Source organism: Zingiber officinale, chromosome 9B (genome assembly GCF_018446385.1).
Source record: "Zingiber officinale cultivar Zhangliang chromosome 9B, Zo_v1.1, whole genome shotgun sequence".
NCBI classification, from domain to species: domain Eukaryota; kingdom Viridiplantae; phylum Streptophyta; class Magnoliopsida; order Zingiberales; family Zingiberaceae; genus Zingiber; species Zingiber officinale.
In genome coordinates, this window is record NC_056003.1 from 23,451,862 (window position 1) to 23,596,040 (window position 144,179).

The 144,179-nt window shown below is 39.4% G+C and overlaps 6 protein-coding genes across 11 annotated transcripts; 2 read left to right on the forward strand and 4 right to left on the reverse strand.

Moving 5' to 3' along the window:
• Positions 1–23,884: 23,884 nt before the first annotated feature.
• On the reverse strand, positions 23,885–38,816 carry LOC122023837 (adenylyltransferase and sulfurtransferase MOCS3-2-like). Its single transcript, XM_042582215.1, has 11 exons — positions 38,419–38,816; positions 36,947–37,039; positions 36,626–36,681; positions 30,730–30,794; positions 30,511–30,585; positions 30,335–30,413; positions 27,334–27,372; positions 27,114–27,222; positions 25,666–25,784; positions 24,944–25,063; positions 23,885–24,417 (listed from the first exon to the last, which is right to left on the reverse strand). The coding sequence occupies exons 1-11, from the start codon at positions 38,693–38,695 to the stop codon at positions 24,037–24,039; spliced, it is 1,413 nt and encodes a 470-aa protein (XP_042438149.1). The 5' UTR covers positions 38,696–38,816; the 3' UTR covers positions 23,885–24,036.
• A 981-nt stretch (positions 38,817–39,797) lies between these two features.
• Positions 39,798–45,051, reverse strand: LOC122024310 (probable sodium/metabolite cotransporter BASS3, chloroplastic). Of its 3 annotated transcripts, none has more exons than XM_042582909.1 (5): positions 44,577–45,051; positions 43,448–43,507; positions 43,025–43,331; positions 41,712–41,959; positions 39,798–40,398 (listed from the first exon to the last, which is right to left on the reverse strand). In XM_042582909.1, exons 1-5 carry the CDS (start codon positions 44,969–44,971, stop codon positions 40,179–40,181), a joined length of 1,230 nt encoding a protein of 409 aa, XP_042438843.1. In that variant the 5' UTR covers positions 44,972–45,051; the 3' UTR covers positions 39,798–40,178. The 3 variants fall into 3 exon arrangements, with proteins under 3 accessions (XP_042438843.1, XP_042438842.1, XP_042438844.1); XM_042582908.1 differs by having other exon boundaries at positions 43,412–43,507; positions 44,577–45,050; XM_042582910.1 differs by lacking the exon at positions 43,448–43,507.
• Positions 45,052–45,570: 519 nt separating this feature from the next.
• LOC122023859 (short integuments 2, mitochondrial-like) lies at positions 45,571–55,987 on the forward strand. Of its 2 annotated transcripts, XM_042582253.1 has the most exons (8): positions 45,572–45,882; positions 49,882–49,986; positions 50,076–50,153; positions 51,436–51,577; positions 51,659–51,729; positions 52,031–52,127; positions 54,163–54,377; positions 55,478–55,987. In XM_042582253.1, exons 1-8 carry the CDS (start codon positions 45,721–45,723, stop codon positions 55,748–55,750), a joined length of 1,143 nt encoding a protein of 380 aa, XP_042438187.1. In that variant the 5' UTR covers positions 45,572–45,720; the 3' UTR covers positions 55,751–55,987. The 2 variants fall into 2 exon arrangements, with proteins under 2 accessions (XP_042438188.1, XP_042438187.1); XM_042582254.1 differs by lacking the exons at positions 49,882–49,986; positions 50,076–50,153 and having other exon boundaries at positions 45,571–45,882.
• A 10,536-nt stretch (positions 55,988–66,523) lies between these two features.
• Positions 66,524–68,291, forward strand: LOC122022885 (cytokinin riboside 5'-monophosphate phosphoribohydrolase LOG8-like). The gene is made up of 7 exons (XM_042580997.1): positions 66,524–66,766; positions 66,862–66,959; positions 67,042–67,072; positions 67,442–67,541; positions 67,626–67,696; positions 67,772–67,915; positions 68,229–68,291. The coding sequence occupies exons 1-7, from the start codon at positions 66,647–66,649 to the stop codon at positions 68,289–68,291; spliced, it is 627 nt and encodes a 208-aa protein (XP_042436931.1). The 5' UTR covers positions 66,524–66,646.
• Positions 68,292–70,896: 2,605 nt separating this feature from the next.
• On the reverse strand, positions 70,897–91,045 carry LOC122022681 (F-box/WD-40 repeat-containing protein At3g52030-like). 3 transcript variants are annotated; one of them, XM_042580736.1, is made up of 9 exons: positions 90,734–91,045; positions 89,118–89,315; positions 85,774–85,828; positions 84,779–84,877; positions 81,933–82,036; positions 72,878–72,967; positions 72,538–72,680; positions 71,544–71,628; positions 70,897–71,409 (listed from the first exon to the last, which is right to left on the reverse strand). In XM_042580736.1, exons 1-9 carry the CDS (start codon positions 91,000–91,002, stop codon positions 71,040–71,042), a joined length of 1,413 nt encoding a protein of 470 aa, XP_042436670.1. In that variant the 5' UTR covers positions 91,003–91,045; the 3' UTR covers positions 70,897–71,039. The 3 variants fall into 3 exon arrangements, with proteins under 3 accessions (XP_042436670.1, XP_042436669.1, XP_042436671.1); XM_042580735.1 differs by having other exon boundaries at positions 85,717–85,828; XM_042580737.1 differs by lacking the exon at positions 84,779–84,877.
• Positions 91,046–134,638: 43,593 nt separating this feature from the next.
• LOC122025157 (high-affinity nitrate transporter-activating protein 2.1-like) lies at positions 134,639–135,521 on the reverse strand. The gene is made up of 2 exons (XM_042583925.1): positions 135,319–135,521; positions 134,639–135,235 (listed from the first exon to the last, which is right to left on the reverse strand). The coding sequence occupies exons 1-2, from the start codon at positions 135,461–135,463 to the stop codon at positions 134,751–134,753; spliced, it is 630 nt and encodes a 209-aa protein (XP_042439859.1). The 5' UTR covers positions 135,464–135,521; the 3' UTR covers positions 134,639–134,750.
• Between the last annotated feature and the right edge of the window lie 8,658 nt (positions 135,522–144,179).

The window sequence follows — 144,179 nt, forward strand, 5'->3', positions numbered from 1 at the left end:
TCAGAAGGACGAGGACCATGAACTTCATCGTGGTAAACGCCCCCTCTGCCTACAATGTCATTCTGGGGCGACTGACCCTCAATGACTTCCGAGTGGTCGTCTCGACCTTCTGCCAGAAAATTAAGTTCCCGATGGAGGATCGGGTTGGAGAAGTAAGAGGAGATCAATTGACCACTCAGTGCTGTAGGACCGTTGGGCCGGCTAGAAGGGTTGGTAAATAACCTGTCAATTAAAAACAGACAACCCTTCCTCGAATGATTAAACTAACACTTGTAAAATGAATTAAGCAGATAAATAAAAGCATAAAAGAAAAGACGAGGCGTCAGATGTTTACTTGGTTACAACCGATGTGGTTGTTAATCCAAGGAAGATTAAGCTCAAAAACTCCTTCAGGCGGAGAAGCCTCTTACAGCGTTTAGGTACAGAAAACAGAAGCTTAACTACAACTAAAGCATACAAGTGTTTGGAAATAGAATGATCGTGATTTGTTGAAAGGCTTCTGGACCAAGGCTATATTTATAGCCTTGGTCGGGGCACCTGGAAGGGTTCCAGGCGCCCTGGGGGGGATAAAATTTATCCCCCAACGGTTGGATCGAGTCAAAGCTCGATCCTGTGAAAAAGTCACTTCCGGGCGCCCCGGACAGCTCCGGGCGCCCCGGACAGTTCCGGGCGCCCCGGAGCCAAAAGTCAACCCAATTGACTTTTGGTCCGTGCTCTCTTCTCCGGTTCAGCTCGCCTCTGGTCCGGGTCTTTCTGCTCCGGCTCCGCTTGCTTGGGTGATCTCTGACATCCGGAATAGGGCTCACCCGAACCCATCTTCCGGTCTTCTCGAGCGTGCTTCCCTCCGGCTTCTCGTCCCTCGGAATTGCCGCGTGTCCCTTCTCGTCCACCAGCGTACTCATCCGCAGACTTCGTCCCTCGGTCGCACCCCGTGCCGACCTTCGCGCTAGCTGCGTCTCTTGCTCCCCGAGCAATCTTCCGCTCCGGCTTTCGTACCTCGGAACCACCGCGCGCACTTCCTTCTCGTCCGCCGGTGTACTCTTCCGCAGCACCTCGTCCCTCGGATGCACAGCGTGCCGTCCTTCTCGCTAGCTGCGTCTTCCGCTCGAGTACCTGTGTTCCTAAGCTCCTGCACACTTAGACACAAGGTTAAATACACACAGGACCTAACTTAACTTGTTGATCACACCAAAACTGTTGGTTGCTACTCGGAAAACCTAGAGGTTCCACTGTACAAAAATTTTGTACAAAGGTCTGAACCTTTTCCTAGCTACCATGTGTTCTTTTAAATTAAATTTTGGATCGCCTGCGGAACTTAACACGTTTGATCCAAAACTTAATCTATTTGTTCTTTAAGGTTTAGACTTGGATCTCCTGCGGAACTTAACACGTTTGATCCAAATCACCTAAGTTATTAATTTCATTAAATATTAATTTCCATAATTGGTTCCCAGTACTGACGTGGCGAGGCACATGACCTTCTTGGATATGGGAACAACTACCACCGACTAGACAAAACCTTTTATGGAAAGCTAATATTTAATTTCCTAAAATAACTTTAGGTCAACCAAAAAGAACAATCAAATCACAAGGAAAATAAAAATAAAAGAACACAACTTCGAAAAACATATTCGAAATACTAGAATCGTAAGCCTCTTGTATTTGGTATTATTTCCATAAATAACTAGCATGATGCGGAAAGGAAAAATTACTAGTTATACCTTCTAAAAAGACCTCTTGATCTTCTACTGTATTCCTCTTCTAACCTCGGACGTTGTGTGGGAAACGATCTTCCGAGATGAGAACCACCAAGCACCTTCTTCTTCCTTGCAAGTTTCGGCCACCACAATTCTCCAAGAGAAGTAGAGGTCCGGCCACCACCACCAAGCTCCAAGGGATGCAAGAAACAAAACCACCTTTCTCTCCTTCTTCTCCTAGCTAGAACCGGCCACCATCAAGAGCTCCAAGAGAGGTTGCCGCCGGCCATAAGAAGAAGAGAAGAGGAAGAAGCTAGGCCGCCACCAAGGAGGAAAAGAGGAGAAGAATAATAGAGTTGATCACCGTGAAGGCACCTCTACCCCTCTTTTATAATCCTTGGTCTTGATAAATAAGGAAATTTTAATAAAAATTCCTTAATTCTTTTGTCATAAAAAGAAAAATTATTTTAATTAAAAACAATTTTCTTCTTATAATAATAATGGTCGGCCACTTCTAATTCCCAAAACAAGGAAAATTTAATTCACACAAGAATTAAAACTTCCTAATTTGTTTCTAGAAATTTATAAAAATTTCTCCAATAATTTTATCCCTTCATGATTGGTTAATAAAAGGAAATTTTATAAATTAAAATCTTCTTCTAAACATGTGGATAATTTCCAAAGGAAAGTTATCTCTAAAAATTAAAATCTCTTTTCAATCTACAAATAAGGAAAATATCAAATCTTTTCTTAATCTTTTGTAGAAACTAATAAAAGAGAATATTTAATTTTAAACTTCTCTTTAAATTATTATCATGGTCAAAAGGAAAGTTTTTCTTAAAAATAAAATCTCCTTTCAATCTACAAATAAGGAAAGATTTCAAATTTTTCTTAATCTTTTGTAGAAAGCTTTAAAAGGAAAGATTTAATTTTTAAACTCTCTTTTAAAACTATGATATCCACATAAGAAATAATTTTAATAAAAATCCTTTTAATATGATGTGACCGGCCACCTAAACTTGGGCTCCAAGCTTATGGCCACCTTAAGGCCAACCTTTAGGCTTGGCCGGCCCTAAGCTTGAGCTTCAAGCTTAGCTTGGCCGGCTCCTATTGGTTGGGTAAGAAGGTGGGTATGTGGTGGGTATAAATCTCTATATACAAGAGGCTACGATAGGGACCGAGAGGAGGAATTGGTTTTGGTCTCCCGATGAAATTAAGCTTCCCGTGTTCGCCCCGAACACACAACTTAATTCCATCAATAATAATTCATTCCACTAAAGAACTATTATTGAACTACCGCACCAATCCCAAATTACATTTTGGGCTCCTTCTTATTATGAGTGTGTTAGTCTCCCTGTGTTTAAGATGTCAAATGTCCACTAATTAAGCGAGTTACTGACAACTCATTTAATTAATATCTTAGTCCAAGAGTAGTACCACTCAACCTTATCGTCATGTCGGACTAAGTCCACCTGCAGGGTTTAACATGACAATCCTTATGAGCTCCTCTTGAGGACATTCTCAACCTAGATCACTAGGACATAGTTTCCTTCTATAATCAACAACACACACTATAAGTGATATCATTTCCCAACTTATCGGGCTTATTGATTCATCGAACTAAATCTCACCCATTGATAAATTAAAGAAATAAATATCAAATATATGTGCTTGTTATTATATTAGGATTAAGAGCACACACTTCCATAATAACTGAGGTCTTTGTTTCTTTATAAAGTCAGTATAAAAGAAACAACCTCTAATGGTCCTACTCAATACACTCTAAGTGTACTAGTGTAATTATATAGTTAAGATAAACTAATACCTAATTACACTACGACCTTCCAATGGTTTGTTCCTTTCCATTATGGTCGTGAGTTACTGTTTATAATTTATAAGGTACTGATAACATGATCCTCTGTGTGTGACACCACACACCATGTTATCTACAATATAAATTAATTGAACAACTACATTTATCATAAATGTAGACATTTGACCAATGTGATTCTTATTTCTAGATAAATGTTTATACCAAAAACTAGGCTTTTAGTATACACTCTAACAATTAAAAAAAATAAATGTTTATTCCAAGAATCTCCCCCTTTTTGGTGTGATCAACCCAAGTTAAGCTAGGGAAAAAAAAATAGACATAAAACATAAACTAACTTATATTGCAATTAAGTGCAATAAGATAGAAAAAATTAAATTCCAATTGAAAATTTTAATTTTCAATTTTCTCTACCTCCCCCTAGACTTATACTTCTTTTTCTCCCCCTTTGATCACAATAAAAATGGGGTTTAAAATTCTAAGGGTTTAAAAACATAAAAAATTTTGAAAAGTTATCTGTTAAAATATTTCTAAGTCAACAATAGCTTTTTGAAAAGTCTCTAAGTTAAAAAAAACTTTCTAAGCCCAAAAGACTTTTATGCAAGAAAATTTAAACATTTTTAATAAAAAAATTCTATGCATTTATTTATTTATTTAGTTCTTAATTCTATTTATCAGAAAGTTTTAAATTTCCATTTTAGCTTATCATAATTTTTTAAATCAATCTTTTTTAGATTTAATGCCACAAAGATTATACATGCAGAAATTTGTATCATGTTAATTTCTATTTGAATTTCAATTTCACAGAAATATTCAGATGACATAGATTTTAACTTGATAGAATTTTTCGACAATATAAACAATTCTTTCGGCAATGTGCAAAATTCGTTTGAAGGAATATTTTATAATTTGCAAGAATTTTTTAACAATAAGAGTTTGCAGGAATCTATTAATAATAGATTTCTTAATCTGAAAATTTTGTTTGATGAATCAATTTCTAATTCACAAAACTTTTTCAGTAAAGTAATTTGTAATTCGAAATTTTTAGATCCGGGAAAAGTTTTCGATAATATTTCTAAGTTGCATAATTCTTTCGTAAAATTATTTTGTAATTTGCAACAATTATTCGACCGAAGATTTTCTAATCCGAAAAGTTCTTTCGATAATTCAAATTTTGGTTCGCAAAAATCTTCAGGTAATTTGATTAATTGAATCAGTTGTTCAGAGGGTAGAGGCCATACCTTACTTACCTCGTCGGCCGTTGGTTCTCCCCCTGTTGAATTAATTTCTTCCAAAGATTCTCCCCCTTTATCGATCTTGGGATGTACTTCGGCTGTTGGGGCTGTTTTGGTAATTTCTTCCGTCTCGGATTCTTCTGATGACGACTCGATGTCTATTGAGGAGACGACTTCAACCGGTTCTTCATAGAGCATTAAGAACTTTTCCCAAAGTTCTTTCGCTCTTTTGTACTCTCCGACTCTGTCGAAATCTTTAGTTGGTATTGCGCTTAGAATGTGAAACTCTGCCCGAGCATTTGCCATGGACTCTTCACGTTGCTTCTCGTTCCAGAGGCGTATGCCGATTTTCTCTCCGTTCGTGTCTTTCGGTGCTTCATAACCTGTTTTTATTATTAGAGAAATACCAATATCAGAGTTAAGGAATACCTTCATTTGTTGCTTCCATGAAGAAAGCTCCCCCTCGAATGCTGGTGGGTAGTCGCTAGCTCCGACCATTGTTGCTTCAGACGGTGATTAGTCCTTCTGAGGCGTCTCGGCTCTGATACCACTTGTAGGACCGTTGGACCGGCTAGAAGGGTTGGTAAATAACCTGTCAATTAAAAACAGACAACCCTTCCTCGAACGATTAAGCTAACAGTTGTAAAATGAATTAAGCAGATAAATAAAAGCATAAAAGAAAAGACGAGGCGCCAGATGTTTACTTGGTTACAACCGATGTGGTTGTTAATCCAAGGAAGATTAAGCTCAAAAACTCCTTCAGGCGGAGAAGCCTCTTACAGCGTTTAGGCACAGAAAACAGAAGCTTAACTACAACTAAAGCATACAAGTGTTTGGAAATAGAATGATTGTGATTTGTTGAAAGGCTTCTGGACCAAGGCTATATTTATAGCCTTGGTCGGGGCACCTGGAAGGGTTCCAGGCGCCCTGGGGGGGGATAAAATTTATCCCCCAACGGTTGGATCGAGTCAAAGCTCGATCCTGTGAAAAAGTCACTTCCGGGCGCCCGGAAGGGTTCCGGGTGCCCCGGACAGCTCCGGGCGCCCCGGAGCCAAAAGTCAACCCAATTGACTTTTGGTCCGTGCTCTCTTCTCCGGTTCAGCTCGCCTCTGGTCCGGGTCTTTCTGCTCCGGCTCCGCTTGCTTGGGTGATCTCTGACATCCGGAATAAGGCTCACTCGAACCCATCTTCCGGTCTTCTCGAGCGTGCTTCTCTCCGGCTTCTCGTCCCTCGGAATTGTCGCGTGTCCCTTCTCGTCCACCAACGTACTCATCCGCAGACTTCGTCCCTCGGTCGCACCCCGTGCCGACCTTCGCGCTAGCTGCGTCTCTTGCTCCCCGAGCAACCTTCCGCTCCGGCTTTCGTACCTCGGAACCACCGCACGCACTTCCTTCTCGTCCGCTGGTGTACTCTTCCGCAGCACCTCGTCCCTCGGACGCACAGCGTGCCGTCCTTCTCGCTAGCTGCGTCTTCCGCTCGAGTACCTGTGTTCCTAAGCTCTTGCACACTTAGACACAAGGTTAAATACACATAGGGCCTAACTTAACTTGTTGATCACACCAAAACAACCTTGGGGTTCCAAGAATCTCCCCCTTTTTGGTGTGATCAACCCAAGTTAAGCTAGGGAAAAAAAAATAGACATAAAACATAAACTAACTTATATTGCAATTAAGTGCAATAAGATAGAAAAAATTAAATTCCAATTGAAAATTTTAATTTTCAATTTTCTCTACCTCCCCCTAGACTTATACTTCTTTTTCTCCCCCTTTGATCACAATAAAAATGGGGTTTAAAATTCTAAGGGTTTAAAAACATAGAAAATTTTGAAAAGTTATCTGTTAAAATATTTCTAAGTCAACAATAGCTTTTTGAAAAGTTTCTAAGTTAAAAAAAACTTTCTAAGCCCAAAAGACTTTTATGCAAGAAAATTTAAACATTTTTTTAAAAAAAATTCTATGCATTTATTTATTTATTTATTTATTTAGTTCTTAATTCTATTTATCAGAAAGTTTTAAATTTCCATTTTAGCTTATCATAATTTCTTAAATCAATCTTTTTTAGATTTAATGCCACAAAGATTATACATGCAGAAATTTGTATCATGTTAATTTCTATTTGAATTTCAATTTCACAGCAGATGACATAGATTTTAACTTGATAGAATTTTTCGACAATATAAACAATTCTTTCGGCAATGTGCAAAATTCGTTTGAAGGACTATTTTGTAATTTGTAAGAATTTTTTAACAATAAGAGTTTGCAGGAATCTATTAATAATAGATTTCTTAATCTGAAAATTTTGTTTGATGAATCAATTTCTAATTCACAAAACTTTTTCAGTAAAGTAATTTGTAATTCGAAATTTTTAGATCCGGGAAAAGTTTTCGATAATATTTCTAAGTTGCATAATTCTTTCGTAAAATTATTTTGTAATTTGCAACAATTATTCGATCGAAGATTTTCTAATCCGAAAAGTTCTTTCGATAATTCAAATTTTGGTTCGCAAAAATCTTCAGGTAATTTGATTAATTGAATCAGTTGTTTAGAGGGTAGAGGTCATACCTTACTTACCTCGTCGGTCGTTGGTTCTCCCCTTGTTGAATTAATTTCTTCCAAAGATTCTCTCCCTTTATCGATCTCGGGATGTACTTCGGCTGTTGGGGCTGTCTTGGTAATTTCTTCCGTCTCGGATTCTTCTGATGACGACTCGATGTCTATTGAGGAGACGACTTCAACCGGTTCTTCATAGAGCATTAAGAACTTTTCCCAAAGTTCTTTCGCGCTTTTGTACTTTCCGACTCTGTCGAAATCTTTAGTTGGTATTGCGCTTAGAATGTGAAACTCTGCCCGAGCATTTGCCATGGACTCTTCACGTTGCTTCTCATTCCAGAGGCGTATGCCGATTTTCTCTCCGTTCGTGTCTTTCGGTGCTTCATAACCTGTTTTCATTATTAGAGAAATACCAATATCAGAGTTAAGGAATACCTTCATTTGTTGCTTCCATGAAGAAAGCTCCCCCTCGAATGCTGGTGGGTAGTCGCTAGCTCCGACCATTGTTGCTTCAGACGGCGGTTAGTCCTTCTGAGGCGTCTCGGCTCTGATACCACTTGTAGGACCGTTGGGCCGGCTAGAAGGGTTGGTAAATTGTTGGTGCAATATTCCTCAGGTCAAGGTTGACCTGGTTGACCAAGCTTGAGTCTTGGTTTGGATTTCGATGTTTGACAATGCAAGGTTGATTGAAGAAGAGTCAAGTAGGTCAAGGATGACCGGATACTTGACTGGGAAGTCCTAACTGGGATGTTAGGCAGGAGGAAAATCCTGGTGAGTGAAGCCAGGTGAAAGACCTAGTGAGTGAAGCTAGGCAATTGGGAAGTCCTAGTGAGTGAAGCTAGGCAGGAGAAAAATCCTGGTGAGTGAAGCCAGGTAAAAGACCTAGTGAGTAAAGCTAGGCAATTGGGAAAGTCCTGGTGAGTGAAGTCAGGCAAGAGAAATCCAGATGGGTCAAAGTTGACCAGACATCTGGTGAGAGTCCAAGTAGGTCAAAGGGATTGACTGGATACTTGGCACGAGGAAGAAAAGTCCAAGTAGGTCTTAGGGAGTGACCGGATACTTGGCAAGAAGAGAAAAGTCCAAGTGGGTCAAAGGGATTGACCAGACACTTGGTGAGAGAGTCCTAGCTGGTCAAGGGTGACCGGATGCTAGGTCTTATGTACCAACAAGTCATGGTTGACTAGATGTTGGTTTAGGGGGCTTTGGGCTTGGTTTTGGGAAAAAACCAAGATCTGGATTGATCAGCCGATTGATCCAGCAGGATTGGATTGATCCGTGGATTGATCCAGCAGGTTTAGATTGATCCGTGGATTGATCCAGCAGGTTTGGATTGATCCGTGGATCGATCCAGCAGATCTGGATCGATCAGTGGATCGATCCAGAAGATTTGGATCGATCCACCGATCGATCCGGTGAGTCCCCGCGAACAGAACCCCTCTGGATCGATCGGTGGATCGATCCAGAGGTCCCAATCGATCAGTGGATCGATTGGGACGCTGCTGCTTCGCGCGATAAGCGCTGGATCGATCCGTGGATCGATCCAGAAGTTTTTCCAGAGCACAGAGGCGCTCTGGATCGATCCGTGGATCGATCCAAAGCCTCCCCGATCGATTGGGAGCATTCCAATCGATCGGGATTTGACCGTTAGCGTCGATTTAAGCCGCATGCGTTCATTTCCTTCGGTAGAACTTCACCGATTCATTCTAGATTCATCACAGCTCCTCCCCAGCACTCTCTAAGCTCCTCACCGCCAGTTCTTGAAGGTTCTTGGAGGTTCATCCAAGTCAAGAGGCGAGTTGCAACAAGAAGAAGAAGAAGCTAGGGTTTTTACTGCATCTCTTGTAAGCTTTTGCTTATTCTTTACTACTCTTTCTTCTACTTGTATTGAGAGTCTTGTTGGGCTTCTCCGCCTTCGGTAGTTACCGAAAAGGAGTATTTATTAGTGGAGGTGTGTGTGTGTGCGTGGATCCTTGGACTAGTCACCTCTTGTGAGGTGGATACCAAGTAAAATCCTATTGTTAGCATTGTTGTAGTTTGTTTCTTTGTATTCCGCTGCGCATCACTTTGAAGAAACAAGCAACTAAGCACGACGAGCACACGTGAAGCTATTCACCCCCCCCCCCCTCTAGCTACTTTTCGGTCCTAACAGGTAAATAACCTGTCAATTAAAAACAGACAACCCTTCCTCGAACGATTAAGCTAACACTTGTAAAATGAATTAAGCAGATAAATAAAAGCATAAAAGAAAAGACGAGGCGCCAGATGTTTACTTGGTTATAACCGATGTGGTTGTTAATCCAAGGAAGATTAAGCTCAAAAACTCCTTCAGGCGGAGAAGTCTCTTACAGTGTTTAGGCACTGAAAACAGAAGCTTAACTACAACTAAAGCATACAAGTGTTTGGAAATAGAATGATCGTGATTTGTTGAAAGGCTTCTGGACCAAGGCTATATTTATAGCCTTGGTCGGGGCACCTGGAAGGGTTCCAGGCGCCCTGGGGGGGATAAAATTTATCCCCCAACGGTTGGATCGAGTCAAAGCTCGATCCTATGAAAAAGTCACTTCCGGGCGCCCGGAAGGGTTCCGGGTGCCCCGGACAGCTCCGGGCGCCCCGGACAGTTCCGGGCGCCCCAGAGCCAAAAGTCAACCCAATTGACTTTTGGTCCGTGCTCTCTTCTCCGGTTCAGCTCGCCTCTGGTCCGGGTCTTTCTGCTCCGGCTCCGCTTGCTTGGGTGATCTCTGACATCCGGAATAGGGCTCACCCGAACCCATCTTCCGGTCTTCTCGAGCGTGCTTCCCTCCGGCTTCTCGTCCCTCGGAATTGCCGCGTGTCCCTTCTCGTCCACCAGCGTACTCATCCGCAGACTTCGTCCCTCGGTCGCACCCCGTGCCGACCTTCGCGCTAGCTGCGTCTCTTGCTCCCCGAGCAATCTTCCGCTCCGGCTTTCGTACCTCGGAACCACCGCGCGCACTTCGTTCTCGTCCGCCGGTGTACTCTTCCGCAGCACCTCGTCCCTCGGACGCACAGCGTGCCGTCCTTCTCGCTAGCTGCGTCTTCCGCTCGAGTACCTGTGTTCCTAAGCTCATGCACACTTAGACACAAGGTTAAATACACACAGGACCTAACTTAACTTGTTGATCACACCAAAATAACCTTGGGGTTCCAACAAGTGCTGCTACGTCAAAATAGTCAAGACGGAAACAAAGTCAGCTCGGAAGATGCCCCGGCTAGAGTTAAGAGCCATAACCGAGAAGCCTCCTTTAGTTTACGAAGAAAAGGAGGAAGCACAGATACATCCGGGCCGAGCAGAAGCGACGACCTTTATAGCGTCTGACCTGGAAGCCGAGCAGAAGGCCGAGCTGATTAGATGCCTTTGGCAGAATCATGATGTTTTTGCATGGTCAACGCATGAGCTGCCCGACATTTCCCCGAGCGTCGCGCAGCATCAGCTCCACGTCAGACCGGACGCTCGGCCAGTGAAGCAGAGGAAGAGAGACTTTAGTGCTAAGTAGAATCTGATTATCCGGGCGGAGATTGAGAAGCTACTGGAGGTCAGCCACATACGCGAGGTTTAGTTCCCGAGCTGGCTCGCTAATGTTGTGCTGGTCTCCAAGCCGGGCAATAAATGGAGGGTTTGCATCGACTTCCGAGATCTTAACAAGGCGTGCCCAAAGGACTTCTATCCTTTGCCCAGGATAGATCAGATGGTAGACTCCACGGTCGGATGCGAGCTGATATGCATGCTGGACGTATATCAAAGGTACTATCAAGTGTCGCTCGCTCGTGAAGACCAAGAGAAAGTCAGCTTCATCACTACCGACGGTACATACTGCTACAATGTAATGTCGTTCGGCCTAAAGAATGCAGGAGCCACCTACTAGAGGCTGATGAACAAAGTATTCTGGTGGTAGATCGGCCGCAACATGGAGGTATATGTCGACGACATACTAATTAAATCCCCCGAGCTGCCGATCTCTGTGCAAATATCAAGGAGACCTGCCAGACCCTCCGGGCGTACGGAATCAAGTTAAATTCTCAAAAGTATCTGTTCGACACGAAAAGTGGGCGCTTCCTGGGATATATCGTCACCGAGCGGGGCATTGAGGCAAACCCCACCAAGGTAAAGGCAATTCAAGATATGCCACCACCAAGAAACATGAAGGCAGCTCAACGCCTCACCGACCTGATAACAACATTATCACGGTTCATCTCCAAGTCGTCCGACCGGAGCCTTCCTTTCTTCAAGATTCTGCGCCGAGCCACCAAGTTTCAGTGGGACGAGGAGTGTGACCAGACCTTCGAGGAACTCAAGGCGTATATGAACTCGCTGCCCGTACTAGCTAAGCCTACTGCCGGTGAACCACTCCGGATCTATCTGTCTTCGACCGAGCACGTTGTTAGCTCGGCGCTGGTTCGGCCGAACGACGAAGAACAACCAATGTACTTCTTGAGTCATATATTAAAGGATGCTGAATCTCGCTACACCGTTCTTGAGAAGCTTGCATTTGCATTGATACTCACTGCTCGGAGGCTCCGTCCTTATTTCCTCGCTCACATTATCATTGTGATGACCAACAATCCTCTGGGAAGAATCCTGTTTAGCCCAGAGGCGTTCGGTCAGTTGATCAAATGGACAACGGAGCTCAACGAGTTCGATATCCAATATCAACCCCGAACGGCCATCAAGGCGCAGTCCTTGGCGGATTTTGTCACGGAGGTACAAAACTCTAAACCTGACTCGATCTGGAAAGTATATGTGGATGGGTCGTCCACCCGGCAGGGCAGTGGGATCAACATACTGCTTATCTCCCTGCAAGAAGAGCGGGTGCAGTTGTCCGTTCGGCTAGAATACCGGGCAACTAACAACGAAGTTGAGTACGAGACGCTTATAGCCGGACTACAACCCACTCTGCATGTCGGCGCCGGCAAGGTGCTTTTCCACTCTGACTCTCAATTAGTCGCTCAACAGTTGTTTGGAGCATTCGAGATCAGTAACATGCGGCTCAAGTTGTACGCCGAAGCCTTCGAAAAGCTGAAGGCAAACTTTCAGGAGGTGATCATCCAGAAGATCCCCCGAGCAGAAAACCAAGCGACGGATGATCTGGCCAAATTAGCAAGCTCACTCTCGCCAGTCATCATTGCGCAGCCGATTGAGCAAGTATCTTTGGTGGCGCACGTCGATAGGATGAAGGGCCTCACTTTCCCTAGTGACTGGAGAACAACCATAGTCGAGTTTCTACGATCGGGAGCTACGTCGTTCGATCGGGAGGAAGCTCGCTTATTTAGAAGAAGAGCTAGTTGTTTCACCCTAGTCGTGGGACCAGCTCTACAAGAAAGCCTTCTCCAGACCATTGCTTAAATGTGTCGGATCGGGGGATGCCGACTATATACTGTAAGAAGTACATCAAGGCTCCTGTGGAGGGCATTCGGGCGGTCGGTCGCTAGCAAGGAAGATTCTATTGGCCGGGTACTTCTGGCCGACTCTATAGGAGGATGCTGCTCGGACAGTAGCTAACTGTCTGTCCTGCCAACAGTACCACCACCTCTCCCACCGGCTGACCGAAGAGATGAAGGCTTCCACTGTGTCATGCCCGTTCGACCAATGGGGCATGGATATCGTGGGACCCTTCCCCATGGCGACCAGGCAGCGAAAGTTTTTGCTCGTCGCAGTGGACTACTTCTCCAAGTGGGTTGAAGTCGAGCCGTTGGCGAGAATAACCGGGCAGATGATCCAAAAATTCATTTGCAACATATCATCTGTCAGTTCGGCATTCCGCACCGACTCGTCTCAAACAATGGTAGACAGTTCACCAGACGGAAACTCAAAGAGTGGTGCGAGGAGTATGACATCCAGCACACCTTCACCTCCGTAGCATACCCCTCAGAGCAACGGACAGGCTGAAGTCACCAATCGGGAGATCCTGCGGATTTTGCGAGTTCGGCTCGACCACAGCGAAGGGAGCTAGGTGGACAAGCTCTCCGACATGTTATGGGCAATCCGCACGACCCCTAAGGAAGCCATGGGGGTAACCCCGTTTCACCTGGTGTACGGCGGTGAAGCGGTCGTCCAGGTCGAGGTTGGAGTCGAGTCCAATCGAATACAACACTACATCGAAGACAACGCCGAGTGAAGGCTTCTGGACCTGGACTTTGTGGATGAGACGCGCGACAAAGCAGCCGTTCGGCTGATGGCTTATAGGCAGAGGATGAGATAGAACTACAATCGACGGGTGATCCCGAGGTCGTTCCAGGTTGGCGACCTTGTGTGGAAGAAGGTGAAGTCGGTCGACAACGTCACTAAACTAGAAGCTCCGTGGGCCGGACCATTCAAAGTCGTGGAGAAGCTCCATTCAGGCGTCTACTATCTAGAGGATGAAGATGGGCGGCAATTAGAACGTCCTTGGAGCGTGAACCATCTCCAGCCGTATCGAGCTGGATGAAAGGTGCGCCAATATAATTGAGGTGTACTCTCCATTTTTCCTGTTTCCTTTGAGTGCAGGATTGGAATGAAAAATGAAAGGTTATCAAAATTTTCGTCGAGCGGCGACGTTAAACCCAAGTCTCCACCGACGGTCGAGTGACAACCTTAAACCCCGGTCTTCACCAAATCGTCGAGCGGCGACGTTAAACTCAGGTCTCCATCGACGGTTGAGTGGCGACCTTAAACCCCGGTCTTCACCAAATCGTCGAGCGGAGACGTTAAACCCAGATCTCCACCGATAGTCGAGTGACGACCTTAAACCTCAGTCTTCACCAAATCGTCGAGTGGCGACGTTAAACCCAGGTCTCCACCGATGATCGAGCGGCGACCTTAAACCCCAGTCTTAACCAAATCGTCGAGCGGCGACTTTAAACCCCGGTCTTCACCAAATCGTCGAGCAGTGACGTTAAACCCCAGAGTCGAGCGACGACTATAAACCCAGGGTCGAGCGGCGACCTTAAACTCTCGCCTTAGAAGACCGTCGAGCGGCGACGTTAAATCCCAGAGTCGAGCGGTGACTATAAACCCCCGGGTCGAGCGGTGACCTTAAACCTAGGAGGTATGATTCTAGCGAATTTATCAATAATGAAAGTATGGTCGTAGTAGTCGTTCGAAATTATACAGCTAGATACTAGCAAAAAGACAACATATGAAGAAAAATCACAAAAAGACTTCATTGATAATAAGTCAAACACTGCCGAGCGACAGGAATACATTCAAGGCTTCCAAAAAAATACTATCTACAAACCCCTCGCTCACTCGATATAGTCAAAGGCTTCATCAGGAATAGAGTCGAGGAGCTGGACGTGGTTAACATCACTGTCGGACAGGGCTTCAGAGATGTGGTCGTTCGCCTTCAGTTGGCTGAGCGTCGCGTTGATGGCCAGCTCAAACGATCGGACAATCCGATTGGTCGCCTTTTTAAGGAATTGGTCTGAACGGAGATATTGTTGCTTTAGGACCGCAAAGCGGCCCGGTTTAGCCTCCTGGTAGGCTACCAGTGCAGCACGGGAGGCCTCCAGATCCTCTTCGAGGCGCTTCACCTGATCCTGAAGCTCAGCCTCCTTAGCCGAGCATCTCTCCCGCTCGGCAACCAGGGAGTTATCCGTATTCTTGAGCTTCTCGGCCAACTGACGAGTCTCCTGGTTCTTCAGCTCCAGGTCGGCGATGGCCCGCTGTTTCCTTTTGGAAGCCAGCTTGAGCTTCCGGTCATAAGTCTTCAGTTGCGCCTTGATCTGGCCCAACTTGCTGGCCTGGTCAGTCGACTTCTGCTGTTCCGCCGTGAGAAGTTGTCGGGCCTTTTCCAGGTCGGCCTGCACCTTCAGTGGCCCCTGGGAGGAAGAGGAAGCACCTCCAGAGATCTTGAGCCTCTTCAGCTCGTCCTCCACTTGAGCTAACCGCTGCCGCATGACAATATTCTCCACCCAGAACTGCAAGCAAGCATTAGTGCCGATCGGAGGTAACTCATGAATCGATAGTTGAGAATACTAACCCCGGTGGACATTTCCAGATGACTATCGATGAGCGCACTAGGGGGTTTCACCGCCGCTCGTGCCCTTGCTTCCTCCCAGATATGAGCGAGCTGACCACGAATATAGACCTGATGCTGGGGAGAGCTGGGTTGGTAGCCCGTCGCAAGAAGGTCCTCTGTCGGCAGGCGAAGCGTGGCATTGATGGATCGTCGCTCGCTTGGCACCGATTGAGAAGAGGCTGTTGGGCCGGAAGTTTGGGCAGGAGGGACTGGAAGAATAGCGGACCGTGTTATCCTCCGCTTAGCCGGAGGCAAGGAAGTGATCGGCTGAACGACGAGCGGCTCTGGTAGCTCAGCCAAAGACGAAGTTCGATTGGAGGAAGTAGCCTCTACTGTTTCGGGGGTGGCTGGAGTTGGGGTGCCTCCTCCCGCGGAAGCTTGTACGGCCGAAGTGGCGGAACGAGAGGGTGCGTCCGTTCGACGTCTCTTTCGAGTCAGCGGTACCTCATTGCTTGAAGACCCCGAGCCCTCAGTATGGACGGCGGGCGACACTTCTCGGACTGGGCACGGGTCAGCCGCCCCTCCTACGCTGGGCGTCCGTTCGGTGGTCCGCTCGCCCACAGTTGGAGTCTCCCCACCTTTGCCCTCCTGTGAGCCGACGGGGGTTAAACCGAGTCGTTCCATCTCCTTGCCTGCAGATGCTTCAATCTCAGCTTGCCTGACATTTATTATGTCAGCTGCCTGAGCGCGCATCATGATGTCAGCTGCAAAAGAAGAAAAGAATCAGTTAGACTCAAGGGAAGAAGGTTGAGAAATTGCATACCTAGGCTGCTCGGGAGCTTCGTTCGGATCAGACTCAGCTTGAACACGTACATCACACCCTCCGACAACAACTTATGGATGTCGAACTTCAGGCTGACCAGCGTGTTAGCAGCATGGAGGTAGTCCGACCGGGTCTTGTACTTCTTCAAATCGGGTTGAGAAGGAAGCCCGACCTGCCATTTGGTACGGTAGCTTGGCCGCTCGGGGAGTCTCAAAAAGAAGAAGTACTCCTTCCAGTGTTTGTTGGAAGTGGACATTTTGTCAAAAAAGACCAGACCGATCCGGGATTAGAAAAGGTAAGTGCCCAGCTCGGACTGTTTGGGATAATAGAAGTAGTGGAAGACCTGGAGGGTCAGTGGAATGTTGTGTACTCGGAACAACACTACCACGTTACACAGCAGGCAGAAGGAGTTAGGAATGAGCTGGGCGAGCGGGACACGGAAGTAATTGCAAACCTTGGTTATAAAAGGGTGGACGGAAAACTGAAGATGGGCCACGAATTGGTTTCGGAAGAAACAAATTGTGTCGATCGGCGAATCATTGGGTCGGTCGGATGGGGAGGCTAGAATTATTTCATGGTCAGAAGGGATGTCAAAGGTGTTTATCAGGCTCGCGGCGTCGCCCACATCGAACCAAGTCTCCATGGTATTATACCAGAGACCGGGAGCTGGGTCGGAAGGCTGAGAAGAACTTGCCATCGCCGCAAAACTGAAAAACAAAGAACTCGACCGACGAAGGGGATAAAAACGCAAAACAAACGCTAGACAGACGCCGGAACAGTGGTGGAGAAAGAGCAGCGGAAGAGCAGCGACAGAAAGGGAGAAGGAAAGCTTACGAGAGGGAGAGGACCGCCGCAGAGAACAGTGGATCGCCGTAGCAAAGAGCCGAGGTTCGTCGGAGCAACCAAACACACAATCGCCGGAGCACACAACAGATGCAAGACGATGGAACAGAAGTCGACACCGCGGCTTTATAAAGAATGGCTCGGTCGCTCGGAGCAGTCCAATCTAGGGCACGGGAATCGGAGCACACATTCAGCCGCTGAATTCAAACCGTCAAACGTCACATCAGCAGCTGTCACCTCGGACGTACGGCGACTGCGGCGACGACATGTGGCACCCTCCCATAGTGCAGCATTTAATGGGGCGTGGGCGCGTGTTCGGCTTTAATGGGAGTGATTTGCGTGTATCCCGAGGAGATTCGGGTGACGTCGGCATTGACCGCCCGGCTCGCGCCCCTCCAGGAACAATGAGGAAAAAATATCCAAGTACGAAGTATCAAAGTGTTGACCGGCAAAGAAAGATCAGTCCTACACGGGCCGATCGGGATCCAACCAACCCATTGACCGATTGGCCAATCGGTCGCTAGACTACTTGTCCAGTCAATCGGACTTGTAGCCTCCTTCGACTAGACTTGAGAGCAAGGCACATGATCCGGTGGTAAGGTGGGGTCTGTCCGACAGGAGGTTAAAGTGGTCAACATCCTAGGCATGAGGCCGATCGGACGAGCTACCTTCCCGGTCAGCATGAAGAATAGTCGATCCAACACTTCGACAGCTCGATCAGATACCTAGCTTCCGACGCTCATAAAGCTCAAGCAGAGAGGGACAAAGGTCAAGCGGTCGTCTCACTCGGCTAAATAGCGGACGCAGTCTCGACTCGGTAGGCAGGGCTCCCTCGCTCGGTAGGGCGGAGCCGGGTAGCAGATCATTGGCTGAGCGGACGCTCGACTCGACCATTGTATCACCCAGACGACGAACTGGCCGAGCGGCTCTCCCGCTCGACCCAATAACAGACAAAAGGGGCAGTTGACGATATCTTCCTAGGGACTAGTGTCACCGAGAGGCTGCATGATTGGCGGCATGGTCGGGCAGAGAATCGTACAATGGAAACTTCCACTGTCACGCCAGGGATATGCTCGGGCTGTTCGGGTATGGCATCAGGCACGCTTTTCTGACACATCCTTTCCAAGTATGCTTTGAGAAGAGCGCACACCTTAAGAAGCATGTATGTGCCTCCTGGTAGCCCTATATAAGGAGCCCCAGGCTTTGACGGAAGTATGGGCACTATGATAGCTACAGTTATGCTGCTGCTCCTTTCTTCTTCATTTGCTTGTCACCGGTAACTGACTTGAGCGTTGAAGGACAATCGCCGGGGAATCCCTCCCTGGCTCGATACTAACGACTTGTGGTTGCAGACTCAGCTCGTTGGAGGTCTGCGTCATCTTCAGTCAATATCTAGTCAATGTGAGCGTCATCTCCCCAACATCCGTCGACTCACTCTGGGACAGGATCAACACCCTTAATTATTTATATTGTGAAAAAATATTTTATTTATACTTTTCAACCCAACTTATTATTATTTTTTTTAACTGCAGGAATATAAAATGTTGCCTTGCTATTTTCGAACTGTTCTAAATTTGTGAAAGTAGCTTTAAGATAAAGCAGTTTGATTAAGGCTCTGCTCTAATAAAATGCATATAAAGATTTTTTAGATAATAGATTATAAATGAAAAATTACTCTTAATTTTTTTAATAAAGGACATTTTTTTGTAATATAGATAAAGCTAGCAAAAGAAGTTGTGCGCGCGCGGTGGCTGCTAGTGAAAGAAGCTGTGGTGTGTGGTGGCTGTAGGCCCCTGGTGGCGGCGGAAAGGAGACGAGCCCTCTCCGGTGGCGATGACCCAACCGCAGAAGGAAGAAGGGCCGGGGGCGGCGCATGAGGAGAGAAGTGGTGGTCGGAGGCATCTCCCAATGAGCGGAGAGGAAGAGAAGAGAAGAGAAGGAGAGACGGCACGACGACGACGGCGGCGGCGAGAGACGCAGAAGAAGCTTTCTTCCCTGTTTGTGCCGATGGAGGAGGTGGCATGAGGAGGCTGCGGTGCCGCTCGACGGCGTCCGCGTCGAGAAGGCTGGGGGCATCTGCCAATGAGAGGAGAGGGAGGACCGCTGGCTCGCCGACGATGAGAGAGGCGTCGGCGACGTGTGTGCGACCAGTGCCCCTCTTTTTTCCCCCTGGCGGCGGAGATGACGCGCCCCATGTCCTCTGCTGCAACACATGAACAGAGCATCTTCAAGCCTTAAGTAGCCATATGACAAAAATGCCCCTCTGTATCTCTATAATCTCTCTTATGCCCCTATGATACATCTGCATCACAAGCTTCCTCCTCAAGTCTAGTCGAAGGAGGCGTGAGTCCGACTGACTAGACAGTCTATCGCAAAAGCTGAATCACTCTTGATAACCGAATCAAATCGCTGAACTCATCGTATAATGCCACGCAAGCGGTCGCTATAGTAATGGTGTCGCATGAGATGGTAACGGTGTCGAGCGGACTATGAAAAATAGTACCAAGTTGATAACCGGACAGATGCTGAGCGAGCGGCAAGACGTCAAGTGAGCGATGAGTAAAATGATAGTCAACTGAGCAACAAGAGGGCTGTCGGGCGCATGACCGGGAGGATGTCGACCTGGCAATCAGAAGGATGCTGACTGAGCAATCGGAAGTACACTGATCAGGAGGAGAGACGCTGGGCAAGCGATGTCGAGCACGCAACTGTGGAGATGCTGACCAATGGATCGAGAGAATGCCAAGAGGGCCATCGAAAAACGTCAATCGAATAATCATAAAATGCGACTGGGCGACCCAAATGTCGACCGGGTGACCGTAAAATGCCGACTATGCGATCACAAGGATGTCAGAAACTACAAGCGAGTGGCTAAGCGGGCGGTTAGGAGACAGGGATCGAGCAGCGACGAAAGAGCTAATCGAGCGTTCCGAGAGAATGTCGGCCAGTCGCTCATAAACTGCTGACCCGACCATCTAGAGAATGTCGAGCGTTTGACCAAGTAGTTCAAGTGTGTGGCCGAACGGACGGCTGAGCGATACCGGTCGGACGACTTTGAGAGTGCTGAATGAGCGGCTCAGAGAATGCCGACCGGACAATCGTAAAATCTGGCCTGACAATTGAGTAGTACTGAGTGGGATGTTGCCGAGTGGGATAGGATCGCTAGAGCAAAAATCATGAAGTCGGTGTCCTGAGTGGGTGAGAGGCTCATGCGACCGAAGGGCATGGAATCCGCAGGATACCCTGATCTGAGACGAGTGAAAATACTTCAGTCTTAGACCAGTGACGATACGATGGTCCGAGATCAATGGGGATACTCTTGTCCGAGATCATTGGAGATAGCTCGACCCCGAATGGGGGAGATGAATGCTCTGACAAGCTGGTCTGTGACCGGTGGAGACTGTTCGACCTCGAACAGGGGAGATAGGAGATCCGATATTCTGGTTCGTGACCAGTGAAGATCGCTCAACCCCGAACGGGGGAGATAGGAGATCTGATATGCTGGTCCACGACCAATGAAGACTGCTCCACCCCGAATGGAGGAGATAGGAGATCTGATATGCTAGTCCGCGACCAGTGAAGACCGCTCGACCCCGAACGGGAGAGATAGGAGATCCGATATGCTGGTCCGCGACCAGTAAAGACCGCTCGACCCCGAACGGGGGAGATAAGAGAATCTACTAAGCTGGTCCCTGACCAGTGAAGACTGCTCGACCCCAAACGGGGGAGATAAGAGGATTTACTAAGCTGGTTCCCGACCAATGAAGACCGCTCGACCCCGAACGGGGGAGATAGGAGATCCGATATGCTGGTTCGCGACCAGTGAAGATCGCTCAACCCCGAACGGGGGAGATAGGAGATCAAATATGTTGGTCCGCGACCAGTGAAGACCGCTCGACCCCGAACGGGGGAGATAAGAGAATCTACTAAGTTGGTCCCCAACCAGTGAAGGCCGCTCGACCATGAACGAGGGAGATAGGAGATCCGATATGCTGGTTCGCGACCAGTGAAGACTGCTCGAACCCAAATAGGAGAGATAGGGATTTAAGGTTGCCGCTTGATCGTCGGTGGAGATCTGGGTTTAACGTCGCCGCTTGACGGTTGGTGGAGATCTGGGTTTAACGTCGCTGCTCGACGGTTGATGGAGACTTGGGTTTATAGTCGTCGCTCGACTTCTAGAGCTCGTGGCTCTAATATAACTCAAACTTGGCTGATTGGCACGGGAGTCTCTGACTCAAGGGTTTATAGTCGTCGCTCGACTTCTAGAGCCCTTGGCTCTAATATAGTGTAAACCCGGTCGAGCGGCACAGGAGTCTTTGATGATGAGCCCGTGGCTCAACTATAGTATAAATCCGGCCGATCGGCACATGAGTCTTTGACGTTGAGCCTGTGACTCTAATATAATATAACCCGGCCGATCGGAACAGGAGTCTTCGACATTGAGCCCGTGGCTCTAATATAATATAAATCCGGTAGATCGACATAGGAGTCTTCGACGTTGAACCCGTGACTTAACTATAATATAAACTCGGCTAATCTGCACGGGAATCTTCGACATTAAGCCCGTGACTCAAATATAATATAAACCCGACCGATCGGCACGGGAGTCTTCGACGTTGAACCCGTGGCTCAACTATAATATAAATCCTGCCGATCGGCACGGGAGTCTTCGAAATTGAGCCCGTGACTCTAATATAATATAAACCCGGCCGATCGGCACGGGAGTCTTCGACATTGAGCCCGTGACTTTGATATAATATAAACTCAGTCGATCAACATGGGAGTCTTCGACGTTGAACCCGTGGCTTAACTATAATATAAACCCGGTCGATCGGTACGGGAGTCTTCGACGTTGAGCCCGTGACTCAACTATTATATAAACTCGACTGATTGGCATGGGAGTCTTCGACGTTGAGACTGTGGCTCAACTATAATATAAACCCGGCCGATTGGCACGGGAGTCTTCGACGTTGAGCCCGTGACTCAACTATAATATAAACCCGGCCGATCAGCACGGGAGTCTTCGACGTTGAACCCGTGACTCAACTATAATATAAACTCGGCCGATTGACACGGGAGTCTTCGATTAGGGAATTGTGACGGATCTTATGACCAAACGAGAAAATATAACGGAAAAAATGACATGTCGACCAGCAGAGGATCTGACTCAGTTCCTCGACTCCCGAATATCCGTGGAGTGAGGGGAATATGATATGTTCGTCGAAACCCACCGAGGCCATGAGGATGGTAGAATTTTTCGGCATCATCCATCTTCACGTTCCAGATCAGGCGAAGTTCCCACAGACGACGCCAATATCATCCTGTCGGGAATATGAGAAGATGGAACTATCGATGTGACGTGGCTGGAATGTTGACCGCATCTCCATGACCTGGATGGTGAGCTATCTTCTGTGTTGACCAAGTCGTCAGAGGCCCTTTGGTCAACAGTACCCGCAGCAGCGACCGGGTTGCCCCGGTCCCCGATACCTCGATGCTCGAAGCGGGTCCCATGAATATGTAAGCAGCTGAATAATAATAGAACAACAAAATAAATACAGGATGAGTACAACGACGTATCCTGGCCCAGGGGACGCCCTCGGATGGATCGGTGAGCTGGTCACGATGCTGATCAAGTCGTCGTAATTCGGAAGGGTAGATGAATGTGTCAACTGAGGAGCCGAATCTGCCTACCTAGAGCTGAGCGCGACCTGGATCCGGAAAATGACATATCTGCCGAGAGATAATGGCGGCACGCAAGTCGGGAGATGACATCAGCACGCAGGTCGGGACATAATATGACACGCAGGCTGAAACACCACAAGGCGCGTAGGTCGAAACACAACAACAGGTTGCACTACGACTGTAGCTCGGGATACTACACACAAACTGGATTGGCACAGGGGTCGGAACACAATAGTGACACAGAATTGGAATTGAGGCAAAGTCGGCGAGTGGACTTCCGACACATGGATTGCCGGCACGTGGAGACTGCCGACAAGGGAGGTTGCGGCATGCAGTGGCTGTCGGTGGAAGAGGCTGTGGCGCGCGGTGACTACCGACGAAAGAGCCTATGGCGCGCGGTGGCTGCCGACGAAAGAGGATGCGGCTCACGGTGGCTGCCGGCGAAGGAAGCTGCGACGCGTGGTGGCTACTAGCGAAAAAACTGTGGCGCACGGTGGATGCTGGCGAAAGAAGCTACGACACGTGGGGGCTGCCGACGAAAGAGGCTATGGAGCACGGTAGCTACCAGCGAAGGAAGCTACGACGCGTGGTGGCTGTAGGCCCCTGGTGGTGGCAGAACGGAGACGAGCCCTCTCTGGTGGCGCTGACCCAACCGCAAAAGGAAGAAGGGGGTGACGCATGAGGAGAGAAGTGGTGGTCGGAGGCGTCTCCCAGCAAGCGGAGAGGGAGAGAGGAGAAGGAAAGACGGCGCGACGGCGAGAGACGTAGAAGAAGCTTTCTTCCCTGTTCGCGCCGACGGAGGTGGCGTGAGGAGGCTGCAGTGCCGCTCGACGATGTCCGCGTCGAGAAGGTTGGGGGCGTCTGCCAGTGAGAGGAGAGGGAGGACCGCTGGCTCGCCGACGAGAGAGGTGGTGACGGCGTGTGTGCGACCAGTGCCCCCCTTGTTTTCCCCGACGACAGAGAAGACGCGCCCCACCTCCTCGACTGCAACACATGAACCGTGCATCTTCAAGCCCTAAGCAACCAAATGACAAAAATATCTCTCTATATCTCTATAATCTCTCTTATGCACCTATGCTACATCCGCATCATATACCATTAGCCACCACCCATGCATCACTGAAGTCCTTAAAGCAACTATGACACAACAGTCACAAAATCCAATAAATATCATCAGATTGTAAGACATAATGGTGGGTACAACTTGAGACAACCATGATGAAATGATCCATTCCATGTCACTTGAGTCTAACAAATCACAACCAATAATAATTTATAGAAACACGAAATTTTCATACTATATATGCAGTCATATCTTAATAAACAATTGTTCCTTAATAAGTTGGAAATGTGCGATCAAGTATTTTATAGAAACACGAAATTTTCATACTATATATAGTCATATCTTAATAAACAATTGTTCCTTAATAAGTTGGAAATGTGCGATCAACATCTTGTGCCCAAGACTGAAGCCCCCCAACAATGTCCTTGGCAAGAGGAAAACCATTTTTGCTGAGAAAGTGAACAGCCCTCTGGGAATCGTTGCCTCTCCTACAAACTAAATACAAGCCAGCACATTTAGCGGAATCTTGCCCTGCTTCCTTCATAATTGAATCGATTGTAGAAAGCTTATCTTCTAGAGTGGACAGAGGTATGTTAATTGACTTGGGAATAGCTGTAATTTTGAAGTGATGTGCTGGCCTTACATCCACCAATACATGCGGCTCGCCATTGTTAACAATTTCATTATACTCTTTACTGCTGATCCGTGAAGTCTCAGGAATCAGGCTCAGTGTGTTGCTTGCCTGCAAGATAAATAATTATACCAGAAATATTGAGCTCTTCCCAACCATGTTGTCATATTGTCATGTGTCTTAGACTAATTAAAACTTTTCCTGAACTCATTCAACAAAATTCACCATTCTATTAATTCTCATTAAGAAATTTAGAACGTTTCCTCTTTTCCCTAGTAACCTTCTTCCATCTAAAAATTAAAAGAATAAAATTTGGCCTTCCCACATGAAATGGAGGGAAATACTTCCGTTTTAAATATATTTTAAACAATTTAACAGCGTTCATCATTTGCAAATGATAGTTGTTTATATATCATTATACTTCTACAGGAGCAGATATTAAGAATCATGCAAGACAACTATCTACAAGAATTGATAAAATAAAGCAACCAAACTACATCAGATGGAGAAGTAAACCGATACAAGTTGAAAACTTAAAAGTAACTCAATTAACTGAGATAATTAAATCCTACAACTTGCTGAATGTTATATTAACAATACAAAACATCATACATTACTATGTAAGTAGCAAGCTTACCTTGTCAGACATAGGGGATTGAGTGAAGTTCTCATAATCAAAACTTTCAAAAATTTCTGAAGTAAACACAGCATTTTCACCACAAACAGGACAAAGTGGAGATCTTCCTCTAATCTTGACCTAGAAAAAGTAGTGCAGCTTTGTGAGTATCAAATAATTCTATAAAGATTACCAATCTCATATACTAGAGAAGACCATGGAAAAAAATAATTTGTAAATGTCCTTAGTGACCTCCAACTTTTATTTAAATTAGAAGCTGTAAATATCTTAGAGGATAAAAGATAATTTGTAAATGTCCTAATCTTTTATTCTCTAGTAAATGTCCTTTGGTTTTTAGGTAGATGATGAAAACACGTTTGAAAAAATGTCCAGTAATGCAATATAGTGACAGCTACAAAGAAGATTCAGAGCTTCATCACCTGCACAGTGGGTATTTTCCATATGCAAAATACAAGATCAAACTGCCAAATTGCGAATATCTTTACATCTTAGGAGTGAAGCATCAAGCACCAAGGAAAAGATTCACGGTATACTAAATAATCCAAATCCAAAAAGAAAATTCAGTCAATAAGATTATTCATCATGCTCAAGTTGTTGATATGCATGCCCAGTTACATGTCTATCATAACATTACAAATAGTATACAAATAAAAATGAATTTGAAAAAACAAAAAAATGAGAGACAAGCTAAGTGGAATTTTTACTAGAGTCAAGTAACATACAGTGCGGAATCGAGAAGATAATGCATCAAAAAGAAGCATTCTTCCAGAGAGAGCTTCACCAACATTGCAGACAACTTTTATGGCCTCTAAAGCTTGGAGACAACCAATCACTCCCGGAACTAATTAGCCAATATAGACATGTTGCACCAGACCACCAAAAAAGTTCAGAGCAATAAATAGATTATTCATAATTATAGAGAAAAAGACAACAAAAAGTCTAAGCCACTTCAGAGGCATATCAATTACATTGGCAAATAGAAGAGAATTTCACCAACTAATAGTACTCTTTCGGTGATAATTACAAAGAAAAAAAATCTACATGGTTTCATAAGCATATCAATTGCATAAGAAAAAACACAATCAAAGAATTTTATCAACTAATGGTAGAAAGAAATAGTTGTACCACCGTACATCCAGTGTCATGTTGCAGTGATTCACACAACTGGTATTTGATCCGATAAAACTCATTTATGAACAAAGTTAATGAACCGCACATTCGAAGAAGCTTGGTTCGTTAACATTCATGAACAATTTATGAATAAGCTTTCTTATTAATTTGTGTAAAATTTATTTGTAAATTTTATTTCTTAATTTTTTATTCCAAAAAATAAAAATATAGTAATTTATAAATTTTTATAATATTAAATTATTCATAATATGTTAAAATAAAAAAATATATAATTTTCATGTATTAGATAACTGTTTAACCTAATTTATAAGGACAACAATTCTATTAATTAAGCTCGATAAATAGGGCTCGAGCTTGACTCGAGCTTTATAAGATTTTTATTAAATAAGCTTGAACAGAGCTAAAGCTCGGTTTGTTTACACCCATACCTTTTTCTCCAACCTCCCTCCCTCCAAGCACATAGAGAATAAAGAAAGGATGTTACAAAATCTCAAGTCATTTCGATATTGTGTTGATATTTCGATGCATGGTGTCGATAATGGATTAGAGTTGAAAAAGAAATGAGACATTATCTGTGCCAAGTATGGTTTTAAATATTGTACCATGACGGGAGAAACAATTGAAACATATCATTCCACTAAATTACCGAAACTCAATACCACTCAGCAAAGACAATGTATCCTCCTTTGCTTCATCTCTTTCCTCCTTCAACCTCTAATCTATCACCTACACTATACATCAGAGCGTCAACATGATACTGGAATAGTATCTTTCCGATTAAAGATTGAAACTACCTGACACAACTTGAGATTTTGAACTTTGGTATCGAGTGGTATCGAGTTTCAATGATTTATTAGAACGATATGTTTCGACCGTTTCGTCCAACACAGTATGAGATTTCAAACCATGATTTTGATTGCCAATGATACAACAGGACGTACTCGAACTAAGCAGATCTTTATGAAACTAAGCATGGATGGAAACTTGTGAGAGGTAAGAAAATCACTGGCAGAAACTGATTATATGATTTGCAACTCACCTATCCCAAGAACACCACTATCAGAACATCTTTGACATGCCGCAGCAGGTGGTGGGGTGGGAAAAAGACACCGGTAACAAGGACCTCCATTATGATGATAAACAGTGAGCTACATAAAAGTGAACTGTCTTAGAAATAACAGTTTGGAACTCAAATCTTTTAGGTTCTATACAATACAGCAATGCCATCCAAAGGAAGCAGATTTTTAGTATAAGACTACCTGACCTTCCAAGCCCAATGCTGCACCTGATATTAGAGGCTGCAAGGAAGAGCAAGCAACCAGTCATGAAGGATGCCATAACAAATTCAATGTCATATATATATATATATATATATATATATATATATATATATAGACGAAGCCGTGTTCAACACCTGTCTTCTCTAATATTTGCTGGTTAAGCCTTTTCTTTTATTTTGAATAACTGACCAGAAATTGCCATCTGTTTTCTAATTCTCGTATCATATTTTGACAGTTGCATTATTAATTTTATACATTCAAAATATCAAAAACAAATGCAAGCTTCAAATGGTATATTATCATCTGTTTGGGGGAATTATCCATTGAAAATTATGCAATTAACTGCCTTGAATAAAGGTTTCAATTGAATAGTCCTCATTCAAGATGGTTTGTAATAGATTTTGAATATTAACCATATGAAACTATGCAACTAATTACATAAAATGGAAATATTATTTCCCATTAATTAGTTCCTACTTCATCTCTAAAATTCACTTGATCACTGATCGAATTACTCTGCTCAAGCTTGCAGCTTCTCCTTCTGAACAATCCCATTCAACAATTGCCATGAAAACATTTCTAATATGTTCAATTGCCTATTTACTTTCTATGTTTCTTCTCCCTCAACCTTCAATCTTCCTGCGACCCCAAGATGTGTAGAACCCTTGCCTTTGCTTGCAAATCCACAAGCCACTTTAATGTGTCATTTGTATATTCCCATCACAACCTCTTCAATCTCTTATTTTCCATTTTGTGGATGTAGGCACCTCGTTGTAGTTGTCACCTACAATGTTTCATAGCTCTCTGAGATGCTCTAGCCCATGGGAAAATGGGTTTTGGCAGTGACCACACAAGTGACACTGACAAGAAAAAGAAGCTACATAAGGTGACCCTGCTCTTTTAGGGGCTTATAAATTATGTCATGGTTATAGTGAAGAAGATGACTTATTCAGGCTCACAACCTGCGTTAGCTACAAGGTGATTCTAATAGTATTAATTCTTAAATTCTTTATTCCCCTAATCAATATGTATAGATTCAATGCAAATATTTATTACATATCAGGGTTTAAAATATCACTTTGTGTCAGTTGGCACAAACAAAATTCATCTTCCACCCATCCATCAGCACACAATAACCTCTTGAGACACTAATGCCTTGTTTACTCCTAAGAATGGAAGAGGGAAAGGATGTATCGCATGAGTCGAGATTCCCTCGTTTACTTAATGAAACCCAAGGTCCTCTCATTTTTTGTCCACCCAAAAGGCGACTACCGCAACTTCTTCTCTGTGTGCCCCCAACAACATGCCAATATGACTGTATGAGGTGACAGACGAGGTCGTTAGTTCATGATGGCCAGGCCAAGTCACCAACCCCAACAACCCAACCCGAGTCAACCCGAAAAAAATCAGGTTCAGGTTGAGAATTTTTAGGTTCAGGTCCGGTTCGGGTTGGAGGGTTTCAAGTTTAAAATTTTCGGATCGGGCTGAGTCAACCTGAATTTAGGGTTTAGTGTGTTTTTTGGGGTTAAATCAAATTTTATTTTGAAAATTATACTTTTATGTATATTAATATCAATGTTAGTACAATAATGTTGATGTATTTAGATAAAAATAAATACTTATATGAAAAATAGCCAAAAAAAAAGTCGTTTTGAATCAGGTTTATCGGGTTATTCGGGTTGGGTTCAAGTTTAGGGTTTCAAGTTGAATTTGGGTTCTGATCGGATTTGGGTTGTGATTTAAAAAAAAAAAATTGACCTGACAAACCCGACCCGACCCACCTGAATTGACACCCCTAGGCCTCATAGAAGCCAGACCAGGTCAAGAAGTCTCCACAAGGCCACCTTAAGCTCAAGGCTGCAGAAGTTGGCCTAGCCGTAAGCTCGCAGCAGCCTCATGGCAGCTAGGCTTTGTCAAGAACTTACGACAGCCACACAATTGTAAGGCCTAATCATGAGCTCACAGTGGCCAAGCTCATGGCCTGGTGAGTTTCCCTTACTCACTGCTGATCCTTTCTCACTGATCTTTCCTTCCCACGGTTGCTGATCCACTGCTAATCCTTTCCTTTTCCACTGCATAAGTTTTGGGCCAAGACCTCAATTGTATTAAGATTATTCTATGAAATTGGAGGTTCATGGAAAGCTCTACTTCTTTCCAGGTAATACAAACATGAGATACAATTTGAGAAAGAGCAGAAATCAAGCTTAATTTTCAAAATATCAACCTCCACAAAAGAACTGATATTGCATCATAAAGCAAATATATTTTAATTTGCTTATAGAGGTAAGTAAGAATAAGATAATTGAGACTATTGATTTCAAGGCCTAAATTTGGATTACTCATGAGGACAATTTGCTTCAGTCATTTTGATCTCATAACCTAAGAAAATGGCTATTAGAGAATCAAACTCAAAGATGGACTGCTACATACCATAGGTATAGTATGGCATGAACCTTGATGACTGTTATATGTCAACAACACTATAAAGGTATAAACGATGTTGTTCATCACCTCACAGGACAACAGTACAGTACCCAAGCGGATGGATAAATATTAATAGGTAGGCTGCCCTATGGTATTCATAGCAAATTGTGAATTTAGACACTCAAATATTGACACTTCAGAAAATGTTTGATTTGAAACTTCAATTTTTCAACTGTCGTATTGATCCCCAATCAGAAGATAACAAAGGCTAACTCCCATATGCATGAACAGCAAGTGTCAAAGAGAATAATGTTGTAAATTGAATAAACACCAATAAGAATCCATCATATTTGGCTACACTGTAGCCGGAAACCAAGGTGTTGTAGTATCTTTATTTTGAACTTAGGCTTGAAGTTAAGAGTTTTATCCATCAATTTCTAGGTGGCATCAATTCTGTAATCACCATGAACTGCTGGCAAGTGATGAAATCTGAGTCTGATAGAACTAACAGCAAAACTTTGAAGGTTTCTTAGGAATTAGATTAACCAAACATTACCTTATCTAAAAAAACACAGCAATCACTGATCATGTAACGACTTGGAAGGTTATCTGTTGCATCAACAACAACATCATATCTTTGGAAATAACAGTAGCCTTGGAAAGCAAGATAATTTAGCCACTATTGAATGGAGAAGTGAAGTTTGAAAAATATATAGACTTTGTTAAGGATACTGTCTCACTATATCCAATGCATTCGCTGTCTTCAAAGCATCTTGGTGTTCAACCACCTTCACAGAGGAATTAATCCTGGAATCATATAACTCAATCTGATAAAGTCCTCAAATATAATTCGACACAGAGAAATTGGAAACTATTCATTGTGTTTATCGTGCGCACACGAAAAAAAGATATTCTCATATTAAACAGATCCAGCAAAGGGCATCTACATACGCGCGACAAGCAGAAGCTGCTGATTTCACTTTTGATTCACCCACATATGCTTCTTTGTGAATAATCTGAAATCAGAGTATCAGCAAGAATACAAACTCTAATAATGAAAATAAGAATCTAGTCATACGTGAAGTAAATAACAACAACAACCAAACCTTATCCCACTAGGTGGAATCGGCTATATAGATCCTTTTACACCATTGAACTCTATCTCTTAATATATCATCATCTATACTTAAATAAATTTTATCTTGTTTTATTGTTGCTAACCAAGTCTTTCTTGGTCTTCCTCGTTTGATATACATGCTTGTCATTTCACATCGCCGAACTGGAGTATTTATTGGTCGTCTAAGTCATGGTTTAAAGTGCCGTGCCGAAACGGTCGAAACGGGCGAAACGCCTCGTTCCGCTCGGCGACTGACATCGACACGACTCGGCACCAGACCCAGGACAAGTGCGACGTGTTGCGCGACCCCGTGGTCACAGCAGAGGGGTCACTCGACCATGCAACAGTAGCGGAGAGGTCGCATAACCCTTCCGCTATCACCGTGGAGTCATCGTTCGACCTTGCGCTCACTGCATAGGGGTCGCACGACCAACGTGGTCGCGCCGAAAGAGTCATGCAATCCCCGCGACCATGGCTGGTTGCGTAACCCTGCAACAGCACCGAAGTCGTGCGAGCTCGCGAGTGGTGTCAGATTTCAGATTTTTTTAAATTAAACTTAGGTTAATTTTTTTAATCAACTCCTAGTTATGGTAGAGATAATCTAAAGAGACTATTAATTAATATATTTTATATTTAAAAAATACCGAAACTATATCGGCACGACACGATACGGTACCGAAACTTTATCGTTTCAGTCTAGGACTGAAACCTCGGCACGGGTCAAAATTTTAAACCTTGGTCTAAGTACATGCCTATACCATCTTAAACGTGTCTCTCGAAGTTTTTCCTCGATAGATGCAACTTTCTCTCTAATGCTTTCATTTCTTATTCTGTTCATTTTCATATGTCCACACATCCACCTTAACATCCCCATCTCGGCAACTCTCATCTTTTGCTCATGTGCCCAACATTCAGCTCCATAAAGCATAGTAGGTCTAACTGCAGTTTTGTAGAATTTTCCTTTAAGTTTTAGAGATATTTTACAATCACATAAAACACCCGACGCTTTCCTCTATTTTAACCATCCTGTTTGTATTCTATATAAGACATCTCTCTCAATCCTTCCATCATTTTATAAAAATGATCCTAAATATCTAAAACTTTCGGTTCTGGGTAACTTGTCATCTCCTATATTAACAATTGTCTCATTATGTCTAATATTGTTAAACTTAAATTCCATATATTCCGTCTTTATTCTACTAAGCCTAAAACCTTTCCCTTCTAGTGTTTCCCACCAAGATTTTAGTTTAGCATTTACTTCTCCACGTGTTTCATTTATCAAAATAATATCATCTGCAAACAACATACACCACGATACTGTGTCTTGAATGTGTGTAGTGAGTTCGTCTATAATTAGTGTAAAAAGATAGGAACTTAGAGTTAATCATTGATGCAACCCCATCTTTATTGAAAATGCTTCGGTTACTCCGCTTGAAATTTTTACTCTAGTCATTACATCCTCGTGCGTACCCTTAATTAGTTCAATATATGTTACGATAACACCTCTCTTTTCTAAAATTCTCCCTATAATTTCTCTTGGAACTCTATGATAAACTTTTTTTAAGTCAATGAATACCATGTGTAGATATTATTTTTGTTCTCAATATTTTTCAATTAATTGTTTAAGAAGATGTATAACTTCTATTGTCAACCTTCTAGGCATGAACTCAAATTGATTTTCGGTCACCGTGGTCTCCTTAATATTTTTTCTATTATTTTTTTTCCAAAGTTTCATAGTATGGCTCATTAGTTTAATACCCTATAGTTTGCACAATTTTATATATCTCCTTTGTTCTTATATAAGGGAACTAGAAAACTTATCCTCTATTAATTAAGCATTTTTTTCGTTTTTAATATCATGTTAAATAATTTTGTAAGTCATTCAATACCTTGTTTCCCTAAGCACTTTTTCATTGTACATCCCATTTAAAGCTTATTCTACTTCTAAAGTTTGAATTCTACGATAAAATTTAAATTTTTATACTCATTTAACCTACTTAAATTACCTAAGTTAAGTTGGTTGTTTAAACCTTCATTAAAAATTGATAAAATACCTCTTCCATCATTTTTTTATTTCTCTAACGTTTACTAGTACCCTAATACATTCATCTTTAGTACATTTTATTTGGATAAAATCTCTTGTCTTTCTTTCTCTCACTTTAACTATTCTATAAATGTCTCTTTCTCCTTCTTTTGTATCCAATTTTTGATATAATCGTTCAAAAGTTTTATTTTTTGCTTTATTCACTACTCTTTTAGCTTCTTTCTTGGCTATTGTATATTTTTTTAAGTTTTCTTCGTTCTTACAATTATATAATTCTTTATAAGCTATTCATTTTTCTTTTACTTTCTCTTATACTTTCTCATTCCACCACCAAAATTCCTTACTTAGTGGTACATGTCCCCTCACCGAGTACACTCTTAGAATCACTGTACATTTCACCTAATGCTTGTACTCCTACCTTCTCCTTAAATATATTTTGCTTCTCATCCTTTAACTTCCACCACTTAATTCTAGAAGTTGTATATATATTTTTTTTATTAATACTATGTTTGAGGCAAATATTCAACATTACTAACCTAAGTTGGGTAGTTAAGCTTTCTTCAGGGATGACCTTACAATCTTTACAAATCTTTCTATCCTTCTTCCTAACCATAAGAAAGTCAATTTGTGATTTATTATTCCCACTTTTGAATGTGACTAAGTATTTTTTTTTAAAACATATTAGCTAATATAAGGGCATATGTTATTGCAGAATCTAATATAGTTTTTGTTGGTGCAATTTGCACTAACGGTCTAATCCGGATTTTGATGAATGACAAATAAGTTAAGTTAGATTCTGTTGTGATCTAACCACATTAAGTGTGCAGGAAATTCAACTAGGTTTACCGGATAGTTGGTACGAAATCCAACTAGGCCGACGGGCCGACCAGATAGCTGGCGCGAAGTCCAGATAGGTCGACCGACTGACCTGATATTTGGCAAGAAGTCGAGCTAGGTCAACGGGCCGACCAGATAGCTAGCATGAAGTCTAGACAGGTCGACGAGCTAACCGGATGTCTGGCAAACTGGTAAATTAAAGATAAATCACTGGAGGAGAGTGACCAACAGGATGTCTGGCAAACTGGCGTCGGTCCAGTTTAGGTCCATTTGAGATCCCTAAGTTGAGACCTTAACTAATTCTTGGTCCAGGAGGATAGTAACTAATTACTGCTCTTTAATTATAATTATGCTAACACTTGTCTTGCAGGTTTATTGGACTAACATTGTTTTGCAGGACAAAAAAGAAAAATTACCTTCGGGTGAACAGTGTCCCAAGGCGCCTTCCATGGCTATGGAAGGCGCCTTCGCACTGATCATAGAAGGTGCCTTCCATGGCCATGGAAGGCGCCTTCCGCAGGATAAACTTGGACGTCATCGCAGATAAGAGCCAAGTCGTTCGGGATAGAGTTTGACCAGTTGAAGGCGCCTTCCACGCCTATGGAAGGCGCCTTTCACAGCCTATATAAGACAGGCTCGACTAAGCAACCATCAACAACACATATTCGAGCTACTACGCGTTCTTTTGAGGTTCCGATTGCTCCGGGCTCCTGCTACGACTCTACTGCAAAGTTGTTACGCTCGACGATTGCTCCGAGAACTTTCGATGGCGGTCGGCAGATTGACATCGACACAAGCACTCCCACTTTAATCTCCAAGTGTCGATAATTTGCTTTTGTAATTAATTACTGCAAAAAGGACAAGTGCAGTATGTTGCACTTGTTCAACTTTCTTTATACTGAATTTCCTCTCCCGGAGGTACCGGAAGAGACCTTTAGTGGATTACCTGTCGATAGGTTCGCAGGATCTGAGTCTTGGAGTAGGAGTTGTCAAAGGCTCTGAACCAAGTAAACTGTCTGTGTCTTCTTGTATTCTCGTTCTTTTTAGTTTTTCCGCTGCATTCGTATACTTTGATTTCAAAACGAGAAAACGAGTTTTTGAAAACCACGTGATTCACACCCCCTTTCACCTTCTCACGTGCGATCGATCTAATAGTTTGCCTTCGTCAAGGCGCCTTCCACACCTATAACCCCTATGTACCTAAGATAGGCTCGACCAAGCAACCATCAACAACACATATTCGAGCTACTACGCGTTCTTTTGAGGTTCTGATTGCTCCGGGCTCCTGCTACGACTCTACTGCAAAGCTGTTACGCTCGACGACTGCTCCGAGAACTTCCGATCGCATTGACATCGACACAAGCACTCCCACTTTAATCTCTAAGTGTCGATAATTTACTTTTGTAATTAATTACTGCAAAAAGGACAAGTGCAGTGTGTTGCACTTGTTCAACTTTCTTTATACTCGATTTTCTCTTCTGGAGGTACCGGAAGAGACCTTTAGTGGATTACCCGTCGATAGGTCCGCAGGATCTGGGTCTTGGAGTAGGAGTCGTCAAAGGCTCTGAACCAAGTAAACTGTCTGTGTCTTCTTGTATTCTCGTTCTTTTTAGTTTTTCCGTTGCATTCGTATACTTTGATTTCAAAATGAGAAAACGAGTTTTTTGAAAACCACGTGATTCACCCCCCCCCCTTCTCACGTGCGATCGATCTAATAGTTTTCCTTCCTCATTTCTCGTTCCAAACCTATAACCCCTATGTACCCTCTCATATTCCTCATTTTTCACTCCGACATGTCCATTTAGATTGTCTCCTATTAAAATCATTTCATTTAGCGGAATGTTTTATAATATTTCATCTAAGTTGTCCCAAAACCTTAATTTGATAACTTAATCTAATCCTACTTGCGGTGCATTTACGGTAATTATGTTCATAATTTTTTTGCCACTATTATCTTAAGGGGTATAATTCTATCCTCTTTTTTAACTACTCTTACAACCTCATCCTTGAACGAACTATCTACAACAATACCCACTCCATTTCTTGCTTTACTCTTTCTTGTATATCATAACTTAAAACTCAAGTTCTCTACTAGTTTTGCCTTCTCGCCTACCCATTTTATCTCTTGTACACAAAATACTAATTTTTCTCCTAATCATCGTATCTACTACCTCCATTGATTTACCAATGAGGGTTCCTATGTTCCAAATCTTATATTATTAATTTTCCTATCATATTTATTCTTATCCAACCTATGGTGTGAGAACTCTTGCCTACTTAACACTACACCCAAGTTCTCGTGGAGATGTAGCGGTCCTTGCCGATACGTTACAGTCGGACCTTGCAACGCAAACTTTTACATATTTATACTACACCTGAGTTCTGGAGATGTAGCGGTCCTTGCCGAGACGTTACAATCGGATCTGCAACGTGTTCCTTCCAGGGAACAACATAGTACAATAGTTTAATGGATTCATTTATTGAATATTTGTCATAATTTTAACATTGACAAGCATTCTAACGCAACCCTCCTCCTTTATCCGGGATTGAGACCGACCATGACTGTCAGCCTAACGCAACCCTCCTCCTTTATTCGGACTTGGGATCGACCATGACTGGTTCGTCACGAGCTTCATACGTGAAGTAGCATAGCATAAAAAATATAAAATTTTATATCATTAAATTTCTTACAAATAAATAATTATTAACAAGATGAGGAATTTCCTAATATGTTCTTCATTTGTCCTATAATAGCACTATGATGAAGCCTAAGTAGAATAGTGTATGGTAAGAGATATACATGTTCGCAGAGGGAAAATAAAGAGGAAATGCAAAGAGGATATACATACTTGCCGATGTAGATTGTTTAACTCCACAATGTCGCCATCCACAATACCTAAGCAACCTACAGAAAACGAGATCAAGTCTAAACACAAGACACAAGCCATAGAAGTTAAGAAGATGCCTTTAAAGGAAAGCAAAATGGAAGTGGATGCAAATTTAGTGGAGGCATTTGAAAAAAAATAAAATGTTGTAGCCTGCAAATCAATCTTTTTCTGAAATATAAACATTGGCTTAACCTGTAAAAACCAATGAGGAGAAAATGCAGCATTAGATCAATGCAACAGCTGCATGCATGTTGTGCAGAAAATTTTCAAAAACCTACATACCAACACCACATGCGGCAAGGTACATAGCCGCAGGTGATCCCAACCCTCCAGCGCCAACCACCAAGATTGAAGACCTTGATAGTTTCAATTGCCCTGCATAGTATCACTGGAAAAGGTCAATGTTCCTCACCAAACTCCAAAATAAGCTACTAGATATTTTAAATATTCAAGAAAAAGGCACTAACTATTTCTTTTACAGCATGTTATCCACTATAGAATTATCAAGGTGAATATCATAAAAGAAAATTACCAATTGGTGGAAAGGTCAATGTTCCTCATTCGATGCCAAACAAGCCACTAGCTATGTCAAATATTTAACAAAAAGGTTACTGCCTAGTTCTTTTTTACTATAAAATTATCAAGATGAATACCAAAAAACAAAAACATCAATTTGTGATCTCCTCAATCCTAATACAGGCTAGGGATTTGGGAGTCGGACATGGTTTAAAATTTTGACCCGTATTGGAGTTTCAATTTATGACAAGAACAACAGGGTTTCGGTACTGTGTTGTGTCTGGTTTCAATATTTTTTAAATATAAAATATATTAATTAAAAATAAAAAAAATAACCTAAATGTTAAAAAAATTAAAAATACAAATAAAATAATTTTAAAAGAAAAAGAAAAAAATGAGGGATTGTAGCAAACCCCGTGGAGGTCACCGTGGCATCACGAAGCCTCCACAACCCCACAGTGGCCCGTTGTGCCAGTGCTGAGCGGTGGATGGAACGGCAAATTTTGCCCAACGCAGTATGAAATTTTAATCCATGAGTTGGGGCACATTAACTGATAGTCACCAATATTAAATGTGATTCTATATGAACCAACATCTGAACATAATGTAAAGCAGTTATACAGACTAAGGTAAAACACACAATAGGAAATAAAATATGTCACATACTTTGATTACTTTTCTATCAAGCATGGGATAAATAGACAACAAGAATTTAGATTTTGAGGTCACGATCACTGGACATGAATGAATTTCTGCAAACAACCAAAAATTATCAATGTGAACCGTATCATCGGGTTTACAGCTGAAGCGAAGACCAGTGCAGATCCAGCTTTGCAAAATTACAACACATGGGGAAAACAATGAAATTTTATGATCTCAGGTTCTCGACTGACTGAAAAACAAGAGGAAACGTCGAGAATCAGTTCCTCTGGTTCCACAGACGGATCATTTAACTGGAACTCTGATGGGAGGAAAGGTTCAGCAAAAAAAAGGTGGAGAATCCTTTTCTCCCAGCCCTTCTAAACCATTAAGAATCGTAACATGCTACACACCCACGATTAAATTCAAATTCAGAAGTTTTGGAAATAAAAAAAAGATTCCTTTGAGCAGAGAAAAATTATTACACTACTCACCAATGGTCCTAGTGATAACAAAATATATCTCCTAGGAATCTGCCTTTTCAGGAAAAAAATAGGATAGCATTCAATCCAGATAATTAAACCAAACGTCTAACCGACCTTCCACGCCAAAATCAGAAAGCAAGAGATGGCGGCTATATCTTTGGATCATCTCAGGGCTAAGGGCGCTGAGCGAATTGCCATTGATTTGAGGGCACAAAAAAGGGTTCAAACCGCAGTACGCGTTCTGGCGCTCCGGCGTGGCGTCCTGGGCTTCGAGCTCCGCCTCGAGAAGACGGATTCGGTTCTCAAGTTCCTCTCTCTCGGCGCGGAGCCTCTCGATCTCACGGGGGAGATCAGTGCCGGATGATCCGCTACCATTACTCATCGGCTCCATGTCCAGCCAGCCACGAGAGTAGCCGGAGAGTGGCTTGGCACACTTGCTTTCTCGGCAGCTTCTCCGGCTCTCCGCTCGTGTTTAGGGTTTCAGCAATTTGAATCTCCAAACCTCATGGGAAAAGTTAGTTTCACCCCCATAATTTACTTATTTTGTCGAAATGGCCCCGCTTCTCAACTTATCCCTTGTCTCAGCCGTGTTCTAAAAAGCGTCATTAAGCGTCGTTTAAGCGCACTTAAGCGCGAAGCAAGGAAGAAAAACTTCGCTTTAGGTGAAAGCGGGGAAAAAATGATCAAAGTATATTTGACCAAATTAAGCATGATTAAGTGCGCTTAATAGCGCTTAAGCACGATTTTTTATTTATAATTTTAATTGATTTGTAAATTTTTAAAAAACATAAGGAAAAAAATTTAGAGAAAACGAAGAGACACAACTTCTCTTAATTCTTGAGAGAAAAGTTATAATCTATCATAAACCCCCTATTTACCTGCTAATCGAGAAAACTAATGGATATTATAAACTTTGTGACTTTTACCTTTCTAAACATGTGAGAAATTTATACATGAACTTTAAATTTATCATGTTTAAGTATTATGTTTAAGTATTATTTGATCTATTTATTTGTTTAAAATAATTAAATTTTATTTAAAAATAAAAAATATTTTTTTACGCTTAAAATTATCCTAAGCTCGCTTAAACTTATAAAACTGGAAGCTTGGACTCGACACTTCGCCACGCTTAGCGCTTTTTAAAACATTGCTTGTCTGAAGACCCCCACTCAAGATCAACAGACTGGCAAATGCACCGCACGTGACGTAGAAACAGGTGACCAATTTCTATTGGATCAAGCTGATTTAAAAATCAATAGATAGATTTTTTGTCCGCTAGGATCCTCTAAACCATTTTTTACAGTCCAGGGGATGGTCCCTTGACGTGGATAAATGATCCCTACCTATTTTATGAATAGAGACCATTCATTTCACCAATCTATACTAAAAGACCATCCCCTAGACCGCAAAAAGTGATCCAGGATTTGCCCTCGTTTTTTTGGATCTACATATCAGAGAATACATTATTTATCGCCGCATCAGACGATACAATCGAAAAAGATATATACGTTTATTTTCTTTGTATATATCGGACGATACAATTCAAAGGACTACCGACAAAAGATGTAATAATTTTCATCTAGCGCTATTCATAATGAATGACGTTAAATTAATAGACAGTCGAGATGCCACTTTTAACTCCCTCAACTGTAGCTTCTCAACCTTGTCTTGTGTAAATATCAACCAACTTTCGATCAGTAGTGTGTACTACTATGCTACAGCTTCCGCTTTGTATATGCAACTGGATCTTGGAAATTTAGAAGCTCTCTGATGGTGGTACCGTCGATGTTTCTGCCATGCTTCCCTGCCGAGACGAGAAGCTAAAAGGATAGCCGGTTTTGGAGAGGGCCCATGATTACCATCCCATGAGTCTCTCAGGAGTCGGGCAGAACCAGTAAAGGGATGTCTCTGATTCTGTATCCAGTGCCCCAAAAGGATGCAAGGCTTAAACCCATTATTGCCATCACCACGACTGAGCAAGCTGCGGGAACTGCATGGCTGCCTCCTAGAAATTGTGTCGCAAGAAGCCCTGCGAGTGTGGAGCTCTGCATTCCGGTGCACAGTGAAATTGTTCTGCAAGCTGACTCCTCTTGCCTGGAAGAAGAGATTGAAAAAAGGTTTAAGGATTGAGGATAATTTCAACACCAAATGCAGTTCACAGACTAGAACTCAAGCGAAATGATGTCACAAGATGTCACAAGTAGATGCCAGCAATTGCTCGAGTAGAAAATTTAAAAAAAAAAATGCTGCTGTCGTGGTATATGTTTCAAACATCACACAGAATATGAGTAAATGGCAAATCCAGATACAAAGGAAGAATATGTATGAGCTTGGATGGAAGTTTCTGAAAGTCTATGATCAAAGAAAAGTGTGTATGAGTTTGTTTCATGAATATGTACGTCGAAGTTTGCTACACAGCTATAGAGTATTCAGTCCAACTCAATAGACTATTTGATATTTGTCCTCTCAATACAACAAAATGCTAAGTAGATATTGCAAAAATAGTAACCAGCCAACTATTAACACACAGGACAAATCCTAGTATGTCTTACACAACCAACAACAACAGCAACAATAACAATCAAGTCTTATCCCACTAGGTGGGGTCGGCTATATGAATCCTTCTATGTCATTGGGCTCTATCCCCTCCTATATCTTCATTTATATTTAAATAATTTTTTTCTTGTTTTATTGTTGTTAACCAAAACTTTTTATTTTTTCGTTTGATAGAGACATTTGTCATAGTTTCACATCCCCTAACTCAAGCATTTATTAGTCGTCTAAATACATGTCTGTATCATCTTAAACGTGTCTCCTGAGTTTTCTCTCAATTAGTACAACCCAACTTTCTCCTTAATATTTTCATTTTTTATTCTATTCATCCTTGTATGTCCGCACATTCACCTTAACATCCTCACTTTTGCAACTCTCATCTTCTATTCATGTGCTCACGATAGGGAGAAAGCACAACCCCGCCTCAACTAATTGACCAATGTAGCTCCATGAATATTGGAGTTTGGGAATCCCTCCCCTCACAAGGAGGTACGCATAAACAGCTTCCTTTGGAGCAAATAAATGCAAATGCACCCGGAAGGTCAAGTTTTCTTTTTTCAGAATTTTTTCCCTTGTAACAATTGGGAAAGTACTTTTCTTTAAGAGTGACTTCCTTGCCATAATGGCAAGGAAAGAGCATGTTTGGAATCATTTCCATCATGGGGAAAATACTTTTCTTATGAGGGATGGGCTTTTCCCCTCCCCCTTACCAATACTTAACTCTAAGCCTAAGGAAATTATATCACATGCTGCAAAAAGCAAATGCGAATAAACAAGTTAGCTCAGATAGAATAAATGATTAATAAAAAAAAAATGAAAGGGCTAAATGTATAAACACTAAGAATGGAGTTTACCTAAGCATGGGCAATTTAGCAAACCAGTAGCCCACCATGAAAGCAACAAGATGAAATGTTATAATTGGAAAAAGTAACATAAGTCCATTTGAAGACAGGATCTGACTCCGATTGATGGAAAGAGGGCTTCCAATGCACAATGATGTACAAAACATAGCAATGAAGGGCATTATAGGTCTGATGAGGTTCACAAAGGGCTTTGCGTAAGTGTTGAGAAGAAGTCCCAAGGCAACAGGAAATAGAACCACCTAGAAAACCAACAAAAATAGTCAGTAATACATTGGTTCTAACTGAACAATCAAAATGGTGGTATCAGAGATTCTAGAATTTGCATGTCTATATGGATATGCATAGACGAAAATATCTGTATAAGCACCTAGAATGCAATGGCTAGTAATCTAGACAGCGAGAAAAAAATTAACCCACATGGTAATGAACAAGGGACGCATTAAATATATCAAAAGTTGAAAATAACAAGCACATCCAATGACCCAAACATGGAAGAAGAAATATGTACCATAAAATGGTTTTTCCATGTGTCATGAAAACCATAATACTCTTGACCAGTGGAAGGTTGAAACAGATTATCTTCAAAACAGGCATGAATTCAGGAACAATTGCTTAAGGCCTAGAGTTTCTGGTCAAGCCCGTGTTTTTCAAAGTTGCTGAATGCATCAAGGTCCTTACATTATTAGAATGAACATTCAGGTGCTACATCAGATGTCATTTCCTGCAGATGCTGAAAGGAAGCTACAATGAAAATTTTCTGGTTAAGGGCCTGAGGCTTATAGCTGAACTGTCATTTCTAGACCAGACCCAGAAGTGTTAGATTTCTCAATAGCAGTGAAAATGAAGAAAGCTCATGTTTTAGGAAACAAATTTCAAATGATGAGATTATACATTTAGCAGCACAGAGCACAGAAAAAAAAAGGAGCTCTTGATGTGGTTTTAATCCACAGAAAAGAAGAGATTTAAATTGTATTTTGTTCTCTAAGTCCTCGCATGTTAGATAACAATAGCTCTGAAACAATCATGAGCTTTCATCAATTGACAAAATGTCTGAGATTTCTTTAATTTTGCACCACAAAGCAAAAAAGGTATCGTTTCTACTTTCTAAGGTTGGCTAATTTTGCACAACAAAAAAGCATCATTTCTACTTAAAGAAAAGGTAGGCTAAGTAGTGTATCTTCTTAACATCTATCGGGAATGTATGCCATCATACTCCAGAGATAAGCAACAAACTTATTTTAATAATAGCAATGGAAAAAATGATTCTGTAATCTCCATAGTTATGAAAAAATCTGTCTTTTTACCTGCAAAATGGACTTTGACATAGCAACTCCATCTACTGGAACCACAGAACCAATCAAAAGACCAGTGAGAAGAGGTGTAACAAGTACTGAGGAGATTGTTGTCGAGCTAGTAAGTAGAATGCTCAAAGCTACATCACTCTTACTCAAGAAGCTAGCATAACTAGAAAGCTGAGCGCCAGCAACACAGCAAGTAAGGATAAAGCCAGCATAGAACATAGTTGGAGTTCTGAATGCTTTTGCAATCAACAAACCTAAAAGTGGTTTAAGAGCATACTGTGCAATATATCCAACAGAGAGAGCTAAAGGCCTGCAACAGATGAGCCACAATGAAATACACAAGCAAGATTATTAATTGTACTATAACAGAAAGGGAAAAAGAAGAAGAACCTCTTAAAAGCAAGAGCAAAATCATCAATGGACAACCTGATACCAATGGATAGCATAATTCCACCAAGAGCAGGTGCATAATATTCTTTTGAAACCCTATTAAAAATTAGAAAGACATCACTTCTCAATGATCATAAGCTTTAAATGAATGCGACTGTACAATGCCCATCTATCCAGAGTTTATTGTTTTCTAAAGCACAATACCCTAAGCCAATGATGAGAAAACAAACATTTTCTTTTTTGTGTGTGCGCAAAAACATCAATAGAAGTTTGAGTAAATTCTCAAATCTAGTACATTGGTTTAACACCCATAATCCTTCTATCCATTGTGCCAAAGGTTCATGAAGCTTCACTTACGGACTCACTGAAAGACAATATATTATGCATCATAAATATACATTTTGTTAAACATGATTGGCTGATAATTTATCCCCAAAACCTTAACTTTTAGAAAATAGATAGATCATGTATTATTATTCTTAACACTCCCTCTTCAGAAGTGAGCGGGTTCATAAGCCTCACGAGATTCCTCTGACTCAAACCCAACACATTTAACTGATGGAGAACCAAGGAGGATTCAAAAACAAGACCTGCTCATGTATCGTGTTAAATTCATTGACCTCAGATTAATCACACATCTTCCCATTTTTTCAAGCTTTGAATTGAAAAACAGCAGTCATTGATCGAATTGGCATGCACATGAAAAAGGCTAGACTTCATCATATACATATTTGCTAAAGATTCATATCAGTTTAAATCCACTGCAAAGACGAAAGATTTACCCCTCTCCCCCTCTCATGAAATATTTTACCTCAAACACAGTCATTGGCTAATGCTACGTTTACAAAGAACAGAAAGAAAGAAAAATAAATTGATTTATTTCTTTCGTTTAGTTTGGAAAGAAATACAGAAAGGAAGAAATTTAATTGTATTCATTTTCTATTATTTTGTTTCCGCCAAATTAAACTAAATTTGCGTATTTTGTTCGTAAGTGAGACGATTTTTCTCCCTTCAATTCGATCTAAGCAAATAAGATAAATGTAAAAATATAGTTCTTCGCTTTACTTCCTCTTTTGTTTCGTCTCCACCGAGTAAATATAGCACGAGTCCTCGCAAACCAACACTTCACAGCAAACCCAAAAGAGTAGCGAAATTATCAACGCACCAGGAAAACGTGGCCGGGTTGACTAAGGCAGAGACTGCAGTAGCAGCGACGACAAAGGGGAGAAGCGCCGAGAGGGCCTGCGATAGGTCATCTGAGGCCTGGTTGCCTCCGCCACCGGCGAGGAGCTCCCCGGGCGCTGCCCCAAACGAGAGGAGCGAGGCGCTTCCCTCCCTGCGGTGCCACCCGACCCTCCCCAGCCTCGGGAACGACGTCGAGCACGCCGTCCAACCCCACCTAGTCCGCCGGCGGGCAGCCCTTAGTTTCAGGGATGGGGTCGTCGACAGCGCCGTCAGCGCCAAAGAAGGCAGAGGAAGCACCTTTACCTGTACATGATGCCGGGAACAGCGGCCGGCGCCGATGCCACCACGGCAGGCGGAGGGGGGCAGAGCGGCCATGTGTGGTGGTGGCGAGCAGTCCGTGAACGTCGGATAGATCAAAGGTGTTCGATCGAACAATCGAGGATTTTAAATTTAAAATTTAAGGAAAAATCAAACAATTGGTACGATATTTATTTCGTGAGGCCGATAAGTAAAGAAGTAGAGCATCATCGCGTGATTCGCGAACCGGCCACATGTAAATCATCACGCCGAACATACCCACAACTTCACCGGCATCTATGTTAGAGAAATGGGCGGGGCCCAACTCGCCATCTCCGTGAGAGCGGGGCAGGATTTGGGTGGCGTATGTTGTTGTTTCTTACAGAAAGGCTGGATTTCTATATCCGGTAGAGTCGGTTCTGCGTACGCTGACCCGCGGAGCATCAGACGTCAGATGAAGATTCTGGAGCTAGGCGTAATTGCGCCGGCATTTGTATTAGAAGGACACCTTGTTTTAATAATGCTATAATATTTTTTTTGTCCATTTTTGGTTTTTTACTTTCTAGACCTAAAAAAAATTTTAAACATGATTTTTTAAAAAACACTTGTTTATTATTTTATAATAAATAAAGCAAACCATAAATCAAATAAAGTGGGTAAGCGGTCCTTAATCTTAAACCCTAAACCTTAGTCAATCAGAATAGTGGGCTTTGCCATAAGTTGGGCCAGAGCGGGTGCTTACCGCGGTGTCGGAGCGCCACCTGCCGAGGAGGCTACGAAGGTGCTCGGAGAGCGGTGGGAAGGAAGGAGAGAGGGGTTACGAGACGATGGGTGGGTGGTCACAAATGACGAAGCGGATCGCGGAGATGGGGTTCAACGCCGGCGGCGGGGTCATCAACTGGTTCCCCGGGCATATGGCGGCCGCCACTCGAGCCATCCGCGAACGCCTCCGGCTCGCCGACCTCGTTATCGAAGTCCGCGATGCCCGAGTGAGTGTTTTTTTTTCCTTCAGTTGTTTAGGGTTTCTTTTGAGCCATTGCGATGTTGAGTTTTCGCAATCGAGTGAATTTTTTTAAAAGAAGAGCTGCCCACCGTCTGTTTGATAGAAAGACTAAGCAGTGAAGGTTAGAATTTTTGGTGTTTCAAGGATACTATTCTATTTGGCGAATATTTATTGTTGTCGTTGGATTTAATCAATAGGGCATAATCTCATTTTTGCATGATTTGCGAGATGACACTTCGATGCTACTGAGAAACTGTGCGGGCGGAGTTTAGGAACTAGTGTGACCTTGGCAATTTGTGATATTCTTTTCCTGTCAAAACTTAGTCTTTGTTTCTCCTTACTGTTTTTCGAGTTGATCATTGAGTTGCATCGAATTGAAACATCTCATCTGTATTGCCTTATGAAATCAGATATTGCTGCAGAATTGCAGCAACTCTTCATTCTATTTATGTTTCTTTAAGCTTATATACCTTATAAAACCTAGTGTTTCCTATCCAATTGTCCTGAATTGCCACACAATCTCCTAAATCATGTGATATATGATATATTGCCACACAATCTCCTAAATCATGTGATATATGATATACAACTATCTCATTGTCTCGTTCCGCTTTGTTTGCTTGAGAGAATTGCTGCATTTGTCAGGCGAAGGCTATGATGATGAAAGGACCATGACGCATGCCGTTGCCTTACTTTATTATACTTCTATGTGAAGAAGTATATTTTGCTTACTATTTTTTTTCCTTTTCCAGTGTTTGTTTTCAAACTTTTATTCTTTTTCTTTCTTTTCCAGACCGGTCATGGCCGGTCCTAAGCCCGGATAAAGGAGGGTTGCGTTAGGTTACTAACCAGCGTCAAACTATGACAAATATTCAATAAATGAATCCATTAAACTATTGTGCTAATGCTAGGTTGTTCCCCGGAAGGAACGCGTTACAGGGTCCGACTGTAACGTCTCAGCAAGGACCGCTACATCTCCATGAGAACTTGGGTGTAGTGTTAAATAGGTAAAAGTTCTCACACCATAGGTTAGATAAGAATAAATATGATAGGAAAACTAATAATCTAAGATTTGGAACATGGAATATAGGAACTCTCACTGGTAAATCAATGGAGGTAGTAGATATGATGATTAGGAGAAAATTAGTATTTTGTGTGTATAAGAGACAAAATGGATAGGCAAGAAGGCAAAGATGATGGAGAACTCGGGTTTTAAGTTATAGTATACTGGAAAAAGTAAAGCAAGAAATGGAGTGAGTATCATTGTAGATAGTTTGTTAATGGATGAAGTTGTAGGAGTAGTTAGAAAAGGGGATAGAATTATAGCCCTTAAGATAATAGTGGCGAAAGAAACTATGAACATAATTAACGTATATGCACCACAAGTAGGATTAAATGAAAATACTAAATCAAGGTTTTGGGAGGACTTAGATGAAATATTACAAAATATTCCACCAAATGAAATGATTTTAATAGGAGGTGATCTAAATGGGTATGTCGGAGTGAAAAATGAGGAATATGAGAGAGCACATGAGAATTATGGATTTAGAACGAGGAATGAGGAAGGGAAAATTATATTAGATTTTGTGATAGCATATGACCTTATATTATCTAATATGTTTTTAAGAAAAGAGAAGAACACTTAGTCACATTCAAAAGTGGGAATAATAAATCGTAAATTGATTTTTTTATGGTTAGGAACAATGATAGAAAGATTTGTAAAGATTGCAAAGTCATCACTGGAGAAAGGTTAACTACCCAACATACGTTAATAGTATTGGATATACGCCTCAAACATAGTATTAATAGAAAAAAAATATATACGATTCCTATAATTAAGTGGTGGAAGTTAAAGGATGAAAAGCAAAAACTATATTTAAAGAGAAAGTAGAAGTACAAATATTAGACGAAATATACGATGACTCTAATACAACATGAGATAAGATGATATCAAAGTTGAAAATAGTAATTATGAGTGTACTTGGTGAGTCAAAGGGGCATACACCACTAAGTAAAGAATCTTGGTGATGGAATGAGAAAGTACAAGAGAAAGTAAAGGAAAAACGAATAACTTATAAGGAACTATATATTTGTAAGAACAAGGAAAACTTAAAAAAAATATATAATAACTAAGAAAGAAGCTAAGAAAGTTGTGAGTGAAGTAAAAAATGAAAATTTTGAACGATTATATCAAAAATTGAATAAAAAAAAAAGAGGAAAGAGACATTTATAGAATAGCTAAAGTGAGAGAAAGGAAAACAAGAGATCTTAACCAAATAAAATGTATTAAAGATGAATGTAATAGAGTATTAGTAAATGATGGAGAAATAAAAGAGCTGGAAGAGGTATTTTCATCAACTTTTAATGAAGGTTTAGGTGACCAACTTAACTTAGGTAATTTAATTAGGTATGAGCATAGAAATTTTAATTTTTATCGTAGAATTCAAACTTCAAAAGTAAAACAAACTTTAAATAGATGAATGATGGAAAAGTCGTTGGACTAGATGATATTCTGATAGAGGTATGGAAGTGACTAGGGAAACAAGGTATCGAATGACTTACAAAATTATTTAATATGATGTTGAAAACGAAAAGAATGCCTGATCGATGGAGGATAAGTACTCTAGTTCCCTTATATAAGAACAAGGAGACATACAAAATTGTGCAAACTATAGGGTATTAAACTAATGAGACATACTATGAAACTTTGGGAAAAGTAATAAAAAAATTAAGGAAGGAGACAGTGACCAAAAATCAATTTGGGTTCATACATGGAAGGTCGATGATAGAAGCTATACATCTTAGACAATTAATTGAAAAATATCGGGAACAAAAACAAGATCTACACATGGTATTCATTGACTTAGAAAAAGCTTATAGAGTCCCAAGAGAAATTATATGGAGAATTTTAGAAAAGAGAGGTGTTAACGTAATATATATTGAACTAATTAAGGATATGTATGAGGATGTAAAGATTGAAGCATTTCCAATAAAGATAGGGTTACATCAAGGATCAGTCCTAAGTCCCTATCTTTTTACACTAATTATGGACGAACTCACTGCGCACATTCAAGACACAATACCGTGGTGCATGTTGTTTGCAGATGATATTATTTTGGTAGATGAGACACGTGAAGGAGTAAATGCTAAGCTAGAATCTTGGAGGGAAACACTAGAAGGGAAAGGTTTTAAGCTTAGTAGATTAAAGACAGAATATATGGAATTTAAGTTTAGCAATATTAGAAGTAATGAAACAATTGTTAAGATAGGAGAGGATGAGTTGCCTGGAACCGAGAGATTTAAATATTTAGGATCATTTTTACAAAATGATGGAGGGATTGAGAGAGATGTCTTACATAAAATACAAGCAGGATGAGTGAAATGGAGGGGAGCATCGGGTGTTTTATGTGACCGTAAAGTACCTCTTAAACTTAAAGGTAAGTTCTATAAAACCGCAGTTAGACCTGCTATGTTATATGGAGTTGAATGTTAGGTTATGACTCGAGCACATGAGCATAAGATGAGAGTTGCAGAGATGAGGATGTTAAGGTGGATGTGTGGACATACGAAGATGGACAAAATAAGGAATGAGAGCATTAGAGAGAAAGTCGGAGTTGCATCTATTGAGGACAAACTCCGAGAGACACGTTTAAGATGGTACGGGCATGTACTTAGACGACCAATAAATGCTCCAGTTAGGCGATGTGAAACTATGATAAACATGCATATCAAACGAGGAAGAGGAAGACCAAAAAAGACTTGGTTAGCAACAATAAAATAAGATAAAATTTATTTAAATATAGATGATGATATAATAGAAGATAGAGTTCAATGGCATAAAAGGATTCATACCGCCAACCCCACCTAGTGGGAAAAGACTTGGTTGTTGTTGTTGTTCTTACATTTTGCTGCTTACCCTACTGCAATGTACCACGGACTGCTACTATGACAAATCAACTGAAGCCCATTCATTGGAAATTTTTAGGTTCCACTATCATCAGCTAATGAGGATCTTCAACAAGCCCTTTCATCTAAAAGACGCATTATTGCCTTAAATAAAAAGGATCTAGCTAATCCTAATATAATTCATGTAAGTATTATTTTTTAGATAGCTATAAATTTGGTTGATACCCATTATTCTCTCTTGTCAACATTATTTGTTTCAATATTTATGTACAGAGATGGGTACAACATTTTGAGTTGGGCAAACAAGATTGCCTTTCAATAAATGCTCACAGCAAAAGTTCTGTTAGTCAGGTGTGTCCACTTTATCAAAGTTGTTATACATATTTTTTGGTAATTTTCCAACTATAATTCTTAATTATCACAGGAGGATCCATTTGGATGATTTTATCTTCTTTGATCTTCATTCATCTTTTCCCCTCGTGTAATTTGCTAACTGAAAATTAAGAGTAATATGAAATATTGGTGCTGCTTTGGTTTTTGTTGTTGGACTCCTGCAAAGACAGCATCATGACATTTGATATAATGTTGGAGGTGGATGCACTTAAAGTTGATGTAAATTATGTGCTATATCCTTCTTGAGAAGTTTTTCTGTGTCTAAAGGAAAAACTGTATTCCTGAAGAATTGCTCCCACTTTGTCCCTCCTGTCAATTAAGCAACTAGTTCATATGAGAATCATTTGCTTAAACTGATGAATTGAAGCTGGGTTGATTTTGGTAAAAATCAGCTAAGTCATATGCCCTTTAAAAATATTTTAACTAAGCAGAACTTCAAAAAGATTATGTAATTTACAATGTGTGTTTGTCTATAACAAGTGGCAGACAATCTATTTTTTCTTGCTCCTTTATTGTTAATCCATCCTTGAATAATAATAGAAAATTATTGGATATTCTAGATGCCTCATGCAATCTGTCGTGTACAGCTACATAGTGTGATAAACAAGTGGTTTTTTGAACCATGGCATATGATGATAGCAAGGAAGAGAATTAAAAGAAAAAAAAAGTCTGGTATCAGTAGGTTTCCAATGTACCAAAGTGCATTGCTGGAGTTAGACAAAAAATAAAAACATTCATGGCTAGTTATAAGTGGAACAATCTAGCACCAATTTTTTCTGGACCAAGAAATAGAGGATTTACCTGGAAATGACACAAGATTTAAAATAATATGCCTGCTTGGAAATCAGATGAAGCTAATCACAGTTCTTAATAAGCAACTATAATCTTCAGCCACCAATCAAGATGGATATTACGTTATTAGGCCAATACTAAAAACTGAAATACTGGCGTTTTACAAATCCTGCCAAATTCTCATATAAGATTTGTTTTATCATTTTTGTCACATTGGATGTCCATGGGCATGCCAACAAACTCTCTCTTTTTATGAAGGTACCAGCCTTTTCCCTGCTTTTCCTTATTTATTAGTAGGTAAACTCAGTACTCATTGCTTCCTTTGTGAACCTAAAGCTGAGCAGCTACAACCATAAACTTGTTCTGGCTTGAGATAATTGGTAATCTTTCTTAAGAACTGTCACTATGATTGTTTATAAGCTGAACATAGATTTTTTTTGTGTAAAAGCTTCTGACGCTTGTGGAGCTGAAACTCAAGGAAGTTATTTGTAAAGAACCTACACTTCTGGTCTTGGTTGTTGGTGTTCCAAATGTTGGCAAATCGGCTCTTATCAATTCTATTCATCGGATTGCAACTTCTCGCTTTCCAGGTGATACATGTCTAAGATTAGTTTTAGTTTCTCTATTTGGTTCTTTGGTTGCATTAATGTTTATAGTGGTGATCTCTCTAGTGCAGGAGAAGGTGAAGCATGCAACGGTCGGACCATTACCAGGAGTGACTAAGGACATTGCAGGATACAAGGTATCAATGTTACCAATTATTTACTCACTGGTTTAGTATTTATGTATTTTGAACTACAAATGCGAAATATTAAGAACAAAACACTTTGATTTTAGTGATAGTACATCATTCAATTTCATGATGATATGAATGACATGATGTTTATTTTGTTAATGTGAAAAAAGGGTTGTACCAATCAAATTTCAAATTTTGTTATTTTGTTAATGCGTTCATGATCTTTTGTCTTTCTATGTCATATGGAAATTAATTTGATTAATTTTGCGACTGAATTTTTAATTGAACTAAAAATAATGGTGAACAGATTGCAAACAGGCCTAGCATATATGTGCTGGATACACCAGGTGTTCTGGTGCCTAGCATTCCAGATATAGAGACAGGTTTGAGACTTGCTTTAACAGGTACTACCTATCTCATATCTGTAATTCGTTATCCACAGTTTTTTCTTTTGTTTGGAAATCAAGCCTTTGCACCATATAAAAAGAAAATCATTTGAGATTGAAAATCACATGTAGAGGTAAGAGGATTATGCTCATGAGCCAAAGGGTTTCGCAAATATAATGTGTCATTTTTTGCATCTTCCCTGCATTCTAATTACCAACCCAGCATGAGTGGCAGAAACAAGTGATCTGAGTAGTGTCCTCAGAGGCAGGAACAGGTCAAAGAGAACCTGGTCTATAAGCACGGTAATTGTACCAATCAGATTTCAAAATCTAATTAACTTAATTTTTTTGTCTGTCTAAGAATGTAAACCTAACTACAACTCATGTTATTAATCTGACAAAAGACAAGCTCTCTAGCCATCTCAAAACTCATTAATTACAATGATTGTAGTCTACTCAAAATACTTGATAATTGATTTTCTAAGTGGCTGAATGATTTATCTATCATGTGACCAATTGTCAGAGTTTGCTTTTTCGTTGACATGAACATCTGCTTGTCCTATGCTTGTTTTTTAATGTTTTTTTAGGAAAACATAGAATGACAAAGAGAAGCTCTTGCTATTAGATAATATATTAATATTATTCAAATACATACTTGAATAGTGCCCGAGCTAAATTACACTAGCCAACAGGCAACAACTAATAAAAAAGACTGCCAATTAACAAAAAAAAGGGCATTCCATCAAAACATAACAAAAGACTAAATAGATAACGAACACATATATCATATGAAGTCAAAGAGAAAACTAAGCCTGTGAGTCGGTTTATTTTCCTGACCCTCTATGTCACCAAGGAGACTCTTTATGTGGTTTCCAGAAAATTGCAGACTTTAAACTTAAATTTCCCTCCTCAAATTGCAAATTTATAAATAGAGAGATCTGTAAAAGGCTACCACTTTCTCTCTCCCAATCAAATAAATCTTCAAGGCTGCCATTTTTTCTCCGTATCAAATCAGCCTACCTCAATAACGTAACCAATCATAAATTAGTTTACGATTTAACTACTTGAACACTTGCTTCTTATGACCATTGGTTGAGCTCAAAAGGACCTACAAACAGCTACAAAAGTAGTCCATGTTAAAAAATGGAATTTTCTTCGCTGTTGGAACATGGAATTCACTGTAGCAATTAAGAAAATTTTGATGATAGAACTACTTAACGTATACCTTTGTTCACCAACCTTTCTACCAACCCTTCAACTCCCATAACAACGTGAGAGTCATCAGTAAGGATTCCACTGTGCTGCTTGTTTTCCCCTTAGAAATGCTTGTCGCGATTGCACAAGCTTGACCACACTTTTATCCATCTCCCAAAAGTTCACGTCCATTCCTTGTGTGTTCATTGAGATGCCCTAGCTGCGGTGTCACCCATGCCACCCTAACAGCTTCATGACCATCAAATATTTCAGTGACATCCTCAATGACTTTGTAGGCATGTCCTTCCCCATCTTCCAAACTACCTGCCATTTCCACGGCTATGCTTAGCTCCTCAACGCCAACAACCAATCATGTTGGCTCCACAAGTTCCATCACATCTTCACCAAGCTCGTGGACTTCCCCTCATCAACTACGATAACTACGACAGAAAGCACTACTTCATCCACACCCTCGTTGACACATGCACCAACAAAATGATTGATGCATCCAAGTCAACAGAGGGGGTGGCCTTGCTCAAGTTTGTCCACTTATCGTGTAATGTGTATTTACTTAGGCATGCCTAGCCATTGGCCGGTGATGGACTACCTCGGCTTTCTGCCAAGGCTCTCCCTCATAAAACTCTCCTCTTTCTCACTCGATAGATGAGAATTTGTTTTTTTTATGTTCCCTTGCCCATGTATTATCTATATTATTAGATCAAATATTTACGTAATTTATGTTGAACTCGTTATATACATCAGTTTGCTTGTTCTTGGCTATAACACATAATTCTTGCAAATATCATATATATTCTATCCTTGATTTTTATGTTGCTTTACCTATCTATTCTCTGTGCAGGGGCAATCAAAGACTCAGTAGTTGGTGAAGAACGAATTGCTCAATATTTATTGGCAGTTTTAAACAGTAGAAGAACACCTTTACATTGGGATCGCTTGGCTAATGAACGAATTCGATCGGCACCTGAGTTGGATAAAACCAATGCGGATGTTTTTCCTGATTCAACTGCAAGGAAGAGACGGCAATTGGATACGTCTGATGTGCTGTACATCAAGGTGTTTTCTCTTTCAATCCTATGGCATTTTAGTTGATTTTGGCATTTTAGTTTATTTTAGCGCAACTTTTATGACTCGTCTCTGAAACTCTTAAATATATCTGTTAAAACATATTACTTTTCGTTTTGTTGAAAGATCTCATTATGTGATCTATCCTCAACAAATATCTTTAGTTTTGTTTTAAAACTAGTAATGACAAAAGAATCTTGAGAATGTTCTTGTTGTCCTGGCTTATCCAGTCCATTACTGTCTAATATCTTTTAATATCATGTGGACAAGAGTTGCTTAGTGCTGCACTGTGCTTCTAGTATGTTAGCCAATGAAACCCATACACTCTACATAAGCCGCATCCCTCCGTGCTGATCCTTTTATTGTGTGGGCATATATTCCATGGCTTAGTATTTCCTTTCATGCCTGACTGCACAGCAAGAATCCATGGACAGTTGCTTGAGGTTAAAAAGATTCTACGCGCCATAAAAGTCCAATATAAAAGGAATCCCATATTTAAGAGAAAGAATGTCATTTTTAAGAGACAATTGCATGGCTGCACTTAGAAACAAGGTCTGAGGGTGCAGGCAAAGAAAAACAAAGATTAGACACTAATCAGCATGGCTTATATAGCTGGCTCAATGTGACCAAACATCCTCTTTTAGTATTTTTGCTTGTGTTTTTAATTCACGAACATATTCCACTTGTTAATTCTGTTACTAGCAGTCATAACAACTACCTGGAATAATTAAGTACACCTTTTCTTAGCATGTTCAATGATTTTTTTCCCCTGTTTGAAAGTTTTCAACCCCAAACTTGGGCACAGCCCTCCATTTAATTTGGAGAACTTGTTACTCAAACTTGGGTATAAGTGAAATGTCAATTTCATAATTTGTGTTGATGTCTTGTCAATATCTACCTTGAGTTCAGAGGGTTACCAAATATCAGAATCAGGAATTTCATTAGCAAAAAAGTTGTTTGGCAATTAATGTTTCTCTGACATATTTTTACCTCTCACATTATCCTTCAAGAAAATTCGTTTTTTGTTCTTTATGCCCCTAAGAAATTCTCTTTCTACCAATGGAGACAATCAAGATTTTCATTTGATGTAGGATCTTGCAAAAGAGGTCCAGCGTACTTTATATCTCACATTCAAAGAATTTGAGGGAAACTTGGAGGAAGAGGGTGAACTGGAAAGTCTGATTGACGCTCAGTTAACTGCACTTCGAAAATCATGCAGAATATCTCCTCAGAAGTCATACGATGAAGCTCAGGCTGCAGTCTCAAAGAAGCTACTAATCTTATTTAGGACCGGGAAACTTGGTCCTTTCATTCTTGACAATCTTCCAGATATTTCATCGTCCATTAATCTTAGGAAACAGTGAATTCAGTCCGAAGTGAGCTCACAAGAAAACTAATGGAGATCCTTATATCCTCATCGATCTCATTTCAACTTATGATGCCTTGGACGACATTTATTTACCTCTTAGTGTGCTACCATCTCATAGTTGTGATGCTACTTTGTAGCTTTTTTGTCTTAGATGGACAGTTTCGATATGCGGAGGATTTGTAAGCTTCTGCAACATGTACAATCGGAAATAGTAAGATGTGTTAGTTCATCATGTACTGAGAAAAATAAGTCTTTTTATAGTAATGGAGAATTTGTGTGTCAACTCTCCATACTAAATTTCTAATGGGTGTCTTCAAGGAGCAGTTAAGGATAGTTGTCTCGGGAGTTTAGGTGCCCCAATTTCAAGTTCGAATCAAGAAACAAACTTTCATCCCTTTATGCGTTTGGTTCTATATTTTCATGGCTGATTTATGGTATGTTGATGGCACACTTCAAATGAATGAGGGTGAACCGTGAAGTCTGAAGCTTATGCACATTTTAGGGTTTGAGCTCGTCCTAATGGTAGTAATAAAATCATAAACGAAACTTACATCTCTTGTTGGAACTTAGCAACACCGTCACGCTATTTTGGCAATTTAAATGATTCTCCGGAGACATCACTCTGTTCCCACTGCTTGATAGTGCTAGATTGATCAATGTTGTTCCCATTGCGTGATAGTGCTAGATTGATCAAATGTTTGTTCCCTTAGATGGGTCTAGTGTTTAACGCATAAGGTGTTGTCATCATGAGGTTTGAGGTTTGAATCTCGGTAAAGTCGAGGTAAATGTCTCCCTTATATGCTAGTTAGATGACGAGGAAATGGTAATGATGGTAAGAAGATTCAAGAAACTTTGTAAATCCAGATCTACTAACCATCCATAGGAAAGAAGAAAGAACGATCTGCTACCATCACATGACGTAAGAAGGGCATGTTAAGGACAATCACCAAGTCAAAGAACAGACAAGGAGAAGGGTAAGAAGTCTATCCAAAACGAAGGGCCCCGAAGGACGTGGACGTATCCGTCCGAAATGAGCATCGGCATTCTCGGACTCGACCGATGGCGAGTCATCAAGACGACGATCGCGATTCAAGCTCTTCCAAATGAGCATCGAGAGCAATGGCGAAGGGGAGACACGTAGGAAAGCAGAATTGGGAGAAACGACAACGAGATCGTAAAAAGCAGTACGATCTCTTCCTCCCGATAAAATGTTTAAGTTTGTTAAACTTTTAACAAAAGATTGTTGCATATTAGAAAGTGAAAATAAAAATTTAAAAGTAATTCTAGCTAAGTCTTGTCCCTTAGAAGAATTAGATAAATTAAAACTAACAAATGAAAAATTGAAACTTGAAAATGATGATTTGAAAATTAAGTAGATAACTTGAAAAACTATGCATGTTCATCTAAAACCAATTTTAGAAGATTTAATAATTTAAATTGGTACTTTAAATATCACCCGGGACAAATTAAGAACATTTCAAGAAAATATATCCCTAAAATTTTTTTGATTAATCCAGTAGGCTGGAACTTATATTGGATTCCGAAGTCATGCTTAAATTAATTTTAAAATTAAAATTAGCGCTTTAAGTGAGAAAATTAAACAAAGAATTTCTTTATGAGGCTTTGTCAAGGAAGTGGTTGTTACTCCAATAACAGCCTACTAGTGCCTCGCCACGACCTGGAAGTCAAAATATTGAAATAAATGTTTAATTAACTTACTAATAAAGTATTAATGCAATAATTAATTAATGCTTTAAAAAGGTTATTCAAAAAAAAAAATTTCAATTTAGAAATTTACTTACTTAAAAAAATTTTAAATTGACTAAGTCATTTTTTTTTACTTAGAAAAATTTTTCTTAAAAGTTCTCAAATGATTAAGTTAGAAATATTTCGTTCAAAAATAATCTTTACTTAGAAATTTTTTTAATATTTTTCTTAAGTTAAAAGATTTTCTAAAATTAGAAATTTATGTTCAAATTACTTAGAAATTTTTTAAAAATTGTCTAATTCAGATTTTCAAAACTTTACTTAGAATTATTTTTAACTTAAAATTTCTTTTAAATATTTATTTCAAATTTACTAAATTTTTAACCCTTAGATTGTTCTTCTTGGAACCCCATTTTTTTGTGATCAAAGGGGGAGAAGGGAAAGTATAAGTCTAGGGGAAGGTAGATAGATTTATTTTTTTTTCTATCTTTTTGTACTTAAATTGTAAATTAAGTTAATTTACTTAATTTTATTTAATGTCTATTCTAATACTAGCTTAACTTGGGTTGATCACACCAAAAAGGGGGAGATTGTTGGAACCCCAAGGTTGTTTTGGTGTGATCAACAAGTTAAGTTAGGTCCTGTGTGTTTCTAACTTTGTGTCTAAGTGTGCAGGAGCTTAGGAGCACAGGTAGTCAAGCGGAAGACGCAGCTAGCGAGAAGGACGACAGTTCGAGGGACGAGGTGCTGCGGAAGAGTACACCGGCGGACGAGAAGGAAGCGTGCGGTGGTTCCGAGGGACGAAAGCTGAAGCGGAAGATTGCTCGGGGAGCAAGAGACGCAACTAGCGAGGACGGCACGCGGTGCGTCCGAGGGATGAAGACTACGGATGAGTATGCCGGCGGACGAGAAGGAAACACGCGGCAATTCCGAGGGACGAGAAGTCGGAGGGAAGCCCGCTCGAGAAGACCGGAAGTTGGGTTCGGGTGAGCCCTTTTCCGGATGGCAAAGATCACCCAAGCGAGCGAATCCGGAGGAGAAGAACCGGACCGAGGCGGGACTAAACCAGAGAAGAGGTGCCGGATGAAAAAGTCAACATTTGTTGACTTTGGCTCCGGGCGCCCGGAGCAGTCCGGGGCGCCCGGAGCAGTCCGGGGCGCCCGGAGCAGTCCGGGGCGCCCGGACCAGCCTTTTGACTAGGATCGAGTTTTGACTCGATCTGATCATTGGGAGATAAAGTTTATTCCCATAGGGCGCCCGGAACCCTTCAGGGCGCCCCGACCAAGGCTATAAATATAGCCTTGGTCCAGAAGCTTTTTAACGAACTCTGAATTGTAATTCCAACGCTTGTAAGCTTTAGTCTAGAGTTGAGCTTCTGTTTTCTACGCTTCAACACTGTACGAGGCTTCTCCGCCTGAAGGAGTTTTTAGTGAGCTTAATTTTCCTTGGATTAACAACCACATCGGTTGTAACCAAGTAAATCCTTGTGCCTCGCTTTTTCTTTATGCTTTTAATTTATCATCTTACTTTATATATACAAGTGTTAGCTTAAAGAGTTCGAGGAAGGGTTGTTTTTTTTTATTTTATAAGACTATCCAACAACCCCCTTTCTAGCCGGCCCAACGGTCCTACATCATCAACGATCAAAACACGTGCTTCGCCGCTGATCCAGCAGTAAGGACGGGGGACCCCCTTTGTGGGGAGCCAATGACACGTGAAGGTCAGAAGTCAAAAGGGACAGCATGAGTTCCATCCGATCAGAGAAGGCTCGGGTCAATCGGTCGAATGGGTCCGGGCGGAATCAAAGAAAACCTGACGGGGAGTCGGGTTTCCGACGCTCATGGTAAACAGGGTCGTCGGGCCGAGCGGGTAGCCCGCTCGGCTGAGGCGTAAAACGGTAATGCTGTGAAGGAACAGTCTCAGCCGAGCACGCGGCCGGGAATCTTCCCGATCGGACCGATACCTATGCCCGGTCGGAAGTAATGTGCCTGCCGAGCGGCTGGACGCTCGGCGCAGGGAGAGAAGAGACAAAAGGACAAGGGGACATTGGGGAACATTTTCTGACAACAGGCATGTTCGACGACCAAGCCATACGCAAAATCCTACGACGGAAGGTTCTGATGTCCCATCAGAGAGGTGCTCAGACTGTAGCAGTATGGTGTCAGGCACGCTTCTCTGGTAAGCTCATACTAAGGTATGGTAAAGGACACGTGTACGCCTCGGTAGGTGTGCATAAGCCTCCCCACAGCTCTATATAAGAGCCCTCAGACTTCGCCGGAGGTACGTAATCTCTCATCTTTTGAGCCACTTCATCGTTTTCCTCTTGCCTGACTTGAGCGTCGGAGGGTCGTCGTCGGGAACCCCTTCCCAGCTCGACTTCCTTGCAGGTTCACCGGAGATCCATACGGCCGATCAGAGATCCACATCATCAGTTGGGAGAGCGCCACGTACCCAGAGTCCATCGACTCAGAGTTCGGACAGGATCAAATTGGCGTCGTCTGTGGGAACGCACCTGCATCCAAGCGAAAGAGATGGACGAAGCTGGACGACCGCACACCGTGATGCTCTCCCAGGAGGAGCTCGATGCTCTAATCGAGGCAAGAGCAGCTAAGCTCGTGGAGCAACAGAAGCAGAAGGCGCAAGCCGAGCGACTGGAGCAACAAGCGACGTCAGCGTCAGGAGGCCGAGCAGAAGCACCGCCTGCCCCGGTTCCATTTCATCGGGCCCCTTCAAAGTCATCGAAAAGCTCCGCTCGGGTGCCTATTATCTGGAGGATGTAGACGGACGGCAACTGGATCGACCATAGAGTGCGAACCACCTCCAGCCTTACCGGGCGGGGTAAAAGGTGCGCCAATGTAATGAATGTTGTATACTTTCCATTCGGCTGTATACTTGAAATGCAGGAGTAAAAAACCGAAAAATTAGCGCAAGTATAGGGCATCGTCAGCCGAATCGGAAGACCGTCGAGCTCCGATGTTAAATATCGAGAGTCGTACCGGAGACTATAAACCCTCCGGTCGGAAGACCGTCAAGCTCCGACGTTAAATATCGAGAGTCGTACCGGCGACTATAAACCCTCCGGCCGGAAGACCGTCGAGCTCCGACGTTAAATATCGAGAGTCAAACCGACGACTATAAACCCTCCGGCTGGAAGACCGTCGAGCTCCGACGTTAAATATCGAGAGTCGTACCAGCGACTATAAACCCTCCGGCCGGAACAAAAGGCACTTGAAGATAAGCGGCAAGGGAAAGTAGTGACAAGTCGTATGCCACCTATGCCCGCTCGGGAGGCCTAGTTGGCCAAGTTGTGTGTCATAGGCCCCGACCAATCACCCACAAGCATGCAAAGTAGAAACAAAGTTGCACAAAGATAAATTTTTCATTGAAATTAGAGAAATCAAGGCCGAGCAGCCGAATTACAAAAAAGGAAGTTTTTGGCCGAACGACCGAATTACATAAAGACTTCTATTCCAGAAAATCATAAAGGTCCTTAGGGATGGTGCTAAGGAACGCCGCATAGTCTTGGGCCGGGATGCTGGCGGAGTCAGGGAGCTGACCCTTGGACTTCAGATAGTCCGTTGTGGCGGTGATGGCAAGCTCAAAGGCATTATACATCCGCTCGCACACTTTTTCTGAAAATTCGGTCGAGCGGATGTGCTTCAGCCTTAGGGCTGCGACTCGACCGGGTTCCGCCTCTTGATATTCCTTGAAGGCAGCTTGAGAAGCTTCGAGAGACTCCTGCAAAGTCTTCAGTTCATCCTTATGTTTAATAGCCTCGGCCGAGCGGCTCGCCTTCTCGCCGGCCAGCTGATCCATCAGCTCCTTAACCCGTTGCTCTAGGCCCCGCGCCTCGACGTTTTTCTTCTCCAGGTCGGCGATGGCCGTCTTCTTCTGATCGGTGGCAAGACTTATCTTCCGATCGAGCGTCTTCACTTGTCTCTCAAGTTCTCCCAGAGTATAGGCCTGATCGGCCGTCTTCTTTTGCTCAGCCGCCAACAGATCTTAGGTCTTCTTGAGCTTTTTCTGCAGCTTGACATATGAAGGACCCTGGGAGGGCACGCCGCCCGAACTCCTTAGCCTCTTTAACTCTTCGTCCACCATGGCCAGACGATTGGAGATAGCGATCTCCTCTACCCATCTCTGACATAAATAAAATCATTAATAGCCGATCGGAATTACAGCATAAAAAACTTCGGAAGAAAACACACTTACCCCAGTGGCCTGCTGCATGTGGCTATTGGCCAGATTGCCGAGTGGAATCATCGCGACACGCGCCCGAGCGTCGGCCCACATCTCGGCTAGGGGCCCCTTCATGGTGATCATGTGCTCAGGCGCGGTTGGCCGATCGGACTCGGGCATCAACTCTTCGGTGGGGAGATGCAGGGAGACCCTGATGGTACGGCGCCGACCGGGAGTCGTCTGAGCGGAAGCTGGGGAAGGATCGGAGGCCGGTGCAGAAAACTGGGACAAAATGGCCGAGCGTTGGACTCGGCGGGGAGAGGGCGGAAGGGCGCTGACAGGTATGGCCTCGAGGGGGTCCGCGGACGCGTCCAGTTGGGACGGGGTCCGATCGGACGAGATCGCCTCCACTGCTACAGCGGAAGTGGCCGATCGAAGGGGTGTCTCCGTTAGGCGCCTCTTTTGTCGGAGAGGGCGCTCTTCCTCTTGAGCGGAGCCTTCCTCCTGAACTATTGGTCCCCTGCTGGGGGTGGCGCCTCTTGCCGCATCCCGGGGAGAGGCTTGAGCGGCCGACTCCTCGTGAGTCCCGCTCTCCCCTTCGTGTGAGCAGACCGGCTCAATGCCGAGCAACTCCATCTCCTTGGCAGCTGCGGCCTCGAGCGCCGCCGCTTTCCTCTTCAAAATCCCGGCTATCACGGACTCCATGACAATGTCCGCTGCAAAGGAAAAAGGAGAAAATCAGTTAGCAATCAAGGCGAATGTACAAGTAAAATTCTTACCGAAGCCGCTCAGGAGGGGAGTCCGGATCGGACTCAGGCCAAATATGTACATCACCCCTTCAGGTAAGAACTTGTTGATGTCGAACTTCAGACCGGCTAGCATGTTGGCAGCGTGAAGATAGTCCGGTCAGGTCTTGAACCTCTTTAGCTCAGGGGAGATTGGCGGTCCGACCTACCACTGGGTTCGGAAGGAGGCCCGTTCGGGAAGAAGAAGATAGAAGTAGTACTCTTTCCGATGTTTATTGGAAGAGGGCAGTTTATTAAAGAAGACTAAATCGAGTCGAGCCTGGAACATGTAAGTACCCAGCTCGGACTGTTTAGGATAATAAAAATAATAGAAGACCTCCGGTCGGAGGGGAATGTTGTGGATTTTGAACAAGACAACAACGCCACATAAAAGGCAGAAGGTGTTAGGGACTAAGCTTCCGAGCGGAATGCCGAAAAAATTACAGACTTCTACGATAAAGGGATGGATTGGAAATCGCAGACCGACTATGAACTGGTCGCGAAAAACACAGATAGCTCCGTGCGGTGGTTTGTGTGGCCGAGCGGAGGGGGAGGGTAAGATAAGTTCAAAATCAGAGGGTATGTCAAAATTGTCTATCAGAATATCGGCGTCGCGCCGATCGAAGCGCAACTCCATGGTGGTATACCACGGGCCGAGGGCTGCGTCTTGAGGCTGAGAGGAACTGGCCATTATCCGAACAGGCAAAACCACAAAAGGCGAGGAGAGGCAAATGATAGAAAGAAGAAAACGACAAATAATACAGCAACCAGAGAGCGAGAACTCGGCAAAAAACACGAGGATAACAGAGAAGGGGTAAGGACCTTACAAAGAAGCTGAGGATCGAAAGGAGGAGGCTGGAGATCACCGAAAACGGAAAAGTGGGATCGCCAGAAGTCTGAAACGCCAGAGGAAGCTGTGGTGCACGAGAAGGCACAGATGCGGTGAGGAGGGGGAGAAGGCGAAGGCTTTATAGGGTTGAGCCCGAGCGGCCTCCACCATTGGATGCAGGTCACGGGAACCGAAGCACACATTGGGCCGTCCATTTTAAACCTCCTCGGTCTCGTCGCCCGCGACGTCGCCGCCATACGATGACGGCAGCAGCACCAGGTGGCATTCGGTCACTGGAGTGCATTTAATGAGCGCCTTCACGAGGCACAGAGCGCATGCCCGGCCTTAATGTCGAAGATTGGCGCAAATTTAGAAGAGATCCGAGGAATGTTGGCGTTGACTAAGGTCATAGCTACCCCCGTGGGGGTCGAGCGGAGGATAGTTTCACAGAGACGCCGCTCGGCGTGACTGGCGGTCCAGTCAGTCAGACTAATCGCCTTCTTCGACTAGACTTAAAGGGGTGGCAAGTGATCCGGCAGTAAGGATGGGGGACCCCCTTTGTGGAGAGTCAATGACACGTGAAGGTCAGAAGTCAAAAGGGACAGCATGAGGTCCATCCGATCGAAGAAGGGTCGGGTCAACCGGCAAAATGGGTCCGGGCGGAATCAAAGACAACCCGACGGGGAGTCGGGTTTCCGACGCTCATGGTAAACAGGGTCGCCGGGCCGAGCGGGTAGCCCGCTCGGCCGAGGCGTAAAACGGTAATGTTGTGAAGGAACAGTCTCAGCCGAGCACGTGACCGGGAATCTTCCCGGTCGGACCGATACCTATGCCCGGTCGGAAGTAATGTGCCTGCCGAGCAGCTAGATGCTTGGCGCGGGGAGAGAAGAGACAAAAGGACAAGGGGACATTGGGGAACATCATCTGACAACAGGCATGTTCGACGACCAAGCCATACGCAAAATCCTACGACGGAAGGTTCTGCTGTCCCATCAGAGAGGTGCTCGGACTGTAGCAGTATGGTATCAGGCATGCTTCTCTAGTAAGCCCATACTAAGGTATGGTAAAGGACACGTGTACGCCTCGGTAGGTGTGCATAAGCCTCCCCACAGCTCTATATAAGAGCCCTCAGACTTCGCCGGAGGTACGCGATCTCTCATCTTTGGAGCCACTTCATCGTTTTCCTCTTGCCTGACTTGAGCGTCGGAGGGTCATCGCCGAGAACCCCTTCCCGGCTCGACTTCCTTGCAGATTCGCCAGAGATCCATACGGTCGATCAGAGATCCACATCATTAGTTGGGAGAGCGCCACGTACCCAGCGTCCATCGACTCAGCGTTCGGACAGGATCAGCCGCTATCATCTAATCAAGAAGATCATTAGTAGGAAAGAAATATAGCTCGAGAAAATTTTCACTGAAAGGAATCTAGCGGATCTTTTGACAAAGGCTCTACCACAAAGTAAGTTTAAGAGTCACGTCCATGCTTACGGTTTAGGATACCGTGGCGATTAGCATTAGGTCAAGTGAAAGTGTTAGATTTTGAGAGAAGTCCTAAGGCAATCGTCTTACGATTTTTACTAAATATAGATTCACTATTTGAGTGCATATTATATGTTTGATTATCTTAAATTCATTCATTGAATGTCCGCAATACAGTTCATAGCATGAGAGAAATTGTGATTGGATCATAAGAAGTGATTATCTCTATATGTACAATTATGAACATAGTAGAATATCCCTAGTCGTCGAATTGATGCATTCAGACATCATCAATTCTGTAAGACTAGCACAGATTTAGAATTAGTTCTAAGATCAACTATAATTTTTCGACTAATTCGGGTTCATGATATACTACTAGGTCCACTCATGATTATTCTATAATTAAGTAGTTAATTATGGATGATCAAGATAGATCGGGAACTTATTGGGTCATACGCACTAACGAGTCTCTAAAAGACGTAAAACAAGTTAAAGAATATGATTCTTAGATCAAGAGATAAATATTTGGTTGAACCATATATAAGATAAATATGGAAATATTTGTTATAATGGAAGCGTGGATGGTTACATCTCTTATGGTAGAGTTAAACAATATTTGGTTTAATCATGAATTAATCATGAAGCAACTTAGTTTAGTTGTGAACTAAACCAAGGAGTTAATGAACTAATTTTTTATTAAGGGATAATGGATTGGATTTAAACTTTCTAATCCAACTCATTAAAGACACTACAACAAAAACTCTCATAGACATCGGTGGAACAACAACGGTTTTAAGCAAAAACCGATGTTTTTGAGTATTTTACACCGGTTTTTCCAAAAACCGGTGTCTATGAGCGCAGATTTTCGCTCATAGACATAGGTTTTTTAGGCGATGTCTATGAGCGCCTTTTTTTTCGTTAATAGACACCGATTTTTACATCGGTTTTTTAAAACCCGATGTCTATGAACAAAAATAAAATAATATAACTTTTCCACCAATACTTAGCCAAAATTTGCAACACTTCACTCTTCCCTCCAAACCTAAACCTATATTGCATCGTCCACACCAAACCTACTCCGCCGTCTGCTACCGCCACCACCATATACAATCGCGATGCCACCACCACTCTCCTCCTCTCCGCCAGTCGTCCAACCATCTCTCTCAGCCTCATCTCCCTCTTCCCCTTTATAGATCGACACCCCTTCCTCTCCCAATCGGGATCGACGCACGACGCCCCTGCTGCTCCGTCCAACCACACCGCATCTCCTCCACCTCCTCCCTTTGGGTGAGAAGAGGAGCCCTTCTTCGCATTTCGAGAAAGGAGAGGTGACGAGTTGGTCTTGCTTTCTAGGGTTTTGTTGTCGTCGAATCTTAGATTAGTAGCAGCGGAGGGAGACAAGATGAAGACAACCAAAGGGGAAAAGGTGATGAACCCCACTGATGCCTACCGGAAGGAGATACAGAAGGAGGTCAAATGGGTAAGAAACACGAACTCTTTGGTTCCATTTCCGCTAGTTCATTCTTGACCTCAGGGTCTCCCTTCCTTGTAAAGTTGCATGCTGAATGTCATTATTGTGATGATCTCCTCGCTCCAGTTGACCTCGCTACGCTCGGCGATTTGTTTTTGGGGAAAAGGTGAGCCTCATCTGTGATAAGATAATCGGCGTTAGGGTTCTTGAGAATACTATATGTGTCAGCAGTTGTTTTCCTTTTTACTTGTATCCAACAGGTGGCGGGTGCCGATCCAGCTAGGAAGCTTTTTAGGGTTTTTTTTTTTTAAACCGGTGTTTCCTGCTCTGGAGTAACAAGGAGCGGGTCAATGGCAGACGAGAGAGAGTTGTTGGGTTCTCTCGTAGCTCTGGACTACAAAAGGAGGAGGAACGTTTGGATTTGCTTCTCTGAGAATTGTAGATGAGAGAGATGGGCGACGAGACTGGAAGCGAGTTCAAGCAGATTTGCGTCTTCTGCGGAAGCAACTCCGACAACCGAACCGTCTTCAGCGATGCGGCTGTGGAGCTGGGCCGTGAACTGGTACTCCCTCCCTCGAAGACGAATTAACTTCTACAATTTCACCTTCAATCAAGACATCATGAAACAAATATGCTGATTATTTCATGTGTTTGTAGGTGAAGAAGAGAATCAATTTAGTTTATGGAGGTGGAAGCGTGGGATTAATGGGGCTGATTTCTCAGACAGTTTATGATGGTGGATGTCATGTTCTTGGGTACTACTTACTTTTTTGTTTTTCGTCTTCTTTTCTTCTCTTGCGCTGTTGTTAGAAGAAAATTCTAATTTGGCGTGCGCAGGGTGATTCCTAAAGCTCTTGTTCCAATTGAGGTATGGTTTTTAGCCTTCTTTCTCCCATCTTTTGTCCATAGACTATGTTTAATCTGCTATTCCTTCATGAATATATGCTTTCAAATGACTTAACTTGTTGAACTTTGTTGTTTCTTTTGTATTTTAGAGTAAGTTTTTCCAGAAGGCCTTTCAACAGTAAATGAATTTTGTGATCAGTTCATGAGTATATAAGCCTCTTTAGATGTACTTTTGCATCTATCTATATGTATATATATAATGGTAGGAACAAATAAAAAAAAACTCGAGTAGGATTTCATTGTGTAGAAAATTATGCTAAGTTAATTTACAGGTTTCATTTTATCAAAGGAATGATAATTTGTGGTATTTTCTATCCTGTTTTTGTTTCAGATTTCAGGGGAAACAGTAGGTGAGGTAAAGGTAGTTTCTAATATGCATGAGAGAAAAGCTGTGATGGCTGGACAAGCTGATACATTCATTGCACTTCCTGGTAAGTGTTAAATAATTTCTCTTGTCATGTTTGCTTTTCTAAGATCTACCTAGTTCCCGAAAATAATTCGCAATGTTATTGTAGGAGGATATGGAACAATGGAAGAGGTGATGGAGATGATAACATGGTCACAACTTGGAATTCATAATAAACTAGTGAGTTTGCATCTTTTTCACAAAACTTCTGGAAAATGTCTGTTCATGTAAACATTTCTTCCTTTTTTGACACAGGTTGGTTTGTTAAATGTTGATGGCTACTACAATTCCTTGCTCGAACTATTTGACAATGGTGTGAGAGAAGGTTTTATTAAGCCGGCTTCTAGGCACATCGTTATTTCTTCTCCGAATGCAACTGAATTGCTTGCGAAAATGGAGGTTAGTTGTCTACTTGTCTCTATAATCTCAACCTTATTTTGTGGATGCGACTATAGTCACATTTTCCATCTGGTATTGAACAAAAACCATTATCTATTGGATATATGCTTGGTCGAGATTTAAACTCTTCACTGAAAATCTAACAGATGTTGTGAAGTGATACTTGAATGCAAAAGTTGACATCTATCAAAATTAAACATTGAAGAAACTATGGAGCACAAGCTTAGATGCTTTCCCCTACTAAGAAAAAGTTAATTTATTTTCTAAAATTTTGATTGTGAAACTTGAACTTGTCCATTGTTTCGAGTTGCAGCTATACACTCCCTTGCACCAAGAGGTTGTTCCGAGGCAGAGCTGGGAGGTTATGAATTTATGACTATATCTAGGGATCAAATTCGTTTGCTGTTGTTTTCAATAAGTTTCAATATCACATATTATTCTTTCCTTCAGTCTGTTTCTGGGGAACCTCATGGCTCTAAAAGTTTTTCATCAAGAATTGCAATCCCTTGTGACATTCTCAGTAAATGCAATATCAGTGTCTTATTATTATTGCAAGAAATGATCAAAATTTGTTTCTCCATTTGATCTTGTCCTCATGGATAGGGTGTTCTAAATTGGATAAAACTATGATGCTCTTGGAAAAGCAGTCTATAAAGCAACAGTGGATGTGTAAACATGTTTCCCTTCTAACTTTTGATGATCTGAAGAGTTAAAATTGAACAGCTCTACTGGAGCATGTTATTATTAGTTTAGTCTCATTAATTATTGCATGTTATTTTAAGGACGCTTACCAATTAAAATTGCCAACTGCTGGCTGAATTGGTATTCTTCAACAATGAAGCATTACTTTTTATTATTGCACTATCATAATAAAAACAACTCGTTAAGAAAAAAAGCAATAATAATAGGGCAATATTTGTGAGGTCAATCCTCTAGAGGATTATATATACATGTAATTTAGAGAGAATTAGATACAAGTTTCACTATTTGATTGATTGACTTTTGGAAACTCAATCCTCCTCTCCTTCTTCTCGCTCTCCCACCGCCAACAAGAGGGTGCTCCCTCTTGTTGCCATGACTACCACAAGGAAGAATAACTCTCCCATGTATGTTTCTCTTCTTCTTTCTCTTGATCCCTCTTCTTTACTCGTGGCTAGTATCTTTCGAATGAGAGACTTGTACTTACGGAGTTGTCTTGAGAAGTTTGGCGTGGATACGAATAGAGGCGAGGTTCGATAATGTCGCTATGGTTGATGCCCTTCTCGTTATAGGTCATCTGTAAGGTATACCTAGCGTAAATTTACTTCCCGTAAAATTTTAATTATGTGATAATATTTGGCATGTTGTATCCTTGTATGCATGTGGTGTATGTGATGTAATAATTAGGAATTATTATTGTTTTATATTCCATTGCGCGTGTTTAAGAAACATGTTCTAGTACACACCCGTATCAGGCATATCCCAAAAGTATCTGTATGAGCATTTGCTCTAATGGGTATTGTGGTTAATTTTTAACGGATGTAAAATATCTTATTGAGTGTCTAATCTCTCCTATATAAAGGGTTGTTATACTAAGATAAAATATCCTCGAGATTTATTTGTCTATATCTTGCTATGACGATATTAGACCATTTGAGGTGAGCAATGATATATTTTACTCTAATAAATTGATCAAATATTGTGTGGGATCGGCTAGATTGATCAAATGTCATAAATATAAGTTGGATATAGTATTGCTCAAGAGCCAACCATTTACCATGAGCGAGCCCAGCCTGGAATGGTAACAACTCAAAGGTATACGCGAAGTCGAGAGGTGTATCTGTATGAGCATTTGCTCTAATGGGTATTGTGGTTAATTTTTAACGGATGTAAAATGTCTTATTGAGTGTCTAATCTCTCCTATATAAAGGGTTGTTATACTAAGATAAAATATCCTCGAGATTTATTTGTCTATATCTTGCTATGACGATATTAGACTATTTGAGGTGAGCAATGATATATTTTACTCTAATAAATTGATCAAATATTGTGTGGGATCGGCTAGATTGATCAAATGTCATAAATATAAGTTGAATATAGTATAAAAAGATGATAAAATGCCCCTCAAAACTAGGTGTGATGATAAACAGACGAACGAATTTCTCAAGTAATGAGTATTCAATTTTCACGCAGCGCAAATAAATATTTGTCATGCTTGAATCACTCGTGATGTTTGGTCATCCCCATGGCCCATTTGCACTCATGAATGAAGGATAGAAACATTTGGATACTCCGATTTTTTTTAGATTGATAAAAGCATACGATATGACATCTTCTCAATCATTTTATTCAAGTGAGCCAACCAAATATCCCCAAAGCGTGTCTTGATTTTTCTTGTTAGCTGATTAAAAATTTCTATATGGCCTAACCGACCCCCTTTAGACTTAGTCGGTTCAAACAAAATTGAATATTTGAATTAAAAACCAAAAGTGAGCCAACCAAATGCCTCTATGTCAAGCCAGCCCTACAACCTAAAATATACATACACCACACAAATGATATTTATTATTTTAAATTTATTTACTTTTAAATCAAATTGATTATTTACCTACATTCTTGATTTTAGATGTCTTAAAAAATTATATCAATTCGTTATTAATTTAACTATCTAATTAATTTAAGGTAAACACTTAGGTACAAAAATTAATTTATTTGACACACTTTAACATATTCAAAGTAAATTAAATATCATTATAATAAAATTTTAATTTAACCGATCTTATTAATTAAAATATATTAAGTTAAAACACCAAATAAGTAAAATTCAATTAAATTTATCATTGAAGCAAGTATCCACATACAAAACACACATACCATAGTGTTGAAATCATTATGTTCTAATGAGAACTTAAACTCAGACAAAATGATACTTTCACCAAAAAAAATTAAAAAAATTGAATGTGTGCCACATGCACGAGAGAAGGATTTCGAAGCTGAATGCGTTTAGTTTAAATTATCTTGTTTAGTTTAAGTTATGATACATAATCTTAATTATATGATTATCTAAAGTTATACATAATCTTAATTATATGATTATCTAAGTAATCACATAACTAACATCATAAAAAATAAAATATAACGTGCCCTAAATGTTATCCTGGAATCTCCAAATCCTAATGAACTTCTCATTGTGGGTGGTGACAATCTTCTTCATCCCTACAGACAGACATGTAATGGGGGGCCGCAAGGATCGGGGAACGTTGTATAAGCAGGCGTTTTGGGGCAAACTCCTTGCCTTCTTTTCACTCACTTTCTGATTGTCATTGGCGGATTTGATTGATATTGCGGCATCATCCATCACCAAACTCGAAAGGATTTCACCAGTTCTCTGGTCCAGTATTCGAAGAACACCATCTAGTCCCCCAACAGCCAATGTAGATGTGTCAATTGACAGGTGATGAACAGTGTAGATAACATTAGGACTAACTCGAGTTTCCCATACTGATCTCATAGTCCTGACAATATCGAAAATCAAGTGATTAGCTACGATATTAATTCAACATAAAATAAAATGCAAAGATGCTTAAGAAATATCAAAGCAACTGGTGTGAGAATGGAGGATCGAAAGATCACAGTTTGCATGGCTAACCTGATATCCCAACAGTGAGCATAGCCAGAAGTCGATCCGGCAAATAACAAGTGGGAATTCATATTGTATGACAAGGTTTTCAGGCCTGCATCGGAGGGGGGAAAAATGCTAACTGCTAAGTGGTAGATTTTTGGTCATAAGGCCAACAACAAATTTTGAGATAAGTGGCGTATTGATGTTCAGAACTCTTAATCATTATAGGAAGTATTACCCCAAAGAAAATACATCTTCAACATTAATATCTGATAGTCTGATATGGAAACTAATTTTACGCTAGTAATGGTGAAAACCTCAAGCTTATGGAAAGTAAACTGAAGGATTTGCTATGATGTAGGACAGAAAAGAATCAATCCAATTTATAAATGTTGATCTGGTATCTACTTAGTGTCGATTCAGTCAACAGTGTTAGGCAACAACAAAAACATGAAGTTCTTCACGCAAATTATAAATTATAAGAAAAAAATGTAAAATTTCATTTTTGTATAGAGGTTTAAGTTAGAATCTCTCTCCTACGAATGTTGTGTAGGCAAGATAATCTTGCCTCATTCAACAAGAATATCTTGATAGACAAAATAACTCGACAAAGAATCAAAAAGTGTAATAATGAGGCAGACTTGCAATCCATTTGTTTAAATGTTGTCGTAAATATGTAAAACAATTTTTCATAAACCATTCTAACTGCAGAATTATGGTAGTTTCTTCAACTCACATGCTCGCGAACCATGATTACATTTTTGGGCTCTATATGACTGAGGTAATCAAACATTTAACAACAAAAACATGTCATTACTTATTTGAGACGACTTCACCTATGAACACACAGAAATTGTTAAGGATATGCAATTGAATTTCCAACTAGTTGTTGAGGGTAAACAACAACAAAAACGTAAATAGAAGAAATACCAATGTTATGTTTCATCATGCCACTATGCTGCAAGCCAACCTAGTTACTCAAAATGACTGTATTATGAAGTTACATTTGCAGGAAGATCACCTGTAGGACAATAGTTGGATCTTGCAAACGCCAACCTTTCTCCTGATGTTAAATCCACAACAGCTATATTCCCAAATGTGGATCCACCAATAATTAATTGATCATCAGTCAAAGCTAAGCAAGTTACTGGTCCAGAGTGAACCCTGCCAAAAATTAAACCCTTTATAGAATTAGCTGATGTAAGATCTTCTCATTTGTAATAAGGCCTACACAATAGAATTAGTAAACTACAAGATGAAATGCAAAACATAGAGAGATACTGTTGGTCTCAAAGGTTGCTAATTTTCTTCTAATTTTGTCCCACACGATACGTAAGCAAAGCAGTTGGTTGCACTTGTACCTGAAAATTCGAGAACACTTCCCACTATACATATCAAAGACACGAACTCTACCATCTTCACAACCTATGACTGCTTCTGGATCAATATAACTGCATAGTTAAGACAAGCATTGAAGCATACACAAAATGGAGGAAATCATGAAATAAATTCCACAAGGATTATAGGAATAATTGCAGACACACAAAGATGTCAATAACCACTATAAGAGGTACTTGAACAGGACTACTTTTTCATTGAATAGAATTGTAGAAAAAGAAGCTACCATGGTTTCAAAAAGCAGCCTCAATCAAATAGGTGGATGACTAGATTTTGAAGGGAACTGCAAAAAACTGTCATATGTGGCATGTCCTGCATATGCAATTGAAAAGAATATTATTTGTTCATTTTAACCAATTTGAAAGCCTTGCCACTGAACTCTCAGCGCGACATTTCCCCACACGAGCCATTATGCATGATCGTGAACAATGATCTCTATCGAAGAAACCTCAATGCTCGGGTTCCAAGTTCTCCACTAGATCCTCCTTGATAACATACGATGACCGCCTCACCTCGAGAGAGGGACCAAGCACGTGCCATTGCACGTGCTCGTGAGACATCTTGTATTCGTTGTGTGCATCACCACAGTCAGTACCTTCATAGATCCTAACCAACAGGAGTGATGGGAGAACTCGACAAGTGCCAACATGTTTCTATGTGAGCCTGACCACATCCAACCTCCTATTCACTGTCAAACCTTCCCAAATGACTTCAAAGCGCCATATTTGCCCTTATGTTGCTGACTGTACATCATCCGAGCCAATGCCACCACCAGTCATCCACTGTTACCTGACATTGGTCTTTCCTCTCACATCCTATGTAGAGGTTCTTCTCTTCGTTGACAACAATAGAGCAAGTTGCAAGAACTCACCAATTGTAGTTTTACCAGGTAACCTCATCTTTATTTTTGGCTTTCAATAGCACTCATTGATCTTCTTCCTTTTTTTCTTCCTGTTCTTTCTCGTCTTCCCCCTTCAACTTCTTTTTGTTGTTGATTCTTTTTTTTTTGCATCTACTTTCTACAGTCAAATCTATAAGCACTGTCTCCTTCTATTGATATCCTTCAGAATGTGACTCTAATAGCATGTTGTATATGTGCTGCCTAAAAAACAAAGAAGACCTGAATAGAGAAACATTATATTTTTATCTTGCTACGTCCAAGAAAAGGTAGAGTTTGGTTCTCATTTTACCAAGTCTAGCAGAGGATCAAATGGTGCAACTCCTCAAGTGTTTCCTTTTTCCCTTAGTCTATTGCATGTCGTTGTAATTACCACTTTAGGAAGAAACCCACTCAAAAGATTACTTCCTAAGACTCTTCTTCATTCTCTTTTTACTTTATCTTTATGTCCTCTCTGTGTTCTCATTGTTGATTTGCCGATTTGAGGCCAAAGACATCATTTATTGTGTTCTGATTTGTGATAAAAGGAATTGTCATCTGTATGCTCCAACTATCTTCAAAGCTTTTCTGATCTAATTGTAGCAAAAAGGTGATTACGTTCACCCCAAGTGTATCTCACGGCCCGCCCCCAGGTTATGTGAAGGGAGGTAAATCATGGGGTCAGCGTATAACCAACCAGCAAGTGGTTAGGGGATGGGAGGAGTTTTTGCCTGAGGGCATGTGCTCGTCGGGAATTAATCTCTGTCTCATTATAGCAAATCTATCACCCTCTAGCCAACTGGGTACCCCGTGGGGACAAGCTTTGCTGGTCTAATATATAATGGATTGTTGTTGCAAGCTTTGTTAACTCCAGCATGTTTTCATTTCATTATGGTCATCTTTTATCCTACATTTTCTAATTCATGTAATAAGTTAAGACATAGATAATATCTATGGTAAAGTTTGAGTGGGTGTTAAAGTTGGCAAAAGACGACTCGCCCCTGCTCCCCCACCAATCCGCCCAGGACCAACATGGAGGAGGTAAATCATGGGTAGCTACTAGCTCTTGGAATAGTGACTAGGGCATGAGGGAGACATGTATCTCGGCTATGCCGAGACTAGAACCCCAGACCTCAAGTTGGCAGCAACTCATACTAACCACTAGATCGTCACAAGGGACATTGAGTGGGTGTTAAAGGTATTAGGCGCGTTCAGTCCCACATTATTATTCTAGTATTAAGATAGATTTTATCACTGGTAGCCCATGCGAATTCATTATTCTCTTCTACAAAATCTACACCTTCATTTGATACAAATACACAAAAGAAGCAGCTGACTAAGTCAGTCACCCTCTTCTTGTGCACTCGCATAAAACCATAACATTAAGAACCACATCTGCTCAATATTATTTGAGTATACACGAAATATTATAGTACTTGCAATCATGATTTTAAGTATCATTCCATGTCGGACGGCACAATCGGAATGTATCGTGATAAATTACCAAAACTCGAAATTACATGGCACATATAACTAATCATGTGTTGTCGCCGATAAGTATTATATCATATTAATGTCCCACACCCCTTGACATGCTATAAAATGTGTCAAAATAAATTAAAATAATATTTGTTATATTTAAAATGGATCATGCAAATTGACTTTCTTATATTTAGGAAGAATGATATAAAGATTTGTAAAGATTAATTCTCGGAGAAACTTAATTGTCCAACATAGGTTAGTAGTGTTGGATATACACCTCAAGCATACTATTAATAAAAAGAAAATATTTACGACTCCTAGAATTAAGTGGTGGAAGTTGAAGGATGGGAAACAAAACATGTTTAAAGAGAGGGTAGGAGTACAAGTATTAGGAGAAATATACGACAACTCAAATACGACATGAGATAAGAAAGTACCAAAGTTGAAAATAGCAGCTAAGAGTGTACTCGATAAGTCAAAGGGGAGTGCACCACCAAATAAAGAATCTTGGTAGTGGAATGAGAAAGTACAAGAGAAAGTGAAAGTAAAACGAACAACCTATAAGACATTATATGCTTATAAGAGCAAGGAAAACTTAAACAAATCTACAGTAGCCAAGAAAATAGTGAATGAAGTAAAAATTAAAATTTTCGAATTATTATTGTAAAAGCGAAAGAGATAATATATTTCTCCTCACAATAATCCGCTTACATATAGATATTTATATACATAAGGAGGGAAAGAGGATACTAAAATTATAGTATGTCTATCAATCATTAACTATAATCAACCACAATCTCTATAATCTAAATCAAACTAATCTAAATCAATCATAATCCCTACAATTAAAGGAATTTTCAGAAGTATTGAACACTCTCCCTCAAGTTGGAATATACATGTCAATTATCACAAAGTTTCGAGAGTCATTTTCCTCCTAATGCTTTAGTGGAGACAACAACAACTTGGTTGGATGATGATATGAATGGAGTGACAAATTTTTTGCTCATTACACACTCGCAAATAAAGTGACAGTTAACCTCAATATGTTTAATCCTCTCATGAAAAATTGGGTTACTTGCAATGTGAATAGCTGCTTGGTTATCGCAATACATTTGCAGTGGTTTATTGTAGGTGAACCCTAATTCTTCAAGCAAATTCTCCAGCCATAACATCTCGGTTACCGTGTGAGTCATGGCTCTATACTCCGCTTCAGCAGTCGACCTAGCAACAACAGTTTGTTTTTTTTCTTCATCATGTTACTAGATTTCCCTCTACATAAGTGCAATACCCAGAAGTAGACCGTCTGTCGATCTTAGATCTAGCATAGTCGGCATTAGAATAAGCTTCGATCTTTAGGTGTTCATTTCTCAAAAATGACAACCATTTTCTTGAAGATTTCTTAATGTACTTGCGAATTATGATAGCGGTATCCCAATGAACTTACTTCAGATTATCCATAAAACGACTAACTATTCCAACTGCAAAAGAAATGTCAGGTATCGTTACTGTTAAGTAAATGAGTTTCCCAACAAGCCGTCTATATTTTGCCTTATCCTCGAAAAACTCTCCAGTATCATCCCAAACACTCGAATTGATATCCATAGGCGTATCAACTGGCTTCGTTCCAAGCAATCCAGTTTCTTTAAGTAAATCTATAACATACTTCCATTGGCATAATGAAACTCCAGATTTATTATGAGCACTTTCAATTCCCAAAAAAATACTTAGGACGTCCTATATCCTTCGTCACAAAGTGTTGCTGCAAATACTTTTTAGTTTTGTCTATCCCACATATATCACTGCCAGATATTAGGGTGTCATCTATATAAACAATAAGAATGATATTCTCTTATATGCTTTGTCGTAAACACAGAATGATCTGATTTACATTGTTTGAAGCCAACAACATTGATTATATTACTGAATTTAGCCTTTTTAAGTCTGCAAACCATAATAGCATTCTCCCCCTAGCAATATACCTGGAGGTTACTCTATAAACATGGTCTCGTGCAAATTGCCATAAAGAAAGGCATTCTTCACATCTAGCTGATACATTGGCCAAGATTGATTGACAGCCAAGGAGAACAGAATAGAATTCAGGTGAGCAATAAGAGAGAACGTCTCAAAGTAATCAACATCATAAGTCTGTGTAAATCCTTTGGCCACCAGACGAGCATTGTATCGATCAATAGTACCATCAACTTTAAATTTCAGAGTAAATACCCAACGACAGGCAACAAAAGGTGGTGCAGCCACCAACTCCCAAGTACCACGAGAGATAAGAGCAGACATTTTCTCATCCATTGCAGTCGCCAAACCAAGTGTTGATAAGCCTCAGAGTAGGAAGTTGAAACTTCTATAGATGATAAAGAAACAACAAAAGTGTGGAATGCAGGACTAAGATAATCAAACGAAATATGATTAGACAAAGGATGAGTAGTGCAAAACTGAATACCTTTACGAAGAGCCGCAGATCAATATCGAAGGGGCGAAGAGCATTAGGATCTGCAGGAATATGAGGTGAGGAACATGAATCTGGTTCTAGCCGAGCACGCCTCGTGTACACCTACAATGATTTAGGAAACAGAGCATCTGTAGTGGGAGACATGGATGGTGGGATAGGTAATGGAGGAGATGCTAATATATCATGTGACTAAGCTACATAGGAGAAAAGTATGATTAGGACTCAAAAAAATGTAACATCAGCACAGGAGTAACTGCATTTTGTGAGTGAGTCAAGACAACAATATCCTTTTTGTGTGCAAGAATATCAAAGCAGGATGCATTTAATGGAGCGAGGAGACAATTCATCCAAGCCAAGAGAAAAATTATGAACAAAACAAACATAATCAAATATGCAAGGCACAGAGAAAAGAGATTTGTCAGGATAAAGACAAGAGAAGGGAATAGGGAACACAATAGAAGGCATCATATTTATGAGAAAGCAAGCTGTGAGTACAGCATCACCCCACAAAAACTTGGGAGCATGCATGTGACAAAGAAGAGTACGAGCTACATCTAAAATATGACGTGTTTGCATTCAACAACTCCATTTTGTTGGGAAGTATATGAACAAGACGTTTAATGAATTATGCCATGAGAATTTCAGAATGTAGCCACTATCTTCTGAGTGAACTCAAGTGTATTATCGGTACGATGAATGTGCAAGGCAACATAATATTGATTTTTATTTCGTTATAAAATGATATTAACACCTCAGGAACCTCACTTCGAGTAAATATAACCAAGTCACGCGAGAATAATCATCAACAAAAATTATAAAATACTAAAATCTCCTCTTGACTCAAGTCTACTAGGTCCACAAACATCACAATGAACAAGTTCAAAAGTAAAAGAACTACATTTATCAACTCTAGAAGAAAAAAAGAAGTACGATGATATTTGTCGAACTCACATGACTCGCACTGGAAATCAATAGGTGGAACTGGAACTAAACTTTTGAGAAAGGAAGAAGATGGGTGACTTAGACAACAATGTCACTGATAAGTAGACACAGTTGCTGAGAGTGCCTGAGAACTTATAAGTTTAACCAAATCCAGATAATATAGGTCATCACTCTCATGTCCTCCACCAATTATCCTCTTCGTGTGCAGGTCCTGAATAATATAATAGGATGGATAAAAAGATACATAAGAGCTTTTGTTAGCTGGCTTATGGACAGTAAACTAACCGAAAATTTAGGTGCAAAGAGAATAATATCAAGAGTAATATTTGCAGTGGGTCCGACAATACCTCTTCCCGTAATCGAAGAATAGGTATCATTGGCTAAACGGACAAGGAATAAAGATGAGGGAACAAAAGATGAAGAGAAAATAGACTTGTTACTAGTAATATGAGCAGAAGCACCGAAATTCAGCATCCAAGACTTATCACGAGGCACAGCAAATGCACTTGGAGAGGATGAGGCGATAGTGACAGAGGGAATGCTAGCAAAAGAGCAAAGCAATTTCTCATAATCATAATGAGGAACAGATACCATATCATCATGACTACCTGTGTCTAGTGATGGAGTCGATATTTCGGTAGATGCATTATTAGTTAAATCAAGCTTACCAAACTTCGTCCAACACTTCTTAGAGGCATGGTTAGAACGACCACAGTAAACACACAAACAACTATTCCGGTATTAATTCCACGACCACGACCACGATCGTGACTACTATTATAACCCCGAAAGAACCCACAATCACGAGCAGTCATAGTCGAAGTGTCGGAAGATGAGGAAAAACTAGAGTCAGAACGGCCTGTGGTCACACAAAGAACCCGAGACAAAAAATGATGTCGGCGCAAAAATCGGCAGCACAGGGCATCGACACTGAAATCAATTTCTCCTCATAATAATCCGCTTATATGTAGGTATTTATACACATAAGAAGGGAAAGAGGATCCTATAATTATGATATGTCTATCAATCATTAATTACAATCAACACAATCTCTATAATCGAGCTAATCTAAATCAATCATAATTCCTATAATTAAGGGAATCTTCAGAAGTATTCAACACTTATATAGAAAATTAAATACAAAAGAAAGGAAAAGAGACATTACAGAATAGCAAAAACGTGAAAGAGGAAAACAAGAGATATTATCTAAATAAGATGTCTTAAAGATGAGTGCAATAGGGTACTAGTAAATGATGAGAAAATAAAAGAGCGGTGAAAGAGATATTTTTATCAACTTTTTAATAAAAGTTTAGATGACCAACTTAACTTAGATAATTTAAGTAGGTCAAATGAGTATAGAAATTTAAATTTTTATTGTAGAATTCAAACTTCAGAAATAGAACAAACTTTAAATGAAATGTAAAATGAAAAAACAATTGGACCATATGATATTCCAATAGAGGTATGGAAAGTACTTTAGTTTCCCCGTATAAGAACAAAGGAGACGTACAAAATTGTGCAAACTATTGAGTATTAAACTAATGAATCATATCATGAAACTTTGATAAAGAATAATAGAAAAAAGATTAAGAAAGGAAATCATACCAAAACTCAATTTGCATTCATACTTGGAAGGTCGATGATAGAAGTCATAATCTTGTTAGATAACTAATTGACAAGTATCGGGAACAAAAGTGAGATCTACAAATGGTATTCATAGACCTAGAAAAAACTTATAATAAAGTCTCAAGAGAAATTATATGGTGAATTCTAGAAAAGAGAGGTGTTAACGCAACATATATTGAACTAATTAAATATATGTAAAAGGATGTAACAACAAAAGTGAAGATTTCAAGCGAACTAACTAAAGCGTTTATCATAAAGATAAGGTTACATCAAAGATCAGCTCCGAGTCTCTATCTTTTTACACTAATCATGAATGAACTGACATCCAAGACATGATACCATGGTGCATGTTGTTTTCAGATGATATTGTTTTGTTAGATGAGACACGTGAAAGAGTAAATATTAAACTCGAATCTTTACAAGAAACAGTGGAAGTGAAAGCTTTTATGCTTAATAGAGGAAAAACAAAATATATAGAATTTAAGTTTATCAATATTAAAGATAATGAGACAATTGTTACGATAGTATACGAGTTATCTAGAACTAAGAGCTTTAATTATTTAGGATCCATTTTACAAAAAAAATAGAGGGATTGAAAGAGATGTCTTACATAAAATACAAGCGGGATGGTTGAAATGGAGGAGAGCGACGGGTGTTTTATGCGATCGTAAAGTATCTCTAAAATTTAAAAGGAAGTCATATAAAACGGTGGTTAGACCTGCTATGTTATATGAAGCTGAATATTGGGCTATGACTCAAGCACACGAGCATAAAATAAAGAGTTGCAAAGATGAAGATATTAAAGTGGATGTGTGACATACAAGGATGAACAGGATAAGAAATGAAAATATTAGAGAAAAAGTCGGGTTGCATCTATTGAGGAAAACTTCGAGAGACACATTTAAAATGGTACGGACATGAACTTAGACAACCAATAAATGTTCTAGTTAAATGATGTGAACTTATGATAAATATGCACATCAAATGAGGAAGATTAAAAAAGATTTGACTAGCAATACTAAAACAAGATAAAATTTATTTAAATATAGATGATGATATAGTAGGGAATAGAGCCTAATGACATAGAATGATTCATAAAGCCGACTTCACCTAGTGGAATAAGGCTTGGTCATTGTACATTTTTAGCTTTTGTCGATACAATGTTAAAAATATACCATACCATTCCATATGGATTGGAAGTTAGGTATATAGTTGTGTTCTATTCTTATTTTTCTTTTTCATCTCCTTCCACCTTCCCCATCCAATTCTCCATTGGCACCATACATTAAAACACCAATACGGTATCGAAACAATATCATTCTAGTCAAAATACAAAGCTTCGGCATGACTCAAGATTTAAATCCAGATGATAATTTTAGTGACTGAAGATGTCATTCTTCTAAGAGTTAAAAGCACAAGTAGTTTTATAATTGATGCCTTTGAAGACATAAATCCACATATGTCCTCAAGAGTATATAAACTATGTGTATATATCAATGGCATCAACAGGAATTTCATAAATATACACATGTATATATCAGCATTCTATCAACTGAACTTGTGGAAGTAAAAACTAATATCTAACAAACAACAATAATGATCCAAAGAAAAACATGCTTCTGCTCACCTCATACATAATCCACGTGTGAAGACACCTTCATGAGATTGAAAGATACCCCTTTGACCATGACGCCTCCAGATACATAATTTACTATTTGTCAAACCTACAATCTGTAGACAAAATAAAATGTCATAAAAAGTTCATTGAGAAAAAAAACTTGCTTTACCAACTTAAGGATACATGAACATATGATAGTGCATAAGACTTATGTCAACATACCACATAATAAAGTCAAATGAACTACTTTTAACCATTTATTTCATTCTGACATATATATGCAACTCCTAAAATTTTTGCCAAATTAGTGTATAAATTGCATCATGTGCACGACAATATTGACATGGGACCCACCACTATAACTTACTTTTCATAGCTTTATAGGATGCAGACGCAACCCTTCTTACAAAGACATTGAACTTCAACAATTTACCAAATTAGTGGTGTGTATACCCAACGTTTGAAATGTCGTTTCGTGCCGCCCGGCACGAACGGTTTTTACCGTTCCGCCGGGCGGCCGAAACCGGCACAGGAGGCGTCCCCGTCTCGGCGGCGCCGGAGGAGACGCGAGACGCCTCCGTCGGCACCGGAGGAGACGCGGGGCGCCTCCGGCGGCGTCCCGTGATGCCTTCGGCAACGAAGGAGTCGTGCGCGACGTCTTCAGAAGGCGTCGCGCACGATGACTTTTGCGGCGCCGGAAGCGTCCGGCGACGCTTCCGGCGTCGCCGGACGCCCCTCGAGGGATCGCGCCGCGATCTCGCGTACTGTCGCGAGTTTTTTTTTTCTTTTTCGGTTTTTAATAATTATTTATTTTATTTAATTAATTTAAAGTATTCTCAAGGAGGATGTACGGAGGATGTGTGATATTTCTAGGAGCCTTTTATAGATCCTAATTAAATATATAAAAAATATATTTAAAATTAAAATAAATTAAATAAATTTTATTAATTAATATTTTAAATTTCATTTAAAAATTTTAAAAAATATATAATAATTCTTATTTATATTCTAATATATTTTTTATTATTTTAAATTTCATTTAAATTTTCAAAAAAATTCTAAAAAATTTTAAAAAATTCTAATAAATTATATTTATATTCTGATATTTTTTTAAAAAAAAATTTACTTGATATTTTTTACTATTTAAAATATATATTATTTAATTAATAATTAATTAAATGAATAAATAGTTAATTTATATAATTATTATTAATATAAAGTAATATCTTGTATTAATTTATATACTTATTATTATTATTATTATTATTATTATTATTATAAATATTTCCATTTTAATTTGAATTATTAATATATCAATTCTATTTAAATAATTTTTTAATTATTATTTCTAATAATATTAAATTATTCAATAATTGAGAACTTATAATAAATCAATATACAACTTATTTTTATATATACAATAAACATATTTATCTTATAATTACTATAGATAAATAAAAAATACCGAAACTGTATCGGCACGGCACGATACGATACCGAAACTGTATCGTTCCGGTTTGAAACCGAAACCTTGGCACGGGTCGAAATTTTAAACCTTATGTATACCACATGTTGTGCAATTAGGTGCTAGGATGACGAAGAGGAAAGAGGATTTATTGCATAAGCCTGATTCCTCATGAGCGGATGGCACGGGTAAAGAATCAACTAGAAAATCAAAAACAACTACTTTAATAATAGGAGTGGAGCGAACAAGTACATAGCCTTCTTTATGGAACCGCATAAGTCGGCTACTGTTAATTAACAACTAGTGCGAAGCCAGCCTAAACCGGAAGAGAATCTATTCGTCTAGCTACGAGATCAATCGGGAATCATAAAACAATAGCAGCAGTTTCCGAACAAGTCTTTATAGGTTGCTTTCTAAGATTGGCTGCTTTTCAGTGGCGACATTATCATTCGCTCCTCTTGTTCATTAATTTCTAGCATTACCATGGTTGAGGCTAGGCTATTTATATCCAAACCACCTTCCAACATGCTATCTCTAAATGGCATCATGTGACCACTAGAACCTACTTTTCACCCTATTAAACCCTAGTCAGCAACCTACCCTAGCTCTACGAGGTGCAACGCATCGATTCTTATAAAGACAATGAGCTTTCAACAATTCTTACAAAGACGCGACGCTATTGTGTGGTGCGTGAGGCCTTCATGACTCTTCTAAATAAGGTGACATGGCATGAAGCAACGAGTTTTAATTCTTGCTTATCATCGATGTTTCGATGCTTCCTCTACAGTTCCCACTTCTCCTCACCTCTTCCCCCCTTGTTATCCTCTTCTAGTGTTTAACACCTTCTATATCGACACAGGGATCAAAACCTCAACTCAACTCAAGATTTGAAACTTTAGTCTAAAGTCTCTATAATATGAAGCACAAGCCACAAATTTTAAGAAAGAGTGGATTGAATCAGCTATTTTTTTTTTTTTTTGACAAAATCTAGAACATTTTTTATTTAAGGCATTGCAAGACATTGTTTTGGGTCATACATCACTCCATATATTGACTTGATAATTTTAAACATGTGGTTAAGAGATTTTCAAAAGAAGAGAGTTTTAATATTAAATTATATATAATGTTACAAAATTGAAAAAAAAAAAAAAAGGGTATCATACAACGTGTTAAATTGAAAGTGCATGTATAGATCCGTACACAAGTCTCTAGTTTGGTTAAAACCTTAAAATTTTATGTCAGATTTAGCAGCTATCCTCTTCAATTTGTTGCTCAACCTACATTATTGAAAAAGACACACTAAGCTACAGGGAGAAAGCATGTTGTATAGGAATCAAACACATTCAAATCAAGACACACAAGAAAATAAATAGAAAAATAAGCACTTTACCTTGTTTTCATCAAATTCATAATCAACTAGTTTGTCAGTTTCAGGAATGATGTATTCATCCATGTATTTGCAGCTTTTTGCAGACCACAGACGTAGCACCTATTGTAAGTTCCATGAGAAAAAGGACTACTGAATTTAGAGGGATATCAACCAAATGAGAAAACAAGGCCTCCAGACTCATTAAAATGAAAATGTGTTTCACAAATGCCTGAAAGTGTCAAAATTAATACACACTAACTTTTAAGTATAACAAACAAATCTTACAGTTAAAAGCACAAAAAAAATGAGCAAGAAATTACCAAAGCCTGCAATGAAAACATGTCAGGAACAAAGATAATTGATCTGAGATTCTCAAATCAGCCCTCCCTTGGTTATATATAAGACCGTGAAATTGTAAGGCACCTAGCCAAACTTCCTGAACAGAACAGAAAGGGTTTGAGCAACACCAAACATAGGTAAGACCTGTGTGCGCGCACACACATGAGCATGGGCATGGGTGTGGGCATGTGTGAGATGCATGCCTGTGTATGTGCATGGGCATGTGTGGGTGTGTTAAATCATAGCTGCAATATCTATCCTGTCTACAACCTGCATTGCCATTATATTATCCAAAGGCAATGACAAGAAGTTAGGACACACTATCTATAAAGAGCTATATGTTGCCATTCTCCTTGAACTCATGCAATTTATTAAAATTTTAACAACATGACCTTAATGAAGGAGATCATTTTAGAAATAACCCTTAAAAAGTACTCATTCTTGCATAAGTTAACTCAGCCGACAAGGTTGTCAATAGTACCAAAGTCTTGGGATTCATTCTAGTCTTAGGGTTCATACTAGTATAATTGACAGACAATATTGGTAAACCAGTAGTTTACAAGCACTATCCAAATAAATGAAAATTTTAAACCACAACAAATAGAAATAAAAATACGTACATGATCAAATAAAAGTATAAAACCATGTAAACTCATAACTTCAGATGAAGACAAAACCTTATCTCCAACTCCAGATAGGACAACTCCTCTCTTCATCCGACATATGTTCACCCTGATAAATATAGAAAACATGGGAATGCAATAAATAAAATGTAATGCATGATGTAAGAACTGAACATTCGGAATAAAAAGGTAAAGCATTATAGATTGGAATAAAAATTAGTTATTTCCTCAAAAATTATTAGCCAACAAACTTTTTCTAATACATCAGAGAATGTAATGCCTGGTTGGTTTTGAGCAAGTTCTCGATGGAAAATATAATTCCACTCTCATATTAAAAAATAAAATCATCAATGACTCCAACTTCAATTTTTATATTTGGATTCAAGTGGGGAAATGAATGGGAGTTTTGGCACAACGGTAAAGTTGTCATGTGACCTTGTGGTCACGGGTTCAAGTCGTGGAAATCGCCTTTTGCAATGCAGGGTAAGGCTGTGTACAAAGGATCCAATGTGGTCCGACCTTTTCCCAAGACCCCGCATTAGTGAGAGCTTCATGCACCGGACTGCCCATTATTCAAATGGGGAAATCAAAATCTGAACTCCATTCTTATATTTGGAATCATAGATATGAATATATACGATATGAAATTAAAATATTATTATCAGAGAATTGGCAACCAAGACTTTGACAAATTCTCATTGGATTTCAAACCCAAGTTTTTGAAATAAGAGATTTGATTCACCCTTTTATTTTACAAACATAAGCATCTGCTAAAATATTGGAGAAGGGACTCTAATTCAATAAAATTTTATGAATATGAAGTATGGACCATCCACCTAGGTAAGTATGCTACTATATCCCAGGTTGTTGAATGCATCAATTAATTAAGCAATTATTGAATAAAACACCAAAATAAACTACCCTAAGACGATAGTTGAGCTGCCACAAGTAGAATAGTTATACTTGTACTTAAATTGCACGTGGTATTACACCGCAAAGGCATAATTTTGTAAACTCAATGGGCACACCTATCCTTGTTACCCACAAGTTGACATGAGACATGCATTTGTTTTGTGGAATTAGCGTATAGAAGGTGCATCTTGAGATAGTACTTCAAGAAGTACAAGGTTAGTACTTGAAAAGTACAAGGTTGTGCATGACATGAGTAGTTGAGTTGCCTCTCCTCCCTTGAGTAGTAGGAAGAGCAGTTTAGTTTAGTTGCAGAATGAAGAATTGTATAGCTCATGTGACATGTGATTTTCTTACCTATGCAAGTTTTGCATAGAGCACTAGAGAAAGCCGATGATACTGCCATTTACGTGTAGGGAATATCATAGAGCATGAATGTGTGTGTATTTATAGGAGTTAACACAGTCATTGAAAGTGCATCGAGGCAGGATGAATGGGGAGAAGCGTTAAGGTTTCAGCATAGAGCATGGTTCTTTTATTCCTGAATATTCTCATCAATGATTTCTTATCGAGTTTGCTAGGATAGAAGACAGTAGGCAACTAGGTGTTACACAAGTTGAATCAAGAGAACAGCGTTAGCATCAATTGGATGACACTGTATTAGTTTTCTAGGGTGTATTATCAAAGTTGTAATCGAGGTTCCTTCATGTGATTTTTCAAAGGGATATTAATCTTGTTGATATCTATTGATGAGAATTGATTTCATGAGAAGAATTTTACATGGTTTCTGAGATTATTGTAGAGATATTTGTGTTTCATTTCAATAAATAAGATAATTTGAGAATGAGTTTCTTGTGCTTTGCTGGAATTTCATATGTTATGTTCTTGCTTTTTTTTAACTACCGACTTGCTGAAAAATAGTGAACTTCATGGCAGATTATATACTCAGGAGTTTGTAATTATAGCTTCTTTTTTGTGAGTATTTTATTCCAGGAAGATTTGATAGGATGTTGTATTATCAATTTTGTACTAGGATGGTGTTTGAGTTTTACTAGAGTTTTTCTATGAATTTGCAGTTATAATTGTTGTATTTTGAGGAGTTCATTCGAAAAAAGAGTTATTTCTTCATGCTTTCTTAGTTATGTAAATAGTTGATCGTATTACTCTTTCATAGTCAAGGGATCAGCCCCATGGTTGGATGGCAAGCTTTCTAGGATGATATTAAGGTTAGACATCATTAATGGGTGTTATTATGAGTGTCTTCAATTTTTCACAAAAACTTTTTTTTTTGACAGAAAGCAAACGAACATAAATTGAAAATGAGTAATATGTGGGCATCCAAGCATAAATGTGCAAAGAAGACACCAGCCTGTCCTAGCATTCTCCTGCCTGTTACTTTCTCTATATGAAAGAAAAACATTCTACCAACTGTTCATATGTATCAAGAAAAAATAAAAGGTATATCATCCATGTACTGAAACAAGCACCAATCACAAATCTACAGCTCACAGGAGGTAAGAATCAGATCAGAAGAAGTTAGCATCCGCTTGAGAAACCAACACCAGCATCTATCAAGCTTCCAGCATATAGTTTCCAGCCATCATAAGAATCCCCAGAAGCAAGACAGATGAGAGCAAGACAGCAAATCAGATTCTTCATCTTCAAGAACACCAAAATTAGCATGATCCGTGCCATCAAAGTCAAACCCATGTCCCCATTTTCCATAGAGCCTTCAACTGACCATCATTGCCAGATCGGCTGATCCGGATTTGAATTGGTGGTGGGAGGTTGTCTTACTCACTAAATAGTGTTATTTATTCTTATTCTTTCCATATTATTTTTCTTTTCTGAATTTTTATTTTATTTTTTACCAATTTCAATCCCATCAATTCGATAGGGCTAATACTTAGTTTTTCTGAGTTTTAGATACCAATATTGACCATGCTACCTATTGCTGCCCCCAAATAGAAACTGATCGAACAGTAGCGCCTAACTTTAGTCACCTGCTTCAAACAGTCAAGGTGATATATCCTAATTTTATTTTTTTGTTGATGTAGACCTCAGGTCTTAAATTGATTATTTCATGACAGAATGCAGCTGGTTGGGTTAGAGGCCATTTGGAGCCTTCCAAACCATACACAAGTCCACTTCCATGAAGAGCTTTTTGTGGGGACAGGAACCAGAAAGCTCCTACAGTTTTAAAGATATTTCCATATGTAATTTGCAGTCAAAATATTACCATAGTCGCATGTCTAGAATCATAAAAGATTTGATTTCTAAGGCAAAGCATTCTTGAGATCAGACTTTGATGGGGTAGAACTCTTTGCAGAAGACACTGTTTACAAATACTGCGACTAACAACAAATATGAAATATAAACGATTGTATAAATTACTTTAAGAATCACTTTAAAGTAATAATAGTAACATAAGAAGCAGAGTATATCAGGAAAAACTATAATACAAGTGGCATACCAATCATAGAGCATACCTTGTATGATGACCATTCCATTGATCAACTTTGGCCGATGCCCTTCGAAAAGACAGTTTATGTTCTTCCATAGCTAATTCCCCCAGATAGAGCTTAGTAGATATTTCCAGTGGAAGTGATTTTGCAGTGAGTTTAATACATGAATTCCTCTTTTCATATAGATCTCTCATCAATGAAGATGTGTAGACTACATGATACCTATAATATGATGACAGACAAACATTTAGTATTCAATCTTTTCAAAAAAATCAAAGCTATATTGTTCTGTGCCTCAAACTATTTTAAGGAAATATATTTTTATACCCACTGTTTTAGAGCATATTTACTAGCAAGAAATGGAGGGATAGGATACAGGAAAAGCAAGTTTGTGTTTACCCTTGCTTACTTGGAGAGTACCATGAAGAATGGAAGAGTTGTTTCTCTTATTTACTTGGAGAAAAATGGGAGGGAGGATAGCAAATATAATTTCTTATTGTTATGATCCTTGGAGATAGCTTTAACATCTCACCTTATAAATTGAACCAAAGTTTGGCAAATGCGTGTGAACTTAAGGCATGCTAAGAGGTGATATCCTAATGTTGATAATTGGTGATGATTAAAAGCTTGATAAATTATGATAACATAAAAATGGTTTATTGCTGATAATTTAAAATTGGTTAATCCGCAAAAGAACTTTGGCTCGCTATTATATTTGAATTCTCTCTAGAAAGTATAATTCATGCACATCTATCTTGAATCCTACTTTGCACATTTGTGCTCATTCTCTATTAATTTTGGCAGGTTGATTATTGAGTTGCTTATGCTATTAGTTGTAATTTCTCCTTAAAGGTATGCTGTTTAGTTATGTTCTTCACTCTAACATTAGTCAAATAATGCATGCCAAGAGAAGTTCACTCTTCAATGGGCCAAGCTCAAGCAAGGCGTGATCAATTAGGTGCCAAAATCATTACTTTTTGAGGGCATTTCACTCAACTAGGGTTTTGCAAATTCTGGTCCAAAGGACTGAGTATTTATAGGTGCCAAAGTCATTAAAATGTTATCATAACTTGAATAGTAGCCCAACATTATGGTGTTGTCGGCCATGTCATTGAGTTATTGTGTTGTGTTAGTCATGTTTAGGAAATTATAGTTTTAGTGACCATTAAAGTAGTACATAAGTATTAAACTTATCTCACCCGCACATCTAAAAAATTGTAATGCTTATGAATGGAACATGTGTGCGTGTATATATATAGGCATTGTAGGTCAGGTACTATTCCTGCACATGAAGAGGATTTATGCACCATCAGAAAGATTTACTTTTGTATGAGTATGAAATTGTAATTTTTAGCATGGGTCTGTTTTATTTTGAAGAATCAGTTTAAGGTTATGAACATGATGTTCGCTTATAGGCTTACGACTCAAAAACTAGAGATATGCTCCAAAAAAAAAAAGTACCCTTCATCCGAGCAAATTTACCATGATTTTGAAGGTAACAAAGCAATTGTGCGGCCCAATTTCAAGTTTCAAAAAGACCCTAACCCTAATCTAAGAATGAATTTTCGATTTTTCTTAGCAGCTGTTCGACTCACTATAGTAGGATAACGAAGAATTGGAGCAGAGATCGGAAAACGAACCAGGCCTTGCAGACGACGGAGCATCGGACCAGATCGAAATGGTCGAGAAGGGAAAAGATCGTGCAGAGGAGGTCGACGTCGAGAGAGTAAATCGAGCGGCTGCCTGTCAAGCTCCTTTTTCCACCGCTGCCTCCGCTTCCGCGTGACTCTGCGGCGAAGCCGCGGTGCCCATCGCTACCGGAAGGTTCTATCGTCAAGTTACTTTTGCCGCCGCCGCCGCCTGCCCTTGCATCAAAGTCGCTGTACCTGCCGCGGTGGGAGGCGTCCATCCGACTCTGGTCTTTTGTAAGCCACGCGGGGATACATCTAGAGCTCCTTTTATCTTTAGAAAATGTATGTATTCTCTGATACAATAATATGATTTTTTTTATGAAAAATATCGAGAATAATATGTGAGTCAAATATTATTTAAATAATATCAATTGAGTGTGATTTAAAAAATACAAAAAAAAATATAAAGGAACTATTACCATTATTATTCCTAACCAAAAAAATATATCAGATTAAATTCTAAATATTCCTGATATCAAATAAATAATTAACATTATTAAAACTATAATTAATACGATTCCAATTAGGAATCTTTTTCTTCATATAATTTAGAATAGATTATTCACTTCTATCTGTATGTCCAATACTATCAACATTATCTATTGATTTATTCGGCCCACATCTATGTTCTACCTTTCCTAGAATAAGAATCGGAATGAGAATCATAATATTGTGGAATGGGCATGAGTATGAGCATAAATATCACTCTTAAAAATAATATTTGGTTGGCTGAATATTTTCTATCGGAATAAATTAAAATTTCCTCTTTTACCCTTAAAGAAAAATAAGAAAAAAATTAGATGTAAGAGAAAGTTGAATGTGAGATAAAAATATGATGAGAGAGACTGATGAGAGAGAAAGTGTGATAAGAGAAAATGAGAAAAGATAGTGTAATGGAAAAGAGCATGATGATAGAAGATGAGAGAAAAAATATGATGAGAGAGGATGAAGAGAGACAGAGTGTAATGAGAAAAAATGATAAGAGAGTGTGTGATGGGAGAGATTGAGGAAAGAGAAAGAATGATGAGAGAGAAAGTATGATAAGAGAAAAAGTGTTATGAGAAAAAATAGGAAAGCGAATGTGATGGGAGAGATTGAGAAGAGAGAAAGTGTGTTGAGAAAAAAAGGGAGATAGTGTGATGGGAGAGATTGAGGAGAGAGAAAGTGTGATGAGATAGAAAGCATGATGAAAGAGAAAGTGTGATGAAAGAAAGAGAAAAGAGAGTGTGATGTGAGAGATTGAGGAGAGAGAAAGTATGATGAGAGAGAAAGTGTGATGAGAAAAAAAAATAGAAGATGAGAGTGTGATGGAAGATATTAAGGAGAGAGAAAGTGTGATGAGAGACAAAGTGTAATGAGAAAAAAAAAAGGAAAGTAAATGTGATGAGAGAGATTAAGAAGAGAGAAAGTGGGTGATAAAATGAGGAGAGAGAAAATATGATGAGAGAACAAGGAGAGAGAAAATGATATGAAAGAAAAATTAAATAAATATATTTTGATATTTGATATTAAGGGAAAAAATTTTAGTTCTGGGTCAAGGGTATTTTTGGAATAAAGGAATATTTTAATTGTTGAAAATAAAGTAATGACTCATTAAAGGGAGGAGATATGGGAATGAGTCATTACCCAATTATAAGGATTCATTCTCTTATTTGTATTTTCATTCCTATAATCCAAACATCAACAATGGTAATTAATGATTGTTATTCTTATTCATCACTCTTATTCCTTTAAACCAAACGCCTCCTAAATGATTAATTTAAAGACTTAGATGGACAATTTTAAATTGGGCAAAAATCGTCATTTGTCAAATAGGCCCTCTTTTAAAAATTAAATAAATAAATAAATCACGATCTGAAATACTTTTAACATAGGTCTGATTACCCAAAGGCATAGCACAAATAATAGGTATATGATATTTTTAACATAAGGATTAGGGGTTGATTTTTAAAAAATAATGATTTGAAGTTTATCCATCATGTGCCTAACATTTGTATACCCTGCATTTACTTCTCTTCATATTTGTGGAGCCAACACTAGGGGGTCTTTAAGATAGCAAACCTATTTTTTTTAATATAGGTCTAGTTCAAAATTTTATATTTCTAAATAGGGTTTAGTGCTTAGGATTTGAATCACAACCAACTGCTACACTTAGTAGAAGTTAGCAATCAACTACTATATATTACAGTAGATATATGTTAATTTTTATACAATCAATCATGATGTTCATTTAAAATTTATTGGTGTCATGGAATCCCCTTCATTTGTTTTTGCTTATTAAAATATTATTTTAACTATGTTGTTATTTTTCGATGAGCAAACATTAATATAGATAGTCATTCTATTGTAGAAACTAGCAATTAGCTGTTACATATTATAACAGCTACCTCCTATCTTTTATACGATTGATCATGATCATATAATATTCATTTGAAATATAATAAATGTCGTGGAGTTTTTTTCATTTGTTTTACTCATTGAAATATTATTTTAACTATATTATCACTCTCAGGCCAATAAGCAAAATAAACATAAGACAATGACACTGTTATAGAAGTTATCAACTAACTGCTACATGTTATAACAGTTACCTGCTAACTTTTACCCACCGATCGTGATCAGCTAATATTCATTTGAAATATAGTGGGTGTCATAAAGTCTCCTTTATTTTTTTACTCATTGAAATGTTATTTTAACTAGATTATCACTCTCCAATAAATGAAATCAACATAAGATAATAATACTTTTATAGAAGCAAGTGACCAGCATCTACCTGTTAACATCTACATAGTCGATCATAATTAGATAATATTGATTTCAAATGTAATATGTGTCATAGATGTAGGACCGTTGCACTTGAGAGGGGGTGAATTATGTGATTTTTAAAACTTTCTTTTTATTATGAAATTAAGTACGCAGCAAAAATAAAACTAAATAAAAATGGAAGCAAAACAAAGAGAAGCAATCTCTAACACATGTTTGTTTTATTTGGTTCGGAACCTTTGACGACTTCTACTCCAAGGCCCTACTCGTTGAGTGCTTTCATTGGATAATCACTATAAGCTCAGAAAAGTTACAAAAGTTTAAGTACAATGTAAGAAAAGCAAAGTTATACCAACAACAAAAGAAATGGATTTTTAGTTACGGGTTATCAGGGTAGCCTTTCGGTGTTGTAAGACTCTTTTGGGAGTAGCGCGCAAGTACGAAAGTTAGAGTGAGTGATGCATTAAAGCCTCTAGTCAAATTCCTTTTTATAGACTTTTTCTGAGCGCCCGAACCACCTCCGAGTGTCTGGATTGCTAACGTGGTTGTACCTCGATGAAAGTCTATCTCTGAAGATTTATCCATCTCTATGTGCCTGGACTCTGACATGTACCGACTTATTAGCATCTGTTACCTCAGCTAGACACCTCCCTTGGTTTGGGCCAATCCAGACACCTAGACTCGGTCCAAGTGCTTGGATCCTTTCCAGACGCCTAGAACCCCTTTTTCCAGCTAACTTAAACTTTAATTTCTGCACCATAATGTTAGCACTACAAGCAATAACATGGAAATGATAGTAGTAATATAGTTAACAGTCTCTGGAATGTCAGGTTTTAACTTTGAGCTTCGCCCTAAATTAGACTGACGTCAATTGTTTCCTCAACTAGTAATGTGTCCTCACTAGATTTCTCCTCAAGTTGTTTACCTTTATTTACAAGTTGCAATCAGTTAACTTGCCTCTTAACCTATCAGGTCTTCCTGCCAATTTCAGGTCCACAAATCCAACTGGACTTTGGTCAACTGTTAGGTCTTGGACAACTGACGTGTTTGCACCTTAGCGAAAGTCTATCTCTAAAGATTTATCCATCTTCAGGCGCTTGGACCTATTCAGGCGCTTGGACTCTGACGTGTATCGGCTTATCAGCGTCTACCACCTCAACTAGATGCCTCCCTAGGTTCGGGCCAATCCAAGTGCCTTGACCCGGTCTGGGTGCCCAGATCCTTCTCGGGCGCCTGGAGCCCCTTTTTCCAACCAACTTTGAACTTTAATTCCTGCACCATAATGTTAGCATACAAGCAATAACATGGAAATGAGAGTAATAATATATTTGATAATCTCCGGATTGTCCGGTCCTGACTAAGCTTCACTAAAAGCTTAGGTCGAACTGACGCCTATTGTTCCCTCAACAGGGAATTCATCCCCACTGGATCTCTTCTTCAATTGCTTACATTTATTTATCATTTGCAGACACTTGACTTACCTCTTGATCCACCAAGTCTTCCTATCAGTTGTCAGGTCCATAGACCCAAATGGATTTCGATCAACTGTTAGGTCCTACAGACCATCTGAACTTCATGTCAATTATCAGGTCACTCCTTGACATATCTGGACCGCGTGCCAATTATCAGGTCCTCGGACCTAATGAATTTCAGCCTAGTGTCAAGTTATCGAGACTCGTCAATTTCTGCACATTTGGTAACAAGGTTAAACAACACACCATCCAACTTTAATCGATTTGTTATTCATCAAAACCTAAGTTTGACTATTGGTACTAACTGCACCAACAATAAAGTCCCCTTCATTTGTTTTAATCATGTTATCACTCTCTAATAAACAAAATAAACCTAAGATAATGTTACTATTGTAGAAGCTAGCAACTAGTTGTTATACGTTGTAATAACTACTTGCTAGCTTCTACACAGCTGATAGTGATCAACTAATCTTAAAAAATATTTGAAATATAATAAATGCTATAGAGTCTCATTCCTTTGTTTTACTTATTAAAATATTATTTTAAACATGTATCACTCTTCATTAAACAAAATAAACATAAGATAATACCACTTTGTACAAACTAGCTAGCAATCAGCTGCTACATATTATAGCAGTTACCTACTAGCTTCTATATGATCAATCATAATCAAATAATATTTATTTAAAATGTAGTGGATGTCATGAAATCCCCTTCGTTTGTTTTACTTATTAAAATATTATTTTAACCATATTATCACTCTCTAATAAATAAAAGCAATATAGATAATGATACTGTTATCGAAACTAGCTAGTAACCAACTACTACCCGTTGTAGTAATTATCTGCTAACTTTTACGAGATCGATCGTAATCAAATAATATTCATTTGGGATATAGTGAATATCATGAAGTTTCCTTCATTTGACTCATCGAGAACACACTAACAACAAACACAGGAAATTGAACTAATCAAAATTTATAACAAGAAAACTTCTGAAATAAGAAAAATGAGAAGATGAAAAAAACTATCGTGCAAATATGATGCCCCTTTTTCAAAAAAAAAAAAACTACATGGGAAGGAAAAGTTAAACCTAAATTAAAGAAAGGAGGAAGAACAGAGAAGGTTTTTTTTTTTATTTTTGTTTTTGGAAGCTTAAACCAAAAGCACTGAACCAAATTCAGAAACATAAAATTTTTTAAATCAGATCTTATTAAGGATGCTAATACGATTATATATATAAAATTCGTCCCATTTAAGATTAGTTGTTCCTCCACTTTGGCAATCTGTAAACTGAAGAAGTGGGTCCTCATACAAATTTTTTTGCCAGACTAAAGACACAAAAAGCTCCTAGCAACATGTATGTTTAGTTCTTCATAGCCTCGGCATGCAGCTTCAATTGTAGCTTCAAACCCTCCTGGAAGAGGAGGATAGATGGAAGAGGCTCCTCAAGCTATTCTTGCTCTGTCTGCTACTCTTTTCGGTCCAGCTGATGGAATATTCAGGCGGTTCCAGATCAATCTCCTCCAGCTCTTCGACAGCGTCACGATCTCGTGCGAGTCCCACAGCGACTGTGCGAAATCCATATGAGCGCTACGGCGCCATCCAGTTTGAAGCGCGAGGGGCGGCAGTGGGTGGAGCTGCCCTGCGGGGCGTGGAACTCGTCGATCGGCTTGGGGTTGCTGGACTGCGCGTGCCACTGCCTTCAGCAGCTCCACCGGCGAGTCCTCCTCGTGCTGCTGCGCTCCGGAGAGCGTCTCATGGCGGCGCTCGGTGGGCGGTAGTAACGGGAGTGCGTACGTGGCACGTGAATCTGGTCGGCGAGGCTTCCTGCAGGCACTGTATCGATGGAGAAAGACCTCAAAATTATTGCAATAGAAATATAGAATATCTAACACTATGTTTGGGAGGGAGGGAGTGAGGGGAAGGAACGTGTTAAGGAGGGGAAGGGGAGAGAAGGGTAAATTTTACTCCTGCATGCACGGATTAGGTACAATTTATTACACCTCAAATGGGTATAAGGAAGGAGAAGAAAACTTGTTCTAATTTTATCCCATTCTATCCCTCCATTAATCGAAGAGGTTTGCGTGGTCAACCTTGACAAACTCGGCGTCCTAGGACTTGAGGTCCTCATCAGATATCCCAGATCTGACAATGTCCTCGGAGGAGGAATTAGAGGCGGCAACATCGACTTACAGTACTTAACCACATTGATTAGGATCTTGGAGGAGATGTTAGTTTAGAGGATGTCGTTGTGTGTCGACGATAGAATTTATATACTTTATTAATGATAATACGTGGTATACAAATATCATTACAAAGTTAAAAATAGAAAAACACATAAAATAGAAAAACATATAAAATAGTATAAAACAAATAAGTATTTTCTAATAATAATTATTCTCTAATAATTATGAAGCAAATAAGTATTTCATAATAATAATTATTCCCTAATAACTAGGAAACAAATAAAAATTTACTAATAATAATTATTTTCTAATACGTCTCTCAAGATGGTGTCCCAGAAATAACACCAATCTTGCTACAAATAACAAACAGCCGATGTTGAGAAAGTGACTTGGTAAGTACATCATGCAACTGATCCTCAGCCGAAATATGAGTAACTCGTAATTCAGAGGTCTGCACCAGATCACAAATAAAGTGATAGGTGGTACCCAGATGCTTCACCCGAGAGTCAAAAACAGAATTAGCTGAAAGATAGGTGGTACCCAAATTATCAGTGAAGAGCACAACAGACGTGGTAACCGGAAGAAACATGTCTATCAAATGTAACTTAATCCATTGGATCTCAGATGCCGCAAAGGCAATGGCGCGATATTCAGCCTCAGTCGAAGAACGCGCAACTGTGCGCTGTTTGGTAGATTTTCAGGAAATCGGATTAGCACCCACAAAAATAATAAATGCACTTATAGAACACCGATCATCTGGATCTCCTGCCCACTCTGCATCGGAGAAACCATGAAAAGTAAGAGGTGTATCTACAAGAAGACGAATGCCAAGATCCCTGGTACCATTGAGATATCGAAGTAGACACTTCACAGTGCCCAATGTGTCTCTAAAGGAGCATACATAAACTGTGACAGCTTGTTGACCACAAAGGAAATATCAGGACGAATTATACGAAGATGTTATAAGCTCCCAACCACTTGTCGGAACTTAGTCGCATCAAAAAACGAAGACTCATCATGTAAAGTAAGACAAGAGCCAACAGCAATAGGAGTAGAGACTGTCTTGGAGTCAAGTATGTGGTGTTTGGAGAAAAGATCAATGACATACTTTTGCTAAGACAAGAGAAGACCATTTGAAGTTGGGCAAACCTCAACACCGCAGAAGAGGGAAAGAGCCCCAAGATCCTTAATCATAAATTTTGCACGAAGTTTACATACTATGACGTCAACAGAAGAAACATCACTCCCTATAATGATTAGATCATCAACATATACAAGGAAATAGATAAGAGTATCATCCCGAAAATAAATAAATAAGGAGGTGTCAGCCCGAGATGCGACAAAGATAAGAGAGACCAAGAAAGCGCGAAGCTCCAAATACCAAGTGCACGGAGCCTGCTTCAGGTCATAAAGCGTCTTATGCAAATGACACACATGATCAGGAAACTCAGCACTGTGCATACCCGAAGGTTGCACCATATAAATCTCCTCTTCAAGGCGACCATTAAGAAATATATTGTTGACATCAAGTTGGCGAAGACACCACCCCTGATTCGCAGTCAGACTAAGAACAATCCGCATTATTACTGGATTAATAACATGGTTGAATATATCATGAAAGTCAACACTAGGATGCTGATGAAAATCATTGACAACAAGGCGAGCCTTATACCGATCAATTGAGCTATCAGAATTACGCTTAATGCGAAACACCCACCTGTTACCTACAAGATTTTGGTCTGGCGAAGGTGAGACAAGAGTCCAAGTCTGATTACGGAGAAGAGCATCATACTCTTCATGTATGATTTGTACCCAATTCGGATTTTTGAGCACCTGCGTGACAAAGGAGAGTTCATAGGATTGTGGAAGACTAGTATGAAGAAGATAATTTGGATTGGATTTGTAGATGACATTTTTGGAGCGAGTTTGCATGGGATGTTGGTTTTGAGAAGCGAGAGGGGATAGAGAGGCGGTGGGCTAGAAGGTCGGTCGCCACCAGATAGCGTGGACGACCCGACAACAAGAGGCGGTGATGGCGACGACCATAACAGCGGTGAAGAAGTCGGTTGCGAGCAGCTACGGCTAGTGGCAGGCTGCGGAACCGATGCCGGAGGGTCGCATGAGAGGACTGTGCAGTAGAGATCTCAGAATCAATGTCTATTACTGTGGAATCCAAAGAGGAGGTGATGACAAATGGAAAAACATGCTCCACAAACTTAATATGACAAGATACAAAAACTCTTTTGAGAGTGACATCATAGCACAGGAAGACACTCTAGGTGAGTGAATAACCAAGGAAGACACAAGAGGTTGACTTCGGATCAAGCTTGTGGTGAGAGTAGGGGCGCAACTACGGAAAGCATAGACACTCAAAAACTCGAAGCTTAGAAAGATCAGGAACGGTGGTAAACAATTTTTTAAAAGAGAACATGTGGTAAGGACGACCTTAGGCATGCAGTTAATCAAATAGACTGCCACAGCAAAAGCATAAAGCCAAAAAGTGAGTGGAATAAATGCTCTGTGCAATAAAGTGAGACCAGTTTCGACAATATGACGATGACGACGTTCAGAGTATCCATTGTGTTTAGGAGTGTGTGGAAGAGTGGTAAGGTGACTAATACCATAAGTAATACGAAAGGAGCGAAGGGCTAAGAATTCACCTCCATTGTCACTGAAGAGTGTTTTGATAGTCATCGAGAATCGATTTTTAACAAGAGTTTTAAATGCAATAAAGGTTTAGTATACATCCGATTTTTTACGTAAGGGATAAAGTCATATATACTTTGTAAAATGATCAACAAAGATAACATAATACTTGAGTCCATCAAATGATGATATAGGAGATATCTAAACATCAGAAAAGATAATATCCAAAGGAGCACCAGACGAAATACTAGATTTATGAAAGGGCAATTTATGACTCTTATTAATATTGCACGAAGTGCATGAAAAATTAAACAAAGTATCCGCAAAAAATGAAAGACCCAAGGATAACAAAAAACATTACAAAACATCTAATGACGGATGACCTAAATGACTATGCCATAAGGAAATAGATGACGAGACAGACACAGAAAAAGCGGAAGGGGATGATAGCGAAGACGTAAATTTTGGCCAGTAATAGACACCATCTCTATGGACCCCACTAACCAATGTCACTCTCATACGATGATCCAACACCTGAAAATAAGAATAAAAGAAAAGGAATATAATAGGATTAGTAGCATAAAGTGCAGTGCCAAAAATCAAATTTTTTGACATAGATGGCACAAATAAAACATTAGAGAAAACTAAAGGAAAAGATGGAGTGAAGAAAGAGAAAGAACCAGTGTATGTAATGGGTAGTCTAGAACCATTACCAATGACGACGCTATCATTCCTAGAGTAAGGGTCATGCAACAAGAGAGTAGTGAGATCAGTGGTGACATGATAAGAAGCGTCAGAGTCGACCACCCATTTCGGAGAATCAGACGAAGGTGTAAAATGAACAGTAGTGTACGTAAACGGTGCACTATACGCTGGAGGTAGAGCACGCGGAGGAGTCAGCGAAAGCGGAGCAAGCATCGAGGCAGTCATATGACCACACTGGTGAGCAGAGTGACCTTGAACACCACAGATCTGACAGCGCCCAAGATAACGATTGGGACTGGACACAGCTGAATGTGCAGGAGGACGTGCAGACAACCTAGGAGTAGATAGGCGCGGCTGATGGGACATCGACAGAACCTGCTGGCGACCACCATGATAGTTTGAATACAAATTACGAGAATTCCCTGCTGGAGCCACAAGAGCAGTCATTGGCGTCAAAGATGGAGATGTTGTCGAGACTTTTAATTGAGCTTCATAACTGAGGAGCTGCTCAAATAGCTCATCAAAAGTAATAGGGACATCACGAACTTGCAGAGCATGTGAGGTATTACAATAATCTTGGCTAAGATCATTCAAGACACGAATGGAGAGCTCATCAAAATCAACTTTGACATTCATTAGCGCAAGAGCGTCAATACTTCTTTTGATATCCTACATATAATCAGTGATAGATCTGTTACCCTGTTGAGGGCTGGCAAGATTTTGACGATGAGTCATAATCCTACCACATGAGGGAGCAACGTAGGTTCTCTCCAGCGTCTGTCATGCGTCTCTAGATGAATTTGATAAGGAAATAAACTACACAAGAGTAGGAGACATCAAACCTATAATAGCGTTGAGGAGAAGTTGATCCTGACGGAGCCAGAGAATATGATCAAGATTCGCCTAAGGGAGCGTGACGTTTGTAGGCATTATCTGCGCAAGGGCAGGGACATGAGCCATCAACGAAACCCAATAAGTCATATCCGAATAGAAGAGACGTGAACTGTAAGCGCCACGCAGAGTAATTGAATGTGGTGAATTTCAACAGTGCTTGAGCATTGATGTTGAGAACCACAAGGGCGGAAGGTGAATCAGGAGTATTTGTGAGAGATGGCCAGTGAGTGATGTCGTCGGCGGCAGTCATTGTAGAAGGCGGCTGGTGGATATTATGGAGAAAAGAAAAAAAGATTACTATTAAGTTTAACGCTCTAATACCATGTTGATGATAGAATTCATACACTTTATTAATGATAATATATAGTATATAAATACCATTACAAAATGAAAAATAGGAAAACATATAAAATACTATAAAGGAAATAAGTATTTCCTAATAATAATTATTCTCTAATACTTAGGAAACAAATAAGTATTTTCTAATAATAATTATTCCTTAATAACTAGGAAACAAATAAGTATTTACTAATAATAATTATTTCCTAATATTGTGGTCGTCCCCGATCATGTGCTTGATGGTCTGTAACTCCATCGTCACTGCCTCCTCCACCTCGAACACCTCATCGTCCGAGCTCTTCAATGTGATCATCCTCGCCATGCCTTCCACTATCCAAGAACAAAATCACACAAGAAGATTGAGGGAAGGAGAGATCAATAAAGGGAAAACAAGAGGCAAAAAAGTCATGGCATAGATAGGATGGGGGAGTGGAACGTGAAGACGTTGGGGCTAACCGATGATTCTTGTATCGAGGTCTCCATCGTCGTCATAATCGTCAGAGTTCACAACAAGAGAAAATACAAGCTATTATTATAATTTTATATATTTAACCTTCGTTACTCTCCCTATTAACAGTCCATCTTTTTCAAACAAAAGAAATATAAATATTTTACTTCCCTTTCTTTCCCTCTTTCCCTTCTCTTACTCTTAACTTTCTCATCCCATCCAAATAGTGGATAAGGAACTTCGAATACCATATTGAAAGACAATTTGTGCCTTCTCAAAAATATCATTTTCATATTTTAGTAAAATTGTGCCTTTTCAAATTTAGTTGGTGACAAAATTTGTTGTTTTTAAATTTTTAGAAAAAATAACAATAAAAAACTTCAGAGAAGATTGGTAAAAACCAAAATAGAGGATCTTGCAAAAGATGAAATTGGGAAAGTACACGCGCTTGAGCTCAATCGGCATATAACTTTTAGCTCAGATAAAATCATGAGACACATAATATATTAAATCAAAGATCTCTGAATGAGTTTCAATTCGATATATTGTGCATATTGTGGTTCAATCTAAATCTAATGTTATGACCTCTTATAGTTGTAGCAACTACAGTTTAATAACTGTTACAATGTGCATGCTCGGTAAATTTTGATATGTCATAACTTTGAGTCAGATTAAACCATAGGACACACAATATATCCAATCAAATATCTTTGAGTGAGCTTTCGTTTGATATACTGTGTTTTTTTAGTACAATCAGAGTCAAAAGTTATGACTTTTTAAAGTTAAACTTGTAATTGTAGCAATTACGATTTTGTACCTGCTACATTGTGTTGTTGGGTAAATTTTGAGATGTCATAATTTTTAACTCATGTTGAACCATAGAACATACAATCAAATTGAAAATCTCTGAATGAGTTTCAATTTGATATATTGTGAGTCCCGTGTTTCAACCTGAATCAAAAGTTATAATCTCTTAAAATTAAACTTGTAGTTATAGCAACTACAACTTCGTAACTGCTACAATGTGATCTACTTTAGGTGAAAATATAGGCGAAAGTGCTTATGTCAAAAGTATACAATGTGTCATAGCGTATTTGTGTTATTTTACAAGATGAAGCGCCCTTTTACAAAGTTTAAATATTCTTGCGTCAAAGGGTATTTAAGCTCAGAAACATTTCTCACTTTACCTTTTACTATTGCACTCTACCTTGTGGGATGTGAAGACCTTTTATTTTATTTATTTTTGATGTCCAAGTATCAGTTCTTACAATTCAATTAATCCTGAAGGTCACTAATACGATCTCATAAAAATTTTTCACCGATCATCAAAGTAAATCGGAAATCTTAGATGGGTCATAATAGACAACCCAACGTTACGTTAAAAGTAATTCGAACTCCTCAATGTAATGTATCCTGGGTTAGATTCGAAAACTTATTGTCTAGGGAGTCCATTCCACTGCTTACCATCGCACCATAGTAACAGGGGCAAAATAAATAAATAAAATTATATTATCAAGTTAAACAATCAATCAAATTTGTGAAGAATCCCCTTTTAAATTCATATCAACATTGAACCTCTTTGATATATAAAGAACGAGTCTCAATCACCTCCCACATTTATCTTTATAAATCCTTATACCTGACGAAATAAATAAGTTGTTTTTTCTATCTTTCATATATAATTTAGCAAAGATAATTACACTCACTAAGGGTGAAGACAGGTAATGAGTTACCTAGGTTGTAAACCGAGGTCTTTTTTTCCTAATTCCTAGTTAAAATTTTATTCCCTCTTTTAATATAGCTCGGGGCCCAATTTTTTTAAGTTGCATGCCCGGGGCATTCAAATTGTGCTGCTTTATCAAGTTTGGAATTATTATTTTTTTTCCTCCATGAATTGATATCGGATTTGGTGATTGAGACCGACCAAAATCTAATCATCCAGTTATCTCTTTAAATTTGTTAAACAGATACCTTATGGTTGAGAAGAACAAGCAACTCTTTGTGAAGCTATACCCTGAGGTTTCAAGCTTGACAAGGGAGACTGTAGCTAGAACGGTAATTCAAGTAATCTTTTGGCTGATTAGATACTTTGTCTCTTGTAGTTCAAATCATATATATCTAAAACATACCAAACTATGCTTTAACAGATGTTTTAGCAATGCGATTAGGATTAATGTACCACGATCTTGGTTTTTGCCATTGAAGGCAATATCTAATCTGCTTCTAGTGTAGGTATACATCCATCATCTTTTCTATAAGGAACAACATGATTTTAGCTTTTCTTTTTTGCTTTCTGTATCTTGCCTAACTTCCTATTTTTCTACTTGGACCTAAAATTAAGAAGGTAAAATAATGACCAAATGGTTTTAACTTTAATTAGTTTTTTGTTAGTGACAATTTGTTTGATTAATTTTGCTTCTCAACTTGTAGGTGGCAAACTTCCTTTTCCGTTTCAAGTCCATACCTAGTATTGTTGACCTTGACAACTTAAAGGTTTTCGGTGATGTTTGGCTTGGTTCAAGAATCATCTCGAAGGTATTTTTTCTAGATTTGATTTATCTATTTTCTGTTTTTTACTTGACAAATTATGCATGTGTTGCTTATGGAATCTATTTTAATTTCCTTTTTATTCTTAAAATTTAAAATTTTAGTAGATACTCTTACAGCTGCACATTGATTTCCTTTAGTTTCGCTTGGTACATAGTTACAAAACACTATGAAGAACTACCATATGCTTCATTTTATGATAAATCTTTTGTTGTTTCAGATTAACTCAACATGTGCCCTTCCATTCGTTTGAATCTAGTTGGTTACCTTGAAACTTTGTCAATTATCAAAATCAAAGTATCGCCTTTTGCTCCCAGAAAGCCTTAAGCATAATAAAAATCTTAATGCTTTCTATTATCAAGAAAGCATATATTGAAAATCCTAAAAGCTTTCATAGGAAGCCTAAAGGTGTATCTAGCAAACCCCAAGATTAATACTTCCTACGATTTTGACTTCATTTATGACTCATCTCATATCACTCTTCTTAATCTTATCTCCTGTAATGGGGGCTTTCAACGGATGGTGGTGGCAAATGAACCACTTCAATGATAAATTATCATCATCATCATCATCATCTACTTTGTTTATTCAACGCAACTTTTCACCTAAAGAAGATGGATGATATCTAAATACGATGATCCAGCAGTCACACCCTTTAGTGAGCACTATTCCATTCCTACAGGCTACACACAGCATGGATGATGAAATTTCCATGTTTGTCTCATTACTGCTATATATTTCATTTGTGATCATCTAATTTAATAGTTTTCTTTACACTATTTCATTAACTATTCCCTAATTCTCTTTTCCTAATTTTCTAATGTTAAGGGCAAGTTGACCATCAATCCAAAGTCTGGGGCGAAACTGGAGATTTTGGATGTATCTCTCCTTGGTAAAGCAACATATATATTGACTCTTCGTATTCTCTAAAGTTTTGAACTCTTAAGATTCGGAGATTAAATTTTATATCTTGTATCCGACCATCAATGATCGTGAAGACCTTTGAGAATCGACTAATTATTTGTTAATAATAGTATAGTGTTTTGTTAGATTTTGATTTTCTATCCGTTTCAAACGTAATTTTCTTTTGTAAAAATCAAAAAAGAAACATCATAGGAATTTGCATAACTTGACTTTGGCCACTCAACCTTTCAAAACATTTTATTTATTTGTGTTTGCTACGCCTAGTATTTGAGATTAATATGGTGAAGTTAGTTTTTCTTTTCATGCTTATTGAACTTTATATTGCTAACAAATTGACTTGTGTTCTCGTGTTTTGTAAGATTCGACCTACAAATATTTTGAGGTCATCGTTGTTGATACAACTCACAGTATTCTTATCCACAACGATCCAAGGATTAACTGTTGGATATTGGGTTTTAAAATGTTCAATATGATTTTGCAAGGAAAAATTGAGGTATTATCAATCGATGAAAGTCAGAATTGACTTCTAAATCAAAATCTACATTTTACGTAGATAAATTTAGACTATTAATTTGCTCAAAACTGATTATAGATGAATGAAAAATTAATTGTTTAAAGTTAAACCTAAAATAGCTTTAAGGAAGTAGATGGGGTATAGTCCCATATCTCAAATTTTCAAGAGTGATTGCTTTCTTATAAGTACTGCTGTGTTAATGGAATTAATACAAAAAGCATAGGTGCTCTCTTCCCATGGGCGCCTATGAGAAGGTTCGTCGGTTTCGAAATTTAAAGTGCTGCTATTTCAAGATAATGTCGTTGTATCTTGGGAAACGAATTGCTTCTATCCGTAAGTAGCTATAATGGAGCAATATCGTTTTACAGAGATAGTGTTGAACACTAGCCTCGACGATATTCAATATTAGTTTGCGTCCTCCTGGCGGCAATCCTCGGCAGTGCCGACAATCGTAAAGAGACTACAAGCACGAGCTCATTCAAGACCTAACAATCGTAAAACGATATTGTACAAATTGATGGCTGGAATCAACGACGGTTCGACTACCATTCCACACAGAGAAAAATCGGAGAAGTTCAACGAAATCGACTTCAAACGATGGCAGCAAAAGATGTTGTTCTACCTGACAATGCTAAACCTCATACGATTTTTGCATGAAGACCCGCCAGTTGCTACGGAAGGTAAGTCCAATAGTAAAGTTGCATGCGATATGTGGTCGTATGGAGATTTCCTGTGTCGCAACTACATTCTCAATGCATTGGACAACATGTTGTATAATGTATATTATTCGATAGAAATGACAAAATCTCTGTGGGAATTATTTGAAAAGAAATACAAAACCAAAAATGCCGAATTGAAGAAATTCATTGTCAGACGGTTTCTAGATTTCAAGATGATGGATTCTAAGAGTGTGGCGTCTCAAGTCCAAGACTTGCAACTGATACTACATGATCTGGATGCTGAAGGCATGAAGCTGAACGAGTCATTCAAAGCAGCCTCGGTAATCGAAAAATTCCCTCCGTCGTGAAAGGATTTCAAAAATTACCTGAAGCATAAGTAAAAGGAGATGAGACTTGAAGACCTAATCCTGAGGCTACGAATAGAGGAAGATAATCTAAAGTTATCCGACTCCAGAGGAACAAAACGGGCAGTCGATGAGATGTCCAACTTGGCTGAGGCAAACACCAAAAAGCCGAAGCAATCCAAAAAGAACGCTCAAGGCAAGAAATTCAAAGGTACATGCTATAACTGTGGAAAACCAGGACACATGTCTAAAGATTGCAGCCGTCCGAAGAAATCAACCAAAAGTCAGAAGGATGCTACGAACTAGGTCACAACTTCTGACGACATGAAATTGGATTTCACTACGGTCGTGTTTGAAACCAACACGGTAATGGACAACCCTAAATAGTGGTGGATCGATACTGGAGCAACACGTCATATCTGTTTTGTTAAGGTGATGTTCTCCAAGTATATTCCGATAAGTGGAAGAAAGCTTTATATGGGCAATTCCACGACATCCCCAATTGTCGGACTCGAGAAAGTTGTTCTAAAAATGATGTCTGGGAAAGAGCTAATGCTTATTGATGTGCTCTATGTTTCCGACATCAGGAAGAACCTAGTTTCTGGATCAACACTTGTAAGGTCGGTTTCAGACTAGTGTTCCAGTCAAATAACTTTGTACTTACAATGAATGATGTCTTCATAGGTAAAGGGTACTTAGAACAAAATCTGTTCAAAATGGTGGTAATGACTGTACACCGTGATTTTAATAGTAATAAAATAAAAGCTTCTAGCAACGTTGTTGAGTATTTTAATTTATGGCATGATCGACTTGGGCATGTCAATAATACTCTGAAACGTCTCGTTAAGTTAAATTTATTATCAAATGTCAATGTGGATGAAACACACAAATGTGAAGTGTGCGTGGAAGCAAAAATGATGAGACTACCTTTTTATTCAGTGAAAATGTTAACGACTCCTCTAGAGTTAATACATAGTGATCTATGTGACTTAAAATTCATGCAAACTAGAGGAGGTAAAAAGTATTTTATTACTTTTATCGATGACTACACGAGGTTCTGTTATGTTTTTCTTTTAAGAAGTAAAGACCAAGCCTTAGAAGCTTTCAGAACCTATAAAACAGAAGTTGAGAATCAACTTAATAAACGAATTAAAATAATTCATAACGATAGAGGTGGAGAATATAGTGCACCGTTTGATGAGTTTTGTTCAGAATCTGGCATTATCATTTAAAAAACGACACCTTATTCGCCTCAATCGAATGGTGTTGTTAAATGTAAAAATCAAACACTAAAGGAAATGATGAATACATTGCTGATAAATTTATGCTTACCCCAGAACTTGGGGGGGGGGGGAAGCTATATTATCGACAAATTACATTCTCAATAAAATCCCTCACAAGAAAAACGATAAACACCATATGAACTATGGAAAGGCCGCGAGACATCATACAAACACCTAAAAGTGTGGGGGTATTCAGCAAAGGTCGAAGTACCTAAGCCAAAGTAAGTAAAGATTGGACCTAAAAACGTTCAATGCGATATTGGTCGGATATGCCCATAACAGTAGTGCATATCGATTCATAGTTCACAAGTCAGACATTCCTGATATTCATGTGGGAATAACCATAGAATCTCGGAATGCGATATTCTTTGAAAATATATTCCCAAATAAAAAGAAAAATATTCAAAGTAATAACAATGGAAGTTCTAACGAAAATGATGTTTTTGAACTTAGTTGTCATAAAAGGACTATTGACAGTCAAAGCGAAGAGCCACGTCGGAGCAAACGACCTAGAGTTGAGAAATCGTTCGGTCCAGACTTCATGACTTTTATGTCAGAAATGGATCCAAGAACATTAAGTGAAGCTCTCTCTAGTCCCGACACTCCATTATGAAAAGAAGCTGTTAATAATGAAATCGAGTCTATCATGAATAACCATACTTGGGAATTAGTGGATCTTCTTTCTGATATTGAACCATTAGGTTGTAAATGGATACCAAAACACAAGTATAAAGCTGATGGATCAATTGACAAGTATAAGGCTAGACTTGTAGCCAAAGGATACAAGCAAAAGAAAAGTCATGATTACTTCGATACCTACTCACCGGTAACAAGGATTATGTCCATACGAGTGTTGATAGTCATCGCAACACTGTTTAACCTTGAAATACACCAAATGGATATTAAGACCACGTTCTTAAATGGTGAGTTGAAAGAAGAAATCTATATAGAGCAATCTGAGGGGTTCGTAGCTCCAGGAAAAGAGAAAAAGGTATGTCGACTTATTAAATCATTATACGAACTTAAACAAACGCCTAAATAATGGCACAAAAAATTTGACAAAACAATGCTGTCAAACGAATTCAAAATAAATGAATGTGACAAATGTATTTATGTCAAACACACACCTGAAGGTCATGTAATTATTTGTCTATATGTAGACGACATGCTTATTGTTGGGACCGAATGTGTAGATAGAGGGGGGTGAATAGCTCGGCACGATCTTGTGCTTGACGTTGCTTGTTTCTTCAAAGATATGCAGCGAAAATACAAGAAACAAAACATACAACGCTAACAAAAGGATTTACTTGGTATCCACCTCAAGATGAGGTGACTAATCCAAGGATCCACACACTCACGCACCCTCCACTATGTGAACACTCCTTTTCGGTAACTACCGAAGGCGGAGAAGCCCTACAATACTCTCAATACAACAAGAAAGCAAGGGAAGACAAATACAAGAAATATCTTACAAGATATGCAATGAAAGCCCTAACCCTAGCTTCTTCTTCTTGTCGTAGTCACGCCTCTTGACTTGGATGTCTCTCCAAGATCCTTCAAGAACTGGCGGTGAGAGTGGAAAACGCTGTGGAGAAGCTGCTGTGAAGATTGGAGCTAAACAGTGCGAGCAATGCCGAAGGAATCGCACGCCAACGGCTTTATCCAGCGCCAACGGTCGGATCCCGATCGATTGGATTGCTCCCAATCGATCGGGGAGGTTTTGGATCGATCGACCGATCGATCCAGAGTGCCTCTGTGCTCTCGGGAATTGCCTGGATCGATCAGCCGATTGATCCAGGGCTTATCGTGCGAAATCGCACCTCCCAATAAATCCACGATCGAAGGAGGCTCCCAATCGATCGGCTGATCGATTGGGAGGCTTTCTGTTCGCGCGACACTTCTCCCCAATCGATCCACTGATCGATTGGGAGGAGGCTTGTCGCGGGGACTCTCCCAATCGATCGGTCGATCGATTGGGCATGAGCCAATCGATCGGCTGATCGATCCAACTCTTGTTTTTGCCTAAAAACAAGTCCAAAGTCCCCTAAACCAACATCCGGTCAACCATGACCTGTTGGTGTTGGAGTGTATACTAAAAGCCTAGCTTTTGGTATAAACATTTATCTAGAAATAAGAATCACATTGGTCGAATGTCTACATTTATGATAAATGTAGTTGTTCAATTAATTTATATTGTAGATGACATGGTGTGTGGTGTCACACACAGAAGATCATGTTATCAGTAGCTTATAAATTATAAACAGTAGCTCACGACCATGATGGAAAGGAACAAACCATTGGAAGGTCGTAGTGTAATTAGGTATTAGTTTATCTTGACTATATAATTACACTAGTACACTCAGAGTGTATTGAGTAGGATCATTTGAGGTCGTTTCTTTTATACTGACTTTATAAAGAAACAAAGACCTCGGTTATTATGGGAGTGTGTGCTCTTAATCCTAATGTAATAACAAACACATATATTTGATATTTATTTCTTTAATTTATCAATGGGTGAGATTTAGTTCGTTGAATCAATAAACCCGATAAGTTGGGAAATGGTATCACTTATAGTGTGTGTTGTTGATTATAGAAGGAAACTGTGTCCTAGAGATACTAGATTGATAATGTCCTCAAGAGGAGCTCATAAAGATTGTCATGTTAAACCCTGCAGGTGGACTTAGTCCGACATGATAATAAGGTTGAGTGGTACTACTCTTGGACTTAGATATTAATTAAATGAGTTGTCAGTAACTCACTTAATTAGTGGACATTTGATATCTTAAACACAGGGAGACTAACACACTCATAATAAGAAGGAGCCCAAAAATGTAATTTGGGATTGGTGCGGTAGTTCAATGATAATTCTCTAGTGGAATGAATTATCATTGATAAAATTAAGTTGTGTGTTCGGGGCGAACACGGGATGCTTAATTTTATCGGGAGACCAAAACCAATTCCTCCTCTCGGTCCCTATCGTAGCCTCTTATTTGTAGAAGTTTTATACCCACCTATACCCACCTTCTATACCCACTAATAAGGGGCCGGCCAAGCTAGCTTGGGAACCAAGCTAGGGCCGGCCTAGGTATATTATTGGGTGGTCGGCCCTAGCTTGAACCCAAGCTAGTGGGGCCGGCCAAATTAAATTAAAAAGGGATTTTAATTTTAGTTTTTATTATGTGGAAGAAATAATTTTTTAAAGAGAATTAAAATTAAAATATCTCTCTTGTAAAAGATCTACAAAAGATTAAAGAAAGAGATTAGATCTCTTTCCTTATTTGTAGATTGATGAGTTATTTTATTTTCTCTTTAAATATTATCCACATGTTGATAAAATTAAAATTATAGAAATTTCCTTTTTATCAACCATGAAGGGATTTTGAAGAGAAATTAAATTTACAAGAACAAATAAGGAAATTTTTGTTGATTGGAAATTTTTCTTCTCTTTAAATTGTGGCCGGCCATATGAATTTAATGGGGAGTTTTTATTTTATTAATTCCTCATTAATTCATATTAAGGAAAGCTATTGATATTATTTTTAATAAGTTTCCTTAATTGTCAAGGCCAAGGATTATAAAAGAGGGGGTTAAGGTGCCTTGAAGAGAGACAATATTTTATTTTTCTCTCCCTCTTTTCTTCTTCTTGTGGCCGGCCCTAGCCTTTCTCCTTTCTTCTCTTTTGGTGGCCGAACCATACATCTCTTGGAGCTCTTGTTGGTGGCCGGACCTAGGAAGGAGAAGAAGAAAGAGGAGGAAGCCTCATCTTGAAGATCCTTTGGAGCATTGGTGGTGATCAAGTTCTTCTTCCTTGGAGGTGGTTCTTCTTGTGGCCGAACCTTGCTTGGAGAAGAAGAAGGTGCGTGGTGGTTTCTCATCTCGGAAGATCGTTGCCCACACAACGTCCGAGGTTAGAAGAGGAATACGGTAGAAGATCAAGAGGTTTTTCTACAAGGTATGACTAGTAAATTTTATTTCCGCATCATGCTAGTTATTTATGGAAATAATACCAAATACAAGAGGCTTACGTTCTAGAATTTCGAATATGTTTTTTCGAAGTTGTGTTCTTTTGTTTCTTTCTTTTCCTTGTGATTTGATTGTTCTCTTTGGTTAACCTATAGTTATTTTAGGAAATTAAATATTAGCTTTCTATTAAAGGTTTTGTCTAGTCGGTGGTGGTTGCTCCCATATCCAAGAAGGCCATGTGCCTCGCCACGTCAGTACTGGGAACCTTTTATGGAAATTAATATTTAATGGAATTAATAACTTAAGGAGACTTGGGTCGAACGTGTTAAGTTCCGCAGGAGATCCAAGTCAAAACCTAAAAGAACAAATAGATTAAGTTTTGGATCAAACGTGTTAAGTTCCGCAGGCGATCCAAAATTTAATTTAAAAGAACACATGGTAGCTAGGAAAAGGTTCAGACCTTTGTACAAAATTTTTGTACAGTGGAACCTCTAGGCTTTCCGAGTAGCAACCAACAATTGGTATCAGAGCTAGGGTTTTGCCTCTGTGTATTTGGTATTAGTTTAATTATGCACATGTCATACATAATTTAGGCAGGTTAATAGTAGGATGTGCTAACTTTGTGGATGCAGGATCCAACTATTATGGCTTTTAGTTATTATGTGTGTGATTGGACCCTTGGACATGTCAAGGGCATTTATATGTGTGTGCATGATTGTATTATAAAATACAACAGGAGCTGTATTTAGTTTTATTAGGATTTTATTTTTGATCTAGATACATGTACATTCCTTTTATGGAATATAGGATCAAAAATGTAAAATTCTATTTATGTCGCGGATCGAATCTTGCAAAGCGTGGAACCTTCTAAGGACCAGAGGCGCAGCGGAACTAGGAGCAAGATGGATGCGACAGCTAGACCCGGTGGCGGTGGCCAAATATGGCAGCAGCTTGGGATGACAACACACGGAGGACAACTAGAGATAAAAGCCATAATAGTTGAAAATTAGATTTTCTATTTATTGCTTTTATATTGTGCTGTGTGTGCATGTTGGTTTACATATTTAGTAGGCTAGCATAGTTAAAATTCCTCATTCATAAATAACTAAGTGGGAGAGGGATTTTTAAGTAAATCCCATGGTCTCCATTACTGGTTTGTAAGTGATGCAAACAAGCTTGCGCGTTGGCTCTGAGTGCCTTCCTCCATAACGGATGAGCTTGTTTGTGGATCACTAGAACAAACTTCCATTTTTGGATGACTATAGGAAGTTAATTAAGAGCATGTGTTCTTCCCCAACGGAAGGGGCATAATCTTATTAATGGACTTAGTGTCAAGTAATGGTATACACTTAGACACATCTAATAGTATCCTCCCCATCGGAGTCACTGCTATTATTTGTGTGACCAAATGAAACCAACTATTAATTTGTCATAAAACTAGGTTGACAAAATAATAAAATTAAAGGGTTAAAACCCCTCTTACAAATGATTGATTTTGTATACGTCCACACTAACGTGGCATACAAAATTAACGGTGTTTGAGATAATTTTATTTGTCATAAAGTTACGTTGACAAGATAATTAATGGGTAAAACCTTCCTCTTACAAATGTTGATTTTGTATACGTCCACACTAACGTGGCATGCAAAATTCACGGTGTTTTGAGGTGTTGGTAAATTTAAATAGTATTGTTAGAGGAATCAATATTATTTTAAATTTAGAGTCTTGACCAAATATTTGATTAAAGATAGACCAACTATTAATTTTATTCGTCATAAAGTAAAGTTGACGAGATAATAAAATTAATGAAATCTCCTCTTCAATTTTGTATACGCAAAATTTATGGAGATTTTAAGAAGTTGATCTTGACCAAATATTTTTGTGATTCTTAGGATGTTTGTCAATCCCTAGTAGTCATACTATAGAAAAAGACTTAGTAGTCCCAATTGTAATGATTGGAAATAGGACTTGGACATTAAGGTAGACTGTCTTCTTAGAACTAAGAACAATTTAGGTGTATTTAATTCATTAGTTGAAACATGTCTAGTGGTATTATCTACCAGAACCTGGAGTGTAGATACAAGATGTCATTAATCATGTCTGCAATTCATTGCAGGGTTCCAGGAAACCCGACAACTAAATGAAAGGTAAATCACCGTCCACATGGGCACTACTGTAAAAGTGGTAGCTATTGCAGTGGGAGATGTTTATCCTTTGATAAGAATAAAATATGGATTTTAAGTAATTGTCTTTACGTACCAAGTTTAGAAAGAACCTGACTTCAGTTTCTAAACTATTATAGATATTGTGTCTATTTTGATAACAAAGTTGTTATCAAGAAAAATAGGGAAGTTATCTATTCTGGTATGGTGGTTGACAATTTATAATCCAATAACTCCCACGATGCAACAAATGGAAATTAGTAACACATCTTCTAAATTTAAGAGAAAGTAACCTTCGGAAATGAACCAATTATATCTTTGACATCTAAAAGCTAGGTTATACTTGAGTAGGATTCATTGGTAGCTGATGAACTTTTGGGTTCATTAGTAGTGGAAATCTTTCCAAACCTGCGAGTCTTACTTGGAAGGAAAATAACCAAGGAGCTTTTAAGTCTAAGGGGTATGGAACCAAAGATATATAGGAATCGGTTCATTCTGATTTGTGTGATCCTATGATTATCCAGTCAAGAGGTAGTATTGAATATTTTGTCTAATTTATAGACAACTATTCAAGATACAAATAAATTTACTTAATGTACCGCAAGACTAAGTACTTTGATTAGTTCAAAGAGTACGAGGCTGATGTAGAGAAACGACAAAGTAAAAATATCAAGACACTACGGTAAGATCGTAGTGGCAAGTACCTCTTAGGAGAATTTAGGAGTCATTTATCAGAAGTAGGGATTCAATCCCAACTAACTACAGCTGGTACACTCCAACAGAATGGTGTAGTAGAAAGAAGGTAAAGGACTCTTATGGAATAATTAGATAGATGATGAGTTATTCAGAAAATTACCAAATTTGTTTTAAGGATAAACTCTGAAAACGAAAGTGAACATAGTACCTTCCAAGATAGAACTCTCTACTCATATAGAATTGCTGAATAGGTGAAAACCTATTTTGAAGCATATTCGGATTCGGGTAATCCAGCACATATGAGAGACAATGATAAGTTGGATAGGAGTTCACTTGTTTGTAAGTTATCCTAGATAAACAAAAGTAGGTTTATAGTTTTAAAAATCAGAAGGTCATTGATAACATCAATGACTGATTTTTAGAAAAGGACTATATAATGAACCACGTGCTCATAAGTAAATTTGTTCTTAAGAAAATAATAAAAGACATGTCTAATCTAGTACCAACTGTACAAGATGAGATACCACAAGAAAACTGCAACACGTATCACAAATGATACACAATTGCAGAAAATGCCTTGTCGTAGTGGGAGGGTTGTTAAGCAACCTTAAAAGATTCATGTTTTGGGAGAGTTTTTGAACTCGATCCCTGAAGGACATGAACCTAATCTCCGGACATATGACGAAGCACTCCAAGATAAATATGAAGCATCTTGGCATAGAGTAATGAATAATAGAATTAGAATATATGTATTCTAATAAAATCTGGAAGCTTGTAGAACCACCAAGTGGTGTAAAAGCCTTTGGGTGTAAAAGGTCTATAATAGAAAAAGAGGGATAGACAGGAAGGTAGAAACCTTCAAAGCAAGACTTGATGAAAAAGGAAACCTTTTTCACTGGTAGCCATGCTTAAGTCTATCCGGATTCTTTTATCTATTTGGCAAGTGGATGTCAAGACAGCATTCCTTAATAGAAGTCTTGAAGAAAGCATCCATATAAAGCAACCAGAAGGGTTCATTGCAAAGTGCTAAGAGCATCTTGTGTGCAAGCTCAATCAGTCTATGGACTGATACAAAGCTTCAAGGTCTTGGAACATCCAGTTTATCAAAGTAATCCACACCTATGGATTTATTGAGTAAACGGATAAAGTTTTGTGTATACAAAAGATGTGATGGAAACATGATGGTATTTCTTGTACTATACGTAGATAACATTTTTGGTAGTTGGAAACAATATCAAAATGTTGTCAGAAGTAGGGGTATGGTTGTCCAAATAATTCGATATAAAGGACTTGGGAGAATGTATATATTTTTTTTTAAGATCAAAGTAATAAGGGATCACAAGAAAAAATATATTTATTCCAAGCTTGATACATCGAAAAAATCCTTGCTCATTTTAAGCATGCAAAACTCCTCAAAAGGTTTCTTACTTTTTAAGCATGGAGTGTCTTTATCTAAAGAGATGTCTCCGATGACATTAAAGGAGATTGAGGACATGTAGGCAATTCTTTATGCTTCGGCAGTTAGACAACCTAATGTATGCTATGCACGAGATCAGAAGTCTGTTTTGCTAAGAGCATAGTTAGCAGATATCAAAGTAACCCAAGACAAGGACATTGGACTGCAGTAAAGTATATATTAAAGTACCTTAGAGGCACTAAAGATTATATGCTAGCTTACAAGGCAGTTAATTTAGTTCCTATGGGTTGTATGGATTTTGACCTCCAATCGGATAAGGACAATAATAAGTCAACCTCAGGGTTTTTGTGTTAGGAGGTAAAGTCATAACTATGGAAGAGTGATAAGCATAGGTGTTTTTCTGGACTCCACCATAGAAGCTTAGTATATGGCAAGCCTCTGAGGTAGCCATTAAAAGCTGTATGACTCAATAACCTCAAGATAGACTTAGATATGATTTCTGGTTTGTCCAAAGATTATTACAATTTATTGTAATAATGTTGGTGCAATAACTCGAAGAAACCATAAGTCTATAAGGCAAGTAAACACAATAGAGCGCAAGTACCACCCAATACGAGAAATCGTATAAACGAGGAGAAGTTGTTGCCGCCTAGATTGCATCAGGTAATGACCTATTGATCCTTCCACTGAGGTCCTTAAGGCAAGAGCTTTTGATGGGCATGTTGAAGGGTTAGGAATCAGATGTATGTCAGCAGATATAGCAGCTTAGTCTTTTAGTATAAGTGGGAGATTGTTGGAGTGTATACTAAAAGCCTAGCTTTTGGTATAAACATTTATCTAGAAATAAGAATCACATTGGTCGAATGTCTACATTTATGATAAATGTAGTTGTTCAATTAATTTATATTGTAGATGACATGGTGTGTGGTGTCACACACAGAAGATCATGTTATCAGTACCTTATAAATTATAAACAGTAGCTCACGACCATGATGGAAAGGAACAAACCATTGGAAGGTCGTAGTGTAATTAGGTATTAGTTTATCTTGACTATATAATTACACTAGTACACTCAGAGTGTATTGAGTAGGACCATTTGAGGTCGTTTCTTTTATACTGACTTTATAAAGAAACAAAGACCTCAGTTATTATGGAAGTGTGTGCTCTTAATCCTAATGTAATAACAATCACATATATTTGATATTTATTTCTTTAATTTATCAATGGGTGAGATTTAGTTCGTTGAATCAATAAACCCGATAAGTTGGGAAATGGTATCACTTATAGTGTGTGTTGTTGATTATAGAAGGAAACTGTGTCCTAGAGATACTAGGTTGATAATGTCCTCAAGAGGGGCTCATAAAGATTGTCATGTTAAACCCTGCAGGTGGACTTAGTCCGACATGATAATAAGGTTGAGTGGTACTACTCTTGGACTTAGATATTAATTAAATGAGTTGTCAATAACTCACTTAATTAGTGGACATTCGATATCTTAAACACAGGGAGACTAACACACTCATAATAAGAAGGAGCCCAAAAATGTAATTTGGGATTGGTGCGGTAGTTCAATGATAATTCTCTAGTGGAATGAATTATCATTGATAAAATTAAGTTGTGTGTTCGGGGCGAACACGGGATGCTTAATTTTATCGGGAGACCAAAACCAATTCCTCCTCTCGGTCCCTATCGTAGCCTCTTATTTGTAGAGTTCTATACCCACCTATACCCACCTTCTATACCCACCAATAAGGGGCCGGCCAAGCTAGCTTGGGAACCAAGCTAGGGCCGGCCTAGGTATATTATTGGGTGGCCGGCCCTAGCTTGAACCCAAGCTAGTGGGGCCGGCCAAATTAAATTAAAAAGGGATTTTAATTTTAGTTTTTATTATGTGGAAGAAATAATTTTTTAAAGAGAATTAAAATTAAAATATCTCTCTTGTAAAAGATCTACAAAAGATTAAAGAAAGAGATTAGATCTCTTTCCTTATTTGTAGATTGATGAGTTATTTTATTTTCTCTTTAAATATTATCCACATGTTGATAAAATTAAAATTATAGAAATTTCCTTTTTATCAACCATGAAGGGATTTTGAAGAGAAATTAAATTTACAAGAACAAATAAGGAAATTTTTGTTGATTGGAAATTTTTCTTCTCTTTAAATTGTGGCCGGCCATATGAATTTAATGGGGAGTTTTTATTTTATTAATTCCTCATTAATTCATATTAAGGAAAGCTATTGATATTATTTTTAATAAGTTTCCTTAATTGTCAAGGCCAAGGATTATAAAAGAGGGGGTTAAGGTGCCTTGAAGAGAGACAATATTTTATTTTTCTCTCCCTCTTTTCTTCTTCTTGTGGCCGGCCCTAGCCTTTCTCCTTTCTTCTCTTTTGGTGGCCGAACCATACATCTCTTGGAGCTCTTGTTGGTGGCCGGACCTAGGAAGGAGAAGAAGAAAGAGGAGGAAGCCTCATCTTGAAGATCCTTTGGAGCATTGGTGGTGATCAAGTTCTTCTTCCTTGGAGGTGGTTCTTCTTGTGGCCGAACCTTGCTTGGAGAAGAAGAAGGTGCATGGTGGTTTCTCGTCTCGGAAGATCGTTGCCCACACAACATCCGAGGTTAGAAGAGGAATACGGTAGAAGATCAAGAGGTTTTTCTACAAGGTATGACTAGTAAATTTTATTTCCGCATCATGCTAGTTATTTATGGAAATAATACCAAATACAAGAGGCTTACGTTCTAGAATTTCGAATATGTTTTTTCGAAGTTGTGTTCTTTTGTTTCTTTCTTTTCCTTGTGATTTGATTGTTCTCTTTGGTTAACCTATAGTTATTTTAGGAAATTAAATATTAGCTTTCTATTAAAGGTTTTGTCTAGTCGGTGGTGGTTGCTCCCATATCCAAGAAGGCCATGTGCCTCGCCACGTCAGTACTGGGAACCTTTTATGGAAATTAATATTTAATGGAATTAATAACTTAAGGAGACTTGGGTCGAACGTGTTAAGTTCCGCAGGAGATCCAAGTCAAAACCTAAAAGAACAAATAGATTAAGTTTTGGATCAAACGTGTTAAGTTCCGCAGGCGATCCAAAATTTAATTTAAAAGAACACATGGTAGCTAGGAAAAGGTTCAGACCTTTGTACAAAATTTTTGTACAGTGGAACCTATAGGTTTTCCGAGTAGCAACCAACAGTTGGTACATCATGCCTAGCATCCAGTCACCCTTGACCTACTAGAACTCCCTTACCAAGTGTCCGGTCAATCTCTTTGACCCACTTGGACTTTTCTCCCCGTGCCAAGTGTCCGGTCATCCTTGACCCACTTGGACTCATCTCCACCAGGTGTCCGATCAACCTTGATCCACCTGGATTTCTCGTGCCAAGTATCCGGTCAATCCCTTTAACCTACTTGGACTTCACAACACCAGATGTCTGATCAAACTTTATCCATCTGGATTTCCTGTGCCTGGCTTCACTCACTAGGACTTTCACCTAGCTTCACTCACTAGGATTTTCCTTCTGTCTAGCTTCACTCACTAGGACTTTCCTTTTACCTGGCTTCACTCACCAGGACTTCTCATTTGCCTGGCTTCACTCACTAGGACTTTCCATACTGCCTAGCTTCACTCACTAGGTCTTTCACCTGACTTCACTCACCAGAATTTTCCTTCTGCCTAGCTTCACTCACTAGGACTTTCCTTCTGCCTAGCTTCACTCACCAGGACTTTCCATACTGCCTAGCTTCACTCACCAGGACTTTCCATACTGCCTAGCTTCACTCACTAGGTCTTTCACCTGGCTTCACTCACCAGGATTTTCCAGTCAAGTATCCAGTCAACCTTGACCTACTTGACTCTCCTTCACAATCTCACCACATGAACAATTGCACCTGCAATCTCCATGTCTTGTCTTTATGTATTGTCAAACATTGAAACCTAAACATCAAGACTCGAGCTTGAACCAATTCAAGCTCAGTCAACCAGGTCAACTTTGACCTAGGGAATATTGCACTAACACTTATAATGGGCAGTAATCATGAGGTAATCATGAGTACAAAGAAAATGTTGACCAAGAATTTCGATATGAAAGATATGGGTCTATTAGATGTTATATTGGGAATTTAAATTCTCAGGACATCCAATGAGATAGTTTTGACACAATCCTATTATGTAGAGTCAGTGTTAAAAGGTTCAATGCATACAATCTCTCTACAGTAAAAATACCTATGGATCTAAGTCAAGACTTAGCGAAAAAACATTGTGAGCCCATGTCACAATTGGAATATTCTCGGTTAATAGGCAGCTTGATGTATCTCACAAACTGCACACGTCTAGATATTTCTTATGTGGTAAACAAGCTGAGTCATTTTACGAGTAATCCAAACGACACTCATTGGAAAGCACTAGTGCAAGTTCTTAGATATTTGAAATATACTATGAACTACGAATTACATTACGGAACATATCCCGCTGTCTTAGAGGGATATTGTGATGCTAATTGGATATCAGATACAAAAGATTCCAAATCCATTAGTGGGTATGTATTCACAATCGGTAGAGGATCAGTATTTTGGAAATCCATAAAATAGACATGCATTGCGTGGTCAACTATAGAATCTGAGTTTATAGCACTAGATAATGCAGCAGAAGAAGCTGAATGACTGAGGAATTTCTTGGAAGATATTCCGAGATGGACGAAACATGTGCCCACAGTACTTATACACTATGATAGTCAATTGACGATTGGAAGGACACAGAATAGTGTGTATAATGGTAAGTTACGACATATACATCGTAAACACAATACCATTATGTAGTTGATCTCGAACGGAGTGATTGCAATCAACCATGTCAAGTCAAAAGATAATTTGGCAGATCCTCTTACGAAGGGGCTAAGTCGAAATCAAGTATACTGCTCATCAAGAGGAATGAGATTAAAAATCTACAACTAAAATGAATGTAGTGGTAACCCAACCTTGTTGACTGAAGATCCCAAGATCTTGGTTCAATGGGACAAGGAAGTTACAGAAGTTGTGTTACAGCACATGAGATATATTATCTCTATCCCAATCCTAGGATGAACTTGTGCTATCCTACCACATGTAGTGAGGTTAAGCGTATGCTTTTAATGACTTCTATACCTTTATAAGGTGGAGTATGGTAGGAAACTCTTGATAGAAGTGTTACCTATGTGAGTGTGAAGATAGGTCGTTTTAATGAAACACTTATGAATCCAAGATGGTATCCATGGCCAAACGGAACCAACCATGAGAACCAAAAGTAGGTGAGATAAGTCTCTATGTGGGTGTTATTGTCTGAGTATATACACAAACAGCTGAGCAGTTCAAGACATCACGTTCATGTGCAGCCTAGTATGCTCGATAGCATTCCACTACGAAAGGTTCAAAGCTATAAGCTACCTCTCCTGATGTATTGACTTATCGATTGGACTCTTGTAAAGTGTCAGCATGCATACATGCATTAATTTCCATTTATGTAGGAGATTGTTGGATATTGGATCTTAAAATGCCCAATATGGTTTTGTAAGGAAAAATCAAGGTACCATCAATCAATGAAAGTTAGAATTGACTTCTAAATCGAAATATATGTTTTGCGTTGATGAGTCTAGACTATTAATTTGCTCAAAATCGATTACGAATGAATGAGAAATTAATTGTTTAAAGTTAAGCCCAAAATAACATTAAGCAAGTAGATGAGGAATAGTCCCACATCTGAAAATTCCAAGAGTGATTGTTTCCTTATAAGTACTGCTGTGTTAATGGAGTTAACGCAAAAAAAGTATAGGTGCTCTCTTCGCATGGGCGAGCAGGAGCCAATCGCCCGTACACGCGTACGTGCGCAATGATACTTTGTATGCGCACTTTGCACTTCGCATCGTCATGAGGAGCAATATCATTTTACGGAGATAGTGTTAAACACTAGCCTCAACGATATCCAATATCAGTTTGCATCCTCCCGGCGGCAATCCCCGACAATGCCGACAGTCGAGCTCATTCAAGACTTAACATTAACTCTAGAGTTACCGCTAAACTTGCTTTCTTGGTTACCTTTTGTTTACAATTTGAGATGATTTCTGCTCAGAGTTTTAGTTGTCTATTTGATGTGCTCGTCTAGTCTTATAAATTATGTAATTCTACTCAACTTTGGATTTCTATAAATCTTTAGATCATTTGTATTCTGTTATATTTTTAGTAACTATTATTTTCCTATTTGTTTGGTTGATAAATAAACTTTTGTATTGATTGGGTTGAAGTAAAAGATACAAGTTAGTTTTGTAAATAAATAAATTTTGAAATATTTTTGTATGATAAAATTTTGTTGAATATTTATTTTAAAAAAATATTAAGAAAATTAGCGATAGGAATATAATTCCGCCGCTAAATTTAACAATAGATATTAAATTCCATCGCTAAATTTAACGATGGATATTAAATTTTGTTGCTAAACAATGGATATTAAATTTTATTATTAAGCATTGAATATTAAATTTATCGCTAAATTTAGTGATTATTGACGAAATTAAACTTCCTTTGCAAAATACATTAGCGATTAAAATTTTTATAACTGATAATTCGGTGTTAATTTCTAATTATTTGTTTATGTCTAATCATATATATTATTTTATTTATCGCTAAACAATTTTAACCCGACTAGATTATAATTTCTAGCTCCATCATTGACGCTCACCCTTGACACCTCTCAAGTCCCTAGGTTATATGAAAGGAGATAAATCATGGAGCCAGCTTATATCTTATTACCAAGTGGTTATAGGTGAGAGAAGTTTTTTTTCTCTAAGGGCATATATCCACCGAGAATTGACCTCTTATCCCAGCAAAACTGTCACTTTCTAACTAATTAGACATCCCATGATACTATTTCATTGAGTATAGATGGTGACATTGTGTCCTCATTTTAAAGTAGCAAAATGCTTAGATGAAGGAGTTAATTCTCTCAACGGATGTATATCATTAGGGAAAAAATCTCTTCCATCATCTAATCAGTTAGAGATCAGTTATAAAGTAATCTCATAATTTTCATTTTTCATATGTGATCCTGTCTGAGATCTGCGGAAATGAGCGCTGGTTTTGATGGGTGACGATGACCTCCGATGAAGATGAACTCCGATGATCCGAAGAAACTCCTCCACGCTACTACACACAGTGAGACGAGCCAACAAAGCGTTAGTGACCTAAGATCAGGGTGGGGATCCCTAGCTATGCCCTTTGACGCTCAAGTCAGTTTCTCTCCAAGATGAAAGAAGAAGAAGAAGAGTAACTCAAGTGAAAAACAGAGTTTTGATGCTAGAATTTGCGTACCTTGCCAACCGAGAAGATCCTCCATTTTATACCACCTCACATGGCCTCCGTAGTCGTGAGGTGGTCCCCGGTTCATTAGGGTTTGTTAGAAGATGACATCATGTTCGATACTTCGTACAATAATCCTTTAAAGAATCTTTTCTATACCACAGATGTACCCGTTTTGTCGTTTATGACTCGTATTAATAATGGAGACACGTCATCATATTTGAAGAAGATTCTAGAAGATATTTCCCGTCAAATATTCTACCGAGCATATCTCGGCTAGCTGTTTAAACTAGTCATATATACTGCTAAGAATACTTCCTGCTGAATATATCTTGACCGGTCGTTCAAGCCGGTCGTATATACTGTTAAGAATGCTTCCTGCTGAATATATCTCGGCCGGTCGTTCAAGACGGTCATATATACTGTTAAGAATGCTTCCTGTTAAATAGATCTAGACCGGTCGTTCAAGTCGGCCATATATGCTTTTTAAGAATATTTTTTGTGGATCCTTTTCTTTATGCTCGGGTGGGCTTTGTCCGGTCGAGCCTATATGAGCGCGGGGCGCTCACTCGGCCTCTTGTCGGATGGTAAGGTGATGGGAATATTATATAAGGCTAAATGCCTTTATGCTCGGGCAAGTTTTACCCGGACGAACAAATACGAGCGCGAGGGCGCTTGCTTAGCCTGCGGTCGGCCGGTAAGATGGTGGGAATATTATATAAGGCTAAATGTCTTTATGCTCGGACGAGCTTTGTCCGATTGAGCGTACATGAGCGCGAGGGCACTCGCTCGGCCTGCTGTCGGACGGTACTAAGATGAGAATATTATATAAGGCTAAATATCTTTATGCTCGGGCGGATTTTACCCGGACGAGCATATATGAGCGTGAGGGCACTCGCTCGGCCTGCGGTCATCCGGTAAAATGGTGGGAATATTATATAGGGCTAAATGACTTTATGCTCAGACGGGCTTTGCTCGATCGAGCATACATGAGCGCGAGGGCAATCACTCGGTCTGCTGTCGGCCGATACTAAGATGAGAATATTATATAAGGCTAAATGCCTTTATGCTCGGGCGGATTTTACCCGGACGAGAATATACGAGCGCGAGGGCGCTCGCTCAGTCTGCGATCAGCCGGTAAGATGATGGGAATATTATATAAGGTTAAATGTCTTTATACTCGGGCGGGTTTTACCCGGACGAGCATATACGAGCGCGAGGGTGTTTGCTCGGCCTGCGGTCGGCCGGTAAGATGATGGGAATATTATATAAGGTTAAATACCTTTATGTTAGGGCAGGCTTTCCCCGGCCAAGTATACATGAGTGCGAGGGCGCTCGCTCAGCCTGCTGTCGGCCGGTACTAAGCTGAGAATATTAAATAAGGCTAAATGCCTTTATGATCGGGCGGATTTTACTCGGACGAGCATATACGAGCACGAGGGCGCTCGGTTGGCCTGCGGTCAGTCGATAAGATAATGGGAATATTATATAAGGTTAAATGTCTTTATGTTAGGGCGGGTTTTATCCGGACGAGCATATACGAGCGCAAGGGCACTCTCTTGGCCTGCGATCGACCGGTAAAATGATGGGAATATTATAAAAGATAAATTCCTTTATGCTCGGGCGGGCTTTGCCCAGCCGAGCATACATGAGCGCGAGGGCACTCGCTCGGCCTGCTGTCGGCCGGTACTAAGCTGAGAATATTATATAAGGCTAAATGTCTTTATGCCCGGGCAGACTTTGCCCGGTTGAACATATATAGACACAAAGATAGTCATTCGACTTTTGTTCGACCGGCCATTATACCTCTCCCATATTTCTGGACTTAAATTCCTCCTTCGTTTGCTTGACCCACTAGCATAACCCACATTACTAGTCTCCCCTTCAAGTCTGGTCGAAGGAGGTATAACTGATTGACTAGACCTAAGCCTGTTTTTGTCCTTCTATGATTCTCTATAGTGATCTCGTGACATCCTTTATAGTGATCTTGTGACTCCTGCTACAATGATCTCATGACACCTCCAGCAAATTAAATAGAGGTGTGATCCTACCCCCTTACAGCATCAACCTTTACTCTTTCTTGTTCTGTTGGTGCAGCGGAGACCGGCAAGAGCAAGGTGAATTGCTGAAAACAAAAAGTAACTATACCCTCCTCGTACTTTCAACTCAGTTAGTGCAATAGTTAACAAAATAATAAAACAGTAAAAGAAAGACACAGAAGAATTAACCTGGTTACAACCAAGGAGGTTGTTAATCCAGGGCAATAGAAGCGCACTAAAAGAAACTCTCCTTTGCTGAAGGCGGAGAAGCCTTTTACACTTTCAAAAGCTCAGAACTATTGCTAGAAAACACTACAGATTGAATGCTTGAGTTGTTGTTGAATTCCTAGCTCCAGGGGCCTTTATATAGGTCCTGGAAATCTTATCCCGAGAGTCCAAGGCGCCTCCAACAGGGTTCAAGGCGCCTCCAACTCGATCTGCGGATAAAACTTTATCCGCAGCGCAAACGGTCAAACTGGCCTGCTCAAGGCGCCTTGAACAGGCTTGAAGGCGCCTTCAAGGGCGCCTTCAAGCTTGTTTAAGGCGCCTTCAAGCTACAGTAACTTCTGCTACAGTAATTTCCAGCTTCTTTTGACTCCTTTTCTTCTTCGCTTTGGCTTCCGAAGCTCCGTTCTTTTGGGTGATTGCGGCCAACCGGAATAGGGCTCACCCGAACCCAATTCCCGGCCTTCTCCTCGAGCAGCCTTCCGTCCCGGTTTAACGTCCCTCGAACGCCGCACACGCTCTTCACGCCCACCGGAGTACTCTTCCGCAGCTCTCTCGTCCTTCGGACGCACCGAGCCCGTCGGCTCCCTTCCCCCGCCGTCCTTCTCGCTAGCTGCGTCTTCCGCTCGACTTCCTGCGCTCCTAAGCTCCTGCACACTTAGACACAGGGATCAAATACAACGCAGGACCTAACCAACTTGGTTGATCATATCAAAACTACCATGGGGTCCAACAATCTCCCCCTTTTTTATGTGCATCAACCCAAGTTCAAGTTAGGGATAACATAGACATAAATAGTAATTTTAAAGGTAAATTACTAAACTGACAAGTTAAACATAATTTTTGCAATTAGTAAAATTGCAACACTTTTTATAAAAATAATAACAGAAATTTTAAATTTTTTCTAACTCCCCCTAAACTTGTACTTCTGTCTCCCCCTTTGATCACAGCAAAAATGGGGTTTTAAGAATTTTCAAGTAAGATTGAAGTTTTTGAAAATTTTCTAAGTTAAAAATGAATTTTTGAAAAAATTGCTAAGTTAACATAAATTTTCCAAAAAAAAATTCTAAAAAAAATCCTAAGTAAATGTTAAAAAATTTCTAAGTTAAGTGCAATGAACTTTTAGAATTCTAAAAAAAAATTCTAACCCAAAAAAATTAGAAAAAAAAATCTCTTAGGAATTTTTGTTTATTTTAACAAATATTTGATAAACTTTCAAAGCATTATTTAATACTTGTTTAATGTTTTTTCAGAAAGTTAATTAAACATTTTCTTTCAATATTTTAGCTTCCAGGTCGTGGCGAGGCACTAGGCCTTCTTGGTTATTGGAGCAACAACCACTTCCTTAGACAAAGCTTCCATAAAGAATTTCAATGTTTAATTTTCTCACTGTAAGCTTTTTAATTTTTGAAAAATTAATTAAGCACAGATTTTGGAACCCAATAGAGGTTCCTTCCTATAGGATTATTCAAAAATCTAGGGGGTACATAGTTTCTTGGTATTTTTCTAAGTTGGTCTTAATGCTTCCTTATATACCAATTTAATTTACCATAAATTCTTAATTTTGAATTTGAAAATTGATTTAAGCATGCAGCATATTTCAGTTTTTCAATTTCTAATTTCAAATTTTCATTTTCTGATTTTAGATGATCATACATTTCTAACGGGCATGCTCTTGCTAGGTTCAACTTTAGTTCAGCATTCTCTTTTTCTAATTCATCCAATTCTTTAGAAAGAGACTTGATAAATTTAAAAGATTGAGTTGGGGTTAGATTGCGTACCTTACTTACCTGGTCTGGTGACGCTCCCCCTTCATTGCTGCTTTCTTCTGACGTTCCTCCCCCTTCGTCGATGCTCATCTGTGAGCTGGACGTTTCTTCTTGCTGATGGTTGGCCATCAGTGCTAGTCCCGAGAATTCTTCGACTTCCGATTCGGAGGATGACGAATCATCCCACGTTGCCTTTAGGTTCTTGTGTTTGGAGGGTTCTGGCTTCTTGTATTTTGGCTTTTCCCTTTCTTTCTCTTTTCTCTTTAGCTTTGGGCAGTCATCTTTGATGTGCCCCTCTTCGTTGCAGTTATAGCAGCGAACCGTCCTCTTCTTTCGATGATGCCTCTGCGGTTTAAATTTATTAGTACTGAAAAACTTATTGAAGCGTCTTACCAGTAGTGCCGCTTCGGATTCGTCGACTGAGGCTTCGGAGTCAGAACTGTTCATCTTTGCCTTTAAGGCAATATTCTGACTTGTCTTCTCTGCTCCGTTGGGTTCTGAAACTCCAGACTCGTGAAGTTCAAAAGTGGAAAATAATTGTTCTAACGTACTTACCTCGAGGTCCTTAGAGATGTAATACGCATCTACTAAGGAGGCCCACTCTGGAGTTCTCGGGAAGGCATTGAGCGCGTATCGGATAGAATCCCGGTTGGTTACCTCTTCTCCAAGGTTAGTTAGTTGCGTTATCAGCTCCTTGATTCTCGCTTGGAGTTGCGTTACCTTCTCGCCTTGGTTCATCCGGAGGTTCGTTAACTGGTTCCGGAGGATGTCGCGCTTTACTAGCTTCACTTCGGAAGTACCTTCATGAAGCTCCAGGAATTTCTCCCTGAGATCTTTCGCTGAGTCGTAGCTTCCGATCCGATTTACCTCCTGCGGCGGCAACACACTGAGCAGGTGGAACTCTGCCTTTCCGTTGGCGACGAAATCGGCTTGCTCCTTCTTGCTCCATGTGTTTTCTTCTTTGTCTTTCGGCGCTGCAAAACCATATTTCATTGTAATAAGAATATCAAAATCCATTTTAAAAAATACCTCCATTTTGCGCTTCCATGTGGCGAAGTCTCCGTCGAACTTCGGGGGATGGATGTTCGCTCCGGCCATCGTCTTGATCGTAGTGCTTCAGTTGGCGGTTAGTCCTTCTGAGGCGATCAGGCTCTGATACCACTTGTTGGTGCAGCGGAGACCGGCAAGAGGGGGGTGAATTGCTGAAAACAAAAAGTAACTATACCCTCCTCGTACTTTCAACTCAGTTAGTGCAATAGTTAACAAAATAATAAAACAGTAAAAGAAAGACACAGAAGAATTAACCTGGTTACAACCAAGGAGGTTGTTAATCCAGGGCAATAGAAGCGCACTAAAAGAAACCCTCCTTTGCTGAAGGCGGAGAAGCCTTTTACACTTTCAAAAGCTCAGAACTATTGCTAGGAAATACTACAGATTGAATGCTTGAGTTGTTGTTGAATTCCTAGCTCTAGGGGCCTTTATATAGGTCATGGAAATCTTATCCCGAGAGTCCAAGGCGCCTCCAACAGGGTTCAAGGCGCTTCCAACTCGATCTACGGATAAAACTTTATCCGCAGCGCAAACGGTCAAACTGGCCTGCACAAGGCGCCTCGAACAGGCTTGAAGGCGCCTTCAAGCTTGTTTAAGGCGCCTTCAAGCTACAGTAACTTCTGCTACAGTAATTTCCAGCTTCTTTTGACTCCTTTTCTTATTCGCTTTGGCTTCCGAACCTCCGTTCTTTTGGGTGATTGCGGCCAACCGGAATAGGGCTCACCCGAACCCAATTCCCGGCCTTCTCCTCGAGCAGCCTTCCATCCCGGCTTAACGTCCCTCGAATGCCGCGCACGCTCTTCACGCCCACCGGAGTACTCTTCCGCAGCTCTCTCGTCCTTCGGACGCATCGAGTCCGTCGGCTCCCTTCCCGTGCCGTCCTTCTCGCTAGCTGCGTCTTCCGCTCGACTTCATGCGCTCCTAAGCTCCTGCACACTTAGACACAGGGATCAAATACAACGCAGGACCTAACCAACTTGGTTGATCACATCAAAACTACCATGGGGTCCAACATGTTCTACTCCCTTCTAAGGATTTTACTGGGAATTATGGCTTCTGATCTTCCCCTCTGGGATCAATTGCTACATGAGAAGGAAACATCCTTAGTTGAGGCCATGCAAGCTCTGGATCTACATCGTTCACACCAAAGAGAACTAGAGGTACATTTATTAGCAGCTCAATCACAAGTCCAGTCAGAAGTGGCTTTGAGGAACAGAGCCTATTCAAAGTTGAAGCAAAAAATTAAGGAGTTGGATGATTTAAAAGCCTAGCATGCTTCATAGATAACCGTCTTGACCAGAAAAGTTCATGTAGATGGTTTACTGATATCACGACAACAACAAGATTTAGATCAGCAAAGGGCTAAGGTGGATCTTCTGCAAGCTGAGTTGGATCAGATTAGGCTAGAGATGACCTCTTAGTCACATGTTTTAGAGGGTGAATCATGCAAGCACCAGAGGACCGGACGAACTCCTTCCTCCTATCCAGGGTGTCATTCTACTACACACCCCCACTTGAGATGGGAAGAACAATATGGTGGTTCCTAATAAAAGTTAAATTCCGTTGGATGACAAATTTTCCTATCGGCAACCATATCGGACAAAATATTTCTGATTTAAAAAATTTATTTTCATCCCGCAGAACGTGATAATGAGTCAGCTTGTTCATCCCTTTTCTTCCAAAATTTATTCAGGTTGTCACTCTACCATACATCCCTACTTGGGAAGGATAGGACAACTCAGTAACTTCGGGAAGCAAAGTCAGTAAAAGTTTGTTTATTTGCTATATTTGTTTATGGAAGTTTAAGAGTTCTAGTTGTAACATTATTAATGTTAATGTAAAGTGCTATATTTAATTATATTTTTTTTCTTGTGGTTAACCGTGTGAAAATCAGTCAAGGGGTCCTACGTGTATGTCTGACCAAATATGAGTCCACCAGACTTATTTGTTCGCTCGGGATTACAATAAATTAGAACCTTTTTTCTTACTTATAAGTTTTGCTTATTCGTCTATATTTTAAGATTCGCTCGATTTTTTAAAGTGGTCTTACTGGTAATTGATTCTTTAACGGAAAGAGAATGTTCAAAGATATGGCGGCTCAGTATGTGATTTGATGTGTTCTGTCTATCATAAATGTCCTTCCTGGGCAAGCGCCAAGTATTCTTCTTTCTTCTTTTTTCTAAGTAACTCTCGGTATACTTTTTGCTCGTGTCCCATCGCACATTTTCCTTGACGAATCAACGACTCTTCTTTATCAACCCACCTTATTTGTATAGTGATCCTTAGATTATCCTAAAACCCTAAATCTTTTTTAACCTTTCGCTGTTTATCTTCTTCCTATCACTCTCTGGCGATTCCCTTTCTCTCGATTTCCCTCAGTGACCCGTGTTTCCTCTTCTCCCCTGTTTTTATCTCGTGACTTTTTCTCTCTTAGGATTCAGTAAGTCATTTACTCTCTAAGTACTTTAATTTCTTAACATGGCTGAAGAATCTTTACTCCCTTGGTACGCTCAAATTTGTTCCTCCTTCACCTCCACTGACCAAACTTCTATTCGCTTTCAGTATGAAATCCCTGAGGGATACCACATTAGGGTTCCGCCACCTGATGCTTACCCTTATCTTCCTCCTGATGATTGTATCACTTTTTTCAAGGATCAGCTAATCGCAGGCTTACGTTTTCCTGTTCCCAAGTTTTTAGTAGATATTAGCCAATATTTTGGTATCCCTCTTCAGCAATTTGCCCCAAGTGCTTTCAGATACCTATACGGATTATACATGGTGTTTCGCCTTTTCGATATATCTCCTACTCCTCAAAACTTTTTTATGTTTTCTTATCCCAAGAAAATCAGAACTAGGGGTTTTCCTCTTTCAATCTCGGCCAAAAATGGTATTTTTTGAAGAAATACCTTCTTCTATCAAGGGTTGGATATCCCGTTTTTTCTTTATCCATAGACGACGTCAAATTTAATCTTGTCTGAGATCTGCGGAGATGAACGTTGGTTCTAATGGATGACCATGACCTCCGATGATCCGAAGAAACTCCTCCACGCTCCTACGCACAGTGAGACGAGCCAACAAAGCATTAGTGACCTAAGACCGGAGTGGAGATCCCTGGCTAGGCCCTCCAACGCTAGAGTAACTCAAGTGAAAAACAGAGTTCTGATGCTAGAATTTGCGTACCTTGCCAACATAGAAGATCCCCCTTTTTATATCACCTCACGTGACCTCCGTAGTCATGAGGTGGTCCCCGGTTCATTAGGGTTTGTTAGGAGATGGCATCATATTCGATACTTCATGCAATAATCTTTTAAGAAATCTTTTCTATACCCTAGATGTACCCGTTTTATCGTTTATGACCCGTATTAACAATGAAGACATGTCATCATATTTGAAGAAACTTTTAGAAGATATTTTCCGCCAAATATTCTACCGAGCATGTCTCGGCTGGCTGTTTAAATTGGGCATATATACTACTAAGAATATTTCCTACTGAATATGTCTTGACCGGTCATTCAAGCCGGTCGGATATACTGTTAAGAATGCTTCCTGCTAAATATATCTCAGCCGATCATTCAAGCTGGTTGTATATACTATTAAGAATGCTTCTTGTTAAATAGATTTCGACCGGTCGTTCAAACCAGCCATATATGCTGTTTAAGAATATCTTTTGTGGATCCTTTTCTTTATGCTTGGGCGGGCTTTGCCCGGTCGAGCCTATATGAGCGCGGGGGCGCTCACTCGGCTTGTTGTCGGCCGGTAAGGTGATGAGAATATTATATAAGGCTAAATGCTTTATGCTCGGGCGATTTTTATCCGGACGAGCATATACGAACGCGAGGGCGGTCGCTCAGCCTGCGGTTGACCGATAAGATGGTGGGAATATTATATAAGGCTAAATGCTTTATGCTCGGACGGGTTTTGCCTGACCAAGCATACATGAGCGCGAGGACGCTCGCTCGGCCTGTTGTCGATCGGTACTAAGCTGAGAATATTATATAAGGCTAAATGTCTTTATGCTCAGGCGGGTTTTACCCGGACGAGCATATACGAGCGCGAGGGTGCTCGCTTGGCCTGCGGTCGGCCGATAAGATGGTGGGAATATTATATAAGGCTAAATGTCTTTATGCTCAGACGGGCTTTGCCCGACCGAGCATACATGAGCGCGAGGGCGCTCGCTCGGCCTGCTGTCGGCCGGTACTAAGCTGAGAATATTATATAAGACTAAATACCTTTATGCTCGGACGAGTTTTACCCAGACGAGCATATACGAGCACGAGGGCACTCGCTCGGCCTGTGGTCGGCTGGTAAGATGATGGGAATATTATATAAGGCTAAATGCCTTTATGCTCAGGCGGATTTTACCCGAACGAGCATATACGAGCGCGAGGGTGCTCGCTCGGCCTGCGGTCGGCCGGTAAGATGATGGGAATATTATATAAGGCTAAATGTCATTATGTTTGGGCGGGCTTTGTCCGACCGAGCATACATGAGTATGAGGGTGCTCGCTCGGCCTGCTGTCGGTCGGTACTAAGCTGAGAAGATTATATAAGACTAAATGTCTTTATGCTCGGGCGGATTTTATCCGCACGTGCATATACGAGCGCGAGGACGCTCGCTCGGCCTGTGGTTGGCCGGTAAGATGATGAGAATATTATATAAGGCTAAATATCTTTATGCTCGAGCGAGTTTTATCCGGATGAGCATATACGAGCGCAAGGGCGTTCACTCGGCCTGCGGTCGGCCGGTAAGATGATGGGAATATTATATAAGGCTAAATATCTTTATGCTCGAGCGGATTTTACCCGGATGAGCATATACGAGCGCAAGGGCGTTCGCTCGACCTGCGGTCGACCGGTACTAAGATAAGAATATTATATAATACTAAATGTCTTTATACTCAAACGAATTTTATCCAATCGAACATATATATAGACATAGAGGTAATCACCCTGCCCAGGGTCATCACGAGAGAGGTAAATCACGGTAGCTCGGTGACAAGTACGCAGTGGGCCGAGACTTTTTTTTTTGCACAGGGATAGGGAATAAATCCCCGTTGCCCTGCGGACTCGAACCCATGTTCTCAGTGACAAACTTCCACGCTTTTACCAGCCGAGATAATCCCGTGGGGCCTTTTTTTAATTAGGAAAGAGATACACTATGTGGAGGTTTAAAAAATATAGAATCAAAGGGCCGTTGAAAAATTTTTTAATAATAAAAACATACGTGAGATTTTTAATTTTTAATATAGTATGGATGTGATAGAGAGTTCTCCGAGAGATCTAACATTATAGATGTTTTAGAGATGAATCAAGAAGTTCTCGGGATGTAGCACAGATGATGAGTATATGTTCTCTCTAATATAATGATCAATGATCGAAATTGACGAAATGATATTTATCTCACTATATATTTGACGTTATCTATATTTTCAATAGACCAAGAAGAGGTAGTCCATCTTCCTTATTACTCGAACGAAGTTTGAATATCCAAATTATTAAAAATATATATAAGACAATTATATGTATTTTTCATAATGATCACAATCCACGAACCTAATTAGAAGAAAAGATTCTTCTCATTTCTTCTTAACTTCCTCTTCTCCCCCCACGAAGAAGAATATTACCAGCGCCCCCACCGAGACGGCCGAGAAGCATCCTGCGGCGACATCCAGCGACGCGTGGCGGCCGCTGATGCCCACCACCTCGAACAAGTTCGCCCTCTTCCCGTCGTCCGTCGTCTGCCCGTAGCCCACCTGGGTGCCGTCGGCGTTCAGCGCGTACGCCCTCACGAAGTAAGTGGCCGTGGGGATGCTGCGCTCCACAGTGTACGCATAGGAGTACTCGGCGCCGCCGCCTCCGTAGGCCTCGGTCGTCATCTTGAACTGGCACGTCTTGTCCTTCTTCAGGCTGTCGTAGGTCTTGCGCCACCCGCGGTCTATCTGGCTCGCCGGCGCGTAGCAGAGGAGGAACTTGACCATCTCGTAGCCTGAATCAACGCCGACCGGCAGGCTCCGGTTCAGCGACCACCGCACCGTGATCCGGTCTTCGCCGGCGTGCAACACTGCGACGCGCAGACAAGACTCATTCCGCTGACTCAAGAGGTATGCGGAAAAAGTTGAAGATCTTTAAGGACAAATTTCAAACCTTGGCCCGGATCTGGAGACGCAGTGACCACGATGGTCTTGGGAAGGGAGGAGAAGAGAACCGCCATGGAAGGTGTCAAAAAGTTTACCAGTTGGAGAAGAAGAGGAAGAAGAAGAGAAATCTGAGAGGAGAGAGAGACGGCCATTAATTCTCTTGTCCGTGTTTTCGTTGGGGGGAGGAATCAAAGAGGCGTAGACCTTGTAGCATTCATGCATGAGCCAAGGCGATGGAGATCTAAATTGTTGAGCTGTCTTTTGGGGCATTTATTGTGTGTGAGTGAATTAAGATTCAAATTGACTCCGTTATTTATCTTTCCTCCCGTAATCTGGAGACGGAACGTATACTGTGGACGTATCACGTAATAGGAAGAAGAGGGTTCACACGCAGATCAGCACTAAAACAAGCTGGGAAGGTCCAACTATTTAATACAATAGATTAATTCCGAAAATACACGATCTTTACCTACATAATTTATACACACTTTTGGATTAATTTTAAAATATGCATTCTATTAGATTCAAATCATATCCTCTTATTTATTCGCTCAACTATTTTTCCACATCATCAGTACGCTAAGGTCATATTTAATAACGTAGAATGAAATGATAGGAATAACTATGAGTATGAATTTGATAGTAGGGTAGAATGAGAATAAGAATAAAAATGTAACCTATCAAGTTATATGAGTTTAGTTGATTCCCATAAATCTAGTAATCATTCCCAAACCCATAATCCAAACACTATTTTTTACTATCATTCCATTCCCTCATTCCCAAACCCATTAACCAAACACCCCCTTAATGTCGTATCTCAAATCAAATACACGAGTTGACATTTATAGTTTTTGTCAAATCTTCACAAATACAATTTATCAAAGGACGCATGCAGATTTTTTTTTAATTTACCAAAAGATTATTTTAGTATTTAACAAAAATGTATCTTTTCAAGTACATTTTTGATTTTATCTTTTTGACAAATCTGATTTTTTCTTTTTCACTGTTGTTTGCCCGTCTCTCTTCTATTTACTCTCTCCTATGTATACAACCAATTTAATTTTTCCTCTTTACTCTTCTCTTTCCTAACTTTTTTTCCCATGTGTGCTTGCGTAACATAGGCCTGATATATAAATCATATTTTATATATCAGGCCCACAACGTTTAGAGTTTAGTTGATTTTTTGATAAATATTTAATACATTCGGAGAAGTCGAAATAATCAATAAATGACATTTGAATTCTTTACAACTCCAGAAATCAATAGAAACTAATCAATTATTTATTTCGGCTTACACGGAGGTATAACATTGTAATAATGATGAATTGACAAAAATCCTCATGTGTGGGCCTGAGCCCAACGTATGGAGATTATTTTGTTGATTCTTTCTTATTATCTTTGAATATCTTTTCGAAGTCTAAATAAATAATGGATAGTATATTTGAACTCCTTGCAATATCAGAAATCCATAGAAACTGAAATGAGTGCAATTGAAACTCTCTAGGTCCATCAGTGGTTTCGATCAAAACTCACTGATCGACCTAGAGACATCAGATTGCAACCATTTCAGGTCCTATGGATTTCTAAAATTGCAAGGAGCCTAAATATGCTCTCTATTTTTATTTTCGACATTTCTAATGATGGACAGAGGTTTTGAAAAAACTAAATCTCTTTTTTTTTTCTTTTTTTTTTCCTGTTGTTGGGCTTGATATCTCCCCATATCAGACCCACATTGGATTGATATAAAGAGATATCAGGCCTAACATGGGTATGATATCCTATAACAAGATTGAGAAAAAAATTACAAAAAAAAAAAAGAACAAGAAAGAGAAGATATGTTGCATGCATAGGAAGAAAGATAAGATAGAGAAATGACAAAGAAAAGAGAAAGGAAATCAGTTAAATTTATAAGGAGGGTAGAATGGGAAGATCACTGTAAAAAGGTGCACCCTTTAATAAATGCCAAAGTAGCGTGCACTTTTTGATAAATTCAAAAACCTAAATATGTCTTTTGGTAAATTACCGATCATTATTTCATTTACGATGGATCCCTTTCAACACCTCAACTAAATTTTTTAGATACTCACCCTTATATGATTCGATGATTATTTATTTATGATATACAGGTAAGTCGCTCAATTAAGATTTAATATAATAAACTTTCACTTATCTCCCTCCTAAAAAAACTAATGAATTAGGACGAAATTTAGGGATAAATATTTTCGTCTCAAATTGACAACAAATTTAACGATAAAATAAAAATTCATTCTAAATTAACAATGAACTTTGCAACCAAATATTTTTGTAGCAACCCAAATTTCCTCATTTCGAGTCCTAATAGTAATTAAAAATATTTAGAAATGCTTTAGAAATATTCTAGAGATTTTTAGAGTATTTTTATGTAATTTTTTGAGTTCGTTTAGTATTTTTATCAAAATAAACAAGTTGTAAAAATAAAGAAGTTGAGCTGAAGACCTCCAGTTAAGCAAAGTCTTAAGTTGTCTCGGATGACCAGGAACCCAGCAGGGCTGTGCTGATTAAATATATAGCGAAATAAACTTAAACAGTAATAGAAAACAGAAAATATTATGTATAAAAGAGTTTCGGCTGAGATTCGAACCCGTGACCTCCGACCCGGTCCGAGACCTAAACGAACTGTGCTAGCCAAGCATTCAATAGGTGTTTCATGAACAAATCAATAACGAATTGGTCTTAAGCAATAACCGAACCTGAAAATAACCCTAAGTTATAAAAAGGGGATAAGTTGGGGTTATGTTACTGTGACCTAAACCTTTTCCCTATCTCCCTCTCGCGCGGAATCGGTCTCAACTCAAGCGAGAACGCAAGGAGGAGTTAGGGCATCGTCTCCGGTGGTCGGCCAAGGTTCAATCCGAGGGATTCTTCACGCGGTTGTGACTCTCTCGGCAAGGTGAACGCGTAGGCACAAGAGGAGGCCGGTGCTCGAGCTAACCAGAAACCCTAGAGCTCTTCTTCTCGGTTTTGAGTCCAAGAAGCAAGGTAAGTTGCTTCTCACCTGCGGTAGGAGTAGTTTCGGATCTTGTTCTCCTTGAATTCGAAGTATGTTGTAAGATTTTTGGTGTTTTGGAATGTGCCGTGAGGAATTTTGGATTTGCTAGAGGGTTAAGAGTAGTTCCGAGATTTGCTTGCTTCTTTGTAGTTCTGTTGTAGCATGCTTAAAGAAGATTTGATTGCTCCTTTGTGTTCTGTTGTAGCGTGCTTAAAGAGGATTTGATTGTTCCTTTTAGTTCTGTTGTAGCAAGATTTAAGATCCTGTTGCTCAATAAAAGTATAAGTATTGCAGTTTATTTTAGCATTGTAGATTTAGATTCTTTTGCAATTAATCGGATTTCATTTAGCCTTGTAGTTGTAAGTTTTGTTACTGGGCAGTGAGTATGAAATGGTGTAGATTTATAGTTCTTGCTATTTTTTTCTCCTTGCTGCAATGAAAAATAACAACCCTTATAATTGGCCTTTCAAACTTAGATTTCCTTGTTACCTTAATGAGCATGATCGGATTTATATGTAGCCTTGAAATTTTAGTGTTTTTGTTATGCAGTGAGCATAAAATGATTTAGATTTGGAGCATGTAGTTTAATTTTATCGTGTAGCATTTTCAGAATTTCGGACCAGTAGCATGCCAAGTGCTTGCAGAAATGCCAGTTTTAGAGTTTATAGTACAGATTTTGATTTGTTTAGCATTGCAGATTTTGAATTTGTTTAGCATTGCAGTTTTGATGGTTTAGCATTGGAAGATCCAATTAGATCTCCAGTAGCTTAATTAGATTTGCAGATTTATGATTGTTCAGCATTACAGATTTAAGTCTCTTTATTCTAGCATGCGGTGTGATTTCTTTTGTTACCAGACCAAGCTTGAACTCTATTATGATTAGCATTGCAGTTTTTGTTAAGTATCATAGTGCAGATATTGTTAAGTATTACAGTATTTTGAGTTTAAGAAAAGTATAAGAAATATAAAGAAAAGAAAGAAAAAGGCCAAGGCCTTAAGTAGATCCCAAAGTCAAGACTTTAGGGATTTTGGCACACAAGGTGTTTGTTAAAATACCGAGGCATTATATATTAGAAGTAATAAAAGATAACAAGTATTTTATTTTTAAGAGGCTAGTACCCGACTTCCGAGGTTGTCGTTAAACAAATCCAGGTGACCGTTTCCGAGGTCTCGGCCCTAGTAAGACCGAGGTCTTTACCCTCGTAGGATTGATGGCTCGCTACCTCAGTTTCTATTAGGGAGCGCGCAATGGTACTAAGCATGGGCCCAAGAAGAAAGTTTATTATTATTTTGAAGTATTATAGTATAAGTTTTTAAACAAGTGAAATAAACTTCACATAAGTTTAAAATTCAGCAAGTTTAGTTTCTCTTATGCTAGCATGATGTTTAGATTTGCTTACTGTTATCTATTGTTAGATGAGCAGTTATACATGTTTAGCATTTCAGTATGTTTGATTCTTTTGTTATCAGATGAGCATGTGTAGTATTTCCTTTAAAGCATTCAGTTTTAGATTTATTCTTATTCACATGTATATTCGAGTTTTGTGAGTTAGATAGCGCTTACTAAGTAATTTTGCTTATAGTTGCATTTTCTCTTACTGCAGATAAAGGAAAGGAAAAGCTATAGCGAAGGAAGGCAACAAGGAGGTGCGGATGGATGTGTGATGTTTGGACTATGGAAGCCTTGGGAATTAGTTTAAAGTTCATTAAGATTTTGTAATGAAGATTTTATGTTTTAGAACTCTTCCTTTTAATTGTTATGAACATTAGTTTCATTATTTGAGTGGTATGATTGTTGCACGCATGATCAGATTTATATATATTTGTTGCATGCATGTTTAGATTAATTTATAGTTTTAGTTGAGAACAGATGCATGAGTTGAGTGTATAGATGAGTCATTTAGTTTTCCGCTGCTAGTTAATTGCATGTTTTGAGTTTTTGAGAGTTTTAAGTATTGATATTTACATGTGTGCAATATTAGATAAGAAAAGTTAGTAGATCAGTAGTGCTCCACCCTCACGGACTAGTAGCGAGGAGGGTGGGGTGTTACAATTTTCATCCTAAAATTAGCAACAAATAATATTTCGTTACAAAATTCGTTGACAAATTACAACGAAATTAAATTTCTACTTCAAATTTTAAGACAAATAAAATATTCATTAACAATTTTGCAACGAAAAAGAGATTCGTTGCAAATTACAAATTAATAATTCGTTGCATATTTTTCGATGAATTAAAAATTAGTCGTAAAAGCTTAGGGTGTGTTTGTTTTGTACGTTTTTCATTTTCATTTTTTTTTGGAAAATGCGCATTTATGAAAAATAGTGTTTTGTTTGCATTTTCTATGTCTATTTTTTTAAAAAATAAATAGTATTTTCTGAAAAAATGGAGAATGTCTAAAAGTTATTTTCTATTTTCTAGAAAATGCACGTTTTCCAGAAAATGAAAATGGATAACGCGCAAACCAAACACACCCTTAATATTTTAATAAAGTCAAATTTGGGACAAATCCAGAATTCATCCCCAAATCTGGAATGAATCTAGGATTCGTACCCAAATCTGGGACGAATCCAGGATTCGGCCCAGAATTATTTTTTTTAAAGAAAAAAAGAAAAAAGAAATGGAAGTCTTAAATATGGACCTCGAGATGTCGAAATTTCATGAAACAAGTTTTATGTGTTCATATTATTCTCTTGATCATAAAAATATCCTCATCTATAATTTTAGCATAATATATTGAGTGTTAGAATTTTTTAACCCGAATTTGACCTAATTCATGTTTAAAAAATCACTACATTCAATATATTAGGTTAAAATTATGGATGGGGATATTTTTATAATCAGGAGCATAGTAAGAACACAAAAAAAATATATTTTATGAAATTCTAACATCTCTAAGTCCATATTTAGGATTTCCAATTCTTTTTTTTTTATTTTTTTTTAATTCTAGGATGAATCCAGGGTTTATCCTAGAATTAAAAAAATTTAAAAAACAATCGAAAGCTTTAAATAAGAACCTAGAGATATTGAAATTTCATGAAATAAGTTTATATGTGTTCGTATTATTCGTCTAATCATAAAAATGTCCTCATTTATTATTTTGATATAATATATTGAGTGTGATGATTTTTTAACTAGAATTTAACCTAATTCATGTTAAAAAAATCATCATACTTAATATATTAGGTCAAAATTATGGATGTGGACACTGGAATGATCAGGAGAATAACACAAACATATAAAAACTTATTTCATAAAATTCTGATATTTCTAAGTCTATATTTAGTGAAACATATATAATTTACTACTAATTAAGAAAGTTAATGTTCACGCATGTTCGTATGTGTCTGAAACCTTAAATACGGACACAGAAATATAGAAATTTCATGAAATAAGTTTCTATGTATTCATATTATTCTCTTGATCATAAAAATATTCTCATCCATAATTTTGACCTAATATATTGAGTGTGGTAATTTTTTAACATGAATTAGGTCAAATTAGTATTAAAAAATTATCACACTCATTATATTAGGTAAAAATTATGGATGAAGATATTTTTATGATCAAGAGAATAATATGAACACATAAAAACTTGTTTCATGAAATTTTGACATGTTTAAGTCCATATTTAGGGTTTTCAATTTTTTTTTCCAATTCTGGGATGAATTTTAGATTCGTCCCAAATCTAGGACGAATCCATGATTCATCCCAAATCTAGGACGAATCTATAGATTCGTCCCAAATCTTGGACGAATCCATGGATTCGCCCCCAAATCTAGGATGAATCTATAGATTCGTCCCCAAATCGAAAAAATAAAAAATAAAAAAAGAAAAAGAAAAAAAATGGGAAGCCTTAAATAAGAACCTAGAGATGTCGAAATTTCATGAAACCAGTTTCTATGTGTTTGTATTAATCTTCTAATTAGAAAAATATCCTCATATCTAATTTTGACATAATATATTGAGTGTAGTGATTGTTTAACCATAGAAACATCCATATTATTCTCCATAATTTTAATAAGAATTTGACCTAATTTGTGTTAAAAAATCACCACACTCAGTATATTTGGTCAAAATTATGGATGAGAACATTATAATAATCAGGAGAACAATACAAAACATATAGAAACTAGTTTCATAAAATTTTGACATCATGGTTATTGTGAGTTTGAGATCCTATCGTCTATCTCCGGTCCTGGTCCTATCAGATTGAGCGCTGTCAATGAAATTGAATCGTTCTCCTCGGAAAGGCCTCCCTCTGACTGCTGCTTTCGGTGTCCTTACAGTATTTGATATCTGATCTGCCTCTCTCGCTATCGCTCGAGCTCTCAACTAGTCCACTATTCTATAGTCTATAGTCTATAGTCCCCCCTCTCCCCTCTCCCCTCTCCCCTCTTCCCTCTTCCCGGTTGTCGGTCGTGGTCGCGGCTGGCTATGGCTAGCCCCTATACCGTGGTTGACCACGATGTCCATAGCTGCATGCCCCGATGGCCATGGCTACCCCCAATGGTCGCACTACCTCAGGTGGTCGAGCCTGCCTCAGGTGGTCACGGCTGCCCCAAAAACATTCATATGCACTTGGTCAATATATTTCATAAATGGATATAATTTTCATACTCAAGAATATGGAATGAGGAAGAATACCATGAATAGTAAGGTGTGTGATTATGTTGGGTTGCAAGGTTATAAACAAAGTCCCATATTAAAAACATATGAGAAAGATCATGAGTTTATAAGGGAAAGATATCTCTATTGGTTTGAGGCCTTTTGGGTAGAGCCTAAAAATAAAGCCATGAGCATTTAGATTCAAAGTGGACAATATCATATAATTGTGGAGATATCCAAATCTCTTTTGGTCATAACAATTGATATCAGAGCCTGGACTACTAGAAGGTCTAACTGCCGACTGTGCACAAGAGCTATGGTCTAATTGAGCCAAGTGAGTAGAATATTGACCTTGAATAAAGGAAGTGGGGGTTCTCATGTCTACATCAAGAGGGTAAAACACCAAGCAAGAAGTCCTTTTTATGGCTAGGCAAGGAAGTCCTAGTAGGTTGGGTGGATTGAGGGATAAGAACACTCGATGGATAGAGGATCGGACGTGGAAAGTCTGTGGTCCTTCGTTTGAGAGGGGATTGTTGGGTTGTAAGATTGCAAACAAAGTCCCTCATTGAAAACACATGGGAAAGATCATGAGTTTATAAGGGAAAGATATCTCCATTGGTATGAGACATTTTGGGTACAATCCAAAAAAAAAATCATGAGGGCTTAGGCCCAAAGTGAACAATATCATATTATTGTGGAGATATCTAAATATCTTTTGGTCCTAACAGATCAGTCATCTAATGATGGAGGTACAAACAATGATTTTTATGATTTGTTGGATGAAATTATAGAGGTGGAATATCTAGGGTCAGAAATACGAGTTATCTTATTTATGTGTCATTGGTTTTGTTGGATCGTGAAAGTTGCTAGAGGGGGGTGGGGGTGAATAGTGATCAAAAATTCGTAGCGAGTTAGAGTAAGTAGCAGAAAAATTAGAGCAAAACAATGCTAACATGAACTAGTTTTACTTGGTTCAGAGCCTTTGTCGACTCCTACTCCAAGGTCTGCACTCGTCGAGTGCTTTCGTTGGGCAATCACTAATAGTTCAAAAAATCAGATTACAAATATAAGTACAAGAACTTAAGAGAGAAAATACCGACAACAATACAAAAAAAAACTTGAGCCGCAGGTTGTCAGAGAAGCTTTGCAGCGTCGCAGAAACATAGCGTAGTAGAGCAGTCGTTGGAAGACGTTGTTGTTGTATTTGATGCTCCGTGGAGGCCTTCTTTTA

What these genes read in the sequence shown, in the direction of transcription:
- LOC122024310 (XM_042582908.1), bottom strand. Translation starts at nt 44,971, where the DNA reads ATGGCCGCTCTGCCCCCCTCCGCCTGCCGTGGTGGCATCGGCGCCGGC. An exon ending in TGTCAAAGTCCATTTTGCAG is followed by an intron (nt 41,960 to 43,024) that starts GTAAAAAGACAG and finishes TTGGTTTTCTAG; the next exon opens with GTGGTTCTATTTCCTGTTGC. An exon ending in GCTAAATTGCCCATGCTTAG is followed by an intron (nt 40,399 to 41,711) that starts GTAAACTCCATT and finishes CTCTTCTTCCAG; the next exon opens with GCAAGAGGAGTCAGCTTGCA.
- LOC122022885 (XM_042580997.1), top strand. Translation starts at nt 66,647, where the DNA reads ATGAGAGAGATGGGCGACGAGACTGGAAGCGAGTTCAAGCAGATTTGC. An exon ending in GGTGGATGTCATGTTCTTGG is followed by an intron (nt 66,960 to 67,041) that starts GTACTACTTACT and finishes TGGCGTGCGCAG; the next exon opens with GGTGATTCCTAAAGCTCTTG. An exon ending in TTGGAATTCATAATAAACTA is followed by an intron (nt 67,697 to 67,771) that starts GTGAGTTTGCAT and finishes TTTTTGACACAG; the next exon opens with GTTGGTTTGTTAAATGTTGA.
- LOC122025157 (XM_042583925.1), bottom strand. Translation starts at nt 135,463, where the DNA reads ATGGCCGTCTCTCTCTCCTCTCAGATTTCTCTTCTTCTTCCTCTTCTT. An exon ending in GTCTCCAGATCCGGGCCAAG is followed by an intron (nt 135,236 to 135,318) that starts GTTTGAAATTTG and finishes TGCGCGTCGCAG; the next exon opens with TGTTGCACGCCGGCGAAGAC.
- LOC122023859 (XM_042582253.1), top strand. Translation starts at nt 45,721, where the DNA reads ATGGGTGGGTGGTCACAAATGACGAAGCGGATCGCGGAGATGGGGTTC. An exon ending in TGCAACTTCTCGCTTTCCAG is followed by an intron (nt 51,578 to 51,658) that starts GTGATACATGTC and finishes TGATCTCTCTAG; the next exon opens with TGCAGGAGAAGGTGAAGCAT. An exon ending in TTTGAGACTTGCTTTAACAG is followed by an intron (nt 52,128 to 54,162) that starts GTACTACCTATC and finishes TTCTCTGTGCAG; the next exon opens with GGGCAATCAAAGACTCAGTA.
- LOC122023837 (XM_042582215.1), bottom strand. Translation starts at nt 38,695, where the DNA reads ATGGAGCCGATGAGTAATGGTAGCGGATCATCCGGCACTGATCTCCCC. An exon ending in TAAACAATCTACATCGGCAA is followed by an intron (nt 30,795 to 36,625) that starts GTATGTATATCC and finishes CTCTGATTTCAG; the next exon opens with ATTATTCACAAAGAAGCATA. An exon ending in AATCCCCTATGTCTGACAAG is followed by an intron (nt 24,418 to 24,943) that starts GTAAGCTTGCTA and finishes TTTATCTTGCAG; the next exon opens with GCAAGCAACACACTGAGCCT.
- LOC122022681 (XM_042580735.1), bottom strand. Translation starts at nt 91,002, where the DNA reads ATGGACGCCTCCCACCGCGGCAGGTACAGCGACTTTGATGCAAGGGCA. An exon ending in ACACGTGGATTATGTATGAG is followed by an intron (nt 72,968 to 81,932) that starts GTGAGCAGAAGC and finishes TTAACTATGCAG; the next exon opens with TTATATTGATCCAGAAGCAG. An exon ending in ATCCAACTATTGTCCTACAG is followed by an intron (nt 71,629 to 72,537) that starts GTGATCTTCCTG and finishes CCTCCGATGCAG; the next exon opens with GCCTGAAAACCTTGTCATAC.